This window comes from Ornithorhynchus anatinus, chromosome 8 (genome assembly GCF_004115215.2).
Source record: "Ornithorhynchus anatinus isolate Pmale09 chromosome 8, mOrnAna1.pri.v4, whole genome shotgun sequence".
NCBI lineage: Eukaryota > Metazoa > Chordata > Mammalia > Monotremata > Ornithorhynchidae > Ornithorhynchus > Ornithorhynchus anatinus.
Genome location: NC_041735.1, coordinates 7474043 through 7616464, shown reverse-complemented (window position 1 = coordinate 7616464; position 142422 = coordinate 7474043). Strand labels below are relative to the sequence as shown.

Sequence of the window (142422 nt, the reverse complement as noted above, 5' to 3'; positions counted from 1 at the left end):
AACCCCGGGTGGAGATGACAGATGCAGGCAGGCGGGGAGGGAGGAGGAGGGGGTAGCCTTGACGGAGAGCACAAGAGGCTTAAGTAGGTGTATTTAATCTAGACTCGATGCATAAAACAGCACACGAGGAGATAAGACACATTCCAGAGCAAAATGCCAAAACAGTCACTTACTAGTCACATTTTCATCACCACAGCCTGGTTCAAAAAAGGTTACTTTTCTTCCATCACCCGGTTTCTTTACTGGTGTCTTAAAAACACAAACCGATATTGTTTCTCTGTTAAGTCGCCAATCACAATAAAAAGCTGAATCCTGTTATCTAAAATGCCTTCCCCACCTCAAGCGCAACAAATGCCAGGTTAACCTCTGGAGGCCAACCCCTATGACAAAAGGCTTTCGCAGGCAGAAATCTTGGAATTGATAGGCCAAAAGGTAACTAGCTAATACAGAACCAAGGTAAGTCTACGGAGCACTTTTAAGCTGGATTTAAGAAGCTGAAATGTAAACCAGGGTTTGATGAGATCAACATTACCGACTCGAGGGAGATGATAGACAGGGTGTAGTTCTTTAACCAAATATACCTCAGAGAAAGGAACAGTCAAGGACAAATTCAAGGTTAGCCAAATGTATGTGTGTAGGGGGGAAAGTCCACACCTGAGAGTAAATGACCGAGAGATCCTAGACACGCTGCTAAGATTAAAAAGGGCACATCTGGCTCCGCTCATTTTAGAAGTGAAGAGCCAGCACCTATGTTAAAACTTCAGTGACAACTTGGAGCTCCAGAGGCCTCGGGTGGGGCAATAGTTTATGACTTGGCTCTTAGAGCCGGTCTATAAAGTAGAATGAGGGCATCCATCAGTCATGCTCTTTTCAAGTTCAGAATAACCACACATTTCAACTATTTCTGTGAAAGGAGAAAAGATTTGAGAGACCACCTCTGCGGCTACTGCTGGTCGGTTTAAATATTCAAACGATGAATTGATTTTTTTCTTCCCCTCACCTGATGTGTCTGGACACCAGTAAAAGCTGCTTTAAAATAAAAAACCCATTCAACTCTGAATTCATATCTGATTTGGTGACTCACTCACAGCTCCGTAACTGACTCAAGCTTCGGCATTGCTAGTTCTCTCACGCGCTTAAGGGGGTAAAAAACTAAGTCACACAGATTCCAAATCCAATTACTTATGGCTCACATCTGACCTCTAAAGGGAATCGTTTCATGCCTTCACGGAGCTAAGCAACCAAAGAATTTTGACTTTGGCATCACTGAGATCGTTTTTCCAATCAAGACCCCACTTGGCTCTCCTTCAGTCTTCAGACTCTATAGCTTCGTTTACAATCTGATTGAAGCCAACCCGGAGAAACAATAGCTTTCTTGGAATCGGGGTGAAGCCATTTTCAACTTTTAATTATATGAAAGGAAATTAATATAGTCACGGCTACCTTTTCCTCTGTTTTGAGTGCTGGTTTAGGAGGTTGAGGCTGGGGGACCTTGAAACCTAAAAGCTCCAACATGTTTTCAGCTGCATTGCGCTTAGCCACCTTCTTATTAGTGCCCGCCCCCTCCGTGGTGTGGACGCCAATTTTCACCTGGAAAAAGAAAAATAAATAATAAATCAAGCCATGAAGTAGGGCTGCATACAAATCACGACGACAGAATCAATCAACATAGGGCTGGAGCTAGCTTGGGAATTACTAATCTATTTTTTGAGGTATTTGTTAAATGCTCACTCTGAGCCAGGGACTCTATTAAGCACTGGGGTCACTGGAAGCTAATCAGGTCGGACACAGTCCGTGTCCATACGGGGCTTACAAAATAAATCCCCATTTTACAGATGAGGTAACTGAGGCACAAAAAAGTGAAGGGTTTTGCCCAAGGTCACGCAGCAGACAAGTGGCTGAGCAGGGATTAGAACCGAGTTTCTTCTGACTCCCAAGTGCTCTATCCATTAAGCAGCTCCTCTGAACAACACATCAGGCAGCGTGGAGAAGCAGCGTGGCTCAGTGGAAAGAGCACGGGCTTTGGAGTCAGGGCTCAAGAGTTCGAATCCCAGCTCTGCCACTTGTCGGCTGTGTGACTGTGGGCAAGTCATTTAACTTCTCTGTGCCTCAGTTCCCTCATCTGTAAAATGGGGATTAAGACTGTGAGCCCCATGTGGGACAACCTGATTCCCCTATGTCTACCCCAGCGCTTAGAACAGTGCTCGGCACATAGTAAGCGCTTAACAAATACCAACATTATTATTATCAGGCCTGCGGATGGAGGAATAAGCAATTGATGACCTGGTGAGGAGGGTGTAGAGAAACTTGGGACTAACTAAACCCAAAGCCATCATTTCTTCCCCTTGCTGTGCCTGAGCAGAGAGAGTGAGAGACAGACAAAGCGAGATCGGGAAGACACCGAATTTGATGGCAGAGAGGTAAACAACTTCTCAACAGAACATGTCCCATCTCCATTCAAATTAGGGAGATGTTAGGTTCCAACACGAAATAATTTTTAGGGGCCCATCGAAAAACTGGTCCCTTTTGTCCGCTGTGTCTCTCGCCCTTTCCTTTAAGGATTAAGATGGCCACACCACGGGCAGCGAGGCCTAACGGAAGCACCCCTCGACCCACCTGCATCACAAACTCTCTGCGCCGGGGAAGGCCACGCTCGGTGACAAGCAGGTACTCGGGCTCCCTCTCTTTTTTGGCCTGCTGAATCTGAGCGAGTCTGCTAATGGGGTTCATTCCCTGGCCGTATTCCGGGCTGGTGGGGAGCTAGAAGGAAAAAAAAAATCAAAGTTGGAAAAATATGCTGATCCTGTAGTCGATCATGTCATTCTAAAATCAGGATGCTGCAGAAAATGGTTTAAGTTCATCTTTGATTTACATTTTTTATTCCAATTTTTTTTTTTTAAGAGCAGAGGTTGCTCTGTGAATCTCCATAATTGCCATGAAATGTTGAATTTTAAGGTTCCCTTCTCTTCAAACTAAAATTAGGTAACTTTTTTTCAAGTCTTAACTGGTACAAAAGGAAAGCTAAATGTTGAAGATTTTACGGGCTGTCATCGGTCACCGTAAACTGTAAACTTGGTATGAACAGGGAACGAGTCTGCTCTGAATTATATTCTCCCAAGCACCTACTACAGTGTTCTGCACATAGTAAGCACTCAATAAATACCTCTGATTGATAATACAGGGGTAGTGGACTTAAATTTAGAATCTCTCAATAAAAAAGCCAAGAATCTGGATAGGAGATGGACGATTATACGGCCATTTCTACAAAAATGTCTAATAAGAGGCAACCGAACTCTGTTTGGCCACGATTCTCAGCTGGGAGTCCTGTATGAACCCAGGACAGCCAAAGTCAGAGCAATCAAGAAAGGACATCAGCTCTGAAGTTTCAATGATGTGGCTCTTTCGCCCAGTTACATGGTTCAGAACTCTACTCACCAAACCTCAAATATTTAGAGACCTCGAGATGCTTGATTCCAAGTCAATGAATCGACGCTGTTTTGATTAGCGTCTAACTAATCTGTGCCAGAGCACTGTACTAAGATTTGGGGGAGTACAACCCAAGAGTATGCAGACATGATTGCTGCCTTCAAGGAACCAACAGTCTAGTGATCAAATCGTTCATATTTGGATCTCAGATTGCTAGCTAGCCTCACCCAATCCAAAAAACGGCAGGGGGGAGGGAGGGAAAGCGCTTATCGATCCTGAAGAGAAAACTCATAACTGTTTGCCAGGTAGATCCCAAACAGTTCCAGTTTTATCCTACTCTGGAATTTCCCTATCAGAAAGCTTAAAAATAGGCCTTAAGTAGCCAAGGGGCCAATACCGTGTAATTAAATTGGATTTTTTTTTTTTCCTATTTGGCCTGGGGTGGATCTTGAACATGTCAGAGCTGCTCACTTCCTTGTTTGCAGACCGGCACTAATGAGGTCAAAGCACCATGATCGGTGCCAGGGAGAACCTCAGTGGCAAGACTGACATTCACTTTGCTCCATGTATGAAATAAAAGTTATGTTTTGCAAATTTGGCAGACATGGACTGACAGACATTAAAAAAAAAAAAAAGGTAAAATGGGGATATCCTGCTTCAGATAGAGCCTTTCCGAAAACACTGTTCCTTTCGGTAATCAACCCTTGACTACTTTAACTTCAGGAAGCCTTCCTACCTTAACTATTGATTTTGTTTTCTTTTTGATTCGTGGCTTCATTTTCTCCACTGTAGGAAGCGGGGGTAGTTTTTTCAGTTCCTCTAGGACAGCTATAGCAGCATTCTTCTTTGAAATCTTCTTGCTCTTTCCTTCACCTTCACCCGTAAACTCCCCGACTGACACCTTTGTCAAAAAACTCTTCATGTGGGGAGGGCCATTCTCCTTGGTCACCTGTTTCAGAGGGAAGAACTGAGTGAAAGCGTGATAAACACTTATTAAAAATGGTAGGCCACATTGGTTATAAACAAACATAACTTACATGAAATATGAGTTGGGGTTGGGAGGGGAGACCCTGACCATGAGGCGAACATTTAGATGAGAAATACCTGCCCCTACAGAGCTCAAATTACAATTTCCAAGGGCTCTGTAGCTTAGGGTGCTGCAGGAAAGCAATCTACCACTCCCCATCTAGGATGACCAGAAGGGTTTAACTTCCTCCGACTGGGAATGCCCTCTACACCTTCAACCATCACACGTGCTAGATTTCTGCCTGACCGATTGCCACCTGGCAAATGAAAGCAAGCCGCCTCTGCTGGCCTAACAAAACATCAGCTGAAACCCACGTCAGCACATTTGTTCTTTTTTTCATTTTTTTTTTTTAAATGGTATTTGTTAAGCGCTTACTATGGGCCTGGCACTGTAATAAGCGCTGGAGCAGCTACAAGCTAATCAGGTTGGACGCAGTCCAACGCAGTCCATATCCCGCATTAGTAATCCCCATTTTACAGATGAGGTAACTGAGGCACAGAGAAGTGAAGTGACTTGCCCAAGGTCACACAGCAGACAAGTGGCGGAGCCAAGATTAAAACCCAGGTCTTTCCGACTCCCAGGCCTGTGCTCTACCCTCTATGCCAAGCTGCTTCTCCTGCACACGCACTACGTGGTCCAGCCCATATATCATTAAAAAACCAAAGGAAACAAAACAGAGAGAGAAGGACGGGTGGGAGAGAGAAGTCAGCTGGGTAACTGGTGCCCAATCCTCAAGGGTCAATCAATGGTAAAGTGCCATACTCGATGCAAGTTTAACTCCTCCACCAGAAGGAGCAAGTCAGAATGACCTTGCCCACCAGCACCGACGAGCCCCCAAATTTAGGTGTGGCAGAGGGGAAGTTAGCTGAAAAGTCTTGTTTTATACAGCATGGTTGGGACTTTCCTAAAGACATCACCGTGTTACGTGGCTAGTCCTACTCTTCCCTACCGAATGACGGGGGCCTAGATTTATGACGTCGGGCGCGCTGGGGTCCCAAATGAATCCGTTTAGAAAAATAAGCGATCGAGACCTTTTTCTTCTCATGTTATCTCCCCGCGACGTACCACAGTGGGATTCTGAAAAGATGCACGATCAGAGCGGTCGCATTTATGCAGAGGTAGCATTTATTGAATACCCACTGGGTGTCAGGCACTGTACTAAGCAGCAGAAAGATAACTCGATCATTTTCAAGAGAGATTAACCACCAGAGGGAGCTCCCATAACTGCAGAAATGTCCCAAAATGTAATTATCGTGCAACCACAAACCAGAGTACGTTTATCGAGACGTTATCCAACTATACTGTATCAATTCCCAACTTGGAAACACAGCAAGGAAATTCTCACGGAATGTGCTGAGCTGGTGCTACTTCAACAGAGATTCCAAAGTTTTACAGAAAGTATCTTTGTCCAGAACCAGCTGCCGCAGGCCCACACCGGGGCATTATCGGCCCGTCCTCACTCAGAATCTGGAGTTACGGATGGGAAGGGACACGTAGGTCTGCTTCTGACTGCCAATATATTCGGGAATTTTCACTTTCTTTACAAAAAATTTCACATATTGTTCTGGTGATAAATTCCAATATCGGGGGGAAATTCAACTACAAGAAAAATGAGGACCATAATGAAGAATTTTTTCTTTTTAACTATTAAGAACCCAGTTCTCAATTTTTCTTTAACAGGAGGCATTCGTTTCAAGCAGAGATCCTGGTTACACTATCTTTTGCCCAAGATTCCATAATAGGTCTGCCTTCAAATAGCCAAAGCTCTTCAGAGGCCAGCGAGTCTGTTTTCAGTCTTGAAAGAGGACCGATCTGCCAGTTGGATTTCCCAAAGACTTACATTTGGGAAGTAAATGTAAACTTGGGAATCAAGTTTTTTAAAAAACTGGTGGCCAAATTTTTGTAGGCATCACTTTTAAAGTATGGACAGCCAGGCGATTAAAAAAAAACCACAAACTTTATTTGTAATGGCTCATTTGAGTGAAAACTAAAATATTCTGGGACTTCCCCAACTCAATCTTCAAAACTCTTTGAATTCTGAGTAGTTCTTATGTGTGTATCATTTTCCATTTTAAGATGGGACTCCATTTTCAAAAGCTTCGCAGACTCTACAGGGCCGGCCCCAGATAATGCCAAACCCACCCTACTTATCGAGCCCAAGTGATATAAAAATGATACCTGCTCAGGTTTATATTGGTATTTGATGAGAATTCTACATACCATATAAAATTTCTCAGCCTGGCCTGGAGAATCTACAAACCAGAAAGTCAGGCAGCGGGGGCTATATCATGGGAAGATGAGTTTTCCTTTATAAAATGGTTCCAAAATGACTCTTTGGTAATAATCCCCTCAAAGGGACAAAACAAAGAACAGGACCAGTTGCGGAGTGTAACTGTGAAAGTTCCACCTGGAGTCCCCAAAGACCATTTCCTCTTAATAGAGATCATCCCAATTCCTCTAGTGTACTCTACTACAGCAAACATCTCTTGTGCTTGTAAAATTAGTTTACCTCAAAGTTCACAGGCATGTTCCGTTTAAGTGCAATTTCAAACACTTGGCTTATTTCTGATTTATTGAGATTTTCATCATCTGGTACTCTTCCATTCACCTAAGAGAAATTTAATAAGGTGCTGGGTGAAAAAATCCATACGAATTCACTCAAGCCTAGAATGCATCTCTGGCAGAATGAACAAACTCAACAAAACCTTAGACACTGGTCTGTGACTCTTCCTCTCCTCACCTTGGTCGGGTTTTCACTCCTACCTAGCCTCACCTCACTTCTGGGCCGGTCAAAAGCGGTGGACGCCCACTTCTGTTTTTGATGCCGGTAAACCCCCGCTCAGAGGGAAGAGGAGGGGAGAGAGAGCTCCTAAAAAACTTTCTAAGCTCAGTTTTCACCGAAGGATCCTCTTCTTGAGGGGAAACTTCTCCAAAACAGGGCACACCTCTGCACCAAACTGGAACTGGTATTTCGCTGGGCTGACAAATGATCTACGCTGAAATGTTTGGGATCCGAGAAACAGAACCACTGATGGAGTCCTTTCCTCATGTTGATGAGATGTCTTAAAGGATCGTCAAAAGGAACTTAAAACGAGATCCGACGAGGCACTAAAACAGAACGGGGTGACAAAAACCACTTCGCTTCTGGTGGCAAAGCGGGCTCCACTGGCCGTGACGGAGGACCCTGGTTTAGAATCCTCTCTCGGCCCACCCTTCTGCCTCACAAGCGGTTCCTCCGGGAGCAGAGGAAGGTAGGGGTAGGGACGGGCATCTGGCCCGGTGCGGCTCCAAGCCTAACCCTGCCTTAGGGAACCAATCCGAGCAGAGGGAGAGTGTGTACGGTGGGGAGAGAAGAGGAGAAGGAAGAGGAATGAATGATAGAAGGACTGCCGACTCCGGGCCTCATGCATCTCCAGCTTCTGGGCAAGCTACTGGGAGCAGTTTGCCAGGAAGCTGCAGTCTAGGTCCATGTCGCAAAGGCCCACAGTCCCGTGAATCTAGCCATCTGGCTGCTGACCGCCAATCAAGTCGAGGCATAGTGAGAATCAGCATGGCACAGTGGATAGGCACGGGCCCGGGAGTCAGAAGGTCGTGGGTTCTCATCCCGGCTCCGCCACCTGTCTACTGTGTGACCTTGGGCAAGTCGCTTAAGCTTCTCTGTGCCTCGGTTACCTCATCTGCAAAATGGGGATTGAGACTGTGAGCCCCATATGGGACAGGGACTGCGTCCAACCCGATTTGCTCGGATCCACCCCAGCGCTCAGTACAGTGCCTGGCACATAGTAAGCGCTTGAACAAATATAGTAATTATTATTATTATTACTGCCACGGTGGTAAAACTAGGCCACCACAGCTGGATTCCCCTAGACCACAGTCAGTCCAGGGGCCCAGAGATAGCCAGTTCCCACCCTTAGCTTCCACCGGACCCGGGGGAGAAGGCATGGGGGAAGGGGGCGGGGAGAGGAAGGCCACAGCACAGTATGGGTGGAAATGGATTAAGGGCTGTCGGCCCTCAACTCCTTCCTCTGCTATGTCCCTTCCCCTCTCCCCCATCCTCTATCACCCTCGGGCCACCAATGCTTATTTACCTTGTGGGACACTTACACTCTAAGGACAAAGATCCATAGCCATGGATAAAATTTTCCACCTTAAACCTCAAGCCTCCAATATGGCTCTGATTTCACCCTTCACCGTTGCAGGTCTGTCCCAGGTAAGGGACGGAGCATCAGCTGCAGGAACAGATGCCCGGTTTAGGGAAATAAACACAATTAAGGGCCGGACAAGCTGCAGCTATTAACTCCCCCCACGTGAAAGTGACAGGCTGGGAACATCTCAGGCCCCGGCCAAATGTTAACAATTAATTTTACCTAGATCCCCTGGCAGTCTCTTGGAAACGGGGGGATTCTTCTTCAGTTTCTGATCTAAACGAGCACTGCGGAGGGGCTGTTAAGCAGCTGTCGTGTTCCACCCCAGAAATAGCTGAGCCTTTACGGTGGCTGAAGGGAGCTCCAGGAACCGATCGAGTTTGTGGAGTGACAGTAGAGGAGGAAAGGCGCTGTGATTTAGCTCTGTTATTATTACCCGGTATGAGCTACTAATCTCCTTTCTTCTTAGTCTTTCTTGAGGCTTACATCCCAGATTAGTCATCCGCTCCCTCTCCCGACCGCCCCCCCCCCCCCCACCCCGATGCCCCAATTTAAGAAATTAATAAATACCACCCTTCACTCACAGCCTTTTCTTTGGAAATAACTCCTCCAATTTTCCCCCGCCCCTCCTCTTCAATGGGGTTAATCAAAGTAAAAGCACGCGATCTGGCTACACTTACCTCATACGGCGGTTTTCATACACACTCCACAGCAAAATGCTTTAGGTGGAACGAGATGCCGATAAAAGCAAGCTATCGACTCGCAAAATTTTAGCTGCAAAGGCTCAAGGCTAGTCTCTGTGACACTTCGAATGAAAGCCCAGACTCTACTTCAAAGTTCAAGGAGTTTGAGAAGGCGCAGAGTTAAAGAAAACTAACGGGAGGAAATCCATTTGAAATCTGCTTGTAGCACGTTTTCAGAGTGACAAATCGGCTAACACAAATCTTAGTGGAAAGAGGATGGGGCTGGGAATTGGAAGACCCAGATCCTGGTCTCGATTCTGCCACTAGCCCGAGTGACCTTGGGCAAGTCAATTAACCTCTCCAGGTCTCGGTTTCCTCATCTGTAAAAGAGGATAAAATACCTGCACTCCCTCCCTCTTAGATGATTCATTTACAGGCAAATCTCTTTCCTTTCCTAAGCACCATTCACAGTAACCCAAAGAACTCTCTCATTTTTCTGCTGAAATAGATGCTGATATTTTACCCTGCCAAGTTTAGCTTAAAACATTCCGTTACTCTTCGTGGGATTGAAGGGGCTCCTTCGGGAGGAGGGGGTGGGGGGCCGAAGAGTAAGTGGAAAGAGCGGCAATATAAGAGTTGGAAGACCACTGGCCCAGCTGGGCGACCTCAGTTAAGTCATTTAACCTTTCTGGGGCCTCGGTTTTCTCACCTGAAAAATGAGGATACTAATACTTGCCTCGCTATAACAAAATGAGGTAGTGACAAAGTGTTTTAGAAAACTAAAAGTCAGCTACTAAATTCAGGATATTTTTATTATCTAGTCCATCGCCCAACTTCCAAGCCTAAATGGACCTCAATCAGCCCAGACAAATGAACGTTCTCCTGAGAGAAGAGATTCCACGGTCTTTCTTGGGAACCTAACCCAGCTCTTAGTACAGTGCTTGGCACATAGAGTAATTAACAAATACCATTTTTTAATTAATATTATTATTCCAACATTGAGATAAAGTCCTTCCATTTAATCTAAATACCCCTGGCCGCAGTTTCAGTCCATCTCTTTCATCCTAGCCTCACTAAAATGGAGGCCAGATTGTTTCTTTGGTGAGACGTTATATCGGAAAACAGACCGACGTTGAAGTAACATTTCTACCCCTCAGAAATCTTCAATTGTCAGGTAGACCAATTCTGCGAGCTTTGGTTTCCTCTAGGCCAGGCATCGGTAGTGATCTCCAGACCGGCCGCTGCAGGCCCCAGGGCCGTTTCCACCACCAGTTTTAGGTCCTTCTCACAGTCCTGCCTCTCCATCTCCTGGAAGCCTCCTTCCTCTCCCTGAGTGGCCAGGGCAGACTGGGGACATCAAGTACCAGAGCTCAGGCATTGGAGGCCCGAGGGAAAAATGACAGCTGGTGGTGAGAGCCGGGGGAACGGAGACAGTATCTGGCCCAGGCTGTCACCTTGGAGCCAACACATCTCACACCCCACTTCCCCCCGGCAGAGGAACAAAAACACAGGCTGGGCCTGCTCTCCAGACAATAGCCCGACAAACACAGAGAGAGAGAGAGAGAGGTCTTAGCAAAGTGCTCTCCGAGCAAAACAAAAGGTGAAGCACAGAGCACCTCTGTCTTCTCTAGGTACTTTTTGGGGTTGTGATTTTTTTGTTTTTCTTCCAGGAAGAACACATTATTAGAATCATTTTCGGGTTAGGGTTCTACGTTTCCATTTAGGCTGAGCACTCCTCTGCGCTTCTGGCTGGGAAGAGGCAGGGCCGTGAAAGTTAGCGAGATGCCAGCAGATGTCCCCTTCTAGATCCCCTACCCCGGCCCCCTGCAAAGGAGGAAAGGCACAGATGGGCCTAGTTTGGATCTTATGAAAAATGCTGCTAGCCACTTGAAGGCCATCTGCTGCACCATCCGAGCGTGTTCAACCTGGCATCTTAGCGCCAGGCGAACACTGATACTGCACACCAGTGCAGGAGCTGAAGTGGCTCTCCACCAAAAACAGTTCAAGGAGCGAGGGGCCGGTACCCTCGGACCCTCGGAAGAAGTCCAAAACGTCGGGAGTCCCTTAAATGGCGAGAGGATCCGATGGGTCGGCACAATCTTTACTACTACACAAAAGTTTGTCAGCTCCCATTCTTCAGTCCCCCGTCAAGCCACATAATCCGGCTTCTACTGTTGTCACCGGAACCTATTAGGTCACTTAATTGTCCTCTACAGTGAGGACTACAGCTTTGGGACTGGGCACTCCCTAGCAACAGAACAAGGCCAGAGAAACAAAGCGAGAGGAACGGGGCTCCAAAGGTTTCCATGCAGTGGGAGACATAATGTGGGTTCAAAATGAGAAAATCTCAGGCGGCATTTAACCCTCTGACCTCTCCGTGGTCTCCGGGCTAATCTTACCTCTGGTTTCTCGGGCAGGGGCTCATTCTGCAAGATTTTCAGTGCTTTAGCAGCTGCGTCATGCTTGGCAGCCTGTCTTGTCCTTCCTTTCCCATTAAACTGCTGACCTCCGATAGAAAGCTCAACTTGATAAAGTATAGGTGGAACTGGAAACGGATAAAAGTACCTGAAATTGGGGAAGGGGGAGAAAGTTACATTTCTGGGGTTGCTAACACGTGTCACGCCCCCGGCACACGTAAATTCATTCAATTAATCAGTTCACATTTAAACAACTCGCACAATCTGGGACTCACTGGGTGCCTTTAAAATCATTTGATCCTAAGAAGTTGTTTGACCCAAGACTAAAAAAACTGGTTACCTTCTGTTCAGTTAATCAATCCTTTATTGAGCATCTGCCGTGTGCAGAGCACTGAACTCAGCGCTTGGGAGAGCACAATAGAAACAGGACTACTAGACCCTGTCCCTCAGGGAGCGGGGGGGAGGCAGGCATTTGTATAAATTACATGGAGATAGGTGAAGCCCTATGATTTAGGTCCAAAGTAGTATAGGGAGAAACCATCCTGCAAAACTTCCTCAATCCTTCCTACTGAACTTAAGGTGGCACTTTGGGAGGGAGTGAAGGAGGGGGGAGATGGCAGGCAGGCACACACGCACACAAACACACACCCCACCCACCCCAACCCCCCTGCCCCCACAGCTGTTCTGGCAGGGCAGGCGGCCACAGCTAGCTCAGCTCGAAGCTGCAGTGACAACACAAGATGGCTGCTACACTCCAGTTTTGCCTTCAAGCCTCAACGGGGGGCTTAACTCGTCCCCACCAGGCTTAGGATGGGACTGACTCTCTCAGGGCCCCACAGTCAGTCTGAGGAATTTCTCTTCTACTCTCCAAACTCCAAAAATGTCCTCTTGTCCCGATCTTGTCCCACAAAGAGCTTAGGATGGGACTGACTCTCTCTGGGCCCCCGAGTCAGTCTGCGGGATTTCTCTTCTACTCTCCAAACTCCAAAAATGTCCTCTTGTTCCAATCTTGTCCCACAAAGAGATGACACACTTAATCCCCACTGAATTGTACTTTGCAAGCATTTAGCACGGTGCTCTGCGCACCGTAAGTGCTCAATAAATACGGGTGAATGAATTTTACAGATGAGGTAACTGAGGCCCAGAGAAGTTAATGGCAGACAAGTGGAGGTGGCAGGATTAGAACCCAGGTACTTCTGACTCCCGGGCCAGGGCTCTATCCACTAGGCCACATGCCAAACAAGGAACAGCTGTGATAGAAGTTTCCTCCAAAGGAGTTTCAAGAGTCTTTCCTGTCCGTCGCACCCCTGCAATTGTCCCACTGACAGGGATCCTATTACTGCTTGCTGTAGTAATAATAATAATGATGGTATTTGTTAAGCGCTTACTATGGGCCAAGCACTGTTCTAAGCGCTGGGATAGATACAAGGTAATCAGGTTGTCTCACATGGGGCTCCCAGTCTTAATCTCCATTTTACAGATAATTGAGGCACAGAGAAGTTAAATGAATTGCCCCAAGTCACACAGCTGACAAGTGGCGGAGGCGGGATTAGAACCCATGACCTCTGATTCCCAAGGCCGTGCTCTTTCCACTAAGCCACTCTGCTTCTTGTAGTCCCACAGGGCCTCAGTTTATTGAGTTTCAAGGTGGAGCACCGATGTAACATTTTGCCGTTCCCTAGACGCAGGCCTACTGAAAAAGTTAACTGCTCCTCTTTATTATCGGAGTATTCTACTGGGCTTTCCTATTGCTGATAGGTGTTTTTTCCATTATTTTACTTTCAATTAATGCTTGATTGCACCTGCACCCTGAAGGTGCAGTGCCTTGAACAGGGCACTGATTTTAAAAATCAAAAATGGCAAATAAATACAAATTAGAGATTGGGTGTTTGCAACGACTTAAAAACGTGGCTCCCGTTTACCCGGAGTAAACGTGATCTCGGAAATCTCTGGCCTTGTGAATACTGCTACAGAAGAGTGAGAGTAAACCTTTAAAAAAGTGCCTTTTGCACGAAGGCTTCAACATGTCTCCAGTGTGGAAATTGTCTGCGACTCACCCAACTGAGAACTATCGGTGTTGTTACTTGGGGCTGATTCTGAAACGCTGACCAGCTGACAGCCAGCTTTCTCTCGGGCTTCCCAAACTGTGATATCCACCATCAGCCACTATGGTAATCCGTATGCTCCACTTGCCTGGGGCCACTGCCCCACCATGACTTTCAGAGGACCGAGGTGGGCTCTAACTGGTCCTGTGCTGCCCAGCAAGAGTCCAAGATGCCTTCCCCATTATGGATTACATGCTGTTCAGCATTATCCAATCAATCTTATGTGAGCACTTACTACGCACTGTTCTAAGCATTTGGGAGAGTATTATTATTATGGTATTTGTTTAGTGCTTACTATGTACCAGGCACTGTACTAAGCCCTGGAGTGGATATAAGCAAATCAGGTTGGACACAGTCCTCATCCTAACTGGGGCTCACAGTCTCAATCCCCATTTTACAGATGAGGTAAATGAGGCACGGAGAAATGAAGGGACTTGCCTAAGGTCACAATGCAGACAAGTGACAGAGCCAGGACTAGAACCCATGACCTTCTGACTCCCAGGCCTGTGCTCTCTCCACTATATAGCTATAATCGTTAACAGTGTTGGTAGATATGTTCTCTGCCCCCGGTGAGCTTACAGACTTCAGGGGGAGGCAGACAATATAAATAAAATAAATAAGGAATATGGACATAATGGCTGTGGGGCTAAAGGAGAGGTGAATAAAGGGCGCAGATCCAAGTGACAGAGCAACGCAGAAAGGAGTGGGAGAAGAGGAAATGAGGGCCTAGTCAGGGAAGGCCTCTTGAAGGAGAAACGCCTTCAGTAAAGCTTAATTTGGAGGTGGGGAGAGTGATCGTCTGTCAGATATGAAAAGGAAGGGTGTTCCAGGCCAGAGGCAGGACCTACGTGCGAGGTTAGTGGTGAGATATACGAGAACAAAGTATAATGAGTAGGTTGGCATTAGGGGAGCCAAGTGTGCGAGCTGGGGTGTAGCAGGAGAGCAGAGAGGTGAGGTAGGAGGGGGCAAGGTGATTAGGGCTTTAAAGCTGACAGTAAAGCGTTTCTATCTGATACAGAGGTGGAGAGGCAACCACTGGAGGTTTTTGGAGTGGGGAAGTGTGGACTGAATGTTTCTGCGGAAAAGTGAGCCGGAAAGCATAGTGAAGTGTGGACTCGAGTCAGGACAGAGAGGAGGCAGGGAATTCAGCAAGGAGGCTGAAGCAGTAATGGAGGCGGGCTAAAATAAGTAGTTGGATTGACGTAGTAGCAGTTTGGATGGAGAGGAAAGGGAGGATTTTGAGCGCTTTACTGCTCTTCTCCGTCTCCCCCTGACCCTACAGCAACAGAGAGGCAGAAGCAGTGAATCTCACAGCATTTCAGATCCATGCCTTTTTTATATATATATATATATATAAATACATCTTGTACTTTCCTTAGTGGGGAGAGACAAAAACTTACCAAAGAAAATAAAGTAGCCTTTTCTTAAGCTAATCCTTCCCCATTCTTAACATGAAACACATACACACACACACACACACATCCAAACTCAAAACATTAAACGTTGAACTCACACATAAAGACTAAGAGACACCAACTACTAATATCAAGCGCCTGACAAAAGGGCACATACCGTGGGGGGTAAGCACCTGCTCTCATATTGTAGTTGTAGGTGGACTGCATCCTTGAGTACGGATCGACGGGCTTATACATGGGTTTTTTTCCAAGTTTCATGCAAAGTGCATTAAGTTCCACAGTGGGGGTTACGCTGTCTGCAAAGGAGAAGCAACACCGACGGTTATCCTCCGGAGTCGGATCAATCGCAAACCGAGTTGCACAATCCGGGGGCCTAAGGCCGCAGCCTACACGAAGGTCAGGCTGAACTTGAAATCTTGACAAGAGAACACAGGAAAATCCCCATGTAGCTTAGTGACCAAACAATCCACAGTAATTTCCAGGCCCCCAACAAAAAGGGAATTTCCTATACCAGTCAACTGGAAGTGGCAGCTAATCACCACTAAGCACCAGTGTCATCCTGCCAATTCAAGATACCTGAAGTCGCACAATGCCACTTGCAGGCCGATGCTATGTCCCCATTATTATGGAGCGCATATGTTCATGTGGGCCCCCCCCACAACTCACCATAAACACTTTCACCATCTAATAGCGGTAACCATATTTATTAAGTGCTTACCGTACGGAGCTCTGTACTACTTGCTGGGAGAGAATACACAGGCAGAAGGAAATTTAGACCCAATCTCTGTTCCCCCTCATACGCCAAGATGGGCCTCACATGCTAACTGTCAATGCTATAAGTCTTTAGGCATGGTTTGCCAAGCAAGATGCAAGACTGCATTTTTTTTAATCAGGTTGAAGTACACCAAATCCATATCAGTAGAACACAATGACAAGCACTCAGTTTTAAGACACACCAACATTTCCACTTCAAAAGGCCTTTTTGGCAGGTGTGCAGAAGTACAAATGATCGGTCTGTAAGAAGAGATAGAGCCTACAATGCGTAAAGGTCCCTGGGTTCAGTCTGAAAGCTCAGATAAGTCTAATTCCGACCCCAACCAATTTTCTCCTGTAGCCTTGTGGATAAATTTATAAAATCCTGAAGAGGCCACCTAACTGTAAAAAATTGGACTGCCCCCCCTCCCCCCCCCAAAAAAAGGAATCAAAAGCCAGAGTGACCAATTTGCAAGGAATCACTCTAATGGACCAAGGGCTTAGATTCAGGCTGTGTCCTGCTTACTAGTTTTGCCAGAACATGCCTGCCCTACATAGAGATAACCTTTAGGTAAAGGTCGTCTCCTAAAAGTAAACAGCTGCCCCCCAGTAGTGCAGAAGCTGCTCTTGGAAGTCATCAGGCTAGTGGAATGAAGCTTCACGCCATCACTAAGCGGGTCTCTCTTTCATAAAGGACCCGCCCTGACTCATGAACGTTACCTGGGTTCCTTCCTTCGTGACGAGCAGGCCGGGCTGTCGGTTTCGGAAATCTTGTCCCTTGTAGAGCTTTGGTGGCAGCTCCGTGCTGGGCCTTTTTAATACTAGTGCCTTCGGATTGCCAGCGCTGGTCTCCAAGGGTCAACTGCACTGTAAATACCTACAGAGGAAAGTTCCAAATTCTCCATTTAATCCATTATCATTTTGAAGAGGTCATTTGAGCCTCGCACACTTTACTGCCACGGCTAAGAAGGCCTGGCCATGAACACCGCCCCAGTGTATTTTAAAACGCAGGGAAAAAAGAAACCAGTGGCTAAAACTGGACACTTGTTAAAACAGAACTACACTCTTGAAAACTAGGGGCCAATGAGGAGACTGTGTAAAATGAGAAGCGGTGAGATTATGCTTGAAGTCACATATTTCCACCCATCTCGTGGATTAAAAAACCCTAGTCCCTTTTCATTTGGAAGACATAATGCAAACAGATCCTCACAATCACTCCTCAAAGCACATAAATTCTTAACTTTAAACATAAAGGCACTTATAAAGTGGGAAAATATTTGTCTGGGTTCTGTAATATTTCTTGGCCTTACCTGAAAACATAATCCTACCAGGAGAAGCACTTTTAGGAAGTTGATTCAGTGTGTTTGGGGAAATTTAATAATGGCTTTAGAAATGTTGTCACCGACTAGTGTCAAAAACCACCAAGATTCACAGCTAGCCGAGGTTTCCCAAGAGAATCAATTCTACCACAAAGGTACCTCTGCAAGGCAGCACACTAAAGTTTAAATGCCAGGGGGATGCCAAAACAGCAGAATAAGTCCTCCTCTTACTAGCTCCATGGAAAGCACCTTTGTCTCTTTCAAGAGCCCACCTTCTCTTGAGAAAAATGACATTAATCCCATCGCCAAGAAGCTTATGGTTACAACTAGTCTTAATATGCTTCCCAACTCTGCAAGGCCACCAGGGTTTTTTCATATTTCCCTCCCTACCGCCTGTCAGACTTTCATCATTACTCCAGGTCAAAGGGATTCACTCACTTAAAAAAGAGCCTAGAGGAACAGTGTCAGTCTGAGGATGTCAATAGATGAGTAGGCTTGAGAGGAGTCAGGTGGAATCTGCGTCTGCAACGGACTCTTCTTGTGGGGCTGAACTTCAGATGAGCCCTGGCGCTGTTTTATTGTCTCTCCCAAATGCTTAGTACAGTGCATCCAGTAAGCACTTAATACCATTGATTTTTATGGTATTTATTAAGCATTTACCATGTATCACTACATTAAGCGCTGAATGATTCCCCTCAATACACATCTTCCACTAGAGGAACAAACAGAAGAATTCTTCATGCTCCTCTTGCTGCCTGAAATACTAGCGATCTCTTGTTTATTTACTGTCGGTCATCATTTATATGTCAACAGGCCCAAGGACCAGGCTGGCCGGATGAGGGTAAAAAGCTGCCTTATACAATACTGAGCACTCTAGGGTTCGTTTCTGGTGATCGATTCATGCAAAGATACTGAAAAGGTAAACTCTCAGCATAAAAACAAAACCCAATCTCCCTCTCTGTTGAGAATGGGGCAGACTGTAAACTCGTTTTATGGGCAGGGAATGTGTATTGGACTCTCCCAAATGCTTAGAATAGTGCTCTAAGTAAGCAGTAAGCACTCAATATTATTATGACTGAATGAATGTATCTTTGTGGTGTAGGGACTTTCAAAGCAGACTTTGAGAGGGTTGCAATTATTTTTCTGCCAAGCATAGCAATGGCATCCCAAGGGGACAGGAGAGCAGCTCCCCCAAAACAAGCCCCTGACGTACCAGCTGTCTCAAGTTTCTTAACCTTGTGCATCCCCAGTATTCTTTGTGCATTAAGCGGTGCTAGAAGCCAGGAAGCCAGCCAGGAATACCTGGCTGGGAAGGTATTCCTAGAGAAACGCACTTCTCGAGGATGAAGCTGGACAGGCGTACGTAGAAATGGTCTAAAGGCTAGGGCACGTAGTTCAGAAATACCCTAAACAGCTAGTAAAGTCAATTCCCCAAGTTAAGGTGTGTACGGCAAGGTCCCGTGGGAGATACAGGCTCTTACAAACCACCTGGTGGCCTCTCAAATACCCAGCTAACTCTGCTTAAATAAAGCATCTCCACTTTCTGGGGAAGGCATATTGGGTTTTCTTAATTAACAGCTGCTGATACTCATTTTGCTTCCACGAAAAAACCCCACTCTCTTTCCTAAGCTGGGGATGTTCTTCCTATACCGAAAATGAGGCACAGAGATGAAACCCGTTGCTGTGAACGAAGTGTCTTCACAGAAAAGTGAGGAACGGAAAAAGGGAATCCCAAATCTTCCAACCCTTCTCTTCTACTGCACCGCTTTCTGAGTGATAAATTCCTAAGGCTGGGATGAAAACTCAAAAAGAGGCCATGTAGGAATGTAAACCCCAAGCCTTAAAGCAGGAGATCCAAGATGAAAAACAAACGATCAAAACACTGGGGAATAACAATAAGCAATTCAATTTTTAAATGAGAGACAACTCTTTGATTGTCGGTGAATGCAGAGAACAAGGGAGGCATGGATAAATAATTCAAAATTCTCATTTTACCCATGAAATGAGGATTGAGCCGTTATCCCTGTCCTCCAGAGTTCAACTAATTTGAGTTTCAAGGCCTCCCTCTGACTCTGCTTTTGTCACTTCTTTGGGAAATGGCCACAAGGCCAGCCAGGGAGGCTGAAATGGGGCCCCCAAACCCACCCGCCAGCCCGCAAACTTCGCTCCACCAATGCTAACCATCTCACTGTACTTCGATCTCATCTATCTTGCCACCGATCTCTTCCCACATCCTGCCTCGGGCCCGGAAACTCCCTCTCTCCTCATGTCCGATAGACTCTTCCCGCCTTCAAAGCCTTATTGAAGGCACATCTCCTGCAAGAGGCTTTTCCTGACTAAGCCCTCTTTTCCTCTTCTTCAACTCACTCTGCATCCCCCTGCCTTGCTCCCTTTACTCATCTCCACTCCCATCTCCAAAGCACTTACGTACGTAACTGTCATTTATTTCATGTCTATCTTCCCCTCTGCAATGTAACGTCATTGTGGGCAGGGAATGTGTCTGTTATAGTGTACTCTCAAGCAAAGAGTACAGTGCTCTGCCCACAGGAAGCGCTCAATAAATATGAATGATTGACACAAACTGGATAAGAGGGCCCTGAACCATCAAGCTCCTGTCCGTGAGCTGAAGTCTCACTGTATTTTTTTAAAAATAATAATAATTATGGTATTTAAGCGCTTACTATGTGCCAAGGTCTGTTCTAAGCACTGGGTTAGGTACATGGTAATCAGGTTGTCCCACGTGGGGCTCACAGTCTTAATCCCCATTTTACACATGAGGGAACTGAGGCCGAGAAGTGAAGTGACTTGCTCAAGGTCACACAGCAGACAAGTGGCACAGCCGGGATTAGAACCCACGTCCTCTGGCTCCTAAACCCGTGCTCTTGCCACTAGGTCACGCTGCTTCTCTGGGAAATTCCAGAGAAGCCAGAGAATCAGGGCCCCCTAAACCAGGCATGCATTTCCTTTGGCCCACCAGGCTAAGACGAAAGAGGAAGCAGCTCTTCCAAACGGCGCTCTTGAAGGCATTGTTTACGGGCTCCCTGCCTTTCCGAGACTGCGGCCGAGCACCGCGTTCGACAATTTGAGGAAGACAAAGAAAAAAATAATTCCTGGTAGATACAAATGCACAAACATATGGACAATATTTACCTTAGAGTGAGCTGGACCTTGCTCACTCAAAAGCTTATACTCAGGCTGAATCTTGTTGAAACGGGCTAACTCATTCACAAGACACATTGGGGTTTTCTCTTTGGGGTTTGCCATGTTAGAAGGAACTGAAAAATAACGCAAGAGCATCGAAGTCAACTTCTAGCAAAATACGGCCGAGGCTCTCCCAGGGACACGAAAGCAGTGGGAAAGCAAACAGTTGAGTTTGGGGAAGAAATGATGCAAAACCAAGCCCTCTGGGAAACTTGTGATCGGGCAGGAGGCCCCAGTTACAGACTGGAGAGAGAGGACAGGAGGCGTAAAAACTAAACCGTGCAGCAAGCACGGAAATACAGTCCTGCCACCGTAACAAATCGACGGAATGACAGGGACCAAGTGGATTCTCCGGGCAAGGACCCACAGCCCAACTTCCCACCTGCTCACTGTTTACAATCAGTGCAACAAGACAAAATCAACCCACTTCATCACCAGTCATTGCAATTTCCAGACAGTTATTCCCTGAGCAACTTTTTTGGTTGCTCACATGGTAAAGGCTCTGTCCTTTAAAAGCTTCTGTCATCAGACCTCGCTATCTATCCCTGAGATGAATGTTCTCCACACTTAGACCTCCTGGAAGGGTGCTACTGATCTGCAAAACGTTATGATCCGCGGTTAATACGGCTCAGATAGGAAAATACGTCAAGCACTATACTAAGCGCTGGAGTAGATCCAAGCTGATCAGGTTGGCCCACACGGGGCTCACAATCTTAAATCCCATTTGGCAGATGAGGGAACTGAGGCACGGAGAAGTGAAGTGCCTTGCCCAAGGACGCACAGCAGACAAGTGGCAGAGCCAGGATCAGAACTCAGGTCCTTCTGACTCCCAGGTCCGTGCTCTATCCACTAGGCCACGCTGCTTCTCCAGTGCTACTGTGTTACTTCCTTTTAAGTTATCCTGGAGGTAGCTACAGAGAACAAGCCTTGGGTTGTGGTGGACAACAGCCTGCAGGAGGAATGGGAAACAATCCAAGGATGCTATCTTGTGAAACAGCACCAAGGGGGTTGGAAATATGAAAGGGGCCTATTGGAGGCGGGAAAGAAATCATGCAGGAAATTGAACTAAAGAAAATTCTCCGAGAGAAGATTTGCAAAGCAAAGAAAATGACTGCGAAAGGGAAGGAGAAAGTGAGGGAAAAAACGTGGGATGGGAGGGAGGGACGGAAGGAGGGAGGAAAGGATTAAGAGGAGTTCAGCCTGTTGTTTAAGCTGGTTCCAGTTCAGGGACCTCAGGGAAGAGAATCCTGGTCTATTCAATTGGTCACCCATAATTAACTACACTGTATGTGGGGAACACTGGGGTGTGGGGGATGGGTGAAAGACAGAGGCTTGAAGGGTTTTCAAATAGTTTTGTTTAAAATTTTACATTTTCCTTAACTTTCTTTTAGGTACCTTCAGCATGTTTTGAGTTTTGAATGCTTCTGAAACTCCCTGCCTTTGAGTAAATCCTGCTTATTCCTGACCTTTGAATGGCAACCATCTTGCTCTGTCTGGCACTCGTAAATTTGCTGAAGACAAAAATTTCTAAATCTCTCTTGCCTGAGATAAAGTCTCCCAGAAATATTACATGGGAAACCCTTTAAAAATGAAAAAATATATATATATGGAAAACCACAATTCCTAAAATATTACAAAAGAAGAAAAATCTCCAAAAGGCAACCACTCAACAACGGTTCGTTTTGAGTATTCCAGGTGCCGTTTTCATTTCTTTTCTTACAACTTTGAAGTCTCTACTTTTGATGTTTTATAGCAGGGATGAAGGACAATCGGCTCAACCCGGTAGGGATTTCCTCCCTTTCTTGTGGGTAAGTGAAACGGTAGCTCTCTCGGAACTGAAATCCTACGTTCGATGGTAAACAAGCTGAGAACACAATCGAAATAGAAGACGCTTCGTTCGGATGCTTACCTGCAGCTGCACTGGTGGAGGTAACAGATGCAGAGGGTAAAGCAGAGTTTTGAATAGGTCTACCTGCATTTTCAGAGGGCAGAGAGCTAGCAGTAGAAGGAATACTCATCAAAGGCTGGGAGAGAGTAGACTGTTTCTTGTTCAGTATTTGGCTCCCTGAAAGAGCAGCAGATGGGTTCTGAACTTGAACTTGAACTTGAGACATGTTCACTTCCAACAAAGTGAACAACTGCAGGTAAACAGCTTTCAGTGCAGGTTAATTCAGTGCTATGAAGTCTAAGTTCTACCTAAAAGTTGTAAGGAAAAGAAAATAAAAAGACAAAATTATAGAGGAGATATGTCACTGCCAGTATTCAGACAATTGGGGTCACCCAAGAATGAAAATAGCCTACAACTGGGCCGTATTATTAAAAACATGTGTCTAAACATTTTAATTGGCCACTGGGCTTGTTTCTACATTGGATACAGTAAGCCTCTTGTGTACAGATTGCCCTGTGCTCAAAAAATGACCTTAAAAGCCCACATCCTCTGCAAAGTCTTAAATCTCATCTTTGTTCGGTTTACTTCAAGACTCAGAGGAGTACAGTAATACTCACTGCCACATTTTTAAGATTCCTAAACTGGCCGTCTGTTTCCGATACTCTCACGATGGAAATTCTAATTCTGAAATCAGCGAGGAGCTGCCCTCATTATAGGAGCATCTGGAAGATTACGTTCTAGAGTTTGCAAGAAGCTGGAAGTCAATCGGGTTTTCACTGTTTCGACAAGTGAGAACGATGGCTTAGATGTTTGGAACCACGTGCTTGGATATAAGCCTTTAAGGGCCACAACTTTAAGTTGGTAGAAGATACGCAGGAATTTTGATGATGACAAAATGAATATCGACATCTTTGCTCACAAAAGCTTTCTTCGGGATTAGGCTGCTTATTTTATAGCAGCAATGGTTTTCAAAAGCAAGAAAGGGGTAGCTATAAACAGCCTTAGGACACCTGAGAAATAGGCCCAGGGAAATAATTCTAGGGTAATGAGAGCCCTGGAATACAAATAGTGGTGAAGGGAACTGAAATGCAAGTGAAGAGATTAAAATTCTGCTATGCAGGAGGTAAAGGGAAGGAGGGGGAGGAAAGAATTGGTAGAAAAAGGAGGAGGGTCACATTAAAGACATTGTCAACTCATAAATAATGCAGATTTTGGAAAGTTATTTCTAATTCAATTGGAATTCATCTGTAAAGAGACTACCTCTCCAACAGAATGGTGAAAAGTGTTTTTTCCAAACTCTGGGCAATAAGCTCCCACAAACTTCCACTGTTTATCTTGAGAGGGCACCAGTGGCAGATTATAAAAGATGGATTTGATACAACTAATTCACATAACTGTAGGGCTAGAAATATCCCTGAAAGCTTATGTAGCACCACCCCCCACCTTCAAGCTATACACCAGGCTGCTACATCCCTCTCAAAAGGAAACTTTAACAAAACAACAAAAAAAAGAACTAAGGCCAAGTCTTTGACAAGAACATAATTGGCTATATATGTCTAAGCTGTCTAAAACTCTTGCACTGGTTCTAAATTGTGTTTTGTTTTGTGTGTGTTTTTTTTTGGGGGGGGGGGTAATGAACATAATGGATTTTTCATTGAAGAAAATATCTTAACCACAAGGGAATTTTCTCGGAGAAAGCAAATGGCGTCATAAAGCCAGAGGTCAAATGTGGAATCTACCTCCCAAACATCCAAAGCAATCGAGTTACCCTTTCAGTTGTCCGAGAATCTGGGACTCTGAACTAACCTCCAAATTCAGGGCTGAAGTGATCTTTTTAACTAGTGCTCATTAAAGCAAGTTTGTAATCAGCAGCTCCATTCAAGAACATATCTGCAAAGCCTCAAAGGAGGGCCGAAGGAGTAGGGAAATAAGCTTTAGGTACAGATTGACCACGACTTTTAACCGGGTATGGGCTGGAGGTTGGGAGACCTGGGTTCTAATCCCAGCTCTGCCATGGTCTGTGTGGTCTTGGGTAAGTCACAACTCTGTGCCTCAGTTTCTTCATTTGAAAAATGGGAATTAAATACGTGTTCTCTCTATACACCCCCACCTTTGCCTATGAGCCTAATGTGGGACAGGGAATGTGTCCGATCTAATAATATTTGTGGTGTTTGATAAGCGTTTATTATGTGCCAAACACTGTACTACGTGCTGGAGTAATAATAATGACATTTGTTAAGCGCTAACTATGTGCAAAGCACTGTTCCAAGCACTGGGGAGGATACAAGGTGATCGGGTTGTCCCACGTGGGGCTCATAGTCTTAATCCATGTTTTACAGATGGGGTAACTGAGGCACAGAGAAGTTAAGAGACTTGCCCAAAGTCACACAGCTGACAAACAGCTGAGCCGGCAATTGAACCCAAGACTTCTCACTCCCAAGCCTAGGTTAACTGGTTGGACTCAGTCTCTGCCCCACCTACGGCTCACAGTCTTAATCCCCATTTTACAGATGAGGTAACAAGCATAGAGAACTGAAGTGATCTGACCAAGGTCACAGCAGATGATGAGAGGAGCTGGAATTAGAACCCAGGTCCTTCGACTCCCAGGTCCGTGCTCTCTCCACTAGGCCCCTTTGTATCTACCCCAGGACTTAGTATAGTACTTGGCATATAATAAGTGCTTAAAAAATTATTATTACTATTAACCCCCAACCAATCACTAATCGATAGCCTTGAAACCTAAAGTGAAATGACGTGTCCCTCTTCTAATGCAGGAAAGGTAGTGATGGTAATTCAATCTGAGGAGTACTGACAAAATATTTCAACCTGTTGCTCACACTCCAGTGCTTAGTACAGTGCGCGCCACATAGTTAGGGGCTTAACAAATACCATCGTTATTATTACCCAGGAGCAGCAGATGGGCTGGAAGGAGAGGTGGGCAGGGAAGCTCGGAGAAGCGGCTGGAGAGCTGGTGGTGAACCTTCCCTCTTCTCAACTCCATCGGGGGAGGACTCAGCAGGAAGGCTGATGAGAAACAGGCAGAACTGGGTTCTCCCCCGCTTCTCAGTCAGCCAATCAGCCAGTCATATCTACGGGGCGCTTACTGTGTGCACAGCACTGTACTAAGCTCTTGGGAGAGTACACTATAACAACGTAATATATAACATCACACATTCCTTGCCCGCAGCAAGCCCTGATCGCTACTGGCTGACTCTCTGGCCACCTCTCCCACTGCACTGCACTGTCCCTCATTCGATGAGGCCCTTTAATATCATCGGTGGGTCCAACGTGAAAGTTTAAACTTTCCCATAGGTTGTTTTCTCAATAAACAATGGCTGAAATTTAAAAAGTTTATCCAGTCCTAGATTTCAATGAAAATTCCCAATTGAAAATGGCTTGCGCTCCTGAAAATGTGAAATGAGTGTATGACTATTCCCCACACCAACAAGAATTTATGCTTGCTTCCCACATACGAGCTAACGCTTATAAGAAATGATTATACTACTTTAACTCGGAGGTTTCGGCCAAGGCGCAGAAATTTGTTTTTATCCACAATCAGGAGACACTAAGAACAGGGGCCTCCTTTCCGTCAATGCAGGTGGCCAAGAAAATCCTCAGACCCATCAAGAGTTTGTGAGTCCAGGAGGAACAGATCCACATATTTAGAATCAAGGACAAATAATGCCTTCTACCATTGACATTTAAATATATTCAAATATGCTGACAAGTAGACTCCAGGGATATAGTGGAATTTCATAAATACTGTCCGGCATAAATTTTGAACTGTTAGGCTAAAATTCATTCCTTTATTTTGAATTGAAACACAGCCTTCCATGGATTCTGGGTCTCTCACCAGAGTCCTGCAGGTGGGTTAACAAATCTCTGTAGATTTCCATTTGGATGCCAGACCTGCATTACTCATAGAGTAAGGAGAAAACAAGTAACTGAATACCGAGATGACCCATCTACAAGGATGACCCAAAATCTTATAGACCAAGTTTCTAAGCAGCAAACCAGTATCAGGAATATGAAGATTCTCCACTAGCTTAAAATAAAAACCCCTCCAAAGCTAAAACCTACATATCAATTTGCATTTTTTTTTGTTTACTTGTTTGTTTTTTAAATGGTATTTGTCAAGTACTCACTATGTGCAGGCACTACACTAACTACTGGGGGAGATAAATGTTAATCATGGGGCTCACAGTATTAATCCCCATTTTGCAAAGTAACTAGGGCACAGAGGAGCTAAGTGACTTACCCAGGGTCACACAGCAGACGAGTGGCAGAGCTGGGATTAGAACCCAGGTCCTTCTGACTCCCAGGCCTGTGCTCTATTCACTAGGCAACTCTGCTTCTCCACCTTCTCTTTTAACATATAATAATAATAATAATAGTATTTGTTGGGCACTTACTGTATACACTGTTAAGCACTGTACTAAGCGCTGGAGTAGATAATTAGGTCCCACATGGGGCTCACAGTCTAAACTGGAGGAAGAACAGGTATCCAATTCCCATTTTACAATTGAGGTAACTGAGGCACAGGAAAAGTAAGTGACAGGCCCAAGGTCACAGAGCAGAGAAGTAGCAGAGCTGGGATTGGAACTCAGGTCCTCTGACTCCCAGGCACCTCATTTAATTTAAGGGGTACATTTGAAAATTAACAACACGCTTACTATCAATAGTGTTTAATGAGCACCTACTGTTGTGCAGAGCAGGGAACTAAGCCCTTGAAGTACAAAAGAGGTAGGAGACAAGATCTTTGCCCACACCACCTTATGATCTAACCGGGCAGAAAGACATAAATTAGTATTCAAATGGCAGAAAATGAACGAATAGATAAGCACTAAAGTGAAACAAGGGGGCTGCTATTACACAGGGACTGAGCTATCTGGGAGGATGTGACTTGGGGACAAGAAAAATTCTCTGGCGAAAGTTTCCTGGAGGTGGAATTTCAGAAGAAGTTGGAAGATGGAGAGGGGTGGCTTCTGGCAAATCTGAAGTGCGAGGGAGTTTCGGGGAGGATGATAGGCAGGAGTGAGGAGGTAGAGGTGGGTGGGAGAGTTGAGGAGGCCGGGTGAAAATAAGAGAAGAAGCATGGAGAAGGATGGTGATGGCACAGGTCAAAGGAATGGCTACGTTAAGAGGGAGGGAAGTGGAGTGCTGTAAAGCCAATGGACAAGAGTTTTGGTTTGCTGTGGAGAATAACGGATTGCCACTGTAGGTCCCTTTCTTAGATCCGGCCTTTGCTCAGAACACACACCGAGTCAAAAAGAAGGCACGTGCCTCTTTGTGGCAGGTAATAATAATAATAATAATGTTGGTATTTGTTAAGCGCTTACTATGTGCCGTGCACTGTTCTAAGCGCTGGGGTAGACACAGGGGAATCAGGTCATCCCACGTGGGGCTCACAGTCTTCATCCCCATTTTACAGATGAGGGACCTGAGTCCCAGAGAAGTGAAGTGACTTGCCCACAGTCACACAGCTGACAGGTGGCAGAGCCGGGATTCAAACTCATGACCTCTGACTCCAAAGCCCGTGCTCTTTCCACTGAGCCACGCTGCTTCTCGAGGATTTGCTCAATCGTCCTCCTTACTGTTCTTCCGGAGAGACAAGGAAGGCACGAGAGGAATGAAGGCATGGCTTCTTTCCCTTGATTTCTGAAATCTAGGCTACTCTTGGCCTCCTGCAAACAGACTCCTCGCTTTTGTTCAGAACCTAACCTCCCTCTTATGGTCGTAAATCGCGCTTTAACAAACCACATGGGACTCTACATTTGCAAACTTTCATTGCTGAGTGTAGGACCATAGACAAATACACTTAAAAATGTGATGTGCACTTGAGAGTAGGCTGTGTAAAGCTCGTTGGATTTACACTATGACTTAACAGAAAGCATACCCAGGGTAAAACTAAGGGCCCCGGCAAAGTTTTCTGCAGCAAACTTATGGAGAAGAGTGAATTGAGAATTTTATGACCCGACTATTTTACAGCTTTCACTGCCGCTGTCAAAACCTTCAACGAACTATGAATAGTGTGCCTCATTACTAACTCAATCTAATTAAAAGTAATAAAAGAAATTTCCCTGCTCTTATCGTGGCTGGGGCAGAGCAAGCTCCTGCCCCTTCTTTCTCTTTGGACTGCTCTGGTCACTGGCAGAGGAAAGGCAAATGATATCACTCCACAATGCATATCTTTTATGGCAGATGAAAGAACCACTAAAGAGGGTAGGAGGGGTTGAATTTCCATGATAAGATCCCTTGACTCCAAGGTTTCTCTAGGTCATAACATTATTCCGGCCTCCTACGTTTTCTTATTGAAATCAGACATCTCTTGGGTTTTGGCTACTTCCAATTAAATGGGTCATGGTTTTCATTTAAGGTTCTGGATTGTTTGGGTTTTGGGGAAGTCAGGTTCCATGAATGTTGCAAACTGGGTATGCACAGTGGACTAAATCGTTGGAGAGCCCCACAGCTGCTCAAAAATTTTTATTTAAAGCAAATATGAAAAACTGTATTCTGGAGCACGTTAATATAAAAAGAGTGAGGCAGTGTTTTGACTGTTTGGGGAAACACCGTTAGCTACTGTAGCCCGTGACGAATAGTTTTTCAACTGACCCATAACTGTCAGAGCTGGTTTGCAATTTTGGGAGTAGAGAAATTAATTCATTTTTGGAAATCAATTATCAAGGGGGAAAAAAGCCATTACATGCTGTTCTCACATCTGCCTCCATTTTAAACACTACCTAGTACTTTGGGGCTGCTCATAGATGTTACTTGATTTTTTTAACGACGTCATAAAAATATTCACAACTATGTATATTCTTCTAATGATATACCATTATATCCCTTTAAATTGTGATCTCGTTGAAGACAGGGGATGTTTCTACCAACTATTATATTGTATTCTCCCCAAGTGCTTAGTACAGTGTTCTGTACACAGTAAGCGCTCAAATGCAACTGACTGATTCAATAAGTCAAGACCTTTACGGATCATGTGACATCTTCCCTGATTCAAAGAAAAGCAGGCCAATCAACTTTCTAGCTCTTAAGGTGGTTTGTCGAGGTTTTCCTTAAAAACATCATTCAGAGAAAAATTGAGGACATTTGCAGATTCACATGTAAGGAGCCAAAAATATTCTGAATACTAGAGCAAGAAGGGAGGGGAAGAGAGACAGAAAAAAATGAAAGAGAGAGAGAGGGGAGGGAATTTTTTTTACACTCAAAGATGATGCCATGGATGGTGAAGTTTCACCTATTGGTGCATTTGTGGTTTTAAAAAAAAATCCATGCAGGATAATAATAATAATTATGGAATTTGTTAAGCACTAACTACGTGACAGGCACTGTACTAAGCGCTGGGGGGACACAAGCTAATCGGGTTGGACACACACAGCCCCTGTCCCATGTGGGGCTCACAGTCTCAATCTCCACTGTACAGATGAGGTAACTGAGGCCCAGAGAAGTGAAATGACTTGACCAAGGTCACAGCAGACAAGTGGCAGAGCCAGTATGAGAACCCACTGTCACAAGCCCGCCGGGCACTCACAGAGACTGACTTTGGTTAGGTTGCTGCGCTTGTTCGCAATGCTTGGCCCCATTTTTGCTTTTGCTTCATCTCACAACCTTCTTGGAACTTCACTTCAAAATGTCCATCCTTCCTTGATTGCATGGGCCACATGGGAGTCTCTGATATAAGCTATCTCCCCATTTGCAGCTGGAATGCCATATTGAGGTCTCGCTTTATTTTTTTAATGGTATCTGTTAAGCATTTACTGTGTGCCGGGCTGTACTGGACTATGCTCTAGGGTGAAAACATGCAAAATCACATTGGACGCAGTTGGACGCTTTATTGCATCCCTACCCCGTTTCTGTTGCTCTCTTCCATTTCGGCCACCTTTTTCCAGCTCACCACAGAGCAGCTGTTTGGCACCCTATCATTCATTCTCTTCACTGTTTTACTTTCCCTCGGAACTGACGCGGACCCTGCGCTAACCCAGAACGAAAACTGCAAATGGCAAACAGCATTGTACTTGTTCATAATAGCTAGGCGCATCCGTGTGCAAAATCCTCATTTGGAGACCTCAAAAGACATCCTTAAGCTTACATCCCGGCGGAACTCATACTTTCCTGAACGTGCAGGCCAATTCCACACCAGAGAATCTACCTCCCGCAAAAATGAATTTTAAGAAAGCACGCAACTGTCCAAAGAACCAAGCCAATATAAATTCCTTCCTTCCTTCCGTGATCCTCCCATCTGCCATCTCCCCTCTTCTCCCACATGCCCTTCCATCCATCAAGGCACTCTAACGCAAGGCTGGGCTTAGACATTTTACTGCTTACAGCTCAGAAGGGCTTTCACGATGTACTCTCCTGGGGCACTTTTAGCATTAAGAGGAGGAAAGCAGTGTGGTCATATGCTCCCTCACATCTCCTTCCCAACAGGACTTTTTTCTCCCCTCTCCCAGCAGGTCCTGCCCTTCTGGCCCCTATTGGGCCGGCGGGGGGAAGGTGCTGACCACAGAGGGGTCCACGCCCCTCGACTGCAGCTCTCTCCCTGCCCCTCCCTCACACCCCGGCAGTGCACACGTTGCCCTTTCTCTCGGTGGGGCTCCCGTTGCATCTCCTTTCCAAGTTCCTAGAAGGGACGGGTTTGAATATGGTAACTTACCCTCTGACCATCCCCAAATAGCTCTCGATTCTCTCTCCTCCCCCGCACCCTCCGAGTGTGCCGGGTAGGTGAGCGTTTCACAGACTGGATATCATTAACCAGATGTACAATAACAACTCTGAGCCCAACATGCAAGCCTGATATTTGCAGGGGGAAAACACTGGCAGAAGATCATTCGGTCTCCATTTCCTTACACGGCCATCCCCCGGAGCGCCGTTGAGGTAGAAATAAAAAGGCTTCAGCCGCGGGTTTACGTACCACGGTGTGACTGTCCAGCTAGGCCAGATCCACACCCAGAGATGGTGACGAACGCCCTGAAGTTTCTAGAGCAGGTAATCCTTTATTCCTCAGAACTCCCTTGCAAGGGGAAAGCTCTCCTCCGGAAGACATCACTTACCTGTTGATGGTCAGCTGGGACAGAGTCAATTGCAGAGGAGGATTTGGGGAAAGGAGAGGGTTAGCTAAGTGGGGAGGGAGCCCCTGGCCATTTTAGAGAAGACCTTGGATCAAGCGTCAGAAGGGTCGGGATCCAGAGGGACCAGAGGGGAGGGGCTGGAGAAGCCGGAGTTCCCCGACCCATCAGCGACGGGGACGGACGAGGAGAGTTGGCGGTTGGGATGGACCGCCGTAGAGCTGACTGCGGGAAAGTTGCCAGGGAATTTGGGGAACAGGTTTTCTCTTGGAAAACGTTCCAGCTTCAGGGAGAGGCGATTTGAGTCCAGATAAAAGATATGTTGAACTACTACTAGTGTGGAGGTTGTTAACATCTCTAAATAAGTAAAATCCAGGCACTTGTTCACCACCTATAATGCTGTGTGGTCGGCGTGTGTGGACTTGAGGACCTGTGGCGAAAGCGCTACAGTGGCGACTGACTGGGGAAGGTGGTTCGCTTTTCTCTGAACCTCGGCAACCAGCCCCTAGGGAACAGGACTGGCTAGCTGGACCCTGGCTAGCTGGAAGCTTCCTGAGTCTTCTGGGAGTGTCGGGCCCCTGGATGCTTCCTAGGTCCAGTGGAGGTGCCAATTTGCAAGTCATGGAATGGTGGTACCTAACTAAGAGGGACAAGCTCAGGGGTGCTTGTCCCTCAGGGGTGCCCTAGGGTGAGCCCCGAAGGTAGCACACCACTGCTGAAAAAGAAGCTGAGGATGCCCAAGGGATAACTCTGGGCGCTCAACAAAAGGGATCCCGGGGGTTACTTTGGCCAGGAGACCAGCTGCGGTCACCCAGAAAATGACACACAAGGCCAGGTGAAGAACACTCACTGCTGAAACACTCTCCAACCAATTACTTCGAAAAAAGGTCAATTTTAAAAGGCATGCCACACCACCAACCATTCGGTGACTCAGAAATAAAGGAAATGAAGAGGGAATGGTTACCTAGGTGACAATCCCGTTGGAATACAAACAATGACTGGAAGGAATCCATAAGCTCAAAAACTTCATATCAAACATCAAATCAATTGTATTGACGGACTGCCTACTACGGGCAGAGCACTGTACTAAGTCCTTGACAGAGCATTATAGAAGTGAAAGACAGATACCTGCTTAGCTAGATGCAGCTCCTTTTGACACGTAACTCAATGTCACATGATCTTAACAGGATTATTCTCATTTCTCACTGAGCTCTTACAAGTATATCCATTTAGTGGCCAGTTTTACATGGGATTCATTTTTAAATGGGCCATCCTTTGAAGCAAATCTACCAAAAACTTCTTCTACTAAACATCTACTCCCATTTTCTCTTCCAAGGTTTCTTTTCCATTTCCCTCTTCCCCTCTTTCGAAAAAGAAAAGAAGACCTACAGTCTTAAAAAGCACCATATAAAGTTGCGGCCCAAAGTATATACCCGTTGGTTACATGCACCGCCTAACCAGAAATGGTCATCGGTCTCCATCTTTAGTAGAGATAAATTCTGGAGTCCAGTTTCCAAGAAATCAGAATGCAGCTAAGTAGCAACTAAAGAAATAAAATCAGGAGAGCACTGCCAGGTGCAGCCAGCATTCCTGAAAATAAGGATCACTTGATTCTCCCCGCAACTCTGCCATTCGGGCCTTAGCAGTTTCCTTCTCTGAGCACTCAGTTTTTTCCCAAGTGCAAAATGGGAGCAATATCACTACTGCCTAAAGTACTGCAGGGCTAGAGAGAGGATGTGGCACTGTGGACCAAATCACTGATATTTACTGAGCACTTTCTGAGTATCAATCTACGACACTAAGCACCTGGGAGAATACAACAAAATTATGACCCTTTCCCTGTCCTCAAGGAGTTTATCATCTTAGGGGAAGCCAGGCAAAAATGTATTTATAAATAGTAGGAGCAAGAGGAAGAAAAGGGATATAACTAGTAGCAGAACAAATCAGGATCAGGATAAAAACGTTTAGTGACTGAATACAGATTTATACAAATAAATATATCTATGTATATAAGAGAGAAGGGCAGGAGAAAAATAGGTGCTTAAGGTGGCTACAGGGTTGACTCCACAAAGGTGTGAATTTAGATAGGCTTCCAGGAGGAGGTGGGATTTGGGGGGAGGGCTTTGAAGACAAGGAGATCTGTAATCTGGCAGATTTGGGGGTGGGAAATTCGGGGGAGGGGGTGGTGGGGAGCTGGATTTTCCAGCCAGGGGAACAGCATGAGTGAGAGATAGGAGGTAGGAGACCAGAGAAGAATAAAGCCACGGACTCGATTTCAGGGAACTGGTGTACTTGATTTTACAAAGAAAATAAACTGACAACTCCAAGGGACAATTACCATTTTCTTTAATCCCTTTGCTGTGAGACTCGGTCTGAGCTTCCTCCGATTCCCAAAAGGAACAGAAACAAATCCCCTATGGAACCCAAAGGGATATTGCACATTACACCTGACCTGACTTCAAAGACTTGGAAAGCAGGCACTGGATGCACTGTTGTTAATCAGTGCACGATCTTTAGAAAAGAGAGAGATTACCAAAGCGCTTCTTAAGTTATTATGTAGATTCCTGCCACACTATTTCCTTTTGCCTTGCAGTGATGAATAATGAGGTTTGATTCATAATCTTACCTCGGGAAAAATATAACATTAAGTCTGTCCTACCGGTTTTAAAAACCAGCTTAGAGCCAGCATTTTGTGAAATCGAAGTAGTCCGGGGAAGCGTATTTCTGAGACCGACTTGACCAAGATGCTCGTTAAGCAAATCATACTTAATTACAATTCCAGTGGTCAAGACAATGTTTTTATGCCAAAAGTAGGCACTACTGTTTGGACATTTTAGTCACCAGTTTTCCATATAATTGCTTTTGAATTCAATTCAAAAGACTAAATACTAACTCGGAAACTTACAGGCTAATCAATTAGTGCAATTCTTCTAATAAACTATGTACTGCCACTGTCAGAATTAGAAGTCGTTCGGTTTTAGAAAACGAGTGCTTTAGAATAAATAAATTTCCAGTACCTTGAAAAGGTGGTGATCCACGGAAAACGCAGTTTTGCTTTCACTTCTAAGATGTTATGTGTAGAGAATCCTAGCAAGAAAAATGCAAAATTAATGTCTGGAGAGAGGTGGGGGGGCTAGGAGGGGGTTCTTATAACTTTTCTAAGGGCAAGACTATACTCTCAAACTTTTGGGAAGGAAATCGGGGCTCAGTCAAAATATACTGTCTCTGTAAAAGAATTAACTGTTTGGAAACTTTGTAACTAGCCCTCTAAAAACTGAAAAAGAAATGCTAGTTCTCAGTCCTTTAGAGGCTTCCTATATTTTATTCTCAGCTCTATGATGGGGGAGTTGTAGATATCTGGAAATACCATTTGAAAGAATTACATGTTTTCCCAGATGACCTATAACAGCCATCAGTAACTTCCATCACACCTGCCAGAGAGGGTCACCGTGCATCGGTGTCATGAGGGCAGTGAATGTGTCTGTTGTAAGTGCTTTGCATACAGTAAGCACTCAATAAATATGAATGAATGAATGAGGCAACGAGCATGGGAGAGGTGGGACCACCATACATAGATATAATTAGCTCTACTGAGACAGTATGGAAGATAGGGTTGTCCTTCATATGTGGAAAGAGACACCGCTGGCTGTGAAATTCACCTTGGGTGCATCTGTGGACTAGAAAGGCCAGACTGTAAGCCAGTTGTGGGCAAGAATTGTGTCTGTTTTTTGTTATATTGTCCTCTCCCAAGTGCTTAGTACAGTGCTCTGCACACAGTAAGCACACAATGAATTTGATTGAATAAATGAATGAATGAGGGGGCCAGTCACACTGTGCACTCACAAAGACTGTCCCTTGTTGTGTTTTCGGGCATTTACCTAGGGAGGTTGTAACCTGGGGAAAGGCATCAAAGAGTATTGGTTGTAACTTGGGATACGTCTGCATATAGGGTAGTCCTTCATGCTCAAAAATGCTGCCACTGGTGGAAAACTTTACCTACGAGTGACTGGAAATTCCCAGTCCCAACTGTACTGTGCACACAAAGTACTAAATGCTTGGGAAAGTCTGAATCTTTGTAGAAATGTTATTTTTTTTTTTTTACGAGCTTAGCAAAGTGCTCTGCACACATTGCGGGCTCTACAAAATACTACTGACTGATTTTTCTTCATTCTTGTCTCTAGACTGTAAACTTGAGGACAGGGAACGTGTCAGTTTTGTTATACTGCATTCTCCCAAGTGCACTGTACAGTGCTTTGCACACGGTAAGCGCTCAATAAATACGATTGAATGAATAGGGGCGTATACGTTTATGACGGTGACAAAGTGCTTTTGCTTCTGGGGCATCAGATGGTCACTCAACATGCCTTCCAAATCTGCCCCCAAGTTTATTAGTTATTGCCTGATTGCAAACCCAATTCCTCATAGTCGTCGTTCTGGAAAGGAAAGGTCTCTCTGAAAAGTTTATACAGCATCTATTTCAGAGACAACTGCCAACAGCCTACTCTCACTTAGGGCTGTAATGTTAATTTCTTACCTGGCTAGCTCATGCCCTCATATAGGACAATGACCTACATATGCTCGTATAGCCATTCATATAGGACAATAACTGTTTCTATCATTACGTAATGTCCTGACAACCCATGAGGCGAAGATTATTTTTTTACTCTCTCTTTTTGGTTCATCAGTCATGGTGAACAGGTGAGCCCAATTTAGCAATTTTTAGGATCACCTTGATCAGTTCTATTTAGGGAGCATAGTGCATCTAAACGGGGCCGCTTACACCTCTGGAGTGCTGCCACAAGATGCTTCTATCCCACGACGGGCATGGCCCGTAAAATGGCCATAATTCCTCAAAAATGTGCAAGTTGTCATGAATGGCTATATTGTGGGGTATGTTTCCCCATGATTTGCATGTTATAAATTGGGACCTGCACTGAACTGCCCAATATTATGAAATTCATTGACATGCAAAATTCTGTAAAATTAATCATTAAACTATTATTCTCTATCAAATTCAAAGCAGAACTGCACAACAAATACAAAACTGTAATATGATTACTGGTCTTTGCAGGAGGCTACAGAGGTAGGAGCTTGGAAATACAATTACTGAACTTAATGAACTGAAAGGCACTAGTTCAAAGTTTCTATAACAATCAGAACATGAAAAAAAAATCAAAAAAACTGGAATTGGATTACCAGAAATGAATGTAACAGAAAGAGCTCTGAAGAGAAGACGTTTTCAGCCTACAACCCAAGGGACATGATAAAGATTTCATTGTCCAATTTTCCATCTAGGTAAATCTCTTTTTTTCTTTTCATATAGCAAGTTAGCAACAAATGTGATTTCTAACCTGGAGATGTTGTCTCTATTATTTACAATTTTTAATATAATTCCTCTCAACATTCTCATTTCTGCTTTGCCTCAACAGTAATGTGACATCCCAGTCCATTTTGCCTGAATGATTTCAGAAATGAGCTCAAGCTCCTTGTTTGTAACATATTTGCACTCGTATTTTTTTCAAATTTACTATCAAAAAGAGACAGCTTATTTTCCTAGCAACATCCAGCCAATCACAAAGACACCGAAGCAAATGGCGAAGTAGATTCTCTCAGAGATGGTCCACTGCTTTCCCTGATAGAATCTGAACAAGTCGCATCGACGCATTCGCGTTCGGCCTGGGCACTATAAATGTCATCATCTTTCTTAGGGGGAAAGGGGCTAGCTCAGTAGCTCGAAGCAGAAGCACAATAGGGATGGTTCACCCGGGCACTTCCTGCATCGGGAAAGGACTGGTGGGGGTTTGGGGGGAGGAAATTCATAAATGACAGGTGATTTTAATCTGTAGCAAAATCTAGCCACATAAAAGTCAAAGAGATGAGAGATAGAAGTAATAGTAATAGAATGCCATTTATTGAGGGCCCGCTGCTTGTAATGCACTGCACTAAATACTTGCAAAGTGCAAATGATGCATTCCCTGTCCTCAAGGATTTTATGCTCTAATGGGGGAGAAATAAGTAAAAGAATTTACAGAGTAATGAGACTTTAATTGAATATACAATTGAATGAATTCCTATACCTAAGTATTGAGGATACATAGATGTGCGTAAGTGCTAGAGATGGATGGGTTAATAACAGTAATTATAATAATAACAAATCGCGTTTGTTGCGCTTAACTGTTCCAGCCACTGCACTAAGCGCTGGAGTAGATGCGAAGCAATCAGTTCGGACCCAGTCCCTGTCCCACGTAGGGCTCGCAGTCTAAGTAGGAGGGAGAACGAGTACTAAATTCCCATTTTACAGATGAGGATACTGAGGCAAAGAAAAGTTAAGTCTCTTGTCCAAGGTCACACACAGCAGACATGTGGTGGAACCAGAATTAGAACTCAAATTCTCTGACTCCCAGGCCTGCGCGCTTTCCACTAGGACGCACTGTTTCTCTACGTGACTCTGGCATACTGGAAATTAATCAAGGAAGGTGAGCTAGAGGAGATCCTCTCTTGGTGGGGGGTTGGGGAGGGCAAAGCAGAAACAACTTAAACAGTATTATCATCTCAATTCAAAATCATTACAGAAACATTTCTAATACCCTTCTATCATGTCATTCTACAACATGCAAACCAATCCAGTTTGCTTCTGAAGGCTAAACACAGATTAAAACCTCATTTACTACACCACTAAAACCCTACAAAGACATTTCATGTCGAATTTCATTTTCTTCTTTTAAATATCAGTAAAGGTATAACTGTCATACATAGGGAACAACTAAGGAAGCGCTTCTCAATCTTCCATCAAAGAAAGTTAGAAAGAAATGGCTGACTTGGCAACTGAGCGCACAGAATATTGGATTTAAAATTCCATTCCATTAAACCAAAAGAGGGTGGCAGTGAAAGCATTACAAAGATAGAAGGGGGAAAAACTGGAACTAAATGAAGTTCATGAATAGCAAGGAAGAACAGAGAGCAATCAGCCTTATGGATTGAAAAGCTGAAAGGGTTTCATTTCTAGAGAGGAGGTTCACTCCGCAGCACAGGAGCAGACCTAACGAACTATATTTAAGCCATCTCGTCTTAGAAGGCACCCTGTAATATTGAGTTTAAAAAGCCCGCCCTTAAAATACATTCCAGAGAGCTGATTCAAAGGATAATTGGTTCTCATCGCAACGAGTACTTCAAAGCCATCCTAAAAGCAAAACAAAATGACTGAAACAGCATAACATAACCCAAGACCATCAAAAATGGGTGAACGTTTAGGTTTCCTGTAGGCTACTACTCAGTTTGTTAGATTTGCAACTGATCACAGAAATACCTCTATCAAATCGGCATGCTGTTTAAGTTGGAGCTGAACAGTCTAGGAAGGTAACCGATGTACCCTTGCCTTAATTTTTTAAATGTTAGTGTAAAAAAAAACCCAAAGAATTAAATTGGTATAATACCACAGAATCGTAATTAAAGCATGGAAAGTCTTGTTTCGGCTTTCGAAAAAGAAAAAAAGGACTTCAAGAGGCCTTCGGTGTTTAATGTCAGAACCAAAATATATTGAGCTTCAAAATTTGATCCTTACATAAAAATCTGCACTGCAATGCATAAGCCTCATGATGTATGGACATACAGTTTTGAAAGTTAACTAAAAAGAAAATATGACAATTTGAAAGTCTAAGGGATTTGCTAAAAGAGACAACTAAAGACAGTGGATTTTTGAGTGTTCATGTCTCCAGATTGCCAAAAAGAAGCATACGCCACAACTTCTCCATTTCAACAGGGTTTCCTAGCTTTTGCAGTCTGACAGTGGATAAAACTAGCTTCTAGGATAAATATGGCTTTAGTAAGACAAACCATTACTTTACAAGTGTTATTATTTAAAATCTACAGACACCATATTTTTCTATAAAATTAAGTGTCTCAATTACTTAGATTGAAGACCACACAAAGATAGATATATACATAAAAATCTCTAGGTAACTAATAGTTTAACTGGTTGTAAATACTCATCATAATGAGTTTTCCATATCAATTTTTTTTTAAAAAAAACAACTCTTAAGAGTAGCAACCCGAACATGAGACTTTCAGGACCGATACAAGAGCACTGTAAAAATGTGGTCTTTGGGGGATTTTCTTTTTTCACTTTCATGCTATTCATTAATATGAGGTTTTGGGAAAAAGAATTTCACATTATCTCAGTTTTGGGAGTTCCACTGTTTACAAAATTAAAACTTACTTTATAACAACAAAATTTTTGGCTCAGAGTATTAATTTACCAGGCTGGCATCTACTGATCCATCCTGCTGAATTACTTAATGATATACTGTATATACATTTTTTTCTTTCATAGGACTTCCTTGAAAAATGGCTTGAGCAGTGTGTGATTTGCATGTGAGGATAAATTTATAACCCACTCTGAACTTCTACAGTATTTCACGGCTGTGAGGCCATACAAACATTAATCTAGCCTCATAACACCTCAGGGCAGAAGATTAAATTTTATTTTAGGGGAGGTTAAGTGCAAACACCAAGGGCTATTAAGTAATTTGCAAATCAACTCAATAGAAAAAACTGGGGAAAATAAAAATCATCTACATTGTCCACTGTGACTAGGCTCAACTTATTAAATCAAGTACCACATAAAGCCGATTTCAGTTAAAAATTAACCTTAGTAACTAGCCCGACATCTCCAATAGCTGAACCCACAGTTTGTGATTTCATCTTTTTTGGACTAGCCCCAGTACTATAACCTGAACTATGATTAAAGTTTTATTTAAAGAGAAGCTCGAGAGGATTTTATACCAGAGCTGTTTCATCTTAAAAGGCCCTCTGCCTCTTGAAAATGTCTAAAAGCCCCGTAGTAGAATTCCTATCCACTATCCCAGTACATATATATATATATATTATTCTCAGTATGATGCCAACCTTTTCCATAATCTTGGCAACCAATTCCAAAAACCCACTCATAGATCTCCTAGCTATTTAAAAATCAATGGGCAGGGTTTCAAATATCCAGATTCAATAGTTGTGATCACCTCACCAGACCTACTACATGGGAAGCAGTGTAGCTCAGTGGCAAAAGCCTGGAGTTAGGAGTCAGAGGATCATGGGTTCTAATCCCGGCTCTGCCGCTTGTCAGCTGTGTGACTTTGGGCAAGTCACTTTACTTCTCTGGACCTCAGTTACCTCATCTGTAAAATGGGGATGGAGACTGTGAGCCCCACGTGGGGCAACCTGATTACCCTATATTCCCTCCCCCCCCAGTGCTTAGAACAGTGCTTGGCACAGAACAAGGGCTTAAATGCCATCATTATTATTATTTATTATTATATGATAGCTAATGCCAGAACGGTGACCTAATGTGGGACCCCAGGGTAAGAACAGTAACATGGCCTCCGGCCTTTACTTCTTATTTGTGGGTGGGATGGGAGGGGTTTTCATCAGATTTCTGATTTTTCTGTTGCTGTTGTTCAAAGTACATCAGAGACTTACTACATCAAAGGATAGAATGGGGCATAGTAATTCAACAGACAAAATAAAAATTCACCTTTCTTCTTTGTGTCTGCTAAATGTTAGCATTTTAGCATACGGACACCCTGACTGCCAAAGCCACAGTCTAGGTCATGTTTTCAATCAGTCGTATTTATTGGGCGCTTACCGTCTGCAGAGCACTGTACTAAGCCCTTGGAAAGTACCATTTCAGCAATAGAGAGATAATCCCTGCCCACAACTGTTGGCTAATCATTGCACCAAGAATGCCACGGGCACTTTAATCAATTCACTGTAAAGTGTTAAATAAAGTCCTCCAATTCCTAGTTATTTTGTAACTTGGAAAAAACCCTGAGAGGCAAATATGCTTCTTAGCTGAAGCCTATATAATAGCCAAATTTCTTCCCAAGGTCTAGTCACAGGTTACAAGATTATGCTTAGAAAGACTTACACAACCCTATCAGACAGCTGTGAACAATTTTCAAAGAAAAATATACTTTGCGTTCCAGCCTAAAGTTTTAAATTAGGTTTAAATCCAAGCCCCTCATTTTCACCTTTTTGATTAATCCATTAATGTACACAATCTCCACCGATACCACTCGACTAAAACAAAAATAAAGGTAGTAAAGAGGACTGTGTCTGTTTCCTCCCCAAGATAAACTAAAAGATATTTTTCCCCTAAACACATTTAATTATAACACTATCAGAAACATTAGCCATCCCAATTTAAATTTACGAACTTGACGTAAGCCAAACAAAGGAAAACAGGAACTTGACACCTACGGTTATTCTGGTGGTCTCTTCTCTCCTCCCAATAAAGCCAATTTCACAACTGCTAAATTAACTGCCAGAAACCATGGACTCTACGGATCTCCACAAAAGTTGCTTTACTCTGTGGCAACAACATTCTTTACTTCTTTTTTAACCTGAAATTGCATCACAGTGCTTGCACACCTACTTAGAAAAAAACTACTTCATTATGACCTATTAACGGTAGTTTAAACTTTGACACAAAAATCAGTTCCCATACAAAAGAGGGAGCAACAGGTGCCTAGCAGACAAGAGATAAATGTCTATTTCATTTTCCACTACAAACAAAATACTATCTGCTCTTTATTATATGCACCCCAAAAGGCAACAGGAATTGTTGTGCCATCACCTGAACAAAATTAGAATCAAGATCTAATCCTGCCTCAGTCTCCCTTCAACTCAGCTTGATTTCCTCATCCATAAAGAGGGAACAAACAACAATTCTTCCCACCTTAGGCTGAGGTGAGAACTAATTAACATTGGGAAAGTGCCTAGTGAAAGGTATTATTAACTGTATTATTCGGTCCAATGGAAATCTTGTGGCGGGGATATAGCCTAGCCAATTACTTTGGGGCAATTTGGAAAAAACACACATTATGCTGAATTCTCTTGCGCATTTCAAAGGGGACTTTGAATTCTGTAATCATTTCCTCACAGACAGGTAAATTTACAGTCCCCTAGACTGTAAGCTCCTCGTAGGCAGGGCATGTGTCTGCTTACTGTTGTACGGTTCTCTCCCAAGCGCTTAGTACAGTGCTCTGCACACAGTATGCACTCAATGAATACGACTGAATGAATGAAATTGGGGGTTTTTATTTTAGTTTTCAATCCAGGAACGTAGCTGTAAACTAAAAATGTCAAGGGCGACAATTTCTTCCATCCTGCGCACTGGTAAAGGAGGAGCTCCGCTGTTTAGTAGCACGTGCTACGCGCCATGTCTAGCACCATTTCCAACTGTCCTTCGGCCCAAATTCTTCCCGAAGTCTCTACTCTAAAAGAATCGGCTCATTCTCGATGGCCGGCTGCAGACGTGTCTGAAAACCATGCCCTGCCCTTAGTTCCAAAGAAACTCCTTCCGCACCGATAAACCTGCCAGTCTTCATACTTTACCTTTCCACCCGACCACCCCAAATGCCTCCTCCTACCTCGATTCATTTCAGAAAGGAGTAATTTATATTTTCACAGCGCCTTGACTCCCAAAAGGTCCACGGGCAGCTTCAAGACTGTTACTTTCTCACTCCAAACTGGTTAGAAACAGAAGGTGGTGAGAGGAGTAGCCAACAAAGAGATACAATTGCAACCCTTCCAAAAGGCAGAAGACATAATAATAATGCTGGTGCTTGTTATGCGCTTACTAGGTGCCAAGCACTGTTAGATACAAGGTAATTAAGTTGTCCCACATGGGGCTCACAGATTTAATCCCCATTTTCCAGGTGAGGAAACTGAGGCACAGAGAAGTGACTTGCCCAAGGTCACACAACAGACAAGTGGCGGAGCCGGGACTAGAACCCATGATCGCGCGGACTCCCAAGCCCGGGCTCTTTCCACTAAGCCACGATGCTTAAATACCATTATTATGATTATTATTATCCCACCTGGGGCTCACAGTCTTAATCCCCATTTCACAGACGGGGCAACAGGCCCAGAGAAGTGAAGTGACTTGACCAAAGTCACCCAGCTGACAAGTGGTGGATCGGGAATTACTCCCAAACCAGTCCTCTTCCCACTAAGCCAGGCTGCTTCTCCCAAACTGGACTGAAACACACCTCCAGCCTCAGAGAAGGGAACCTCGTCCGGCGCCGCCCGACGCAAACAGTATCGCAACAGGGACAAAAGTGGGGAAGTAAAAGCGAGATTTAAAGACAATGTCTGCGGTTGAGACTAGAGGGTGCAGAGAAGGCAATCTGGAGGGAGACAAGAATAAAAGAATGCAAAATAGTGGCGGGAGGGAGGGCACTGATGTCAAGAGGACACTGATGGAGATGGGCTGCACCTCGAATAAACCAGGGTTCATTCATTCGTCTTTATGGAGCCCTTACTGTGTGCGGAGCACTGTACTGAGCGCTTGGAGGGTCCAATTGGGCAACAAAGAGGGACAATTTCCGCCCAACGACAGGTTCACGGCCTCTATTTATTGCCATTGTTCTTGTCTGTCTGTCTCCCCCGATTAGACCGTAAGCCCCTCAAACGGCAGGGATTGTCTCTATCTGTTGCCGACCTGTTCATTCCAAGCGCTTAGTCCAGTGCTCTGCACATAGTAAGCGCTCAATAAATACTATCGAATGAATGAATAAAAAGCAGCAGCGTGGCTCGGTGGAAAGAGCCCGGGCTTGGGAGTCTAGAGGTCATGGGTTCGAATCCCGGCTCCGCCACTTGTCAGCTGGGTGGCTGTGGGCAAGTCACTTCACTTCTCTGGGCCTCAGTGACCTCATCTGTAAAATGGGGTTTGCCTGTGCGCCTCACGCGGGACAACCCGATGACCCTGTATCTCCCCCGGCGCTTAGAACAGTGCTCTGCACAGAGGAAGCGCTTAACAAATACCAACCTTATTATTGTTATTAAAAAAGGGGGGGGGGGACAAGACAACCAAACAAGTAGCCGGGCCTCAACGGACTGCATGGACGTGCAACTGCAACAGGCCCTGCTGGAGGTTCAGGAGGACAATCCAAACATAAACGCTGCGCCTGGAGGTTCAGGAAGGCAATCAACACATAAAGAGAAGCCCAGGGACCACCTGATGACCCTGTCATCTCCCCCGGCGCTTAGAACAGTGCTCTGCACATAGTAGGCGCTTCACCACTACCCACATTATTATTATAAACGCTGAGCTGCGGAGTTTTGCTGTCTTTCCCCCCCCACTCCCCCTTCCAGCCCGTCGCTGGGCAGACACCGTCCCTAGATGGTGCCGAGCTGCGCCTTCCGAACGCTTAGCACAGAGTGAGCGTTCCCTAAATTCATTCGCTCTTGCAGGGCGCTGTACTAAGCGCTTTGGGGGGGGGGGGGGAAACGCATTAAGCGCCCCATAAAGGCGACCGAATAAATGAAAAATGAGGCCCGGGGGACGAAAGATGGAGGAGGAATCGTCTTTCCGTGATTACAGAGTGAAAATGTGTGTTGCGGGGCGGGAGAAAAAACAAATGTAGAGGTGCCCTCGGGGAAGGGGGGGAGGGGGCATCCCGGCCCCCAGCTTTTCATTCCGGCCCTCCCTCTGTGCGGAGCACTGCGCTCAGCGCTCGGATCGGACGACGGGGCCCCCGAGAACGCCCCTCCCTGCCTGCCAACGGGTTCGCCATCTGAACAATCCGGCCGCCCCGGGAATCGCCCCGGCCTCGGTTCGCCGGCGGTGTGCGAAGCGCTGCTCGAAGCGTTGGATAAAGGCAGAAGCGGGCCCGCCATTCCCCCAGGGAGGAGGCCGGACCGCCCCCCCGCCATTTCTCCGAAAGGGGGGGGGGGGGCGGGGGAGTATTAGCGATCGATCGATCGGTGTGAGGGGGGGAGGGGAGCGGCCGGTCCTTGCCCCTCCCCCCCCTCCCTCCCTCCCTCCCCCGGCCTCGCCCCTCAGGCCGCCCGCCCGGCTCACCTGGCTCCCGGGCGGCTCCCGCTTGGAGACGGGTGGGCGGCGAGGGTGCGGAGGGTCCGGGGGCGGAGCGGGGGCGAGGGGAAGGGAAGGGGCAGGGAGGGAAGGTGAGGGGGGAACGGGGCCGGGCGGCGCCCACGGCCCGAGCGCTGAGGAGAAGCAGCCGCTCCGGCGCCCGCAGACAGGCAGGAAGTGACGCCAGCGGGGAGCGGCCCCCACCCCCTCCGCCGCCCCCGCCCAGAACTACAACTCCCGGCAGGCCCCGCACCCACGCCGGAAGCGCCGGCACGTTCGCGCTGGGGACTCTGGGATATGGAGTCTCCGAGGGCGGCGCGGGCCTCGGCCACCGACGCATGCGCGATGGTGGGGGGGGTGGGGGGGCCGGTCCTTCTAATAATAATCGTGTTGGTAGTTGGTAAGCGCTTCTCTAATAATAGTGTTGGTATTTGTTAAGCGCCTACTATGGGCGGAGCACTGTTCTAAGCGCAGGGGGAGATGCAGGGTCATCAGGTTGTCCCCCGTGGGGCTCACAGTCTTCATCCCCATTTTAATAATGATCATGTTGGTATTTGTTAATAAGTGCTTACTATGTGCAGAGCACTGTTCTAAGCGCTGGGGGAGATCCAGGGTCATCAGGTTGTCCCCCGTGGGGCTCACAGACTTGATCCCCATTTTAATAATGATCATGTTGGTATTTGTTAATAAGTGCTTACTATGTGCAGAGCACTGTTCTAAGCGCTGGGGGAGATCCAGGGTCATCAGGTTGTCCCCCGTGGGGCTCACAGACTTGATCCCCATTTTAATAATGATCATGTTGGTATTTGTTAATAAGTGCTTACTATGTGCAGAGCACTGTTCTAAGCGCTGGGGGAGATCCAGGGTCATCAGGTGGTCCCCCCTGGGGCTCACAGTCTTCATCCCCATTTTAATAATGATCATGTTGGTACTTGTTAAGCGCTTCCTATGGGCAGAGCACTGTTCTAAGCGCTGGGGGAGATCCAGGGTCATTAGGTGGTCCCACGTTCATTCATTCAATCGTATTTATTGAGCTCCAGCTATGTGCAGAGCGCTGGACTAAGCGCTTGGAATGGACAAATCGGTAACAGATAGAGACGGGCTTACAGTCTAATCATGTTGGTATTTGTTCAGCGCTTACTATGGGCAGAGCACTGTTCTAAGCGCTGGGGGAGATCCAGGGGCATCAGGTTATCCCACGTGGGGCTCACAGTCTTCATCCCCATTTTAATAATAATCATGTTGGTATTTGTTAATAAGCGCTTACTATGGGCAGAGCACTGTTCTAAGCGCTGGGGGAGATCCAAGGTCATCAGGTTGTCCCACGTTCATTCATTCAATAGTATTTATTGACCGCTTGCTATGTGCAGAGCACTGGACTAAGCGCTTGGAATGAATTGTACATCGCCTTGATTCTATTTAGTTGCCATTGTTTTTACGAGATGTTCTTCCCCTTGACGCTGTTTAGTGCCATTGTTCTTGTCTGTCCGTCTCCCCCGATTAGACTGTAAGCCCGTCAAACGGCAGGGACTGTCTCTATCTGTTGCCGACTTGTTCATCCCAAGCGCTTAGTACAGTGCTCTGCACATAGTAAGCGCTCAATAAATACTATTGAATGAATGGACAAATCGGTAACAAATAGAGACAGTCCCTGCCGTTTGACGGGCTTACAGTCTAATCATGTTGGTATTTGTTAAGCGCTTACTATGTGCAGAGCACTGTTCTAAGGGCTGGGGGAGATACAGGGTCATCAGGTTGTCCCACGTGAGGCTCACAGTTAACCCCCATTTTAATAATAATAATAATAATCATGTTGGTATTTGTTAAGTGCTTACTATGTGCCAGAGCACTGTTCTAAGCGCTGGGGGAGATACAGGGTCATCAGGTTGTCTCACATGGGGCTCACAATCTTCATCCCCATTTTACAGATGAGGTCACTGAGGCCCAGAAAAGTGAGTGAATGAATGAATAATGGCATTTGTTAAGCACTTACTATGTGCAAAGCACTCTTCTAAGGGCTGGAGAGGATACAAGATGATCAGGTGGTCCCACTGGGGGCTCATAGTCTTAATCCCCATTTTACAGATGAGGTAACTGAGGCACAGAGGAGTGAAGTGACTTGCCCAAAGCCACACAGCTGACAAATGGCCGGGCTGGGATTTGAACCCGTGACTTCTGACTCCCAACCCCATGCTCTTTCCACTGAACCACAGTGCTTCTCTTAGTTCTCCTCTGGCCGCAATTCCCCCAGAATTCTTCACTGGGTTTGGACTTCTGCCCGTTTTACTATCTCCACATGGTTTCCAAGGGAGGGAAAGGGATGAATGAAGGGAGCAGGAAGAGGAGATATAATAATAACGATGATGGTATTTGTTAAGCACTTACTATGTGCCAAGCACCGTTCTAAGCTCTGGGGTTGATATACGGTAATCGGGTTGTCCCACGTGGGATTCACAGTCTTAATCCCCATTTTACAGATGAGGGAACTGAGGCACAGAGAAGTGAAGTGACTTGCCCAAAGTCACACAGCTGACAAGCAGTGGAGCGGGGATTAGAACCCATGACCTCTGACTCCCAAGCCCGGGCTCTTTCCATTAAACCACTGTGCTTCTCATAATGAAAATCACTGGGTCCTAGAGGAAAACAGCACGGGCCTGGGAGCCTGGATACCGATCTTGCCTCTGCTGCTTGCTGCAGGGTGACCTTGGAGAAGTCACTTAACTTCCTGATACCTTATTTGCAAAATGGAGATTCAATAATCCCTAATAAGAATTATGGTATTCATTAAGCGCTTGCTACGTGACAGGCACTGTACTGAGCACTGGGTGGACACAAGCAAATCAGGTTGGACACCGTCCCTGTCTCACTTGGGGTTCACAGTCTCAGTCCGCACTTTAAAGATGAGATAACTGAGGCCCAGAGAGTGACGTGCCTTGCCCAAGGTCACACAGCAGACAAGTGGAGGAGCCAGGATAAGGTCGCGTGACCTTCTGACTTCCGGACCCAGTGCTCTTATCATTCATTCATTCAATAGTATTTATTGAGCGCTTACTATGTGCAGAGCACTGTACTAAGCGCTTGGAATGGACAATTTGGCAACAGATGGAGACCATCCCTGCCCATCGACGGGCTTACAGTTTAAACGGGGGAGAAACACACCCGTATAGAGAGTAACTGATTCAGAGACACGCCGATCCAGTCACCCACGCAAGACCGAAACACGGATTCAGAGCCAGAAGAGGTGATGGTGGGATCCCCTCCACTCCCCATAAAAGAGATGGAAACGCAGGTCCAGAGACATCCAGAGACCCACCCCGAGAAGGACAGGTTATCCACTATGCCATCTCCCTCCTACATCGATCGAGCCCTTCGAGGGACAGATACTGTGTCTGATCTAATTAATTTGTATACCCTGCAGGGTGCTTGTCTGCTTCGCACATACAAATACCATAATTATAATACATAGACACATCAGTGTTCTCAGCCCACAAAGATCTTACAGTCTAGAAGGAGAGGCACACATTGAAGTAAATACAGATATGAGAAAAGATATGGAGGCAGGGAGTTGGAGAGTGAAGAAAGTTTAGGGAGAGAGCTCGGTCAGAGAGAACTTGATCTCTACTCGGCTAAATAGGGAGGCCACCATAGCCAGACTTCTTGCCCCCCTTCTTTTAAACTGTCTTGGACCGATTCACTTGCACCGGTTTGGCTTTTCCGCTCTTTTACCCCGACTCCGCTGCCCCTCTAATCATTTACCGGGACCTATAGGCTGGCTTAATATGATACCCCTTTACATCGAGGCCTGTAGAAGAATAAGATCAAGAATAAGATAAAATAAATGTAGAAGAAGTCCATGCTTGGTAGAAAACATCTCTCATCGGGAGTGCTGATGGTAGAGGAGGGTGGCCAGCATCTAGGTGAAGTCAGCACCCGGGATGCTAGCGAGCTGGCTCTGGTGTGTGGAAAGAATCCGCTTTTATCTTGATGGAAATTCTTTCCTTTTAAAAGGGCCAGTCCTCTAGCTCTCTAAGCCAAGTGCCAGGCTCGAGACATGCTCGAGACATTTAGCCCATTTAGCTCTGGGTAGAGGTCGGGTTCCAAGAGCAGCAATTACTGTTTTAAATCTCTCTCCCCACTCCACCCCCAGAACAATACTCTCCCAAGTGCTTAGAACAGTGCTCTGTACACAGTAAGCGCTCAATAAATGCCACTGATTGAGGTCACCGCACCTCCTCGATCTCCGGTCGCTTGCATCTCCGGCCAAGTGGGACTCTGGTTAGTGGACTCCGGCCAGGACGATGTGGGGACGTTGGGAGGGGCTGCAGTCTTGGGCTCCCGACGCCGCTCGTGCTCTTCTCGCCCCTCGCAGGGACATCCTGGGGACCCATTTGCCGGAACGGCCCGAGCCTCCCAGAGGGCGGGGTCCCGAGCTATCTGGAATCCCTGCAGGAGGGACAGGGAGGCAGCAATGGAGCGTCAACCATGGGGACAGGGAACGGGATGGAAATTCCTCCCTTAAATCTTCCACTCCCTCGACCGATACTCGGACACCGCCTGCCCGCCCCACCCAGACGGTGATGTTCTGGTCACATCTGCTGCCGTCAGCGGGGAGTAAGGAACCCTGTGGGCTCGGATCCGCACCCCTCCCCACCTTCCGGCAGGTGGGTCACCTGCTGAGGGCCAAGACTGACTCTTCCCTGAGCAGAACAGGGTTCCCGATTAAATCTCACCGATGGATTGTAATAAAGCATCCTGCCGTGCTTTGGTCACATAAGATGCAACGAGTGACGTTAGCTCCGTTTCTCTGGGAAGCCGGGTGGTCTAGTGCAAAGAATCCGGCGATCCGAGTTCAGCTCTCGGTGGGACCTTAGAGTTTTGCGAAGCAGCATGGCAAAGTGGAGAACGCGTAGGCCCGGGAGTCCGAAGGTCATGGGTTCTAATCCCAGCTCCGCCGCTGGTCTGCTGGGTGATCTTGGGCCAGGCACTTCCCTTCTCTGTAAAATGGGGATCGAGACTGTCAGCCTCACATGGGACAGGGAATGTGTCCAACCCGATTTGCTTGCATCCACCCCTGTGGTTTTTACAATGCCTGGCACATAGTAAGCACTAAACAAATACTATCATTATTATTATTATTATCATTATTATTAAGAGCATGAGCCTGCTAGACCGTAAGCTCATTGTGGACAGGGAACATGCCTACCAATTCTGTTATATTGTAGTCTCCCAAAGGCTTAGTATAGTCCTCTGCACCCAGTAAAAGCTCAATAAATACAGTCGATTAATTGATTGAGTCAGATGATCTGAGTTCTAATCCTAGAACCCCCACTTACCCGCTGTTTGACCTTGGGCAAGTCACTCTACTCCTCTGCACCTCAGTTCCCTCATCTGCAGAATGGGGATTCAATACCTGTTCTCCTGCCTACTTAGAATATGAGCCCCACGTGGGCCCTGGTTATCTTGTATTTACCCCAGCGTGGCTCAGTGGAAAGAACACAGGATTGGGAGTCTGAGGTCATGGGTTTGAATCCCGGCTCTGCCACTTGTCAGCTGTGTGACTTTGGGCAAGTCACTTAATTTCTCTGGGCCTCAGTTACCTCAACTGTAAAATGGGGATTAAGACTGTGAGCCTCACGAGGAACAACTTGATCACCCTGTAAATCTCCCCCAGCGCTTAGGACAGTGCTCTGCACATAGTAAGCGCTTAACAAATACCAACATTATTATTAGTGCAGTGCTTGGTACATAGTTCACTCTTAACAAACACCAAAATAATTATTAATCACCAAATGATGCTTATTAAGAATAATGATATTTATCAAGTGAGTCAGTGCGGTGTAGTGAATAGGGCAAGGGCTTGGGAGTCAGAAGGACCTGGGTTCTAATCCCAGCTCTGCCGCTTGTCCGAGTGTGACCTTGGGCAAGTCACTTCACTTCTCTAAGCATCAGTTACCTCGTCTGTAAAATGGGAATTAAGATTGTGAGCCGCATGTGGGACAGGGACTGGGTCCAACCTGATTATCTTGTATCTACCCCAGTGCTTAGAACAGTGCTTGGAACAAAGTAAGCGCTTAGCAAATACCATGAAGATAGAGTGCTTACTACATGCCAAATACTTCTAGAGTAGATACAAGATAATCAGATTGAGCATAGTTCCTGTGTCATATGGGATTTAGAAAAGGATTCTGGGTTTTTATTTTTTTGTGGGGAAGGGAGATGGGAGGGAAAAGAATTCAAGTCACTAGGTGGAAAATTAATCAGTGCTATTTATTGAGGACTTCCTGTGTGCAGAGCACCGAATTAAACTCTAAGCAGAGTATAATGCAGTAGACTTGGTGGACCTGACCACTGCCCACAGGGAGTTTACAGATTAGCCTCTGTACCTACTTGGGATATTAACTCGAACATGTGAGGGGACGTTACTGCATGTTCTGAACACCGAGTAGTGTTTGAGTGGGATTCTTTGTCCCTATATATTTGTGTTTCCCCTCCACTTTAGACTGTAAACTCCTAATAGCAGGAACCATGTCTGCTCATTTTAATTGAGTTTTCCCAAGAGTCAAGTACAGTCTTGGGCACACTGTAGTGCAATTAACCAATTATCAGGATAATGATAACTAGGATTCCAAATTTCAGTTTTAAAGCATTTTTTCCTGACAATACATTTTATTTCCAGGTTAAAATACATTAAATGCTTGCATTTAAATTGTATACAAGGTTGAACTATTTTAACATAGGAGCCCAGTCGTATGCAATAACTCATTTGTAAGCTTTATTAATAAGGGGCCTATCTACCACCAGCTTCCCACTGCATTAGAAAATGAATCTCTATTTACATAATTGAAATTAATATTTTTCCACAAGGCTCGAGACTTATCTGGCCACCGAACAAACTGAAAACTCTAAGTGAGCCAATATAAAACTTCCTAGTATTATGACACGCTTTAAAAAAAGTTAATTATCAAGCAATTATCTCCGAGAGCCTGGGGCATTCATTCACGAAATGCTTTTTTTGCTGACTGCACTCTCAAAACAATTTTGCAAATGTGGTAGGGCAAGACCTATCATCAGTCTGAAAGTTGATTATCAACCTGAATCAGCCTGCTCCAGGCAAAGCCTACACCTGGTCCAAAAGACTTCCTGCAGCTGTGCCGAAAGCAGTTTTAGCATTTAGCCACGTTCACCATTTTATTCCTCCGAACGTTGTATTATATCGGAGAGGAATTATGTCACCTTCGAAGCCAGCGCCTCTGGCAATTTGATTTTGTCTGAGACGTGAGCCTCCTGTGTGGCTGCGAATGTGGGTCTTCCTTAACCCAAGTTACTTTTGTAATTCCTACGAACCCTTTTTCAGATTAAATCCCACGGTGGGGGTGGATTTCTAACACTGGAAAAGATTGTCTCCCAAATAGATACATGGTCTTCATAGACTTTATCCTTAAATAGGTGATGACAAGGGCAGACTTTCAGGGCGGTTAAAGTTCAGAAAATGGGGGTTGGAGGGTGGGAATCATGAAACCAAACAAAATAGAAATTAACTAACTGGATGTTGATATAGAGGAAGTCAAAACATCAGACCTTGTGCATGGTGGCAAGTCAAGATGAGCACGGGGCTTAGTTGGGGATAGTTTCAAACTATAAACCATAAACTATATTATTTGACATGCAGTCTACATGGGAGATGCTCCTAGTCACATATCTGTGCTTTTGAAAACAGTCAAAAGCCTCACTGATGATAAAACTTGAAAGTTCAGGAAGAGTAGGGATTGTCTCTAATTGTTGCTGAATTGCACATTCCAAGCGCTTAGTACAGTGCGATTGAATGAATGTAGAGCTGCTCCAACTTTCTCTAGTAGAAGTTACGGCAGACGTTTCTCAAATTCTGGTTCAAGTATTCACTTAGTGGATCGATCGTGATTATAGAAAGCAATTGCCAAATGTAGAGTTTCTCCTCTAATGCTACGGAATATTCTAGTCCAGAGAAAAAGGCACGCGTCAGAAGACTTGAGTGCTTAGTCCCTGCTCTGTCATCGGCCTCTTTCTGTGACCTTGGGCGAATCCTCAACCTCCTCAGCATCCTCAACCGCCAAATAAGATAATGACACCCACTTCACAGGGCTATTGTGAGGACACATACATCGAATAATGTGAAGGTGCTTTGGAAAAATAAAAGCACCAGAGAAATGCAAGGTATTATCTACATAAACTATCCAGGTTATTCAGTTTCTCCCTAAAATATACATTTAAATGTATCTGAAAGAAGATTCTCTGATCTCAGATCCTGAGCAACATGCATAAGTAACAGTGCATATTTGTTTGCACCAGTCAGTGATTTGGTTCGAAGAAGAGAGATGGGGGCGGGGGAGAAGAGAAGAGGGAGAGGAATGGGCCAACCCACATCCAGGGCAAGAGTCCTGAGACTCCAAGTCCTAAGATGGCCACCCAAATGACTTTCCTGGCAACCGTTTGCTGGTCGAGAGCAGCATTGGGTCATTTGGGCTGTCAAAGGGTTTATGCACAAGAAAGCTCATGGGTTCTAATCCTAACTCCACCACTTGTCCGCTGTGTGACCTTGGCCAAGTCACTTTACTTTCTTATGCCTTAGTTACCGCATCTGAAAAATGGGGATTGGGACTGTGAGCTCCCTGTGGGACAGGAACTGTGTCCAACCCGTCTCCACCCCAGCACTTAGTACAGTGCCTGGCACATGGTAAGCGTTTAACAAATACCACAATCATTATTATTATTTAAAAGGAGTAATAACATTCAAGGTGGGAGTGTACTAGTTATAGTATTAAGAAAATTATGTTGACCTATTACTCACCTTTACTTGACTTTGCTGGATTGGACAGGTGAGGAGACTGGCTGACAGCAGGATATCCTAAAGCATGGTGTTTGAAAAGTGGTGACCAAAAACAAACAGAAGCATTTGATCTAGCAATTGAAAGCTTAGCGCTTAATAAAGTGCTTCACACACAGTAAGTGCTCAATAAATACGACTGAACGAATGAATGAAAGCTGGGCGTTAACTAGGGCAGACAGACTGGCGCCATGCAATAAGTTGAACTAAAGTGACTCGTGAAATGGTGGCCCAAGTCTGTCAAACAACACCTATGTGCGTGTTCTAAGTATGGCTATTGATCCCACACCATTCATTCATTCATTCAATAGCATTTATTGAGTGCTTACTATGTGCTGAGCACTGTACTAAGCGCTTGGAATGTACAAATCGGTAACAAATAGAGACAGTCCCTGCCCTTTGACGGGCTTACAGTCTAATAGGGGGAGACAGACAAAAACAATAGCAATAAATAGAATCAAGGGGATGAACTTATCATTAAAACAATAGCAAATAAATAGAATCAAGGTGATGTACATCTCATTAACAAAATAATAGAATCAAGGTGATGTACATCTCATTAACAAAATAAATAGGGTAATGAAAATATAACAGTTGAGCGGATGAGTACAGTGCTGAGGGAAGGGGAAGGGAGAGGGGGAGGAGCAGAGGGAAAGGGGGGAAAAGAGGGCTTAGCCGAGGGAAGGTGAAGTAGAGGGGGAGCAGAGGGACCAGAGGGACAAAGGGGAGCTCAGTCTGGAAAGGCCTCTTGGAAGAGGTGAGCTCACACCAGCGTTTCCAAGACGTAGGCCCTCTCAAAGAACTTCACCCGTCGACAGAACCGTCACTGGATGTAGAGGGCACCTATAGAGAGAGATTAGACACCGATTACAGCATTAAGAAAATTATTTTTATAGTTACCATGAGGTGAACTTCTTAATACAGTTGTAAATGCTTAGACTTAGACGACGAGCCCCGTGGGGGCAGGACTGTGTCCGACCCGATTAACCTGTTCCCAGCGCTTAGAACGGTGCTTGACACATATCAAGCCCTTAGCACCATAAAAAAAATGCACGTGGGGACTTCCCAACTAATTCCTGTTTGTCAATTTATTACCCTTATAAACACCTTGAAAATTTGATTTCTCGATGCTCGGTGCTCAGGAGAATCACTGTAAATCTTACAGCGAGGACCCTATGGTAGGAGAAAGGCACTGTAAAATTGGTTGTTCACCTAGGAAAGGAATGATTATAGTGCAGCCTGTTTTGTTTCCACCCTTTGAACAAGAGGATTTTGGCAAGGGGACATGGTCTTTAAACCCACTTCTTTTGTTGACTACCAGAAGTTGGGGAGGGGAGCTGAGAAGTCTTTGTAACAAAAAACAAAACAAAATGTCACCCAACCAGTCGTGAATAATATTTAGGGAAAGCCTGCTGTGCAGAACACTTTAGCGGTTCGAAGATTACCCACAGAGTGAGCGGACCTGTTCCTTGGCTTCAAGGAGCTCGCAGCCTAGAGCGGTAGACAGAATATAATTTATACCTAGAAAACGAGAAAGGAAAAATGTACGAGAAGATGAGCAAATGCTCATAAAACCGGTTATTTAAGCCGATGTGCACCAACGTGCTAAGAACACTTAAATGCATAATCGGCGCGGGGTTGCTGAGGTAGCAGAAGGGGGATATGACCCGGGGAGAAGAAAAATTTATCCGGTCAGTCCTTCTGGGATGCGATTTCTGAAGGGCTTTGAGGATAGGCACAGATAGGGTGGGCAGGAGACACGCCTACCAACCCTGTTACATTGCACTCTCCCAAGTGCTTAGTACAGTGCTCAGCACACAGTAACAAGAATGATAATAATCGGGGTATTTGTTAAGCACTGTACTAAGGGCTAGGGTGGATACAAGCAAGTCGAGTTGGACACGGTCCCTGTCCCACATGGGACTCACAATCTTAGTCCCCATTTTACAGATGAAGTCACTGAGAAACAACAGAAGTTAAAAGTGACTTGCCCAGGGTCACGCAGTAAGCGCTCAATAAATATGATTAATTGAGCTGAAGGCCAATGATGCCATCATTCCTCTTAGCCCCTGTAGGCAGCCGCAATTACTATGTTTCCGGGCTGAAAGGCTACAGCCACCCTTTTATTAAAAATGCCTCTGTCTGACCTCCCCGCGGGGGTGAGGTAGTGAGGGAGAGTCTAGACTTTGGAAAAACGGCGTGACTTGGTGGCAAGAGCCCGGGTTTAGGAGTCAGAGGACAAGGGTTCTAATCCTGGCTCCGCCACTTGTCTGCTGGTGGCCTTGGTCAAGCCATTTCACTTCTCTGGGCCCTTATCTATGAAACGGGGATCAAGACTGTGAGCCCCACAGGGGACAGCCTGATTACCTTGTACCTATCGCAGCTCTTAGAACAGTGCTTGGCACATAATAAGCACTTAAATACCATTATTACTATTATTCTCTGGGCCCTCATCTGTAAAATGGGGATTAAGACTGTGAGCCTCAAGTGGGACAACCTGATTACCTAGTATCTATCTCAGCTCTTAGAACAGTGCTTGGCACATAGTGAGTGCTTAATATTCTTCTCAGGGCCCTCATCTGGGAAGCAGCATGGCTCAGTGGAAAGAGCCCGGGCTTTGGAGTCAGAGGTCATGGACTCGAATCCCGGCTCTGCTACTTGTCAGCTGTGTGACTGTGGGCAAGTCACTTAACTTCTCTGTGCCTCAGTTCCCTCATCTGTAAAATGGGGATTAAGACTGTGAGCCTCAAGTGGGACAACCTGATTACCTAGTATCTATCTCAGCTCTTAGAACAGTGCTTGGCACATAGTGAGTGCTTAATATTCTTCTCAGGGCCCTCATCTGGGAAGCAGCATGGCTCAGTGGAAAGAGCCCGGGCTTTGGAGTCAGAGGTCATGGACTCGAATCCCGGCTCTGCTACTTGTCAGCTGTGTGACTGTGGGCAAGTCACTTAACTTCTCTGTGCCTCAGTTCCCTCATCTGTAAAATGGGGATGAAGACTGTGAACCTCACGTGGGACAACCTGATTACCCTGTATCTCCCCCAGCGCTTAGAACAGTGCTCGGCACATAGTAAGCACTTAAATACCAACATTAACATTAAAAGGGGGATTAAGACTGTGAGCACCATGTGGAACCACCTGATTACCGCTGATTAAGCACTTAATACAGTGCTCTGCACATACTAAGTGCTCAATAAATACGACTGAATGATGAAGACTGTGAGCTCCAAATGGGACAGCTTGATTACCTTGTATCTATCCCAGCTCTTAAAAGAGTGCTTGGCACATAGTAAGCGCTTAACAAGCAGCGTGGCTCAGTGGAAAAAGCACAGGCTTGGGAGTCAGAGGTCATGGGTTCAAATCCCAGCTCTGCCACTTGTCAGCTGTGTGACTTTGGGCAAGTCACTTAACTTCTCTGTGCCTCAATTACCTCCTCTATAAAATGGGGATGGGGATAAAGACTGTGAGCCCCCGTGGTACACCCTGATCACCTTGTATCCTCCCCAACACTTAGAACAGTGCTTTGCATATACTAAGCACTGCATTCATTCATTCAATCGTATTTATTGAGCACTTATGTGCAGAGCACTGTACTAAGCATTCGGAATGTACAATTCGGCAACAGGTGGAGACAATCCCTGCCCAATGACGGGCTCACAGTCTAAATGCAGAAGACAGCAGAACAAGTAGTCTGGTGTCAATATCATCAAGATAAATAGAATCATTAACCAAATAGAATAATCAATAATATATACAAATATGCACAAGTGCTGTGGGGAGGGGAAGGTGGAAGAGCAGGGGGAGGGAAAAGGGAGAGGAGGAGCAAAGGGAAAGGGTGGGCTCAGTCTGGGAAGGCATCCTGGAGGAGGGGAGCTTAAGAAATGCTATCACCAAGCACATAGTACAGTGCTCTGCCCACAGTAAGCGCTTAATACGATGGAATGAACAAATGCCATTATTTATTGTTATTCTCTGGGCTCCTCATCTTGAGCAGCGTGGCTTAGTGGAAGGAGCCCGGGTTTGGGAGTCAGAGGACGTGGGTTCTGATCCTGGCTCTGCCACTTGTCTATGTGACCTTGGGCAAGTCACTTTACTTCTCTGTGCCTGTTACCTCAGCTGTAAAATGGGGATTAAAAGTATGAGCCCCACATGGGACAACCTGATAACCTTGTATCTACCCCAGTGCTTAGAACAGTGCTTGGCACATAGTAAGCGCTTAAATACCATGATTATCATTATTAAAATGGGGATTTATATATATATATATATAATATGGCATTTGTGAAATGCTTACTATGTGCTGAGCATTGTTCTAAGCGCTGGGGTAGATACAGGGTCATCAGGTTGTCCCACGTGAGGCTCACAGTTAATCCCCATTTTACAGATGAGGTAACTGAGGCCCCGAGAAGCAAAGTGACTTGCCCACAGTCACACAGCTGCCAAGTGGCAGAGCTGGGATTCGAACTCATGACCTCTGACTCCCAAGCCCAGGCACTTTCAACTAAGCCAGGCTGCTTCTCTTGAACAGTTTAACAGTTAACCCACCTGTAAAATGGGAATGAAGATTGTTTAGCCCCATGTGGGACAACCCAATCACCTCGTACCCTCCCCAGCGCTTAGAAAAGTGCTTTGCACATAGGAAGCGCTTAACAAATGTGTGACCGTGGGCAAGTCACTTCACTTCTCGGGGCCTCAGTTCCCTCATCTGTAAAATGGGGATGAAGACCGTGAGCCCCACGTGGGACAACCTGATTCCCCTGTGTCTACACCAGCGCTTGGCACAGTGCTCTGCACATAGTAAGCGCTGGACAAATACCCACATTATTATTATTAAGTGGCAGGGACTGGAACCCATGACCTCTGACTCCCAAGCCTGGGCTTTTTCCACTGAATCAGGCCCCACGGCCCCTCCTCGACAACAGTCTAAATCTAGCAGTCTTTGGGATCCCCGCGAGCCCTTCCTTTCTCTGGTGGCCGCCCCCCAGCCCACGGAAAAGTCCCCCATTTTGTCGCCCTTCGAGGCCTCTCTCCTCCTGAGGGAAAGGAGCCGCCCTGAGGCCTCCCTTCACACGCCCGACTGCGCATGCGCCGGGGAGGACGGCACGGTGGGGGGGGGGGAGAGAAAGGAAACACTGGACTTTTCGTTCCGCCCACCGGAAGTGGGCGGCGGGGACCCTTTTAAGCGTTACGCTCCCTGCCGGAAGTGGGCGTCGGGGAGCCTTTGGAGCGCTACACTCCCTCCCGGAAGTGGAGGCGATGGCCGCCATGTTGCGGGAGCTGGACCTGATCGGGACCATCGGCGACGACGAGGAGGTGCCGGCCGAGCCCGACAGTGAAGATGAGGAGGAGGAGGAGGTAATCATGAGCATCATCATAATGACGGCATCTGTCAAACGCTTACTGTGTGCAATTCGCCGTTCTAGGCGCTGGGGTAGCACGAGGGAATGAGGTGGTCCCACGTGAGGCGCACCGTCTTCATCCCCATTTGACGGATGAGGTCACCGAGGCCCCCCGAGAAGGGAAGTGACTCGCCCACGGTCACCCAGCTGACAAGTGGCAGAGCCGGGATTCGAACCCAGGACCTCTGACTCCCCAGCCCGGGCGCTTTCCACGGAGCCACGCTCCTGGGAGCCCCACGTGGGACCACCTGCTCACCTTCTAGCCTCCCCAGCGATTAGCACATTCAGTCATTCATTCAGTAGTATTTATTGAGCGCTTACTATGTGCAGAGCACTGTACTAAGCGCTTGGAATGAACAAGTCGGCAACAGAGACAGTCCTTGCCCTTTGACGGGCTTCCAGTCTAATCGGGGGGAGACGGACAGACAAGAACAATGGCAATAAACAGAGTCAAGGGGAAGAACATCTCGTAAAAACAATGGCAGCTAAATAGAATCGAGGCGATGTACATTTCATTAACAAAATAAATAGGGTGATGACGAAATAAATAGGGTAATAGGTAATAATAATAACGTTGGTATTTGTTAAGCGCTTACTAGGTGCCGAGCACTGTTCTAAGCGCTGGGGTAGACACAGGGGAATCAGGTTGTCCCACGTGGGGCTCACAGTCTTAATCCCCATTTTACAGATGAGGTAACTGAGGCACAGAGAAGTGAAGTGACTCGCCCACAGCCACACAGCTGACAAGTGGCAGAGCCGGGATTCGAACCCATGATCTCTGACTCCGAAGCCCGTGCTCTTTCCACTGAGCCACGCTGCTTCTCTAATAATAAGCGCTTACTATGTGCCGAGCACTGTTCTAAGCGCTGGGGTAGACACAGGGGAATCAGGTTGTCCCACGTGGGGCTCACAGTCTTCATCCCCATTTTCCAGATGAGGGAACTGAGGCCCAGAGAAGTGAAGTGACTCGCCCACAGTGACACAGCCGACAAGTGGCCGAGCAGGGATTCGAACTCATGAGCCCTGACTCCAAAGCCCGTGCTCTTTCCACTGTGCCACGCTGCTTCTCTAAGGGTAAGGTAATGTAAGGGTAAGGTAAGGGTAATAGCAAAGTGCTTGGCACGTAGCAAGCGCCTAGTAATAATAGTAATAACGATGATGGTGTGTGTTAAGCGCTTACTGTGGGCCAAACCTGCATTCAGCGTGGCTCAGTGGAAAGAGCCTGGGCTTCGGAGTCAGGGGTCATGGGTTCGAATCCCGGCTCTGCCCCTTGGCAGCTGGGTGACTGTGGGCGAGTCACTTCACTGGGCCTCAGTGACCTCATCTGTCAAATGGGGATTAACTGGGAGCCTCACGTGGGACAACCTGATTCCCCTATGTCTACCCCAGCGCTTAGAACAGTGCTCGGCACATAGGAAGCGCTGAAATACCAACATTATGATTATTATTATTGAGCGCTTACTATGTGCACTAAGCGCTTGGAATGGACAAATGGGTAACACATAGAGACAGTCCCTGCCCTCTGACGGGCTTACGGTCTAATCGGGAGAGACGGACAGACAAAAACAATAGCAATAAATAGAATCAAGAGGATGAACGTCTCATTAAAACCATAGCAAATAAATGGAATCGGTGATGTACAGCTCATTAACAAAATAAATAGGGTAACGAAGATATATACAAGCACTGTTCTAAGCGCTGGGGGAGATACAAGGGATTTCACGGCGTGGCTCAGTGGAAAGAGCCCGGGCTTGGGAGTCAGAGGCCATGGGTTCGAATCCCGGCTCTGCCCCTTGTCAGCTGTGTGACTGTGGGCGAGTCACTTCACTGCTCTGGGCCTCAGTTACCTCATCTGTAAAATGGGGATGAAGACGGTGTGCGTGGCTCAGTGGAAAGAGCCCAGGCTTTGGAGTCAGAGGCCATGGGTTCAAATTCCGGATCTGCCCCTTGTCAGCTGTGTGACTGTGGGCAAGTCACTTCACTGCTCTGGGCCTCAGTTACCTCATCTGTAAAATGGGGATGAAGACGGTGTGCGTGGCTCAGTGGAAAGAACCCAGGCTTTGGAGTCAGGGGGCCATGGGTTCGAATCCCGGCTCTGCCCCTTCTCAGCTGTGTGACTGTGGGCAAGTCACTACACTTCTCTGGGCCTCAGTGACCTCATCTGTAAAATGGGGATTGAGACTGTGAGCCGCACGCAGGACTGTGTCCAACCCAATTTGCTTGTATCTATCCCAGTGCTCAGTACAGTACCTGGCACATCTGCTTAAATACCACAAGTATCATTATTATTATTATTAGTATAAATGTTTTTTCTGTGGAAGCAGCGTGACTTAGTGGAAAGAGCCTGGGCTTGGGAGTCAGAGGTCATGAGTTCGAATCCCAGCTCTGCCACTTGTCAGCTGTGTGACTGTGGGCAAGTCTCTTCCCTTCTCTGGGCCTCAGTGACCTCATCTGTAAAATGGGGATTAACTGTAAGCATCACGTGAGACCACCTGGTGACCCTGTATCTACCCCAGCGCTTAGAAAGGTGCTCTGCACATAGTAAGCACTTAACAAATACCAACATTATTATGCAAGGTAATTAGGTTGTCCCGCGTGGGGCTCACAGTCTTCATCCCCATTTTGCAGATGAGGGAACTGAGGCCCAGAGAAGTGAAGTGACTTGCCTAAGGTCATACAGCTGACAAGCAGCAGAGCTGGGATTCGAAACCACGACCTCCGAATCCCCAGCCCGGGCTCTTTCCACCGAGCCACGCTGCTTCTCATGGCTTAACAATGCCATCGTTATTATTATTATTTTTATTATTTGCCTAACTCTCTTCCCCTCTTCAAATCCCTACTGAGAGCTCACCCCCTCCAGGAGGCCTTCCCAGATGGAGCCCCCCCTTCCCTCTGCTCCGCCTCCCCATTCCCCCTTCTCCCACACTCTGTCCTTCCCCCTTCCCCTCCCCACAGCACTGGGCATATTTGTATATATTATTGATTACCCTGTTTATTTTGTGAATGATGTGTATATATCTCTGATTCTGTTTATCTTGATGATTTCTACACCAGACTACTTGTTTTTTGTTCTGTTTCGCTCTGCTGCCTGTCTCCCCCGTTTAGACTGTGAGCCCGTCATCGGGCAGGGATGGTCTCTATCCGTTGCCGAATTGTCCATTCCAAGCGCTTAGTACAGTGCTCTGCACATGGTAAGCGCTCAGTAAATACAATTGAATGAATGAATGCCTCTAGACTGTAGATTTGTCTCTAGATCGTAAACTTGTGGTGGGCAGGGAATGGGTCAATAATAATAATAATAATAATAATAATAATATGGTATTCTTTAAGCACTTCCTATGGGCCAAACACTGTTCTAAGCACTTGGGAAGCAGCTTGGCTTAGTGGAAAAAGCCCGGGCTTGGGAGTCAGAGGACGTGGGTTCTAATCCCAGCTCCGCCACTTGTCTACCGTGTGACCTTGGGCAAGCCACTTAATGGTACTTGTTAAGCGCTTATTATGTGCAAAGCACTGTTCTAAGCGCTGGGGGGAGGATATACAAGGTAATTAGGTTGTCTCACGTGGGGCTCATAGTCTTCATCCCCATTTTACAGATAAGGTCACTGAGGCACAGAGAAGTGAAGTGACCTGTCCAAAATCACACAGCTGACAAGTGGTGGAGCCGGGATTAGAACCCATGACCTCTGACTCCCAAGCCTGGGTTCTTTCCCCTGAGCCACGCTGCTTCTCTGCCTCAGTGACCTCATCTGTAATATGGGGATTGAGACTGTGAGCCCCACGTGGGACATCTGATTACCTTGTATCTACCCCCAGCGCTTAGAACAGTGCTCGGTCCCCACCCTCGGCTGCCCCTTGCCTCTCATTTTTCGTAGGAGCAGCCCATTATACTGGGCAGGAAACAGCAGGCCCTCCGGAAGAACAGAAGTGCCGACTTCAATCCCGACTTTGTTTTCACGGAAAAGGAGGGGATGTACGATGAGAGCTGGGCCATGGCCGATGTCATGAAGCAACTCAAAAAGAAGGTGAGGTAGAAAACGGTAAGCCTTTCAGTGGGCGGGGATTGTCTCTGTTGCCGAATTGTACATTCCAAGCGCTTAGTACAGTGCTCTGCACATAGTAAGTGCTCAGTAAATACTATTGAATGAATTGGGGGGGGGGGGGGGCGGCTGGGACCGGAATCTGCATCCTCTCGTGTTTAGGGGTGAGGAGAATGGATCAGAACCGCTCAACCCTCATGTGACAGCAAACACTCGGTCTGCTTTTTCAATCGTACTACCCTATTCCTGTGACTTGCAGGTTGAATTTTGACTCTTAGAGACAACATTCTCCCCATCCCACCCATTTCTTTTCAGCCATTTTTCTTCTCTTGGGCAGAGGGCGGCAACGACTCTAGATGAAAAGATTGAGAAAGTTCGAAAGAAACGGAAAAGTGAGGTGAGGAAAAAGATCACTGCTCTGCTCGTCCCCCAGGGCTCCGACTCTCTTCTTTGAACGCGAATCTCTGAAGAGATCGGGTGTGCCGTCTGCGTTGCCGTTTCTTGCGAACCCTGTCTTTGGGGAGGGGAGCCTTCTTGTAAGTCAGTGGTTTATTATACCTTCATTCATTCTGTGGTGGGTTCCACATAAGAATTGGCCCCACTCATTGGATCTCTGTTTTCATGAGGGGATATGAGGGGCTAATCTTTTCTTTCCCAGGAGAAAGAATCAAAGTCCGGTAAAGTAGAAAGTGAAAAGAAAGAGGATTCGGATCCTGAGCAGGGAGGCGAGGAAGGCCAACAAGAGGAGGAGGAAGAGGAGGAGGTGGAGGAAGAAGCCTCAGAGTCTGACTACTCATCAGCTGAGGAGAACATCCTTACCAAAGCAGGTCGGTGCTGGGAGTGAGAAGGGATTCACCCGGATGATTTTCTGTCCGCTTGACAGGTTCCTTAGGATCTTTTCCTCGCTAAGTTTGAGGTTTTTCCTTCCAGGGATGTAGGTTTTGGTATTAGGGCCCTCTGGGGAGCTAGGATGCCACGGGGTTGAAGGAAACCATTTTCTCCCCGGTGTAATCGCTGTGGGGGTGAAGCTTTCTCAGCTGTAGCTAGTCCACTCAGTTTTTGGAGCTGGGTGGGGGCTAGAAAGGGAGCCAAGACGTTGGTTTCTGGATTACTCTCCGCCGGCCATGACCAAACCCTGGAGCCTAGCGGACCTTTGCTTCTGGTAAACTGAGTACCTGGTGAGGCCTGGGTGGGCGAGCAGGAGGCTCGTCTGACCTCAGATTGGGCCCAGTGTCCAATGGATCAGGACAGGGCTGCTCATCTCATCTCGGGTAAGACTCTGGAGCCAGGGCGGAGACCGGGCTCTGTTGCCGGGCGGGCCTTCCCCCTCCACACCTGAGCAGGACCTCTCGGCTGGGGCTTTTCTCTCCCTCGGGGGCCCTGGGCCAGCCAGGGCTTCTCTGAGCCTCCCTGGAAGCTGAGGAAGTCACGGTCCCCAAACACCAGCTCCTCAAAGCTTCGCCCCAAGTTTAGCCCTGAACGCAAAGTGAGCGGCGGAACCCCTTGGCCTCTCCGCGAACCACACGTGGCTTAGGCCTGGGAGTCAGAAGGACCTGGCTTCTAATCCTGGCTCCACCACATCTGTTGTGTGACTTCTGGGCCTCAGCGACGTCATCTCTAAAATGGGGATAAGAGTGTGAGCCCCATGTGAGACTGTGTCCAACCTGATTAACTCATACCCACCCCAGCGCTTAGAACAGTGCTTGGCACATAGTAAGCACTTAACAAGTACCATTATTATTATTCCTGGACTCCTCCCACTGTGGCTCACGTCCTCGAGTGGGAGGTGGGTGACGCCAGAGCTACAGTCCCAGCACCCTGGCCCGTGGGACTGACTTGCCATTCACAATGTGCAATTCCTCCCGTGACCTCCCTCTCCCAGATACACTCAAGGTGAAGGAGCGGAAAAAGCGGAAGAAAGGAGGCCAGGTAAGTAGCGCTCTTGGCGTGGGTGGCGGGAACTGTCCGTCCAGCCCTGGGCTTCCTCTGACGGCCAGCGCTCTGAAGATCCCTGGCCGCCGATCCCAAGTCTCACTCTGGGTTTCCCCTGTAGGAAGCAGGGGGCTTCTTTGAAGACGCCTCTAAGTATGATGAAAGCCTCTCGTTCCAGGACATGAACCTCTCTCGCCCGCTTCTCAAGGTAGGAGGGCGTTTGGGGCCTTGCTTGAGGACTAATAATAATAATGATGGTATTTGTTAAGCGCTTACTATGTGCAAAGCACTGTTCTAAGCGCTGGGGGGGATACGGGGTGATGAGGTGGTCCCCCGTGGGGCTCTACAGTCTTCATCCCCATTTTACAGATGAGGTAACTGAGGCCCAGAGAAGTGAAGTGACTTGCCCAAAGTCACACAGCTGACAAGCGGCGGAGGCGGGATTAGAACCCATGACCTCTGACTCCCAAGCCCGAGCTCTTGCCCTTGAGCCACGCTGCTTCTCTAGAGGTTGGAAGTAAATGTCAATTGGCGAAAGTACGTGTGGCTCGGGGAACTGAGACTCCTCGTCTACCTGTCCCTTGTAGGCTGGTGGAAAGAGCCCGGGCCTGGGAGTCAGGGGGACCTGGATTCTAATCCTGGATCTGCCACCCAGGGCCTCGATTTCCTCGGCAGTAAAATGGGGATCCTGGAACTGTTCTCCCTGCTACTTAGACGGTGAGCCTTATCTGAGACAGGGACTAGATCCAACTTGATTTTCTTATATCTACCCCAATGTTTAGTACTAGCAGTACTAGGCACATAATAGGCCCTTAACATCATCAGTGGTATTTGTCGAGCACCGTACTAAGCGCTTGGGAGAGTACAGTACAACAGAGTTGGTAGAAACGTTCCTTATCCACAACGAGCTTGCAGTCCAGAGGGGGAGACAGTCATAAACGGAAATAAATAATCTCTAGTATAGGATTTGTATGTATTATAATTTATAGATATGTAATATAATTTGAAGTTTCGCACAAGTACTGTTATCACCGACATTATTATTATTAATAATAATAGGCCATCACAGCCATGGGGTTCAAGCAGCCGACCCCTATCCAGAAGGCCTGCATCCCCGTGGGAATGTTGGGGAAGGATATCTGCGCTTGTGCTGCCACTGGGACAGGTGAGAACTCTGAGAGGGACGTGGGTGGAGGGAAGCGGTCCGGCGACCTGTGTGGCAGTGGGAAGAGAGGACCTTGGAATCTTCACCGGAGTCGGATTCCCCGTCCCGGCCGAGGGCGTTCCCTGCCCCGGGGCAACGTAGAGGTCTTCCCCGTGCTCTCTGAGATGAACCCAAATTCCCCTTTCTGTCTTGTCTTCAATCCTCCAGGCAAGACGGCCGCTTTCGCCCTCCCCGTCCTGGAGCGTCTGATCTACAAACCCCGGCAGGCCCCCGTGACCCGCGTGCTGGTGCTGGTGCCCACCCGAGAGCTGGGCATCCAGGTGCACTCCGTCACCAAGCAGCTGGCCCAGTTCAGCAACGTCACCACCTGTCTCGCCGTGGGTGAGTTCCCTGGGCCGGAAGCCCGGGCCCCGCCGTGACTCGGGACGGGCGGCGTCCGGGCTCCAGGCCACCGTGGGTTCACGACGGAGGAAGGCTTCAGCCCGGACCTGCCTTTCAGGAGGAATCGGCTCACTGCCCCCACCTTCCCTCAGCGCTACTAAAGAGCAGCAGTGTGAACTCCATTTAGGAGGAATTTATGAACTCTCCCTCGGCCCTTACCCTCTCCCTTCTTCCCTGTTCCCTCCGGTGTGGAATTGAGTCGGGGGGCTTGTCTCTGTTGAAGCTAGCGGTGGCACGGGAGCGGCGTGGCCTAGGGCTTAAAACAGTGCTCTGCACATAGTAAGCGCTTAACAAATACCAACATTATTATTAGACCCTGGGCCTGGGAGTCGGAAGGACCTGGGTTCTAGTCCCGGTTCCACCACTTGTCTGCTGGGTGTCCTTGGGCAAATCACTTTTCTGCGCCATAGTTACCTCATATGTAAAATGGAGATTATGACTGTGAGCCCCATCTGGGACATGGACAGCGTCCAACCTGATTACCATGTATCTATCTCAGTGCTTAGAACAGTGCCTGGCACATAGTAAGAGCTTAATAAATACCTTAAAAAAAATTCTGCCAGCACGAAAACTGGTTTTAGCGTCAGTCTCGAGGGACTCCTCTGTTTCAACTTCTCCATCCAGAACAGGAGTCACTAATCCTGATCCTGTGTTTCCTTTGCTTTAGCCCGGGTTTTATCGGTGGCATTAATGGATCGATGGTTGATCAGTGGCTCAAGTGCTCAATTCATTGAGCACTTACTGTGAGCCAAGCATTGGGAGAGTACATTACAACTGAGTCGGTAGACTCGTTCCTTGCCCGCAACGAGCATATACAGTCTGGATGGGGGACAGACATTAAAATAAATTACGGATACGTACAAAAGTGCTGCGGGAAAAGTCCGAGTCCTTTAAATCACACTTGTTTCTTCCTGGCCACGTGCTTACCGATACCTTCAGACACTTGGCGAGGCGCTTGGTCTCCCAGTGGGACCCAGGTGGCCTTTTCCCCTCTTTAACTGCTTGCTCACTGAGCCAAACCTGAATTATGGGTTCTACTCGTTTTACCTGATATAGAAGTGAGATCCACTCTTTCTCGTCACCCCGTCTGTCGGCTTGCCCAGTCTCAACGACCATATTCTACTTGTTCTCTCACGTTCAGGTGGTCTGTAGCATCCGCCTACGGCTGGAATGTCACCGCCGGGGGCCCGGGCTGCGGGAGGTCGTTTCTTGGTGTTCCTAGTGGAGGGGATTGCCTTGGCAGGGCCACGCCCCCTGTTATGGGTTTGCCTGGGTAACTCCCAACCATTCATTCAATTCAGTCGTATTTATTGCCCTTGCTGTGTGCAGAGCACTGTACTAAGCACTTGGGAGAGTTCAGTAGAACAGAGTTGATAGATATGTTCCCTGCCCACAACGAGCTTACAGTCTAGAGGGACTTATTCTCGAGAGGCCTAGTTCTGCAGCTGATTTGTTCCCATTCCTCTCTCCATTTTCCTCCCTCTCTCTCTCCCTCTTTCTCCCTCTCCTCATCCTCTGTCGACAGGGCCCCCATCCCAGTGGCCCAGCTCCCCCCCGTACCTCCCCTCACCCCATCTCTACCGGAGGAGCCCTAACCCTGCGGAACTCTTCTCTTCCCAGGCGGGTTGGATGTGAAGACCCAGGAGGCGGCCCTGCGGGCCGGGCCGGACATCCTCATCGCCACCCCTGGCCGGCTCATCGACCACCTCCATAATTGCCCCTCTTTCCACCTGAGCAGCATCGAGGTGCTCATTCTGGATGAGGCTGACAGGTGAGCCGGGAGGCTGGGTTGGGGCCCACGGTCGGACGTGACTCGTTACCCGGGACGGCCAGAGTCGCCAATGAGCTTGGACTGTCTTCTGGGGAGAGAGTTTGGGGACCAAAAGGTCGAAGGCTGAGAACTCGACTGGCTCTCCCTCTCTGTCTCCCTCTCTCCCTCTCCCCCCCACCCTTCACTTGGGCCTCCCCCAGTCCGGGTTTCTCAACCTTGAAAGATTCCCGTCCCATTCTTACGGGATGCAGGGGGCCAGTGCCCAGCCCGCCGCTACTAATCCGACACTGCTTCTGTCTCCCAAGGATGCTAGATGAATACTTTGAGGAGCAGATGAAGGAAATCATCAAGATGTGCTCCCACCACCGCCAGACCATGCTCTTCTCGGCCACCATGACTGACGAGGTGGGTGGGCGCGTCGTGCGGTCTCGGGGTGGCGGCGTTCACGCCTCGCCTGGAAGGAGCGAGCCCTGCCCTGCGGTGCCCGGGTGCCCGTAGGGTACGCGGACCCTCCCCGCTCCCTATCCCCGTTCCCCATCTTCCGTCCCCGAGTCCCCCGGCTAGAGCTGGAGTCGGTACCTTTCTGCCCGACAGGTGAAGGATCTGGCCTCCGTCTCGTTGAAGAATCCCGTCCGGATTTTTGTGAACAGCAACACGGACGTGGCTCCGTTCCTCCGGCAGGAATTCGTCCGCATCCGACCCAACCGGGAAGGAGACCGGGAGGCCGTCGTCTCCGGTGAGGCCGGGGCCGGGGATCCCTCCCGTGGGCGGGCACTGGAGGCGGTGGGGTGGTGAGGGAGCTGCCTTGCCTGCCTCCTCCTCCCCAAGCGTCCTCCTTCCTCCCTCTCCCCTTCTTAGCTCTGCTGACGCGGACCTTCACCGACCACGTGATGCTCTTCACTCAGACCAAGAAGCAGGCTCACCGCATGCATATCCTGCTGGGGCTCATGGGGCTGCAGGTGGGCGAGCTGCACGGAAACCTGTCGCAGACCCAGCGGCTGGAGGCCCTCAGGTAGCCGGCCCGGCGGTGGCCACCGGGGAGCTCGGCTCTTTCTCCGCGGCACGGCGGCGACGTGAGGGCGAGGGCGGCGGGGAGGAGTCGCGGGGAGGCGGGGGCGGCGGCCGCGCCGGGGTCGGAACCGAGCCGCCCCCGGCCCCGCGCGCTCTCCGTCAGCCCTTTGAGGAACGCGGTCCGAGTCCGTCCGTGTGACCCGTTTGGTTCTTCCCCTTTCCCAGGCGCTTCAAGGACGAGCAGATCGACGTTCTCGTGGCCACGGATGTAGCAGCCCGAGGACTCGACATCGAGGGTGTGAAAACGGTGAGCCGCGTCTTCTCTTCTCTCCCACCCACCCCTCTCGCGTCCCCCTTTCTCAGCTCCCGAGGCCTTTGCCCCCTCCCCCCGAGCCCGCCCCGCCGGAGCCGGCCCCCCTGACGCCCCCGTCGGACCCCCTCCCTCCAGGTGATCAACTTCACGATGCCCAACACCATCAAGCATTACGTGCACCGGGTAGGCCGGACGGCTCGGGCCGGGAGAGCCGGCCGCTCGGTCTCGCTGGTCGGAGAGGAGGAGCGCAAGATGCTGAAGGAGATCGTGAAAACGGCCAAGGCCCCAGTCAAGGCCAGGATCCTCCCCCAAGGTCAGGCCTCCCCCCCGGTTTGTGGCCCTCAGGGCTGATTCAGGGCCGGGCCAGACGTAGGAAATCCTGCCGTGGGAGGCGGAGGGAGAGGCGGGGGCCCGATCCCAACTAGCCGGTCGGTCAGTGACCGTCAGCAGGAGTGTAGGTGATGGGGAGATTTGGGTCTGCTTTTGGTTCTGTGGGCTTGGATCCCGAAGGAGCGAGCAGAGCGCTGCTTCTTTGGTCCACGGGGGAAGGGAGGCGGATCGAGACAGCCTCGTCTCCGAACTCCGTTTGGCCCTTCCCCCCAGACGTCATCCTCAAGTTCCGCGACAAGATTGAGAAACTGGAGAAAGATGTGTACGCCGTGTTGCGGCTAGAGGCCGAGGAGAAGGAGATGCAGCACTCTGAGGCCCAGGTAAAAGGGGCCTTTTGCTTCTTGGATTTTGTGTTTTGGGTATTTTTCATTATTAAGCACCCGTTACATGTCAAGGGCTGTTCTCAGCACTAGGGTAGGAACAACTTTTATCAGTTGGGCACGGTCCCTGTCCCACATGGGACTCGCAGTCTGAGAGGGAGAAGGATTTAATTCCCATTTAATCGTTGAGGAAACTCAGGCACAGAAGTCAGTCGCCCAAGGTCACAGACTCATGTTCATAGGAAGCTTCTACCTGTGTGTCCCTGAGGTCTTGAAATGCTGGATTTCCAGCTGGGAGAGGGGCCCGGGGACTTTCAGGTCACGAGCCCCTCGGCCGGTGACTTCTTCCTGGTGAGCCACCTCGGGAGCCGGCGTGCGGGGCTTCGAGCCGGACCGGCTCTCCCCGAGGGTGGGCCGAGAAGGGTGCCCCTGGGGCTGGGGAGCGACAGGCTCGACCTTCGCCCTCAGATCAACACCGCCAAGCGACTCTTGGAGAAAGGGAAAGGAGAGGCGAACGAGGAGCCGCGACGCAGCTGGTTCCAGAGCCGAGAGGAGAGGAAGAAGGAGAAGAGTAAGTGGAAAAGGGGGTGGGGGCGAGGGAGCCGGGGCCGGCACCCACGGAGAGACCCTCGGTTCGCGGACGTTTTAACGGCTGCCTCGTACCCGGGCCGGAGTGGGCGGTCAGCCCCCTCCTTTGCCTTAGAGTGGACACCCCCTTGTAGAGCGCGCTGGCCTGTTGGGTGCGAAACGACCACCTGGCAAGTGCACGGGTGTGCCGTTTCCTCTCGGGCCGGTGCCTCTGGGTCCCCACCTTGTATCCCCGGGCCCCCCCGGCCACTCCCTCCCGACGGCTCGTGCCGCTGCCCAGGCGGAAGGGGACGGGAGGGGGTAGCACAAGTGCCGCGGACAGAACGGCCCCCGCCGACTGGCGTCCGAAAGCCGCCTACTTGGGAGGGTGGCGCCCACCCCGGCCCCTTCTCTCCCCGCCCCGCCTGCTAAGAGCAAGGCCAGGGCAAACCCTTGGCCGTGCCTGGGAGGGTGAGGAGTTTGGAATTTGAGAAAAGGTCCCGGAACCCTGCGGCCTCTCTCTCTCTCTCTCTCCAGTCGCTAAAGCCCTGCAGGAATTCGATTTGGCCTTGAGGGGCAAGAAGAAGAGGAAGAAGTTTTTGCAAGACGGCAAGAAAAAGGGAGAAATGACGGTGAGCCGGCGGGGGCGGAGGGGTGGTGCTTGTCGGGGAAGCCGGGCGTGGGGCCAGTGTCGATCCGCCTGAGCCCCGAGTCTGTGGGGGCTGAGACGGTTGAGTCGGCACCCTTCCGTTCGCCCAGCCCGAGGAGAGGTCCCAGTTCGAGATTCTGAAGTCCCAGATGTTCGCCGAACGCTTGGCCAAGAGGAACCGCAGGGCCAAGCGGGCCCGAGCCATGCCTGAGGACGAGCCCGCTCCCGCCCCAGGTAGGCCGGCCAGCCAGTCGGTCGTATTTCTGGAGCGCTTACCGTGTGTGCAGAACGCTGTACTAAGCGCTTGGAAGAGTACCCTGTAACAATACAACAGGCACTGTCCCTGCCCGTGAGCTCAACCCGGCCCAACCCCCAGCTGCTCTGCCAGGCCAGATAGAGCGCGGGCCTGGGAGTCGGAAGGACCTGGGTTCTAATCCTGGCTCCGCCACCGGCCTGCTGTGTGCCCCAGTTCCTTCAGCTGTAAAATGGGGATTAATACCGTGAGCCCCACGTGGGGCGGGGACCGGGTCCAACCCGACTAGCTTGTATCTGTTCTAGCGCTCAGTACGGTGTCCGGCACATAGTAAGCGCACGACAAATGCCATTTTTAAAAAAAGTTGCCTCCCACGGTCTCATGGAAGCCCCGCTGCCTCTTTTCTCCTGCCCTCTGAAAGGCTTCACGGTCTCAACCCCCATTTTTCAGTTGAGGGAACTGAGGCACAGAAAAGTGAAGTGACTTGCCCAAGGTCACACACGGGCAAGTGGTGGAGTCGGGATCAGAATCCAGGTCCCTCCGATTTCCAGGCCCGTGGTCCATCCCCGAGGCCACGCCGCCTCATCGATTCTGGAACTAACGAGGCCCGTCTCTCCTCCCAGCGAGCAAGCAGAGGAGAACGAAGAAATCCGTGTTCGACGAGGAGCTCACCAACACCAGCAAGAAGGCCCTGAAACAGTACCGAGCCGGGTAGGGTTTGGGGTCCCCCCTCGAGGAGTGAAGCGGACGCCCTCGCCCCGAGTCAGTCGATCGATCGGTAGATAGGACTGATTGATTGACTGAGCCCTCCTGTGGCTCCGTCCCTTCCCACCCCCCCTTTTCAAGGCTTACGTGCCGGTGGGAGCGCCGCTCCTGGCAAATCCCACTCATTTGGAAGAGGCGGGGGAGGGTGGGGTGGGGAGGGCAGGGCGGCTTCCCCCTCCCTCGGCTACCCCGGCGGGCTTCGACCTCCCCACCTCGGGTCCGTCGGGGCGGCGGAGGGTCAGCCCCGTCCCGCCGCCTGACCGCCTCGTGTCTCTCGCTCCCCCTCCCCCAGCCCCTCCTTCGAGGAGCGGAAGCAGATGGGATTTTCTCGCCAGAAACGAGGAGGGAACTTCAAATCCAAATCCAGGTAACGGGCGCTGGCGTGCGTCGGGGTGTCGGACGGGCCAGCCCTGCCTCACCCGGCCCGGGACTGAGGCCCGCTCTCTCTCTCCCCCACAGGTATAAGAGGAAGAAGTAGCAGGGTCCCCTCGGAGAAGCGCTCGCGCCCGCGGATTCAGTCCCTCCCCCGTGGGAAGCGTCACTCCGGCCTCCGTTCGCTTTCCGGTCGGAGCGATCCTCTAATAAAGCTTCAAAAGGCCCGCGGACGGTTTGTCGTATTTTTGAAAGGAACGAAGAAATCGGTTTCGGCGCGTAGCCTCCGAGCCTCGTCCACCAGAGGCCTTCCCCGTGGGGAGTGGAGCCAAATACGATCTTTACCTCTGGGCTTTCACTCTCCCCAGACCAAGACCTACAACGGGTGTGACCTATGACCGCCCCCGGGAGTGAGAAGACCCGGTCCTGCTCTCTGTGGGCAGGGAACGTGCCGGCCGATTCTCTCGTATCTCGTAGTAAGCGCCGCTAAATACCCCCGATCGAGCCATCGCTTCTCATCCCGGTGCCGCCTCTTGCCCGCTCTGTGACCTCGGGCAAGTCGCTTCTCTACAAAAAGGGGATTCGGTGCCTTCCTCCCACATACTTCAGCTGTGCACCCCACCTGGGACGGACCGTGGCTGACTCGATTATCCCGCATCCCCCACCAGCACTCGGTACGGTGCCCGGCCCAGACCGGGCGCCTAACAGATCCCCCGACCGTCGTCGTCGTACGTCGACTCACCTACTAGAGGAGCCCGGGAGAGGGCCTATCTAAGAACGCGTACACGGTCCGTGCGGGAGTGGGAGAATCTTTTGGGGTTCACCGCCTTCCTCCTCCCTTCCAGGCAGAGCCGGGTACCGAATCCCACCCCCTGTGGAAAGAATTACATACCAGCAGCTGGTATCGCCTCCTAGGCGGGGGGCGGAGGGAGGCTCGGAGAGGGCGGCAGCAACAGAGGAAAAGCCACGCCGCGCCTCTCACGCCGCCACCCGGCCGCGGGGGCTTCACGGAGACGAGGGGATAGGAGCGCCGGCCTCCTCGTTCCGGGCTTCCCTTCCAGCTCCGGCGTCGAGACGGAAGAGAGGGGACGCGGATTCACTCGTTTGATCGAGAACTGCTTTATTAATTGGCTTCTTTTCTTCATCATCTAAAGTGCATAGTAAAGACCAAGAAGAGAACGCGCAGACGGTACGGGGGAATTTTGCTCGCAAACATTAGAAAGGACCTGAGAAATCTAGATGCTGTCCGTACTATGGAACGAGCGTCGCCGAGGGAGCAACATACAAGCTGCAGCGGGACGGGAGGCCCGGACCCGGCCGGCCTCCCACCGTCTCTCTCCCCCCCACCCCCCACCTCCCCCGACCCCCCCGGCAGAAGCTGTGGCGGAAGGACGGGCGCTGAATTAGGCTTCGGATAGCTGGCGCCGGTACTGAAAAGGAGCGGGCCGCCCACTGGGGCCCAGAACGGGCGGCCACGGGCCGGGTCCCTTCCAGACCGCAGCCGGGCGCCGTGGGTCAGCGTCTCCCCCGGGGGAAGCGAGACGGAGGGCCGGCCGGCGGCGGGGGCCGCGCCGCCGCTCTCCTGGGCCACGCGTGCGCGTGGCTGTTTTCCGGGAACCCAGCCGGGGAGCTTCCGAACCCGCCTCGGGGCCGGGACGCCACGTCACGGAGCCTCCTCTTCTTCCCCCGCCGGGGAGGGGAGCCGCTCCACTACCCCGACTCGTGCTCTTTCCCTTACAGCTCGTGGTGGGGGGGGTGGGGGGCACGATTCGGCGGGACGGAGTCGGGGACCGCCGGGGGGCTGAGCCGGGGCCCGGCGAGCGGGGGGTGGCGGGGAGGGGGCCGGGGGAAGCTGCCTTACTTCTCATTAACGCTGGAGGTAAAAGTGCTGACTCAAGCGCAGGGCTACTTCTAGAGACGAAGAGCGGGAAGTCCTACCGCGGATCAGCAGACGGGGCGCCGAGCCCGACGGAGAGAAGGCGCGTCGGCGACGAGGACGGGTCCCGCCCCGCCGGCGGAAAGGAAGGGACGGCGGCCGGGCCCGGCCCTAGCGGGGCCTCTGGAACTCCTCGAAGTTGAACAGGTTGTTGGCGGCCTCGGACCAGGCCGGGTGCTGGGCCCCGTCCATCTCGGACGCCAGCCGGTTGGTGGCCTCCAGGGTGTGGCGCTCCCCGCCGATCACGGCCCGGCACTCGGGGCACGTGCCCCTCTCCATGGCCCCGCCGCAGTCGCCGATCACGTAGATGTGGTCGTTGGGGCATTTGAACCAGTGGCCCCGCGGGCAGCCGATGGCCGTCACGATCTCCACCCGTTCCTTCTCCGAGACGCCCAGGCCGGAGCGGGGCAGGGCCTCCTCGAGGACCTTCAACTTCTCCCGCACCAGGCGCTCGTCGTCCCGGCCGAACCTGCGGGTGCTCTCGAGGATCAGCCGCACGGCGGCCGCCTCCCGGGCCGGGGCCCCGCTCAGCTGCCCCCCGGCCGTCTTGCAGCGGGCCAAGAAGCCGACGAGGTAGGTGAGCCGCTGCACCTCGCCCTGCAGGTCGGCCAGCTCCTGGCCGGAGAAGCTCAGCCGCTCCCTGTCCAGCCACTCCTGGACCTGGGCGAGCCGCCGGCGGACCCCCTCCCGCTCTCTGACGTCCAGCCGGTCCAGGCCCTGGCACAGCTCGGCCAGGCGCTCGAAGAAGCCGATGAGGTTCTCGGCCAAGCCCAGGGCCTTCGCGGACAGGTCGGGCCGCTCCAGCTTCTCCTCCAGCTTCAGGTACTCGGCGGGGAAGGTCCGGCGGAGGACGTCCTTCTCCCGCAGCAGGGCCCGCAGCCGCTCCCGGCCGGCGGCGATCTCGCCGGCCGGGCCCAGGATCTTCTCCTTGACCCGCTCGATCTCCTCCAGGCACTTCTTGATGCTGGCGCCGTAGCGCAGGTTCTTGCGGATGGGCACCTGGCAGACGGGGCAGACCTTGAGCCTGATGGCCACCTCCTCGTCGCCCGGCTCGTTCATGTAGCGGTCGAGCGCCCGGACCTCGAAGAAGTGGCTGCAGTCCTCCAGCTGCACGAAGCGGGCGTCGGGCTCGTCCTCGGAGCCGAAGAAGATCTGGGCCACCTCGTCGGGCTGGCAGACGCGGCAGCCGGCGGGGCAGGGCTCCCCGCAGAGGCCGATGCACGGGTGGCCGCAGGCCAGCAGGCGGGCGCAGGGCCGGTCGCAGGGGGGCCGGTCGCAGGGCTCGGAGCAGAGCCTGCTGCACTGGTAGTGTTGGCAGCGCCAGGTGCAGGGCTCCACGCAGAGGCTGCACAGCTCCCCGCACGTCTTCCTGCAGCGGCTGTGGACGCAGCGGTTCTGGCAGGTCACCCGGCAGGGCGGGCAGGCGCCGGTGCAGGGCTCCTGGCACTGGTGGGAGCAGATGAGCAGGCGGCGGCAGGGCTGGCCGCAGCGCTCGTGGAACCGCCCCTCGGAGCAGCCGTGGCACGAGCCCGGGCAGGGGTGGCCGCAGTCCAGGGTGGCGGCGCAGTCGGCGGCGCACTCCACCGCCCCGTCCCGCCGCGGGTCCGCCGCGCGCCCGCACTTCACCTCCTGACTGTGGCCGCAGGGCAGGCTCACCGGGACCAGCTCCGCGCAGAGCGGGTCGCACTCCTGGCCGCAGGCGCCGCGGCACCGGTGCCCGCACCCGAGGAGTCGGCGGCAGGGCGCCTGGCAGGCGAAGTCCTCCTCCGCCACGGAGCAGGGGACCGGCTGCCGGTGGCCGCACCCGGGGAGGGTCTTGGGCACCTTCACCTGGCAGTCGCCGCAGGGCTGGAAGCAGACCAGTTGGCAGCGGTGCCCGGCGGCGCAGAGCACCTTCTGGCAAGGCTTCATGCACCGGAACTCGGCGTGGGAGGGGTCGTAGGGGTGACAGGCCCGGGTGCAGACGTGGCCGCAGCCGAGCCGGAACTCGCAGAGGAGGTCGCAGCCCCCTTCGGGGACCCGCTGGAAGTCGGAGGCTCGGGCCACCCGCGTGCGGGTGTCGGGGTGATTCTGGCAGCACAGCGTCAGCGCCCGCCCGATCTGCCCGTTCTCCCGCAGGGTGTGCAGGATCCTGCTCCAGAGGGGGACGCGGGCCAGCATGCCCGCGTTCCCGATGCAGTACATGCCCTTCTTGGCTCTGGACAGGGCCACGCAGATCCTGTTGGAGATCTGGAGGAAGCCCACTTTGCCTGCCCTGTTGCTCCGCACCAGCGACAGCAGGATGATGTCGTTCTCCTCCCCCTGGTACTTGTCCACCACGTGGACCTTCACCCCGGCGAACGTCTTGGCCGGCATGAGCTTCCGCAGGCAGAAGAGCTGGCCGGTGTAGGTGGTGAGGATGGTGATCTGGGAGGGCAGGTACTCCTGGCACAGGAAGTACTTGCACAGCTCCACCACGAACTGAGCCTCGTGCTGATTCTGGTGGCTCTTCCCTTCCTGGATCTCCTGCTCCGGGAACTCGTGCTCCACGAAGAACAGGTTAGACGATACCCCCTGGGGCGGGGAGAAGGGGCGCGCGCGCGCGCGTGAGAGACGGGAATCCGGCCCCCCGCCCTCTCCCGTCCGTGGAGGCCGGCTCGCGGCCGGCGACTACCTGCGCGTGACCCATCTCGGGCTCCAGCCTCCCCCTTCCCGGCCATTCCGGTCCCTGAGGCCGGACCGCGAGGTCCGGCTTGGGCCGGCTCCTCCACGCGACTCGCGCCGAGGAAGCGGAGGCGTCTAGACCCTAAGCTCGCCGCGGGCAGGGAACGCGCCTACCGACTCCGTTAATACTCTTCTCTCCCTAGCGCTCGGCACGGTGCTCGGCCCCCGGTAGGCGCTCCGTAAATGCCACCGACGGGTCGATGTAGATTTCCGGAGTCAGATCTGTTGCGGGCTACTGGCGTCAGTAACCGAGAGGCACCGTGAGTCTCGATGAGTACCGGGGCGGGGGCTTCCGGCGAGCGAACGAGCGGCGTCTCGTCGAGGTCACATCAGTTTTAAACAAAACTGTGGCCATTAGGCACGACCTCTCCGAGGATTCCCCTCTCTCTTTGCCAACTCCTGACCACCCCTACCTCCTTCCCGGCCATCTCTCCGGGGAGACCTCCCATCTGCTTTCTAAATCTATCCCCCTCTCCCATACCTCTAGAGACACTCGCCCCTCTTCCCCAGTTTATTCTTACAGAAGCTGTGAGACGGTGGATAGGCTAGTGGATAGAGCACGGACCTGGGTTCTAATCCCGGCTCCCCCATCTGTCTGCTCTGTGACCTTGGGCAAGTCACTTGGCTTCTCCGTGCCTCTTACCTCAACTGCAAAATGGGGACTGTGAGCCCCGTGTGGGACAGGGACTGTGTCCAATCTGATGTTCTGGTATTTACCCCGGCGCTTAGTACAGTGCCTGGCACATAGTAAGCACTTACATACAATTGAAAAAAAAAAAAAAAAGGCTTGTGAGCTCCTCTTGGGCCAGGGACCATGTCTGTAGCTCATCCACAGCCGTTTTTCCCGGCACTTACTTGCACACCGTAGGCGCTTAATAAATCCTATCTTTACTACTATTTCTAATCACCGTCTTCAACCACTCGACCTCAGGCTTCAAACTGGTCCAGGTCTCCCCCCTACTAAAAAATACCTTCTCTGAATTCCACAGCCCCCTCCCGCCACTGACCCATCTTCCTGTCCAAACTCATCGAGCATGCTGTGTCTATACACCTGTGGCCTCTACTTTCTCTTCTCTGCCTCCCTTCTTTCCCCGTCTTTATACCGTGAACTACTCTTTCCTCCTGGAAATGCTATCTTATCTTGGATTCACTAATGGAGTTCTCTCCCGGCTCTCCTATCTCCTTGGCTGGACTCCTGCTGAAACCTCACCCTTTCACGCTGGGTATCCCCTGCGAGGCTCTCTTCTGTGGTCCACCTTCGCTCCCCGCTTTCTACGCTCTCCCGCGGGACCTCAACTGCTCCTCGAGCTTCAGGTCCCACCCCTCCACAGAAGACGCTCAAACCTCTCAGTAGCCTCGACCTCTTCTCGTCTTCAGTCTCACATTTCTTCTTGCCTACGAGGCATCTCTAGCTGGATGTCCTGCTGGTCCTCGAAGATCAAACTACTTTTTTCTTCCTCCTCCATCTAACTTTTCTGTCACGAGTTGACCACATCACCTTTCCTCTCCGTTCCCTAGGCTGGCAATCTTGTCGTTATCCCAGATTCCAGGCTCCCTTTCGACTGCCATAATCGATCTGTTGTTAAACGCCATTGGCTCTTCCTCCACGACATTGCCCCCATCCTCTCCATCCAAAGAGCACCACCCTATATCAGGTGTTTTAGTCCTATCCTGGCTAGACTACTGTGTCAGCCTAGAACGGTGCCTGGCATATAGTAAGCGCTTAATGAGCACCATCATTATTATTCTAATTGGTCTCACTGCCTTCAGTCCATGGTATCTGTTGTGTGCTTACTATGTGCCAGTCACCCTATTTAAGCGCTGGGGTAGATCCAAGCTAATCAGGTTGGACACAGTCCGTGTCCCACTTGGGGCTCCACAGTCTTAATCCCCACTTTACAGATGAGATATTTGAGGTAAGTGACCCTCCCAAGGACACATAGCAGACAAGTTACTTCACTCTGTTGCTCTCATCATCTTTCTAAAAGCCTCGCTCTACCCACGTCTCTCCACTCCTTAAAACCTTCTAACGGTTACCCATTTGTCTTTGCATCCAACAGAAACTCCTTACTATTGGCTCTAGGGCTCCCTATCAGTTATCTCTCTCTCTCTCTTACCCATCCCCAATCTCTTCTACTTGTTCTCGCCACACCTTCTCGACTTCTGCCTATGCCCCCCACCCCCAGCTCATAGGCCTCTTCTTGCCTGGAACTCTCTCCTTCTTCAAATCTGCCCAACTCAGTCCTCCCCATCTTCAAAGACCTAAGATTCTACCTCCGCCTAGATGTGGTTCGTTTTTCTTATCCTTAGGTCACAGCCTCTCTACTATTATCTCAGCATTTTTGCACACGTAAATCGCTCGTCTCACTTTTCTACGTTTTTAGATACTCTAATGGCACCCAGCAAGCGCTCAATAAATGCCATCGGTTGACTGACATCTGGACACCTCTTCCTCTTATTGGTAGATCATTTGAGGTCTGTAAGCTCCTGGTGGGCAGAAGTGTGCCTTCTACCGCTACAAGACTCTTCCAGGTGCTTAGTACCATCCTCTGCACACAGAAGGTGCTCAATAAATACCACCGATCGACTGATTTAACACGACCGAGTCCGCTGCCATTTCCCATAAAGGAGCGGGAGTGGCGCCGAATCCCTTAATTATGCGATTACCATAATTACCGGGGGCGCGGGGATGGGAGAGGGGGCGGTAAAAACATCCCACGGGTGGGGTTCACTCACCTTAATCTGTTCATATTTGAGCACAGAGGGGTGATTCTCCAGATCCTGATAGATGTGGGGGGTCAGCAGCTGGGCAATCTCAGGGCGCATGCGGTGCTACAACAGAGAGGCCCACGTTACCGGAGACCAGTGGAATTCAGGGAGGAAGTCACGGGAACGGACGAGCTCTCCGTAAGCGAGAGGTGGTACGGGCAGGTACGCAGACCACAGTCGACTGAGGGCCTTTACTCCCAACCCTCAAGTGGCCTCGCTGGCGGAGCCCAAGGGGAAGGACTCCAACGCTACTGGGTGAACCTGATTTTCGCTTCCACGTCCCCTGTAAACTGTAAGCCCGTTGTACGTGGGGAACGTTGCACGGTTCTACAGCACTCTCCCGAGCGCTTAGTATAGTGCTCTGCACACGGTAAGGGCTGAATAAATACGACTGACTGATAAAAGGGCGCACACTCTCTCCCCGAGAGAAGCTGGGTCCAGCCGTCTCCTCGAGCTGGAGTTTCCTAACAACGACAGAGCCTCAAGCCCGACCCAACTGGGGCCTCCCGGTCCTCACCTGGTAATTCAGACGGACAAATGGGATGTTGACTTTGACCAGCCGCTCGAAGAGGGACACCTCCAGGTTGAAGTTCTTGGCCAGGTCGTACACGTTGGCACTGGGGCGCAGCTGGGGAAAGAAACCCACTTGTAAAAACACGGCCAAATGATTTTCGCTTCTAAGGGATTCCCAAAGGACAGCTTGGGGGATGGGCCCAGTCGGGAGGTCTCTCCCTGAAGACGACTAAGAAAAGCAGCATGGCCTAGTAGATAGAGTTAGGGCTTGCGAGTCAGAAGGACCTGGGTTCTAATCCCGGCTCCTCCACTTGTCTGCTCTGTGACCTTGGGCAAGTCACTTCACTTCTCCGAGCCTCAGTTCCCTCATCTTTAAAATGGGATTAAGACCGTGAGCCCCATGTGGGACAGGGACTGTGTCCAACCCGATTAGCTTGTATCTATCCCAGTGTTTAGTACAGTGCCTGGCACAGTCAGCACTTAAATGCCATAAAAGAGAAACGAAGAACAAAGCCGGCAGTGAACCCGCTTGCCAGAAGGGATGCGATCATAATAATAATAATAATGGCATTTGTTAAGTGCTTACTATGTGCCAGGCACTGTACTAAGTCCTGGGGTGGATACAAGCAAATCGGGTTGAACACAGTCCCTGTCCCACATGGTGTTCACAGTCTCAATCCTTGTTTTCCAGATGAGGTACCCGAGACCCAGAGAAGTGAAGTGACCTGGCCAGGGTCACACAACAGACAAGTGGCGGAGTCGGGATCAGAACCCATCACCTTCTGACTCCCAGGCCCGGGCTCTGGCCCGGGCTCTAGCCCCTATGCCACGCTGCTTCTCACGGGGCTGGGTCGCCAGCCACGGGCAGGGCAGGGCCGGGCAGCGGTACCTGCTGGTGATCCCCGATGAGGATGAGATGCTGGCAGGCTTTGCTCAGGGTGGTGATGGTGTGGGACTCCAGGACCTCCGCCGCCTCCTCCACGATGACGATGCGGGGCTCCACCTTCTGCAGGATCTGGCGGTATTTAGCGGCACCTGGAATGGAGGGGATGAGAGAAGTCCCGCACGCGGGCAAAGAGCTCGCCGAGGGGCTGGGGACTGGAGGCACAGAATGGAGGGCTCTCCCCCATCCAGAGATGGGCCCCAAACCTGGTGCCTTTACCCTGGCCTGAGTTTCAGCCATTGGAAGGTACGAGAGGTCAGAAATGCCCGGGAATGCAGCTCTTGAATTCTTGTTTGCCACGAGGAACCTCAGAGACATCACGCCAGTTGGCAAGGAACATTTTTTTTATGGTATTTCTTAAGCGCTTACTATGTACCAGGCACTCTTCTAAGCACTGGGGTAGACACAAGCTAATCAGATCGGACCCGATCTTCGTCCGGCAAGGGACTCACGGTCTTAAACCCCATTTTCCAGATGAAGTGACTGAGGCACGGAGAAGAGAAGTGATCAGCCCAAGGTCAGACAGCTGACAACCAGAGGAGCCAGGATTAGAACCCAGGTCCTCCTGACTCCCAGGCCCACGCTCGATCCTTTAGGCCACGCTGCTTCTCAGGGGGCTCTCCCTGCATCTTCCTACCTGTGGTCGTCATCCCAACGACTTGGGCGTCCTTCAGGATGTAGAGATCTTCCTGTAACCTCAGCTCCGCCATCCTTTCCGCTGAGGCCTGATACTGTTGTTCGTGGTTCAGGACCTTCCGCCGGATATCACTTTGGTACATCTGCAGCCACAGCCTGGGGGCAGACAGAGGCGAGGGGAGGGCCGGAGTCAGCGACCATTCAGTCAGTCAGTCAATCGAGCCGCGCTTAATGTGCGCAGAGCACTGTACCCAGCCCTCGGGGGCGTACGACAGAACGGACGCAGTCCACGCCCACAAGGAGCTTACGGTCTAGACGGGGAGGCAGACATTAATACATAAAATTACAGATAAGTACGTGAACAGTACACCAAAGAGGGCATCCTCTTCCACTAATCAGTCAACCCTTAAATTCCACAGGGTGCCGAGCCCCATACGAGTTGCTGTGGGGTGTTATAGTCAGTCAATCGTATTTATTGAGCGCTTACTGTGTGCGGAGCACTGTATTAAGTGCTTCGGAGGGTACGAGAAGCAGCGTGGCTTAGTGGAAAGAGCACAGGCTTGGGAGTCAGAGGACGTGGGTTTTAATCCCTCTTCCGCCACTTGTCTGCTGTGGGACCATCGGCGAGTCACTTAATTTCTATTTGCCTCAGTTACCTCATCTGTATAAGGGGGATTAAAAGCATGAGCCCCACATGAGACAACCTGATTACCCTGTATCTACACCAGGGCTTACAAGAGTGCTTGGCGCATAGTAAGTGCTTAACAAATACCAAAATTATTATTACTACAGACATATTCCCTGCTCGCGAGCTTCCAGAAGAAGGAAAAGGAGTGAGACGATGCTGGAGTCGGGGAGGCCAACTAAGAGGCTGTTACACCAGTCGGGGCATCAAGGTTGCGTTTGACAGGGTGGGCAGAAAATAACAGGGCAGGACTCGGGGAGGGGCCGAATCCAGGTGAGTATTTACCTATAGAGTCGCCAGCGGGAATTGAGATCTAGCTGCCACAAGTCCTGGATTTCTTTGGCCTCTGCCTCAGTCATTGTGTTCAGCTTGCGGAGTTCCAGCTTCACTTTCCGTTTCATTTTCTTCTTTTGAGTGCGCTGAGTCTACAATGAAAAGCACCCAAACGGGGTGGTTGGTCAGAATCACCCCGTGGAAGCAGCGCAGTCTAGTGGAAGTCTAGTTCAAAGGCCTGGAAGTCCAAGAAGACCTGGGTTCTAATCCCGGCTCCGCCACTCCTCTGCTGTGGGATCCTGGGCGAGTCACTTCGCTTCTCTGTGCCTCAGTTACCTCATCTGTAAAACGGGGATGAAGACTGCGAGCCCTGTGTGGGAAAGGGACTGTGTCCAACCTGACTACTTTGAGTCTACCCCAGTGCTTAGTACAGGGTTATAGGGCCTGGCACAGAGTAAGCGCTTAACGCCATAAAAAGAAAAATAAAAAAAATCACAGGCCCTTCAGAGCTTCTCAATAACTAACGGCAGAGTGCACCAACCCCCGGCCACCCTGAATCCCTTGTCCTCAGGTCCTCTGTTGTAGGTTAGTCAAACGGTTAAGAGAAGACCGTGTGTCCTCAATTGCAGCTGAGCCGGAAGACAAGTGGATAATAAGTGGGTACTCAGCCTGGGTAATGGCTCAGATGAGAGCGGCTGCGTCCTGTTTGCCAGCCTCGGTTCTCCTCCCCGCCTCTAGCTGAGAGACGGTCTTCCCAGCGAGGCTCACCTCCCACTCTCCAGCCACCTGCCCCGAGGGCTCAGCCGCTCCGGTGCCCAAGTTGTCCAGTCTTATGGCCAACAGGGCTTTAGCCAGCTCCTGCACAGCCCCATCCTCCTCCTTCCTCCTGCGCCGAGGTCTGATGGTTTCCTCCTCATCCTCGATCACCCGGTCGGCTTGAATCAGGTCAGCCTCCTCCGGGATCTCGATCAGTCCTTCCTCCTCCTCGCCGTCCTCCTCTTCTTCCTTTTCTGGTTGAGCTGAGGAAGGAATTATCCAAGAAAGGGATCAGGTGTTTTCTGGCGGGGAAGTGAGACTGCGAGCTATGGGTGGGGCGGGTCACAGAGCTTCGCGACGATTTGAGAAGCGGCGCGGTCTAGCGGATAGGGCACGGGTCTGGGAGTCAGAAGGGCCCGGTTTCTAATCCCCGCTCCGCCGCTCGTCTGCTGGGACAAGTCGCTTCACTTCTCCGGGCCTCAGTTACCTCATCTGTAAAATGGGGATTAGGACGGTAAACCCCACGTGGGACATGGTCTGTGTCCAACCCGATTTGCTTTATCCCAGCGCTCAGTACAGTGCCCGACATACAGTAAGCGATTAGAGAAGCAGCGTGGCTCAATGGCAATAGCCCGGGCTTGGAAGTCAGAGGTCATGGGTTCGAATCCTGGCTCTGCCACTTGTCAGCTGTATGACTATGGGCAAGTCACTTAACTTCTCTGTGCCTCAGTTACCTCATCTGTAAAATGGGGATTAAGACTGTGAGCCTCACGTGGGACAACCTGATCACCCTGTCTCTACCCCAGCGCTTTGAACAGTGCTTGGCACATAGGAAGCACTTAACAAATACCAAAAGACCATGTAAAAAAAAAAAAAAAGAAGAAGATGGATTTTTGCCCTCCCCGATCACGGCAGTCATCGCTCTCTCACCTGCATTCTCAGCGCCTGCTGGCGAAGACGGGGCCGCGCTCTGAGTGAAAGTGGTAAAACCCAGGCCCAGCCATTCCAGGATCATTGACTGTTTAAAACCCCGATAGTAAAACCACTCGATATCCTAAACGAGGGAAGAGGAAGAAGGCATGAGCATCCCCCCGGCCTGCTTACTACTCTCAGTAAAGAGTCAGGAAGAAACACGCATTCAGATTCTCACTTAGGAATCCCCACCGGCTACCTGGCTTGTTGCCCCCAAACCACCCACTGAGTGCAACGGCAGCCAACGGGCTGACACTCCGGAGCATCCCCCCCGTGAAAGTTACCCGTCCCCCATCTCCTCCCCCAACCCCGCCAAAGCCCACGTGGAGTCGGCGACGGAGCCGACGGGACCGCTCCGACTTCCCGGGAATAACCCGGTCCCCGCTTACCGGTCCATTCATGAGGCTGTTCCAGTGGTGGGGGGCGATGTATTTCTCCAGATGCCGTTCGTGCAAGACTCCGTTGGTGGTGCACTCCAAATGCTGGGACCCCTTGCGGAGCTCCTGCTCCGACTGCTTCATCTGGGTCATGATCTGCCCGGGAGCAAAATGGGACAGTCTGGGAAGCGGCACCAACCCCTCAGAATTTAGGACTGTGGTCCGAAGAGGGAAAGTGAGGTCTGCAAAGCAGGAGGGGAGCAGGGTGGGTGAGCTGTGCAGAGCAGGGAGAGCGCGCCGGCCACGTAGAGAAGCAGCCTGGCCTAGCGGATAGAACCCGGGCCTGGGAATCGGAGGGACCTGGGTTCTAGTCCCCGCTCCACCACGTGTCTGCGGTGGGACTTTGGGCGAGTCACTTCTCTGGACTTCAGTTCTCTCATCTGTAAAATGGGGATTAAGACTGTGAGCTCCATGTGGGCCAGGGACTCCATTACCTTCTTCCCCACCAAATACTACAATTATTTTTATTATTATTTAGCCTGCCCTTCAGCCTCGAGCGCATGGTTCACAGGCCTGGTTTCCAACCACAGTGGCAGGGCCGGGATTCAGGAATCCCGGGTTCTTCTCCCAGCTCAGCCACTGGCCTGCTGTGTGATCTTGGGCAAGTCGCTTTTCCTTTTTGGATCGCAGTTTCCTCTCCTATGAAATGGGGATAAGGTACAAACTCTCCCTTAGCACTCAAACTGAAAGCTCTGAGTGGGACAGGGATTAATGTCTGATTGGATTATCTAGTATCTACCCCAGCGCTTAGCCCAGAGTCTGGCATACAGTAATCGCTCGACAAATAGCGACACAAGCGCCGCCATAATCCTGACGTGCAGGAGCCAAGGTCATTAGAGAAGAAGCAGGGCAGTAGCGAAGGGGAGGGAGAAAGCACGGATCCTAGGAGTCCTAGGAGAAAGTCGGACCCCTCACTACGGAACGGCCTCCCGAAGCCAGCTGAGAGCCTGGACGTACGTTCATGTAGGCCCTGCGGAGGTGCATGGGCAGATTTCGGCGAAATTCTCGCTTGTTCCTCAGCTCTCTCAGGGTAAACTGCTTCAGGACCTCACTGCTGCTCCTTCCGCCTACCCGCACGATGCTGCTTTTCTGACACTTGTATATTCCTGGGAGGAAAGGGGAAATGGAAGAGATGAGCGGCGTCAACTCAGCTCTCCTTTGGAGACTGCAGCACGTCGGGGCAGGCTTTTCCCTGCTCTGTAGCGAAGCGACGTGTTTGGCAAATTCACTTTGCCGTTTGAGGAAAGGGCTCTCTGACTTTCTGCAACTTGCTGCTCCACAGACTTTACCTTCCAGGAACTGGTCGAGGGCGTGGTTGGTGTAACAGACCACCAGGATGGGGAACTTCTGGACGCTGATCTGCCACACGTGCTCATTAGTCAGAAGGGCCTGGACAATCTTCAGCCCCACGTAGGTCTTCCCTGCAACATAAGGTGGGGGGCAAACAGACGAGGATTCAGAGGCCATTTCCAAAAATCAAAGTGCACCGCGGTGGAAACCAAAGCCGTAAGCACAGAGAGAGATAAAAGAGGTGTTAGAGCTCCCCGTTTTCAAGGGAAAGGAGTGAAGAAAAATACTCATCGTGGACAGTACGCATCCAGGAAGCAGTCAAAAGCAGTCAAAAGGCTGGAAAACAGGCCTGTCGCTGACTGAAATTTTTGATGGATCACTGCGCTTCTGGGCCTCACAGTTTACTGTCCAAGCCAAGTGAGGAGGAACACTTGCTTGGGAAATAATAATAATCAGGATAATAATAGCAGTAGTATTTATCACCTGAGGTATTGTGGTATTTATTATTTATGACTTCTTGGCAAGATGAACCTAACAGTCCTTTCCCAGTTTAGGATGGCACTCCCTACCAAGGGTCTTCTTTTGGGAAGGCAAGTCTAGGGGATTACTACGGCTCGTGCCCAATCCGGCGGGGATCTGACCGCTGAGCAAAGTCTAGCGTCTCACCTGTCCCAGGAGGTCCTTGAATAATAGCCAGTTCCCGAGTGAGCGCGAACTGCAGGGCCTCCATCTGGGACTCATCTAACTTCAGGGCTTCTCTGGAGGGCCATTGAGCGGGGTCTAGGATGTTAATTCTGGGTCTCGTCGCCTCCTCGGCGAACCTCGAGGATTCCCCGTCCGTAGGAGGATTACCCAGCAAGGGAGTGAGGTCGTATTTGCCCCCCATTAGCAGGTACTGGGGCTCCCTCAAGTGAGTCCTGCACTCCACGATATTCTTCTGAAAGGGGACGTCCTCCTCCTGAATCTCCTGCAGGCCCTCCAGGACGTGCCTGTAGGCCTCGAAGTACGCCGTGGTCTCCACCATGAGGAAGGAGTCCGAGGGCTGGATGTCGGCGAGGAGCGGCTGGCTCTGTTCATTGAAGCACAGCTGCACGATCCCGTTGCAGAGGTCTTCGGGGTCCCGGTTCGACACGGTGGCAAAGAGAAAGGTCTCGAAGTTGTCCTTGGACATGCAGACCAAGGAACCGTAGAGCAAACGCTTGGAATTCTGCCAGCGGACGAACTTCAGGGGCTTCGTGTCAAACTGCACCTTGTACACGATGCCGGAAGAGGAGCACAGGGGCGTGATGATCCTCGTGTCGAAGTAGATTCGAATGTCGTCAAACTTCCTCTTCCTCAGGCCCTGGTCTTCGAAGCTCTGGAGCAGTTCCAGAATTCCTTCCCTCAGAGGCCGGACGAAGTCTTCTCGCAGGAGCCGGAAATGAGTGTCCAAGTAGATGCTGGTGCTCTCGTACCTGCCCACGATGATGTTGGGGCGGAGAAAGGGTTTTTCATCCAGGTGCACTTCATTATACGAAGGGTAAATTGTCATCGTGCGGTAGTTTACCTCCTGATCGTCCCCTTGAGGGTGCACGAGCGTGTAGGTGTCCACTTTCAGCGTGCCCTCCCGCTTCCTCTCCTGCAAATGCTCCAGGATGGTTTGGATTTTCTCCAGGTTCTTCTCCGCCTCCTCCTCGATGTCCACCCCGGAAGCTCTCAGGGCATTGAGGGAGGCCGGCAAGATGGAGATCAGCATGGAGGTCTCCTGCACGGAGCTGGCCGGGTAGACGCTGACCAGGTCCTGGAGCAGGGAGATGATGTTGCCGATGTGCTCCGGGTACTGGTGGCGCACGGCGGGGCAGGGCTCGGTGATCATGCTGGCCACGTACTGTGGCAAGCACACCTTGAGGAAGTTGGAGTTCTTCAGCAAGCCCAGGAGGTGGAGGATGCTCTGTCGGTCCATCTTGGAGCTGCAGGCCTTCCGAAACACCTGGAGGAGGAGCGTCAGGAAGGTGGGTTTCATGGAGGCCTGGGACAAGAGCTCCTTCAGCCCCATGCTGGAGGCCAGCGTGATGACCACCTCGGAGGGGTCCTTCTGAAGGAGGCCTTCCAGGAATTTGTAGCCGATCCTTCTCACTTGATGAGGCGGTTCGCCGGCCTCGGGCCGCGGACCCCAGTGCTGAGGGGGATCCTGCTGAAAATGCAGGTGCTCGGCGGGCGGGGGCCTTCTCTCCCTCCCATCCCGATTCTCGTTCCTCCTTCGGGCCTCGTACTCCTGATAGTTCCTCTGTCCTCTGGCTTCATCGTTGGCCTGGCCACCCTGGTTTCTCCTCCCCTGCTGGGGATTCCTCCCCATGCCCCCAAAACGCTCTTCCCTTTGCCAACGAGGGAGAAGGTTATTGTTAGCTCTGGGATCCCTTCTGGGCTGGTCTGCTCCTCTGGGAGCACGGGCCGGTGGGTTGTGAGCCCAGTTTCTTCCCCTCTGGGGAATTCCTCCAACCACGTGGCCTGGAAAAAAAAAAAGGAAATAGTCCATGAGGAGAAGGTTCTTGAATAGTAAAGCGAGGGGCAAGGCCCCTTGCACCAAGGCTTCGCCGATGAACACGCTCTCATTAATTTCCACTCCGATTGTGCAACTAATGTTTTAATTTGGTAGTAGCAGGAGTGGGACTGGAGAAGGCCTAGTCCTAGTCATGAGGGGACCCTGCGGGAGCGAGTCCTGAGGAGTGCTGAGGAGATGGAGGTAGAGGAATCCTGATCATGAAAATGTAAAAAAAAAAAAATACAGAACGTAATAAAATACATTACAATAAAATGGGCCAAACCTCCATACCATGAGGACTCAGAAACTTTTTAAAAAACTTATCTAAGTCCAGGGTACAGTTAAATATAATCCCTTATTAAAATACGCTCCCTTGTGCCACGCTTCTTATTTCTCCATGGGTCTCCTTGTTACTTCAAGGTTTTGAATCTGTTAAGTGCTTACTATGTGCCAGGCACTATACTAAGCGCTGGGGTAGATATAAGCTAATCAGGTTGGACACAGTTCCTGTCCCGCACTGGGCTCACAGTCTTAATAATTTAAGTTTTAAATATGAGAAATTATACTGGGCTCCTTCTCTCCTTCTACTCTATTTTTAGTCCCCCAGCTACTGTTCAACCAGAACCTTCTACCAGGTGGTATCTCTTGGTTTTTAAAACTCTAGCCCATCAGTCTTGTCAGATTACAGTAATTTTAGGTGTTGAAGCAGCAGCCAAAACAATTCCTTGAACTCGGCCCAAAATTTGCAAGGGAAGTCATGTGACTTGCCCAAGATCCCCCAGAGGGCAGGTGGCAGAGTCAGGATTAGAACTCAGTTCCTCTGGCTCCCGCGGCCACCTGTGCTCCTTGTTCTAGGTCATATTGCTTCTCTTGAAAAAACCCAAAATTAAAAAATGGAAAAAATTGTAATGTCACAGTAGTACCGACTCATTCCCATGAGGTGTATCACTCTAAACACTAACACCGATCTCAAGGACTAGGGACCAAACCAAAAGATACTGTGAGAGTCAGTTTGACCCACTGGGCTGGAACAAAGAGCTAGGATTAAAGAGTCTGGTATGTATTCCTGGATCGGCCCCCGGTTAAGTGAATGATCTTGGCCAAATTATTTAATCCTCTCTTGTGTCTCACTTTCCTCCTATAAAATGGGGAACAAGGGACTTAACTCAGAGATGACTGACATGACGATGAAAAAAAAATAATTGTAAAATGATCCAAAAGCACAAATTAACTACAAAAGTACCACATTTGAGGGGTTGATGAAAAAATGGCCAAAAGACATTTTTCATGGCTGAATGCCAAGACATATTTGCTTAAAAATGAGCAAACAAATATTAATGTGGATTCTGCCTTTAAAGAGTTTTTTCAAAAACAAATAATATATGATGTAACACAAAGAACAAAAACACTGAATACAGCTGGATTTTAACCAATCATTCATATTTACTGAGCACTATGTGCAGGGCACTGTACTGAGCGCTCAGGAGAGTACAAGAGTTGGAAGACATGTTCCCTGCCCACGATGAGTTTAAATCTTTTAAACTATCGTTTTTCCATAGTCATAGTTTATTCTTATGAGGCAACAATACTTTGTAAAATCAGTTGCAAATTTAGCGAGATGTTTAATATTTTTACCTGAGTAATTAAATCTCTCCCACCCCCAGAGAGTTTATTTCTTCCCATTCCCACAACACCAACGCAAATGGATGGATTTAACTCAGTCTCATGAAAAAATACCACCACCCAGCCTGTTAGTCCATAAATGAAACTGCCATTTATCAATCAACGGTATCTACTGAGTGCTGTGTTCTGAGCACTATTCTAAGCGCCTGACACTTCATATTCCCCCCAGGAAGACCGTGAGCTCCTTGTGGACCTGACCGGCACTCTTTATTGTATTGTACTTTCCCAAGCGCCTAGGGCAGTATACTTTGCACACAGTAAGAACTTAATAAACATAATTGACTGAATGCTTATGGGAAGAAGTCCACTCCCTCCCCCCTCCCATACAGAAGGTTGGAAGCAAATAAAAAGAAGCATCCCTGAAATCACCAGGCTCATCCCCGCGACACTGTTATTTGGAAGTCATGTTATTTTTGAGGAGAGGAAACAAGAGCACGCTACGAATGCAACCCCTGAATCTCCCATCACAGCTTCTGAGCTGGCCCTAACACAGTTACTCTCTTTGCAAAGGGCGGGGTGTAGGCTGACACTTTGGAGGCTGATTTATGCTGCGGTCAAGAAGCAAGGAATTTTCCACGCTTGGGGGGGGGCAACGGAATTTACCTCTCTGATTCGGCTGCCTTGGTGGGACATCCATCCCAAGTGGCCTTCCATCCATTTCTGAGAGTCACTGGAGCTCCGTGATGCCCAGGTGATGTCTGTAGAGGGTCAGCAGAGGTTAGGAGGTTGGGCCCACAGGATGTCTCTAACACTGTTTCTTAATGAGAAGCCGTGTGGCCTAGTGGATAGGGGCTGGGGCTGGGAGTCAGAAGGCCCTGGGTTCTAATCCCTGCTCTGCCACTTGTCTGCTCTTGAAGATTGAGGAAAGAGGGACTGAACTTTTTTTTTCAGAAGAAATGATCTGGACAGCAGAGTGAAGTATGGACTGGAGTGGGGAGAGACAAGAAGCAGGGAGGTCAGCAAGGAGGCTGAAGCAGCAGCCAAGTTGGGGTAGGACAAGTGTTTGGTAGTGACAGTCTGGATAGAGGAAAGGAGGTGACCTTGGGCCAGTCACTTCACTTCTCTGGGCCTCAGTCTCCTCATCTGTAAAATGGGGATTAAGACTGGGAGCCCCATGTGGGACAAGGATGATGTCCAACCTGATTAGCTTAGTGGATAGAGCATGGGCCTGGGAGTCGGAAGGTCATGGATTCTAATCGCGGCTGTCACTGGTCTGCTGTGTGAGCTTGGGCAAATCACTTCATTCTCTGAGCCTCAGTTACCTCATCTGTAAAATGGGTAAAATGGGTCTTAAGGGATAAGATTGTGAGTCCCATGTGGGACGGGGTCTGTGTCCAACCCGATTTGCTTTCATCCACCCCAGCGTTGAGTACAGTGTCTTACATATAGTAAGCACTTAACAAATACCAAATTATTATTATTATCTACCACAATGCTTAGCACATCTGGTACACAGTAAATGCTTAATAAAGTCCATAAAAAGAAAACTCAAGAAAAAATTCCAATGACCTTGTACCCAACCAGCACTCAGTACAGTGCCTGGTATATAGTAAGCACTAAACAAATTCATTCATTCGTTCAATCGTATTTACTGAGCGCTTACTATGTGCAGAGCACTGTACTAAGTGCAGATACCGTAAAACATAAAACAAAACAAACAAAACAAAAAAAAAACCCCAAAGAATCCAATCTCATTCACGTTAACCCTCATTTAACTCTAGGGCTTCATGATTCTATCCCAAGCGCTTAGTACAGGGCCCCGCACACAGTGAGCACCATGGTTTAATCATCGTAGTAAGTGCCCAGAATGGACTCATGACTTTAGCCACCCAACAACCCACTTTCCAGGCTGCACTGCTAATGCAGTAGACTTTAATTGATAACATTTATTGAACACCTACTTTACACAGAGCACTGTACTAGGCACGCGGGAGAGACACGGCCCCTGCCCACAAAGATCTTACAATCCGCTGGGCTTTTCTCCTTACAATCATCCTCTTCCAAACTGATTCAAGGATCCTCTTCCATCTGTTTCCTAAGCAGTAGTTTAGCATGTGACCTTAGATTTCTTTGCTAAATTTCATTTCCGCCTTCTTCAATCAGTTGTGTTTATTCAGCATTTACTGCGTGCATGGCACCGTATAATGGAGAAGCAGCGTGGCTCAGTGGAAGGAGCCCGGGCTTGGAAGTCAGAGGTCAGGGGTTCGAATCCCGGCTCTGTCACTTGTCGGCTGTGTGACTGTGGGCAAGTCACTTAACTTCTCTGAGCCTCAGTTCCCTCATCTGTAAAATGGGGATTAAAACTGTGAGCCCCACTTGGGACAATCTGATCACCCTCTATCTACTCCAGCAGCTTAGAAGAGTGCTCTGCACATAGTAAGCGCTTAACAAATACCAAAAAACAAACAAACAAAAAAACAAAAAAAAAGCCCTTGGGAGAGAGTTTCTGTTTGATGAGGAGGTGGATGGGCAGCCACTAGAGGCTCTTGAGCAGACAGGAAATACAGACTGAACGTTTTTTAAGAAAAATGATCCGAGCAGCAGAGTGAAGTATGGACTGGAGCGGAGAGAGACAGGAGGCAGGGAGGTCAGAAAGGAAGCTGATGCAGCAACCAAGGTGGGAAAGGATAAGAGTTTGGATCAGTGCAGTGATAGTTTGGATAGAAGAAAGGGCGGATGTCACCCACGATGTGAAGGCTGAACCAACAGGATCTGGTGACATATCGAACATGTGGACTGAATGAGAGAGATGAGATGAGTTGAAGGTTACGAGCCTGTGGGACACGGTGGATGGCGGCACTACAGTGAAGCGAAAATCAGGGGGACGACAGGGTTTGGGTGGGTAGATGAGTTGTGTTTTGGACATGCTAGGTTTGAGATGTCGGCGGGACATCCAAATAGCGATGCCCAGAAGGCAGGAAGAAATACGAGATGGCTGAGAAGGAGAAAGATCAGGGCTGGAGAGAGAGAATTGGGACTCACTGGCATAGAGATGGCAGTTAAAGCCATGGGAGCAAATAAGTTCTCCAAGGGAGTGAACGCAGATGGAAAATAGAGGGTAACACTGCGGGGCTCCCAGAGTTGGGGGGTGGGAGGCGAAGGAGGAGGAGCCCGCAGAAGAGACTGAGAATGAGCAGCCAGTGAGGAGAACCGGGAGAGGACAGTGTCACTGAAGCCAAGATTAGATAATATTTCCAAGAGAAGTGGGTGGTCACGGAGTCAAAAGCAGCTGAGAAGACAAGGACAACTGAGATGGAATAGAGGACGTTGGGTTTGATAAGAAGGAAATCATCGGTGACTTTTTAAAAGGTAGTTTCCATGGAGTAAAGTGGAAGGAAGCCAAGTTAGAGGGGGTCAAGGAAAGAATTGGGGGAGAGGAAGTGGAGGCAGCGGGAACTGACAACTCGCTCAAGGAGTTTGGACAGGAATGGTAGGAGGGAGATGGGCGATAACTGGAGGGAGCTGGGGAGTCCAGGGAGGGTTTTTTTTTTTTTTAGGAAAGGGGAGACGTGAGCTCCGTCAATTATAGTGGGGAAGAAGTCGGTGGAGAGCAAACAGGTGAAGACGGCGGTCAGGAGGGATGACGGGGAAGGGGCAAATGTTTCCAAAGTGGGTAAGAGGAACAGGTGGAGCGGATAGGTTTTGAGAGGAGGTGGGAGATCTCTTGAGATACTGCGGGAAAAGATGGCAGAGTAGAAGAAGGGGCAGGAGGAGGGAGGAGCTGGAGAGGGGCAGAGACTTTAAGGAAATCATTCCTGATGGTTTCAATTTTCTCACTAAAGTATCCGTCCAGGTTATCAGAGGGATGAGATCGGAGGGATGGGTAGACGGGGGTCTCCGAGAGAAGAGCTTAAACATCTGAAACGACAACTTCTTATGAAATGAAACTAAATTGAAGCTGAGTCAGAAATTGGGCAACAGAACGGGATGATTCCCGATAACAGAAAAGAGCCACCACAATCCTAACCTTTTGCACGGGGCTAGATGGGGATTTTAAAGTTCTGGAGGACTATTAAAGTAGTGATTCCTCAACGTCATCGCGTGGGGCGGGTCAGAACTGCGGACTCCTTTTTCCAAACGATAGAAAGAAAAACACACAAAGTTTCCGTTTCTTTCCGTGCCCCCCTCAAATATAAAAAGATTAGACACGGGGCGGGGGGGTTCCAAGAATGAAAAGGGGGGTTAAGGGGATGATCGGTGTAGAGGGAAGGAAGGTGGAGAGGGTTTATGGATTGGAGTCGGGGTGCCAGGGAGGGTAAGAGGGCCACCAGAGAGTGGGGGATGTGAGGTGGGGGAGATTCACGGGTCCCTTTGGGGAGGTTCACGGGTCGAGGGACGACAGGGGCGAACGGGGAGATGCGGGAGGAAAGTGGAGTGGGAGGGAGGGAGAGATTCCTGGGGTTCCCGAGGGGAAACGGGCTTCTTTTGAAGAAGGTGCGGAGAGGGAGAGGGGGAAGCCTCGGGGGGCCCTGGGGCAGAGGCCCCGGCCCGGTTGACGAGCCGGACACGGTGGGGAGGGATGGAGGGAGGGAGGGATGGGGGGATGGAGGGAGAGGCTGGGCAGGGGGCAACTCACTCGGTTGGGGTCCGGCCGGGGCCCGGCTCCGCGCCGCTCCACTTTCAGTTTCCTTTCCCGCAGGCGCGCAGCAGGAAGGAGGAGGAGGAGGAAGATGGGAGAAGGGAGCTGGAGGGGGGAGGAGGCGGAGCTGGGGCCCTCTGTCCCGTGTCCGCCCGGCCGCGGCTCCCCGGGCTGGTCCCGCCCGCCTTGGCCTCGCCCTGGCCGGGCCCCGCGTCGCAAGGCCGGGGGGCGAAGGGTTGGCGGGCCTAGGCCCGGCGGGACAGAGGGGGCCGGAGGAGGGAGGCCCCGACCCGCCAGTCCGGCCGCCCCTCCGCCCTGGGGAAATGGCCCACCGCACCCACACACACCCGGAAGCGGCTCCGGCACGTCACCTCCCCTCCCCCGGCCCGGCCCGGCCCGGCCCGGCCCCGGAGGCCCCACCCCGGACCCCCGACCCCGGCCCCCCCCACCGGGGGACCTGACATGGGAAGGCCGGAGCATCTCCCCCCGGGCTCGTGGAGGGCCACCCCACCTCACCCCACCCCACCCCAGCCCTCAGGACGGTCCTGGGCGGCCAGGGCGACGCCCAGAGGTGCCAGTGGGCCCCTCGGAGGCAGGGAGGGAGGGAGGCTGAGAGGGCCGAGGCCGCCATCCCAACAGTTGGGGGGACGCTGAGGGCCGGGCCGCCTCGAGAGGGAGGCTGAGGCCCTGATGGCGGGAGGGTTGAGGCCCCGATGATAAGAGTTGGGGGGACGCTGAGAGGGCCGAGGGTGGGAGGGAGGCCGAGGCCCGGAGGGAGGGAGGGAGAGAGGCCGAGGCCCGGAGGGAGGGAAGGAGGGAGGCTGAGAGGGCTCACGCCCCCATGACAAGAGTTGGGGGGACGCTGAGAGAGGGGGTGAAGGGGACCCTGAGAAGGAGGGAGGGAGGCTGAGAGGGCTGAGGCCCTGATGACGAGAGTTGAGGGGACGCTGAGGAAGGCCCTCAGAGGGCTGACGGCGGGAGGGAGAGAGGCTGAGGGAGGCTGAGGCCCTGAGGGAGGGAGGGAGGCTGAGAGGGATGAGGCGTTGATGACGAGAGTTGGGGGGACGCTGAGGGCGGGGATGAGGGGAGCGCTGAGAGGGAAGGAGGCTGAGGCCCTGATGGAGGGAGGGAGAGAGAGAGGCCGAGGCCCTGATGGAGGGAGGGAGAGAGGCCGAGGCCCTGAGGGAGGGAGGCTGAGAGCTGAGGCCCTGATGACAAGGGTTGGGGGGACGCTGAGGACGGGGGGCGCTGGGAGGGAGGGAGGGAGAGAGGCTGAGGCCCTGATGGCAGGGGTTGAGGGGAGGCTGAGAGGGCTGAAGGGCTGATAGCGGGGGTGAGGGACGCTAAGAGAGGCCGAGGCCCTGATGGCCAGAGCTGGGAGGAACGCTGAGGCGCTACTGGCGGGGGTTGAGGGGAGGCTGAAGGGCTGATGGTGGGAGTGAGGGACGCTAAGAGAGGTTGAGGCCCTCATGGCGGGGTGGGGGGGACACTCACAGAGGCTGAGGGCAGGAGGGAGGGAGGCTGAGAGGCCTGAGGCGCTGATGGCGGGAATGGGGCACGCTGAGAGAGGCTGAGGCCCCGATGGCAGGGGTGGGGAGACACCGAGAGAGGCTGAGATGCTGATGGCAGGAGTAGGGGCACGCCGAGCCATTGAGGGCAGGGATGGGAGGATGCTGAGAGAGGCCGAGGCCCTGATGGCGGGATCGGAGGGCCGCCCTATGGTGGGTGATAAACACTTTAGGGGAAAACTCAGCTCCAGAGTGGAAGGGAGGAGGAGGCAGAGGTTACCAAGTGTCTGAGGGGGAAAAGAAGCTGGGGATGGAGGGCAAATGACATCAATCAAAGCTGTGGGGTGTGAATTTGAGGGGTTAGGGAAGCGTGTCCAAGGGCCCCGAAGAGAAAGAACAAGCCGTGGCCTCCGAAGCAGCTTGGCCTAGGGGAAAGAGCATGGGCCCGAGAGTCCGAATCTGGATTTCATCTCTGCCCATCCCTGCTGTGTGGCTTCAAGCAAATCACTTTAATTCTCTGTGCCTCAATTCCCTCATCTACATAACGGGGATTAAATACCTGTTCTTTCGCCTACTTAGACCCTAAGTCCCATGCGGGATCTGATTATCTTGTATCGGATTAGCCGCCCTAGTGCTTAGAAAAGTGCTGAACACATAATAAGCACGTAACCAGTACCATGTAAAAAAGATTGGGAGAATCACAGGCTGAGACACTGAGCCAAGACACTCTGTCAGGGAAATGTGAATATGTTGTTCCTGTGCTCAGAGGACAAGGAAGTGAATCACCAAATCAAAATTCACCCTTTATCAACTAAGCCTCTCTGGCTAGAGTATAGGGTTACAACTCGTTCTCCTGTGTAAGCCCGGAGTCTGGGAGTGCTGCGCTTACCGTACATTTTAGGCTCTTTCGGTTAAACTCACTCATCCCTCGCTCAGCTTGCTATTTTCCTGTTTCTCATCCCCTCTTTCTTTAATCAGAGACAGAGATGCAGCCTGCATTATTGATGTTCCCCCTTTCTGCTCCAGTTTAGTTAATTTGTCAGCCAACGGCACAGCAGTATTTATTGATCGCCTACTGTGTGTGGAACAATGTCCTAAATGACTATAAGGACGGGAAGGAAATGTGAAATAGGAAGGAAATGAGAAATTGCGAAGAAGAAGGGATAGGACCTTGAGGTAGATTTGGGAGTCACTCACATAGAAGTGGTAGTTGAAACCATGGGAGCGGATGATCTCTCCCAGGGGTTGAGGGTAGGATTGAAATGAGAAATGATGGGGAGGATTTGGGGACATAAAAGGAATACACAATGCTAAAGTCAAAGTTAAATTAGGGACCTAACCCAAATCTTGGTAGTTTATTTACTGAGGTTGGTTTCCTCTGATGTGGCCCTGAAGTCACACAGTTTAGAAATAATTAAACTACGGAAACAGTGTGGCCTGGTGGAAAGATCGCAGGCCTGGGACCTAGAGGACCCAAGTTTTAACCCTGGCTCTGCCACTGGACTGGGTATGACCTTGGGCAAGTCATTTCACTGCTCTGGGCCTCAGTTTCCTCATCTGTGAAATGGGGAGACTATACCAGTTCTCCCTTCCACTTAGACTGTAAGCCCCATGTAGGTCAGGGACAGTGTCCAACCTGATTGTCTTGCATCTTCCCCAGTATTTAGTACATAGTAAGCACTTAACAGTTACCATCGTTATTATTAACTAATGCTTTATAGTTAATAGCTCACTGTGGGCAAGGAATATATCTACCGAGTCTGCTATATTGTGCTCTCCCAAGCATTCAGTACAGTGCCCTGCACACAGTGCTCAATAAATATTGATTGACTGACGGGGAGAATGGTCTTGCTATCTAGTCAGTACGGTAAGCATTCAATAAAAATACAGTCAGTGGTATTTATTGAGCACTTACTGTGTGCACAGCACTGTACTAAGCACCTGGGAATGTACAATACAACAGCATTAGCGGATACCTTCCTTGCCCACAAGCGATTGACGGGGAGAAGGAAGGTCAAGTGGCATTGTCCAACCACCAGCTCTTGGTCCTGAAGTCTCTGTGACTGGACTGAGGCTTGTCCACCATTTTGCGATGACAGATTCCCTCATCATTAAGTCCCGGGGCTCTGACCTGGCCTGAAACCAACTGGAATTAATTCACATATGTCATATTTTTCATACTGTAATCTGTACTTACAGACTCTGTTCTGTACTCTCGTCTAGTTATGGCTATTTCTTTGAGGATGTACCTGTGGGCTACGGGGTTATTAAGTAACCCATTGGCCTCCCAGCAGCCAACTGGAAGAACTCCATACGTGAAAGCGCTATTTGTAATCAACAGCAACTAGCACCAGGCTATACCTTCCCTTAAATGGATTTGGTGGGGGGGGGGACGGGGGGGGCGAAGAAGGGAGAAAGATGGAGTTTGGGGACAGGTACAAACTTGTCTGGGTTTTGCTTTGACCTAGAACAATCCACCTTTGGATTTTGAATCCACGGGGCTGGTCTGAACCCATTCCGGACTCTGTGAGGAGAGAGCTCTTCTGTTGCTACCCGAGAAAGCGATACTATAATTATATTTCCCAGTGAATGCTATTAAGACATCTGGCAGGCTGGCAGCTTTTAATGCAATTTTTCAAATCTTTATAATTCAACTAGCACGTATCAACCAAAACACTAAGCACAAGTGGGCCTTGGGCACGATACAAAGCAAATGTAATACCTTCATGTGTGTTTATTAAACTATTCTTAATTGGATTTACTGTGATTATTAAAGAGAATATTTACCACTCAACAACAGCAATTCCACATAGCAAGAAAACACTCGAAACTGAATGCCCAGGAAGATCAAGTACGAAAGGAAGTGAATTGGGAAACTGAAACTTAAAAATGAAAGTTCTGCTGCTTCGATTCTATTTCATTTTCGGTAACTTTATTGGCACAACAGCCATATATGTGTAGCTATATATGCTATATAGCATATAAAGTCAATAAATTAAGTCTGCACAGCAGGTGTAGAGAGGCAAGACCGTATGCTTTATCAATTGCTGTGTTGTCAACTGTCAAGCCTTTTAACCGCTAGGTCACTGGAAGGTAAAGAAATGAAAAGCTTTGATTTTTTTCCTCCCGGTTTTTATTTGCAAGTCAACTTTAATGATTAGACTTGCTTGGAAATGATCCCCCAAATTGGCTAATCAATGAAGGCTTCACTGCCAGGTATAGGAGAGTAGGACTGACTAGACTGTAAGCTCATCATGGGCAGGGAATGTGTCTGTTGAGAGACAGAGTATATTGTACTCTCCCAAGCACTTAGTACAGTGCTTTGCACACAGTAAGCTCCCCCGATTAGACTGTAAGCCCGTCAAACGGCAGGGACTGTCTCTATCTGTTGCCGACTTGTTCATCCCAAGCGCTTAGTACAGTGCTCTGAACATAGTAAGCGCTCAATAAATACTATTGAATGAATGAATGAACAGTAAGCACTCAATAAATACAACTGAATGAATGAATAGTATAGTCAGCCTTTATTGTAGACTGTCCATTTAATGCAAAAAGACCCACAGAAGATAGGGGTGGGGGGTGGAGGTGCTTTCAAGAGAGGTCTACAGTTCGTTCATTTGGCTGTGGTTACTTTTTAATACTAAGTTAATTAAGAGATAAACATTCTGCTTACAGTTCAGGATTCTGTGCTAAAGCTTTTCAATTAGACATGTTCAATCTTCCATTTGGAGTGGAGAGTTTGCTTTACTTAATCATTTCTGATGTTACTCCGGCACCAATGGTTTAGGTAGGAAAAAAATGGAGAGGTGAAGGAAATATACTGAGAAAGGGAAACTATTTTGATTGTGTTTGTGCTAACACCAATCTGAGCTGATAAAGCAAGCTGCTAGAGTGATCAAATCAACAGGGATTTGTAGCAGCATTAGAAAAAGGAGATAAAAGTTCTCTCTCCATAAACTACTGGGTGTAGTGGGGAAGATAGGGACTGATGAAAGCTTTGCAATCTATAAGTACAAAGTATTATTTGACTGATAGCCCATGCAACTGATTCAGTGAGATAAACACAGTGCATCCTGAGATTGAAAAATTTGGTTTCTCTATTAAATGAATTTATTTCAAAGGGGTATTTTAGAGTAAAAATCATCTTCCTACCACTCTGTAGGGCCAGAAAATTATTTAAAATGAGAATGGAAAAAACAGAGAAAACTTTTCAACAGGACAAAGTTCACTTTCCAATGGCATTGACCACACATACACACACTCACACTCTCTCTGCAAACACTATTTTATAAAGTCCACTTTGTCCACTTTGGTCTAGTGGACAGAGCTCAGGCCTGGGAATCAGAGGGCCTGGCTTCTAACTCCTGCTCTATTTACCTGTTGGGTGACCTTAGGCACGTCACTTACCTTCTCTGTGCCTTAGTTCTCTCAACTGCAAAATGGGGATTTCATTCTCCCTCCTACTTAGACTGTGAGCCTCATATGAGACTTAATTTATATCTACCCAGCGCTCAGTACAGTGCTTAGCAGATAGTAAGTGTTTAACCAATACACTAGGCATAGGAGAGGGAAATATGAGGAAGGGTATTAAGACACAGATTAATGTCAAGGCCGTTGCTTATATAAGGCCATGTCGTGCAGAGTGTAGGCCCTACACTTAGAGCTGGTAAAGATGAGACTTGATTACAGAAGCTCAGAGAAAGGTGAAAACCTGCCTTCAGCAAATCCCATTGAACTTCAGTCTTTTGCATATCTGAGATAGATCTCTTTTTCAATTAACTTGGGAATCATTTCTGATTCGAGGTTATAAAGATACAAAATTTAAGCAGGACTTAAATTTGAACACAGGTTTTATAGTACTGCACAATATTTAATTAAATTAACCACACAGGCAGAAGTAGCTATATCAACCCAACTAACCTATCTGCAGAGCAACCATAGGTACCAACACAGTAGCTGTCATATCTGTACCTTTCATTCCGAAATAGAAGTCTATTCTTTTGAATTAGAATCAAATACTTCTGCAGAGGCTTAAGATAAAGTAATTTGGGTAAATGAGTTTTACAGTCCTGCCATCAAGCCCTAGCTGATTATGGGAGGAGTGATTAGGTATCACTAGCAACTTACCAAATGTCAATATTTGGACAGAGGGTGGACCACTCCCGACCCTGGCTTCTCCCTTTTGGTTAAACCCTCAAGTTTGGCACGACTTCCAGGAAACATAGGGGTATGTGGGTTCTTATTTCTCAGGCTGTACAGAATATTTACTATCAGATGGTCAAGCATTGGCTCAAAACTCAAAATTCAGTGAACAGTCCAATCATTGACTAAACTGGTTGCTGGCATAAGGTGCTACCTTGGCCTAGCCTTCTCTTTGGATGGGCCACTGAGAAGAGTCTCTTCTCCTTAAGTGGAGGTGGCTGCTTTTTTTTTTAATTGGTATTTAATTGGTATTGGACTAACCGCTGGCATAGATACAAGCTCATCAGGTTGGACAGTCCCTTGTCCCACACAGGGGCCCGAGTCTAAATCCTCATTTTACAGATGCGGTGACTGAGGGACGGATAAGTTAAAGTGACTTGCCCAAGGTCACACAGCAGACAAATGCAGGAGTCAGGATTAGAATCCAGGTCTTCTGACCCAGGTTCATGCTCTTTCCACTAGGCATGCTGCATTCACTTTGGAATGATTAGATCAGAGAGGGAAACTGTTCACATGTCCATTTGTTTAATGTTTCCATCATAGTCGTAAGGTGACAGAACGAATAGCATTCTTATGAGACCAGGTTCAAACACTTAGGCTGCTTTAAGATGTTCAACAAAAGCTACAAAACAAACAGCAAAAGAGCTGCAATAAGCATTTACAAGTCAGGTGTGTCCAAGAAATGTATATATCTTTAAAAAAAACAAGCATTTGGCATATAGATCCTTGGTTCGTTTAAAATGAAACTCCTTTAAACGGATGGATGTAAAATTTAAAGGGTGGCTAAATTTAGCTAAGGGAACTTTCTTTTTGTTTAGAAGTAGCTACATGCTATTTCCAAAATTTAGTCCTTGGAAAACTCCTTTAATCATCAAGATTTAGCTTACATTGCTGGAGGAGACAGTTCTAAAATTGGGCCTACATATGCTCGAACCCTTGTCTTCAGGATCACCTCCCTATGAGATTGTGCAAGTCGAACTGTTTTTCTGTTCATGCACCTCATCAAACTCAAGGAAACTGATTTTAGGAGTTATCCCTTCTGAAGTCGTCACACTTCCTGGCACCTCTCTGCACACATCGGTATTTGGGCTTTTAAAACCTTGGAGCACTTAGTCCATTGGTGTTGTGAGGTGGTGTTGGTGGGGGGGAAATCCATCCCTTCAGTTTTTATAAATTAATCTTTAAAGAAAAACACCACCATCTAATACTCACAGTGTGACGCCAACCAACTCCAGGTCCTTTCCACAGATTAACATTCACATCTTTGTGATGTGGCTAGCCATTATCCCCATATGCAGACAGATAAACTGAGACACAGAGAAACTTTAGCATTTGGCCAGCCATTTTGAAGTTCAGTACCTAGGTTATACTGTCACACTCAGAATAACTGACATCCAGTCTCATCCTTTTATTTAACCTAGTGCTTAGAACAGAGAACTTAATAAATACTACGATGACTATTATTAAAAATAATAACTAAGAACCATTTTTAAGAGCTTCCCTGTGGCACAGTGTAACTAATGCCCCCTCTAGGCAGTAAGCTCGTTGTGGGCAAGAAACCTGTCTACTAACTCTTGTACTGTACAATCCCAAGCGCTTAGTACAGTGCTCTGCACACAGTAAGCACTGAAATACCACTGACTGATAATGCCAACCTCTTTCTGAAGTAACCGGTTTGAAATTCCCTAAAATAGGTTTAAGAGTTGGTGGGACAATTTGAAGGACCTAATTATAAAAACCATACAGAGTCCAGTGTAAACCTATTTCTAGGATGTTTTGTAACAGAGTTTTAGTTGTCTTTATTGCTGATTACAGATTTAAAACCATTAAATTGGGTGGCAATTTACAGAAGTGATTCTTATTCACAATTTTCAATAAAAGAAACTTTAAAGGAACGACACAAAAAGTAATACAAGTGACCCAAGAAATTCAAATGACAACTGCATCGAAACGAAAAGGAATTTAGTGGTGGAAAATGAGTCTCTACAGCCAGTGCTTTCCAAAAAATTATTCGACGTTATCCAAACACTGCAAATGACAAACTGAAAATCAATCCCAAACAACGAACCGCTACTATTATTCCCTCTGAAGTTGCAACTTGGGAAGGGTGTCAGCCATCTCTTAACTATGGCTGCGGAAGCCGCCTAATTGGCTCAGGTTCCGCTTAAAGCAACAATTAAAATCTTTTACAAGATGGATTTTGTGATACATTCCAAAGTAGAAACTTGCTTCATTTAATCACAGCTCTGCTTAGAAGTCAACTCCTCTCAGAGCAAAGGGTGCTTGATCTTGCTTATCAAATCAATGCAGTTCAGAGCAATGTTACACTTGCTGCCTGGAGGTATCCCTGGAGATATTGTAATGCTTCTGCATTCAGACTGGTGCTCAGCATTGATGGAACCTTAAAGCAAACAAAAATGAGAGAAAGAGAGAGAACAGTTTCATCGAAAGATCCTTCTGAAGTGATCCGAGAGGGCAGTTTTCTAACTGGTACCTTCATCCTCTAGACTGTAAGCTCATTATGGGCAAGGAAGGTGTCTGCCGATCGATTCTCTTGTATCTTGTATTGATTCTCCCAAGCGCTTAGAACAGTGGTCTGCACATAGTAAGCACTCAATAAATACCATCGATTGATTCAGTAGTCATGAATTCTCCCTTGAAGCGGCAGAGCCTGCCAGATAAGTGTCAACACAATATCTGAAATTGGGACGTTTTAATTATCGATAGCTTCCCACAGTGGAAATTTACTAAAGTTTTAACTTTCCTAAGGCTAAACTTTTTTCAGTCACATTTAGAACTAACAATAGCAGTGGTGGTTATTGGAATGCAAAGAACGGGATAGTGCAGAAAACCAAGACGGCCCCTCTTAAAATGTGATGTTTCATAATGGAAAAATACTTCACCCCTCAATTCCCGTTTGATACTTGCCTCTCATCTGTTACCCCGTTATCTCAATTCCCACTTTTGGACACTCTCTGCTCCCCACCCCTTATTTTTTCCCTTATTTGCAGCCATTAAGGCAGTTGCTAGAGACTCTGCCTGAGGAGTCTTTGGTGAGAGACTCAAGAAACGCCCAGGGGAAAGACAGAGAACAAACACGAGCCTCTTCTGGCTTTTTTCCCCTCCTTAGGGAAGATCTTCTATTCACTCATTCATCCAATCGTGACCGGCTCTGCCCTGTTTTCTAGAAGTTGCTAAAGACAGGGGAAGGGGAGGAAGTGAAATACCCCAGCTCCTCACAGAACCCAGTTGGGCTGGAAAGTCCTTCAATGTCCATGCCAGTTTAAGACTGTGTTTGTTTTCTGGGTGTTCCTGCCATACGGATGTAGCTAACCAGTAGGCTGCTGGGCTTCAAATCTCCCCAGAAGCAATTTCCAGACTGCATTTCCTAATTGGTCCAGGTTCACCTCTGGTCTGCCTGGTTTGAAATCCCACTACCACCCCTGCCTAGCCCCCCCCAAAACAGAAGGTAGTTTATATTGAGAAGTTCAGCTTTGGGAGTTGACGGTAGGGCTGTTTACTCTCTTTCCGAGGCCTCAGGGGACCGGGCAGAATAACTAAGAGCCCAGTTCCCAGGGAGTATTTGTGTGCAATGGCTATAATGTTGCGAGTTGAAGAGATGGCTGTGGGTGCCTCCTCTCTCTTGCTCTCGGACCCCTGTCCTACGACCTCCCCCTTACCCTGCAACTCCCCCTCCATATATGCCAGAGCACCATTCTCCCCGCCTTCAAAATATTAATATTCTCACATCTCCTCCTAGAGGCCTTCCCCAATTAAGCCCTCTTTTCCCCGGTTCCGTTCCCTTCTGTGTCATCTATGCACTTGGATCTGGGATCTCTGGGCATCTGGCATATGCCCCAGTCTCAATCCCGCAGCACTTATTTACATGTGCTTAACACTTAGCACAGTGCTCCACGCAAAGCAAGTGCTCCATAAATGCCACCGATGATGCTAAGAAGAGCAACACGCTTCCTCTTACCTCATCTGTAAAATGGGGATTGAGACTGGGAGCCCCATAGGGGACAGGGACTGTGTCCAACCCGATTTGCTCGTATCCATCCCAGCGCTCAGTACAGTGCCTGGCACCTAGTAAGCGCTAAACAAATAACGACAATCACCATTACTATCATCTTGTTTTCAGAGCAATTTGGCAACACTGAGTCACGATTCAGAGCAGCTTCAGGATCTCAGAGGACGTTCAAGTTTGAAAGTCACCAACCGAAATTCTAAACATCCCAAAACACATCCCACCACCGAACCTGTCTAAAGAGAGACACTTACCCTTCCTGGACGTGCAGAAGAAAGCTTGTGAAGGGACTGGGCCAGGTGGATCTTGGGGTTATTTACCATTTGACCTATGGGATCGTGCTCTTTTTTCCCCGCAAATGCAAGCTGAGAAAAAGCGGTCTGGTAACCGGGAGTATCTTCTATGTCAATAAAATGCTCTTCATCAGGGATGGTGTCATCTTCAGGTAACTCAAAAAGGCCTATCAGGGCTTGCAGTAAGGGTGTCCTTGAGTGGGAATTGGGATAGGAAAAGGTTACTAAAACACTGGGAAACTTTTAAACACAATAACAAAAACAATAATGCAGAAAATGGAAAGGGACATTTATTCCAAGTACTAAGAATTCAACGATTTAGTCTGATATATAACAGACATATATGTGCATATATGGTATTTATAAAATATAAAATAATACATAAAATATTTCTACCCCAATTCTCTTTGGGCTTAATAAAGATGGAAGAGATTTGAGGAAATAAAAAATCACAAACCAATCCATTCTATTTGAGCTCTTATTCTGTACAGAGCACTATGTTGAGCGCACGGGAGAGTACAATACAACAGAATTAGCAGATGCGTTCCCTGCCCGTAACAAGCTTACAGTCTACAAGGGGAGAAAGACAATAATAAGAATAATTTATAATATATAAAGATATGTACTAAGTGCTGGGGGTTTGGGAGGGAATATCAAGTGAACAGTACTGATTCTTTAACAGGACTCTGGCTATTAGAACATGCAAGCATTTTGAAAATACACAAGGGAAACACAAGGGAAACAAAAATTATAACAGGCAAAATGTATATAAAACCCAAATGACATTTTTTCAGCATGATAAAAACTCACTTCCAGATTACTGTTCAATTTCAGAGGTATATGGTCTCATTTTGACTGATGTAAAGTTTTACAAAAGAAGATACCTGGAAGCTTAAAAAGAGCCAGAACTTTGTATTTACCATAGTTTTGTGTACTCCGTATCCATCATTGGAGGGCATTCTGTTAATAACTTTGTAATTCCAACAGCACAAATCTTCTTTTCTACTTGTCCAGAAACCTTCTGTATTTCAGGAATAATAATTTTTTCTAAAACCATTCCAAACATTCTGTTAAGAAAAAAGTCAGTCTTTAATCAGTACTAGAGTGAATTGCTCATGATGAGTAACAGTGTTTTTAGGCACTGATTTCTTGTGAAATCAGTAAGACACCAAATCAAAAAGTTGCTATAAAATGGGCTAGCTGGTTAAAAAGAGTTAGAGAAGTCGGAATTCTGGGCTTTAAACCATGCCTTAACACTGAATTAGTCAAGAGAAATTTCTCTCTGGACAGCCTAGGTTAGCATTTAAAAGTTAAAATGAACCCAGTTCAGTGTTATTGGCTATCTGGTCAGGCATTTTCTAAGCCTAATTGTGAGATTTTAGTCACTCTGTTTTCTTCTCACTCTGGTTTACACATTTCGACAATTTAAAAAGAACAGGATAATAGGATTCAGCAGTTCATTGAGTACAAAGAGGAACCAAGTCAAAACTTAACTCCCTAGAGGAACAGGAAGTGAAAGTGCCTTAAGGGTGCATTTCCCAAAAAACAAATATATTTCTTTAAATCCACTATCACTGGAGCAATACCGAAGGAGTTCTAGAGGTTGAAACAGTGGGGTGGAGATATGAGAGCAACAAATCAGACACTTATTTTTTGTTCACCCTAAATGATTTGTTCCTAGCTCTCACGCCTTCGTCTCTGGGTGCTCCTGAGGTGGGTTGTTTTTTTTATTTTACTTTATTTAAAGAACCAAGGGCAGGTGTACTCAGATGATCAAAAATAGAAGCGCCTAGCTTTCTCTCTTCCCCGGCAGTTTCACATCCTTTCTTGATACAGGGATGGAAATATTGGAAAGAGATGTGTTAGCCTTGGGATAAATGATACAAGAGTGGGCCGCACAGCCACGATCTGCAGGAAGGGGCATCAACAGCTGCTGGGGATTAGGAGAGCTTCACTTTCTTTTCAGGGGAACCTCCTCTGGCTAGTATTCAATTTACTCGCAGCGTACACTAGAAGGTCCATAATTATGATCCTTGTTGAAGGAACCAATAGGTAATTAAAAAAAAAAAAAGAAAGAAATCCCAGAACAAAGGAAAGGATAGAGCCCAAACCAATTACTTTTGCTTTTGATGATGATTACAGGACATGCATAAGAAGTAGATTAAAAAGTACTAACTTTGGTTGTATACTGTCAAATATTTCTTGAAGTGCTAGCGCCCCATATTTTACGCAGTACAAGTTTATAAAGACCAGGAAACCTGTTGAAAGAGATAATGCAGGTTAAAGTGGCTTGTTGCAGATTAAACCAAAAAAGTGACTTTAGTAAATATACGCGTGAACAGGAGATTCTGGGTGATTTCTGGCATATACCCACAACTCCAATTTCCCATATGCTTTAAAGCTCTCCTAGAATCAATCCCTTGCCTACCCCAAAACTGCCATGCTGCAGTGCCAAAAGTGTAAAAACCTGAAGGGAATAATTTCAACTTTTCGTGGTCTTAAGCAGCAGCATGACCTAGAGAATAGAGCACAAGCCTGGGAGTCAGGAGGAACTGGATTCTAGTACTGGCTTTGCCACTCATCTGCTGTGTGAGCATGGGCAAGTCACTTTACTTCTTTGCGCCCCAGTTCCCTCATCTGCAAAATGGGGATTAAGGCTGTGAGCTCCATGTTGGACAGGGACTACGTCCAACCTGATTAGTTTGTATCTACCCCAGCTCTTAGTACAGTGCCCGGCACATAGTAAGCATTTCGATACCATAAAAAAATCGTGTGTATCCACATCAGACAATATTTCCCTTACTTTTGATAAACTTTGTTGTTTTAGAATTTTGAAGTCTTTGGAATAGAAGAATGAAGATTTGCTTCTTGTACTGATCAACTGACTCTCTAAAGGATCAAATAAAAGGAGAGAAAGATATTTAACCACAGTATATTTCAGTGTGCTGGACAGCTAATAATGAAAAAAAGCACATTTACACAGAACTTGATTTCCACTCATACTCACGGAGGCATGTGTTCTACAATACTGTTGAGAAGATAGAAACCTTGATGGTCATTTGCTTTGGAGGCAATTAGTTTCTGGAAAACACCTAGTAGTCCAGGCTGAAATTAATTAACACAAAGAATAATAATGTGAACACAGTTCTGGGAAAAAGGACCACTTGCTATGTATGCTAAAGCCTAAGCACAAATCATTCAGCCCACTGGAGGGCTGCCCCTCAAGGGTGCGCAAGGAAGAGGAACCAGTCAGATCAGCTACTTTCTTGGCAGCTCTAGTGAACAGGCTTGGTTGTGACGGAGACAGCAGCGCCAACCCCATGGGAACAGAGTGAAGGCTATCACCACCCTGGATTGGCATCTTGGAGATGAGGCCATTATCTTCACTCCCACAACTTTCTGTGGATAGCAGGCAGCCACTGCTAACCCAAGATAACATCCCCTGACAGCAGACAGTGGGACTTTCTCATCCTCTCTGCCCTCCCCCTTCTCTTTCTCCCCTACTCTTTCTTTCACCCTGCACTGCCCACACTGCTCCAAGTTATTCCCCTCCCACCCCCACCACACCTGAAATGAAAAGCTGGCCCACCCACCATGTCAAAAATGAAAATCTTCATCTAAATTTGAGGTTTGGGTTTTTCAGAATTTCAAGGTAAAATACCTCATTACACGACAGGGCCTCATAAGTATAGAAAAGCACAAAATAAGTCAACTGAAATTATTCAATAAGAACTTTCTAGAAGTTTTAAGTATGCTTATTAAACTAAAATAATCTGCACACAGTAAGCACTCAATACATACTTGCTTGACAATCTGTTCTGTTACACTACTACAAACACTTTAATTTTTCACAAAAATTACACTTGAAAACCACAGCGCATAGTGCCAGAGAAAAGCCAACTTACGATTTTATCTGCAGCAACACTTGCAATTGTATTTGAACCTCGTTCTAAATACGCCTGGAGCAGCCGCACCAGGGGAGGAATGTTTCCTGTCCTCTCCCACAGCACGGGTTGCAGGAGGTGAGGAAATAAGGCCATGTAGGAAGAGGGGATGTCATTTTTATGCGTTTCCAGAAGTAAAGACATCACTTGAAATACGTACGGGATAAACTCTAAAGAGAACACACCATATTTCAAATCTCACATTTAACAGAGGACAGTTGGCAGTTTAGGTAAATTATTATTATTATTTTTTTACTTTACTGGAGTACAATAATAATTGTGGTATTGTTAAGCGCTTACTATGTGTCAAGGACTGTTCTAAGCGCTGGGGCGGATACAAGGTAATCAGGTTGGATGCAGTCCCTGTCCCACATGGGGCTCACAGTCTTAATCCCCATTTTACAGATGAGATAACTGAGGCATAGAAGCAAAATGATTTGCCCAAGGTCACCCAGCAGACACTGTGGCAGAACTGGGATTAGAACCCACATCCTCTGACTCCCAAGCCCCTACTCAACGGCAGACACAAAGGCCTCTCTGTGCATATTTGGAAGAGCCGGGCCCTCTACAAAATGGCCTCTCCTTCTATTGTACTCTCCCAAGCGCTTAGTACAATGCTCTGCACACAGTAAGTGCTCAGTAAGGACCACTGATTGATAGGTGACTTTATTCTCAAAAATAAAGAACATATAATAGATAATTGGAGGAAAAAACCAAAAATATGTACACAAAAGTATCTTTAATAAGTATACCTACATTTTCAAGCAAAAAGGTAGCATATTTAGGGTAGTGAGTGAAGGAAAATTGTGGTGAGTGAAGGAAAGTTGACAAGGGAGTGTATTCTTTTTGCTTACCTTGCACGTCATTCTGAAGGATTTCTGTAAACACCATAAACAAAGCTTCTTCAAAGCTTCCAACAGCAGCAGGGTTAGTTTTACAAGTTATCCTTATTGATAAGCATATTGCTTCAAACATATAATGATTAAAGTGAGGTTTGCTTGGGTTCTAAAATGAAATATAAGAAACTAATCACCCATATGATATTCACGGGCTATCTTAAACACCATATATTTGGATCTTTGGCTTTATTCTATAATTATTAGCTCTTATTAAACATCCAAAAAAAGCTTTGATTTTTGAAAAGTATTACATTAATGATTCAAAAATTCGCTTATCCGATAGTTCGATGCTGGGTCAAGAATACTACAGAAATACCCTGTATTCACTTAAATTTAACTGATTTCAGTTAGGCTGGGTAAAAATCTCTCTGAAAGCATTTCTCTTAAATACACCCAGAAAGAACAAATGGATTAATATTAAGAACAGCTCCTAACCACAACATTCCCATCACAAAACTGTGGGAAATACGGCAGAAGACTACAAATAGTTAAATTTTAATTAAAAAGAGATGCTCATCTTCAACCTCCAACTGATGGGAATTTTAATCAATGCTAAAATATCTATTTTTAGTTCTCTGCCATAGCCCCCAAACCAAAGTTCAGTTCCTTATGAAGTTTTAGCTAAAGGATAACTGGGAAAGGGGTGAGAGCTAGGAGGTGATCCTGGATGAGAAGATCAGTGAAGTCAGGGCAACATACCCAAGGAATTTTAACGTAAATCTTTTTTTGTGGAAACCATATTTCATTATGTTCCATTAGAACTAGAGTCTAAAAATAAATGGGGAAACCTAATTAGCAATGAATTTTGTTGCCAATACTTTAAGGGAAAAGAAACTATCCAAAATGGAGGAAAAACTAGATCATGAAAGACTCTGATTTTTGCAGTCTTTCACTCAATGATCAAAATGTTTACTTGCTACCCAAGAAGTCACTCGCTGGTTATAACTTTGAATTTATTCTTTTATTGGGGAACTCATCCATTACCTTGACGCACATGTTCAACTACCTAAAATGGTACCTTCCTAATCAGAAAGCATCTCCTCTAAAGACCAAGGTGTAAAAGGGAACAAGCAGTTTAAATTGTCTCTTTACCTTGCTAACAGCTAGAAGTTTCTGTGTCAGCTGTGTGATGAGAGTAGGGATGTACGGGATTATGGCTTCTTGTAGTAGAGAAAAGCTTCTCATGATAGCTGCAATAGAAAAGGCGAGGTGTATAAAAGCACTGTTAAAACTGCAGCAGTGGGTTTCCTATCTGTAGCACCATTTCTCATTTTTTCTCCAGAGATCTCTGTGATTCAAGGGTCTTTCAACAGTCACCTTCAGTAGCTTCCATGAAAAATGGATGATGAACATTGGGTTTCCATAAAGACCTAGAAGCAGTGAAATGGCAGGAGTGTGGCAATCCCCTCTAGGGATTGTGATCAGCATTGCAACAGCAATATTTTGCCAAAAGAAAGCAACAGAATATCAACAAATGAGGAGGATGGACCAACCTCATTATCGACGAATAGGGGAAGATATGAAAACCAGAGGGATGGAGGGGGAGAGAGAGAAGCAAGGAATGATCCGGGCCTGTTTCCCACAAATAATAAACCCACTTCACCTGTTACAGCAGTTGCCAGAAAAGGTAAAAATGATCTTTGTGGCATGAACAGTGCCCCTTGCCCAATGCTGTAACTTGGGTAAACATGAAAAATGTTTCTACACGGGGACTCCAGTCAGATGTCTGAAGGGGTCCCTATATAAAAGCCAATGCAGGTTACACTGAGGAAATGTTGCTGGGTAATATTTGGTAGAACAATGAATAACCATCTAATTACCTAACGGAAATAACTACTCACAGGAGCCAATACCTCTTCCTACAGTACAACAGACATTCCTCATATTTTACAAGGAGTTCTCCAAAAATATACTAGCACACACTTTTCTTTCCTCACCAAATAAGCTACTTGCTGTTCCTAGTTCTCAGTCTCCCGGCCCATAACTCCCCACCAATTCACATCCACTCAATTTCAGCGTCCTCATCTTCAAAGCACTCCTCCCACTCCATACTTTCATGGTATTTGTTATGTGCATACTATGTGTCAAGTACTGTTCTAAACACTGGGGTAGGTACACGTTAATCAGGCTGAAGCCACCTGGTACTCACAGTTCATGTTAGAAAGGAGAATGGATATTTAGCCCGATTTTGCAGATGAAGAAACTGAGGCACAGAGAAGTTAAATGATTAACCCAAGCTCACACAGCAGGCAAGTGGTCGAGCTGGGATTAGAACCCAGGTCCCCGGCTCCCAGGCCTGTTATTTATCCATTGGGTCACATTGCTCCAGCCCTTTTTGGACACAACTTCCAGGAGGCCTGCCAATTTCTCTTCTTCCCAGATCATATTCCCCAGCTACAGCCCCAACTACAAGGTTGCGGACTCACAATTACCTGTAGCACTTCTCCATGTTTCAACTTACGTAACCTATTTCAAGCACTAACTCATAGAGAAGCCACTTCTTCCTCCACCTATAAATTATTTTAGTGTCCGTCTTTCCCCGTCGATTGCAAATTCCTTGAAGGCAGGAATTTAGTACGGTGAACTCACGGCACATAGTAGGTGCCCAAATGCTACTGATGGACTGTTTGGTCTACTTCCAATTCCAACAGGAAAACAGGAAACAGGAAAACATATGCATACTACCTCAGAACAGACTGGGGCATTCTAGAGAGAACTAATTCATACATTGGCAAGAGCTACCACTGTTGATTAATCAGACTGGCAGAATTTTTACTTGAACATCCCAACTACATACCCATTGAGAGGACATACACGGTGTAGATTCTTTGTGCACAAAGGATCAACCCATCAAGATTAAAGGGGTTAGTATGGTGCTAGATAACACTGCTTTCGCTCTTATATGAAAGAGTTCTTTCAACCTCTTCTACTAATTTCCTGCTAAAAGGCAGAAAATTAAGATGGTCTGCAGTTTTAAGAAGTCTAAGATACTTCTTAACTACAGTCCCTGTCCACAATGGAGGATTACTTACCTTTCATAATGTACTCATTTTCCGAAGAACCGGGAAGTGTGAGCGCTTTGAAAAGATTTGTTAGCAGAATCTCTACAAAAGGTACCATTTCTGCAGCTGTGATGCTGTAGGTGGGGGGAAAAAATGTTGTTAAAATACCTCCATGATCAAAGAGGCAGCACTGTTCTCACCCACTATCAGTGGAGAGAGGCAGCAGCTGAAGCTTCAGCAAGTTGCCTACCCAACTATTGAAACATCAGAAATGCTCTAACAGCTGGGCTAGGGATGACCCTGCTACACTAAGGGGAACCGGAAAACTGTACCTTGAGCTGAAATGTTCATTTGTCCTCTTCTATCTACTGTTAATTCCCTCTCTTCTGGACTCTGACACCCTACCAGGACCAGGACTGTGCCTGAATTACCACCTTCACACTTTGCCCCAACACTCAGAAGAGTGTGCTATACAAAGTAAGCGCCCCCCAAAATGTGATAACTAACATACCATGGGATATTCAGATAAATTGTTTAAGGCAGGGAAAAAGAGGCAAGGTATGCATATTTAGTGAACTGATCAATAATTAATAATGTTGGTATTTGTTAAGTGCTTACTATGTGCACAGCACTGTTCTAAGTGCTGGGGTAGATACAGGGTCATCAGGTTGTCCCACATGAGGCTCACAGTCTTCATCCCCATTTTCCAGATGAGGTAACTGAGGCACAGAGAAGTGACTTGCCCAAGGTCACACAGCAGACAAGTGGCGGAGTTGGGATTCGAACCCATGACCTCTGACTCCCAAGCCTGGGCTCTTTCCACTGAGCCATGCTGCTTCTCAATAAAAACCCCCAAAACAATATACCAGTATTTTTTGATAGCACTGGCCTCTAACTTACAGGGTAGTGTTGTTTGATCCCCTCATAGTGAATAACCTTTCAAGAGCATGAGCTGCATACGTGTGAACTACAATACTTTCAGCTTGAAGATGACTGATCAAAAGAGGAATGGACACCAGAAGTTGCTCTTTAGGGACCTGAAAAATTAAAAAAGGAAACAGGTAAGCTAAAAATACTGTCTAATTGCAGATTCAAAAGTTTTTTTTTTAAGCCTACAGCCAGTTTCCCTTTTTATATTTAGTTTCAATAAGAAGTGATATGAAATTTCTGATAAGTCTACAAATGGTCAAGGGGATTTAATACAATGGAATGGTTAATGCTGTGTTCTGTTCTAGAGTCTGATTTTCTAATCTCAACAGCTATGAAGGGTTGCACGAGGTCAAAAACTGCAGACACGTGGACAGCAAAATGAGGAAGTAGACTGCCTGAGAAGTTTTTACCAATTAAAATACATTTCACTCTATTTCTCTGTGACAAGACTCCTCAGCATAATGGAAGAGCGACTGCAAAATGATGGGAAGTATTCTTCTCCGGCACCAAACCCCAACAGATAATAAGTTGGCTTTGGCACCTTTAGAAGATTTTTTTTTTAAATAATGCAAGAAAGTGTTCAAGACAATCTTTCAGTTAGAAATTGCATCCCCTTAGTCAGATAACTGACAAGCCTCTGTTGCAAACTATAATAGTGTTCCACGTCCTGGGTGAACTCTGGCCACTTCCACAAGATACAGTTGCAACAAACAGAAGCATAAGTGACCTTGTAAAATTTTTCTGTGGGCCAAACCCAGAATCTAGTAGAAAAGGAAGAAAGTCTCCTTTCAACTACTACAAGATTCACTCCTATATTGATGACCAAAAAAAAATTTCTGAAGAAAACAGCATTACAGATACAGCACATTCAGAACTCCAAAAAATTTACCTTCCCAAGAGACAAATTATATTAAGGTGAAGACTAGATTTTAAATATCAGGTGAAGTGATCAAGCTCTGTGCTATAAGACTTATTTATAAGTTGAGATGTTTTAAAATGATCTAATTCACCACCATAAAAGACAACTTACTTGATTCCTGAAAATCATGATATACTTGATACCATCCGCTTTAAGGACAGGAAATTCATTTACTGTGAAAAGAAAGTAATGATAATGTAAGTCCTGAGCATGAGCCCACAAACCAACAATTTTTTTTTGTAATAAAAACTGGGACATTCTTGTTGGGTTTTAACAGTAAAAACTGGTTCTGACCATTCTTTCCTTTCTCAAGTCACTAATGCTACAACCTCTATCGCCTGCATTTTTAGTGTGTTTTCTTATAAAAACATCTGATTATAAAATACCCTGTTTAATGAGCAATTAATTCAGTCAAAGTGTGAGACAGAGATAAAGACCATATTGATGATGATTGATCCCTTGCTTCCCAACACTGATGTTAGGGATACAACCTGTGGACCACTGAGGCAGTGTTGACTGAGATTCATTCTTGGCTTTAGCCCCACCCCATCTCAAGAAGCAATGCAGGGAGGCTGGTTCTCATAAACTAGTGCCTAACTAGTCTTAGAATGCCAAAGTCAAAAATAAAACCCACTGGATCTGTCCTTTCCTTTCCACTTGTCTAGATGTCACTTTAAGCCTTCTCACTAGTCTCCTTACCTCCGGCCTCTCTCCTCTTATTTCACTTGGCTATTCGAATCTTTTTTTTCCCCAGCTGTCATTTTGCACGTCTCCCTAGTTCCCACAAAACTTCAGTGGTTTCCTACTCCTCTGGAGCAAGCAGAAATTCCTCTGACTCCTGACTCTGAAGCACTCCTTCCGCTTTCTTCCAAACAAATATCGCTGGGCCTCATCCCCAACTCTCCCATCTCTGATCCCTTGATCATGTGTGAAACTCTCTCTCCTCTCATCCCTGCTGGATCACAATGCTCTCTCTCTTCAGAGTTACTTCTAAGTCCCCACCTCCTCAAGGAAGCTCTCCTTGGTTATTCTTTCCTTCCTCAGGTTGTATCCTTCCAACTCCCACCCCAGCCCTCATGTACTCCCCATCACCCACAGCATTCCTGTACATATCAACTGACAAACCCTACAATTAAAGCACTTTCTTTTTCCAAATATCCATTTCCAGTTTCACCTTTCTCTGTCTGTAAATTAGACTAACAGTATTTCCTGTTAGATGGAAGATTTGAGGGCAGTATTTCAAACTTACTCCTCTTGACAAGTGCTTAATACACTGTCCTAGACACATCAGCTGTTCAATAAATAAAATCAACTGACTAAATGTGTTGGTAAAATGTTGCAGGGACAAACTATTCATGATGCATACATCACAAAAAGATCTATGCAATGTTATTTAAAAAAATCATTTCTGTAAACACGAATATGCACGACAAGGCACTAATAATCAAGTGCTCAGTACAGTGCTTTGCACACAGAAGGGCTCAATAAATATGATTCAGTGAATACTGAACCTATGATGGAAATAATTTTTTGGGGGGAAAAGCAAAGGTACACGTGGAAAAAAAATAACCACACTTGCTTACCATTAGTGGACTTTAAATCTGGCTGAATGTGATTTACAAAGAATTCAGTAAGATTTACAAGTTCGTTTGCTTGTGTAATTCCATGCTGAAAAACAAAATAAATTTAAGACCAATGAAATCAACATCGAGAGCCATAGTGGGGCAGTGTGAACAAGTAATGGAGTCAAGGATCATGTCTAAGTCTTACACTCTCTCAAGAATTAAGTCTAGTGCTCAAAAAATACCTTAGATCGAAAGATTGATTGCTGTACGACTGTACTTCAGATACCTATTTGTAAAATGGGGATAAAACTTGAATATATTATGGGACAAGTGTCTCAGAATGGGTCACTAGAATGAAAATTATAAGCCTTAAACAGCCCATCCCTAAATCAAGGTCAAGGAGGGCAACTATGGTTATCAATAACCACTAGTTATAATTAACACCATAATTAATTTTTATCCATTCCTCTTTGCATCGAGCAGAAACTCCTGACCACTGGCTTTAAGGCACTCCATCAGCTCTCTCCCCTGATCCCCACTCTTCTCACTTCACGCAGCTCACAGGCTTCGCTCTCCAAAGGCAACCTACTTTCTGTACCTCATCATTTCTCTTGCCACTGAACTCTCAGTCCCATCCTTCTGCTTCACAGCTAGGACACTGCTCTTTCCATCTTCAAGGCCCTTCTGAAAGTATGTCTCCTGCAGGAGGTTTTCCCAGATTAATCTCTCATTTCCCCCAACCTACTGCCACTTCAGAGTCAACGAAGACCTGAGGTGCTCACACCCTTTCCAGGGGTCATGGATCGAACCACAACTGCTAACTCTGTTATACTGTACTCTCCCAAGTGCTCAGTAGAATGTTCTACACATAGTAAGCATTCAGTAAGCAGGAAATAGATCTAACTCTCTTGTACTCTCCCAAGAGCTTATTACAGTATTTTGCAAAGAGTAAATGCTATTAAATACTCCCATTCGACTGATTTGGCAAATTCAAGGTATCATTATCATCAGAGAAAGGAAAGTCAAGCAAATAGAATGAACACCAGAACAGTTGCCTAGGTGATTTCTGAAGTGTGTTACGCAGGCAAGTGTAGATAGGCCATAATATATATATTTAATTAGTCCCGTTCAGGCATTAGTCCAAATGCAGCATTATCATGCTATCATTAGAATACGCTCAGAAGTGCTACCAGTTTTTATTACAGTACACTAAGGCATATAAATCAGTTCTGCCACCAGACTATGAGGTGACTGGGATTTCTATAAGGATTTTCTCCAGGGGATAACTGAGATCAGAATCTGCCCAGGACAAAACAATTCTCACCAAATATCTGTGGGGACAACATTTAATACTTCTGGAACTGCACACTCAGCCAATCTCCAGAAATGGGATGTGGGCTGAGCAACTGCATATTATACATTTCTCTCTTCTCTTGGAGCCTGCCCCTTTAACTTGCTGCTCCCTGGGAGAGACTCCAGTTTAAACTGATAAAGATCCACTTTTCATCAACTAGTTCCCTCTTCATAAGCAGCATGGCTTATCTACTGTGTGGGCCTAGGAGTCCAAATGTCATGGGTTCTAATCCTGACTCTGCCACATGCCTGCTGGGTCACCCTGGGCAAATCCTTTCACTTCTCTGTGCCCCATTTCCTCATCTGTACAATGGGGATTGAGACTGTGAGCCCCACGTGGGACAGGGACTGTGTCCAACCTGATTTGCTTGTGTCTACCCCAAAGCTTGTGAGCTCGTTGTGGGCAGGGAATGTGTCTGTTGGTTGTTGTACTGTACTCTCCCAAGCACTTAGTACAGTGCTTTGCACACAGTAAGCACTCAATACACTTGAATGAATTGCTTAGTATAATGCCTGGCACATAGCAAGTGCTTAACAGATACTATTATTATTAGAAGGGAGCTGACTGAAAGGATAATCTCTGGGCAAAACCAACAAAAAGTTTCTCATTCCTAGTTCTTTGCAGATGGGAATAAACATCACAGTAACAATTAGCATATCATCATATCCAGATGAGGGCAGCCTCTGGGAGGAATCTGATTAATAGGTCAACTACCAAAATTACAAACAGCAGTTGCAAATCCCCTTTTGGGCTGGAAACAACTAGGTTGGGCTTTTTTTTCCCAAGGAAGCCTTGGGCCTCAGCCATTGAGTCAAGAAATCTTGGTCTGCTTCTAGCCTGTGGTCTGATTTCTGGACTTGGGGGGTTGTTAAGCTGGTTTTTAAGAGGAGTAAATAAAGAGGTAATCACCCTCTGAGTCTGGGCTTTTGATGCCAAAGAGGTGACAAGGTAAATGGCAGCATCTTTGTGCTTCCAGTTGACCGATGGATTCTTTGCATATTCCTGCAGCATGGAATTAACATAGCCGGAGAAAATGCCAGTCACAGGTCCTTCAAAAAACTTGCATAAACCTCGTACTAGGTCACAAGCAGCTCTACGCCTGGTATCAATATCTGTAAAATTAAAAACAATTTTCAAAAGTAAAGAACAAGATGAGCTGCCTGGTTGATAACATACTATAAGTTTCTAAATACACTTAAGAACTGCATTATCTGGCATTTTAACAAGAAACCTCCAGTAAATAGCACTTCTGATACTGCTAGTGAACTCAAATCTGAAAGCTTCTCCCATGGCATTTAGCACTGATCGAAACAGCATGGTCTGGTGGCTAGCGTACGAGCCTGGGAGTCCGAAGAACCTGGGTTCGAATCCTGCCTCTGCCACTTGTGTGACCTTGGGCAAATTACATCACTTCTCTGTGGCTCAATTATCTAATCTGTAAAATGGGAATTAAGACCCTGAACCCGATGTAAGACACGGACTGTGTCTAACCTAATTAATTTGTATGTACCCCAACAGGGCACACAGTGAGCTCTGGGCACCTGCCCATTTTGCCCAAGGGTTAAAGCAACCCTATGGCTACCTAAAAGATCTTCATTCTCTGTCAGTTTGATGGTGAGAAGAGACACTTTCAAAATAAATGAATGTTGTCACAGATCTACATTTTCAGGACATTCTAATTTGCAAACATCTTTCAGTTTTGGTCAAGTATTAATGGGACAGTAAACAGCACAGAATAGAAGTGAGAAAATGAGTTCAAGAGAAATCAGGAGACGAAAAGATAGCTTACCAGATCCTTCTAAATCTCTTCGGATATACTCCTCAGAATTATCTTCAAAGGCTTCTTCGTCAGCAGCTACAAAAAGGGAATTGACCAATTATGGCGGACCCGTCAGTGCGGCTTGCTACTCCTAACTGTGGTTTTGCTTCATAAGAAACAAGTGCCGTCAAATGAGTAAACAGACGCTAGCTTCAGTATTAAATTCCAAAAAGGACGTTTCAATTAAAAGCAATTCAATCAATTTTCGGGACCAAATGACCCAAATTTCTATTCTTTTACGAATTTGCTATTTAGCTTGATTCAACTTAAAACTCGATTTACATTAAGATGCAAACTACTGGAAGAGAGGAAACCTTCCTTTGGTATGGCCTATGCAGCAACTATTACAAAATTACAAATACTATCAAAACCCTGCAATGTAAGTTGAAGTGCATTTGCTTTTGCACAGTGTCATCTTATGCTGTCAAGTCATCTCCAACCCGTAAGCACTCAGTAAATACAATCGACTGATTAGAGAGCGGAGCGTGCTCGGAACTGACAACGACAAAACGTAATAGGCCTATATAACGCATGACCCCCGTGAATCGCTGTGAGGATGCCAAATTCATCAGAGAAGTGGGAAAGCTATTTGAGCTGATGAGACCACTCTCGAGGTTCTAGGGGTTGGGGAGGGGAGCCACTTTGGAGCCAACAGCTCTCCCAGCTGGAAATTGACTGCAAGAACCATGCCCACCAACAATATTGTATTGTACTTTCCCAAGCGCTTAGTGCTGGCTGGATCGATGGTCTCTCTAACACCCAACAATGAGGGGGGCTGCTCATAGAGGGGAAAGGGTAGGCTCAACTGTGCTTTCCTGCTGCTGCCACTATCCTCTTCAACTCTTAAACTTACAGGGAAAAGGCAACGAAGCAGGCACCAGATTTTAGTTGCAAATTAAGAATTTAGATGGAATATCCTAAAAGTGAACAGCTGTTACAGGAACAATCTAAAAGAGATTATCCCTCTTGGTTTACAAATGCTTTTATTAGAAATTAGTCACCCCCTGAACTACATTCATATTCTAAAGTGATAATTACCTCTAAATTCCATGTTAGGAACAATAACCTTTTCGCAGATACTTGTCAGTGTGTTCTGGTCCTCGAACAGATTCTTATAATGAGGTCTTTCACAAACTGAAGCCAGAAATTGAATTGCATTACTTACCAACTGGAACAAAACACAAAAATACATACTTTAAAACTGCATTTTTGCCTCTTGAAAGAGCAATACCTATCGCATTTTCTAATCACCAACTTACCAAATCATATTTAACCTCTTGGCCTGTCGTAACTAACAAATTCCAGATTGCTGTGACAAAACGAGGCAGATATGGCCGGAATTCTTCATCGTATTTTTGAGCATATAGAGCAGCATTATCACAAATCTGGGATTTCAACAGTTCCAATAAACCAGCTTCCTCTTCATCCTCATGTGAAAGAAAACTGAGAACTCAAACCTGAAACTTTCATCAATACTATCATGAAAATTAAGAGACACAGTAAAGAGCAATTTAATACAGTTAAGATAAAGTGCAAAGCCAAGTAGGTTACATTTCTTAGAAAGATGTAAAACATGTTTAAATCTGATTAGCCAGCCATTCAAGATAGAAACAGCTTAGGTGGACTATTTTCATTTTATATTAACTTTTAGATACTCAAGAAGTGATGCTGCAAAAATTGCCCATTTAAAATACCCTCTCTTATAGCAGCAATAACCTAGTGATTTAACTCCACCACCTGGAAAAATGTATAAATTGACTTCTCAATCTTACTAGTTCCAGAATACTGTCTAAAATAATGACAAACCTCCTATCAGTAAATGCTGCTCACACTTTACTGGTAATTGAAAGCGCCATTACATTTTACAATAGAGCACCTCTCCCACTGGAAAGACATGAAAAAAAAAACTCAGTGGAAAAAAGAAAGAAAGAGTCTCTTTCCAATCTGATCAGACAGCAAGTGAAGCAACAAAAGATACCCTGAAGAACTGCCATAGTTCACAGCCACTGGTCTAATTTGGCCTCCTCTCCCGCCCGCCAGTAAATGACTCTGCCGCTGTCTGGCTCTGATTCAGAGTCTCCTTCTCCTCCTTTGCCCTCAGATGTTCCCCAGTGCTACCCAACTCCTCCTTCTATCATCCTCAAACCTACAACCTTCCATTCTAGGACCCAGATTCTCCCGACAGGGTGACAGGGGAGGCTTTTGGTCTAGTAAAGGAGTCTGAGAACCGCAGATGGAAGCAAACTAGGGGTTTTCTGTGGAATGCTTGAAACAAAACAAAACCATTTGAGAGCACTGCCTCAGACAAATTCTAATTTTATGTACATCGACTCATACTGTTTCTGGGTAATTGGTGGATATGCAGCAACTCAGGCTAGAGAAAAATATGCGTAGGACAAATGGAGAGCTTCACACGATACTTACATCAGTTTGCAAAAGCTTATTATCTAAAGTTAAAAGATTATGGAAATTGTTCATCCATGTCTCCATATTATCTTCAAAAAATTCAGGAAGATCCTAAAAAACACAGAAGGAAGCTTATGCATGAATTTGATAGTATGACAAATTAATGAAACACCCCAAACACCCCAAGTCTAACTTTTTTCTCAGCTCACATTACTATTTGCTTTGGCCAATTTAGCAATCGTTTGGGTTTGATATATTCATTAAGATTATATTTCTATTTGCAAGTTTCAACTCCTTGGTTACTATACTATCATTTGAAAGCCATATTTTTACCTTGTACATCCCAAAGCATGCTATTATTATTATGGTATTTGTTAGGCGCTTATTATGTGCCAGGCACTCTACTAAGTGCTGGGGTGGATACAAGCAAATCGGGTTGGACACAGTCCCTGTCCCATGTGGGGCTCACCGACTCAATCCCCATTTTACAGATGAGGTCAACTGAGGCACCGAGAAGTGAAGTGACTTGCCCAAGGTCACAGAGCAGATAGGCGGTGGACCTGGGATTAGAACCCAGCTACCTACAGTACAACCTACAGTAAAATGGTCAGGTGCTCTCTTCAATCAGCTACCTCTCCTCCCACCACAAACTGTCTCAGATGAGACAAAAGAGAGGCTTATCACAGGCACCTGATCAACAGAACACATCCCCCGAGAAGCTCACGACATGATTCTTCTGAGATGCAAAATTCAAAAGGCAATCATATCAACAGTGGCTTCATTTATGTGGGGAAACCAAGGACCTTCTCTCCTCGTAGAACCCGTGTTTATGGAAGGGGACCCAAATGTCCACCCCTGTAATAGACCGAGCCTTCTGCTTTGGCCTGTAATATTTTCATCCTGTGCTGTGTGGCCACAGGACTGTAACAGTACTTATCCTATCTCATCTTGCCTACGCATCATCCTCCTCGCTGACTTCCCCGCTTCTCGTCTCTCCCCACTCCAGTCCATATTTCACTCTGCTGCCTAGATAATTTTTCTACAAAACCTGTTCAGCCCATGTTCCCCAACTCCTCAGGAACCTTTGGTGGTTGGCCACCCACCTCCACATGCAACAGGAACTCCTTATCATAGGCCACAAAACACTCAATCTGCCCCCACCTACCTCATACCTTGCTACTCTACTACAACTCAGGCCTCAAACTTCACTCCTCTACTGCCAACCTACTCATTGTACCTCAATCTCATCTATCTTGCAGCCGACCTCTCGCCACCATCCTGCCACGTCCTCCCTCTTCATATCTGACAATCACTCTCTCCACCTTCAAAGCCTCTTCTTCCTTAGAAAGACTTTCCTAAGCCCTCATTTCCTCTTCTCCCACTCCCTTCTGTCACCCTTACATTTGAAATTACACCATTTATTAACCCTTCCCTCAGCCCCACAGAACCCTAATTTATATTAATGTCTGTCTCCCCATCTAGCCTGTAAACTCATTGTGGGCGGGTAATGTGGCCACCAACTCTGCCATATTGTACTCTCCCCCAAGTGCTTCGTACAGTGCTCTGCACACAGTAAGAGCTCAGTAAATACAGTTGATTGACTGAGTCAGCCGTCCCAGTTCTCATTCCTGGTTCTGCCATTTGACTGCTATGTGACCATGGGCAAAATTACTCCAGTTCTGTACCTCAGTTTTCTCATCTGAAAAATAGTAATAAAGTACCTGTTCTCTCTCCCTCCTAGACTATGAGGCCCATGTGGGACATGGACTTCTTCCAATCTGATCATCTTGTATCTGCCCCGGTGATTAGAATAAGAGCTTAATACATGCCATTGCCATCATTATTATCTCGATGCTAAGAAATTTAAACATGGGTGGCAGAAGTGATTTTTTCAGGGAAAATCCTTTTGGCAAAATATTTAAGCCCTAGAAGTAACTTTACCCCATGTAGATATAACGTAGATTTTTAGGGATACTCTACCAAATTTTCCATATGATTATTTTACTATAGATAAAATTAATTGAGAATGGAGGGGCAACTAGCTCCCATTTCAGACCATGGGGCAAGGAGCTGGGATTCTCTGCACTTAAACCAGGTTCAGAAGCTACAAGTCCCCTCTTTGAAGCTGGACACTATTTTTAGCTTGTCTCCCACCCAAAATCCTGAGTGAAGAAGATGGTGATGAGGCCAAGATCCTTAAGGTCCATAAGTCGAGGCCCTCCATTCCCTGAGCTGGAGCAGGAATGGTTTCCAAGTTAGAAGGAAGGGGACCATCCCAGGGTTAGAAAATGAAAATACTTCCACTTATGCCCTCATCCCAGTGGCAGAGGCTCAAGTCTGCCCAACTCTTTTATAAGGATGTTACATTTACCATGTACTTTCTCTCCTTCACCTCTGGTTTTTACTTTGCCCTTTTATTTTACAAGTCTTTTTATCCTTAAGTTTACCTTGCATTTCAGTAAATTTCTGATCAATTATTTTTTGGTAGTAATCTCTTTTTTAGTTATAATCCTCATTAACTATGTTTTTTTTCTGTAGATCTAGAGGCTATTTCAAAAGAAAGTACTTTTTTAAAGTAACATTCTTACATTAATTCAGGTGCAAAAAGATCAGAATGCAGGGTCTTTGCTCTTTAGGCAGTATTACACATTACACTTGAAATTCAGAGCCTAAGTAGAGGAAAATTAGGGGGGTAATTTGAATGTATAAAGCAGAAGATTTAATCTCTGGTTGTAATCATGCCCAATTTACATGCAGAGATTCACAATTTGCCAAGACAAAAATGTGTGTTCATGGGTTTACATCCTTAATTCTAATGGTAAATTTGAATCTGCTATAAGCATTTTGGTTTTAAATTCTTCTTTCCAGGAATACATCTCCAATTCATAGCAAGATTTTGTGCCATATTATTGGTAATGGTGAAACAGAGCTCGTTCTTCACTGAGTGAAGCCAACTCACCTGAAAGTTTAAACTGTAAAACAGTTTTGCAATCAGAACTAAGGAGGAAAAAAGAACTTTCAGAGCAGAAGCATCAGTTGAATGGGTACTGCAGAGTTCAATAGTGGCCTGGAGAAAAGGAAGGGGAAAATCTAGGAATTAAATTTATAGAAAACATGGGAAAAGTCAATCAAGATAGAATTGACCTTGCATTAACATTCTGCATTAGTGTATCTTCACCTAGCATTTTCTATAGCTCCATCGCTTTCTAAAGACACCCAAAGATAGATACAGCAAGCACAACTGCCCTTCAAAATATACAAAATCATTTGAGCATTCCTTTTTGAATACTTTAAAAGTCTTACCAAAAGAAGTTAAACCATACCTTGAAAAGATTTGTCAAGGGTAGTGCAAAGGCATCCAGAACAAGTTTAATTTCAGTCCACAGTTCATTTGACTTAAACTCATGGCGATATCTATAAAAGAGACAGAAATAGTTAACTGCATTTTAATTACAAACATGATTCATTGTCCAGAGTTCTTGTGATTTAAAATACAAATTGCAGAGTGCATAAGATTTCATTTTCACCTAAACACAGATTCAGAACTGCTCCATGGAATCGATTAATAGCACTTATTTATTTACCGTGTGCAGAGCACTGAATAAGGTGCTTGGGAGAGCACAATATGGAGTTTGTAGTCACGTTCCCTGCCCACAGTGAGCTTACAGTCTAGAGGAAGAAGTGAATTTTCAATCATTTTTTTGAAGGAATGATATATGACCTCTTGTTTTAGAAGTGACAAAGGAGCATAAACTACTCTCTTTACCATTTCAGGGCCAAATTACCAGTCCTTAGAAAAGGCAGTCATTTGAAAATAAAAACCAGCTCATTTGAATTCTTTTTTTTAAAACCTTCATTTTTGCCTCCTTATACACAAAAAGACCAGTACCTTTTAAATAATGAGTGCGCTGTGCGTAGGACTCCATTAATAACATGGAAGTCCCCACTCCGAAACCGATTCACCATTTCTGTCAGTAGGTCAGGCCATTTCTGTGGGAAATCTTCTCTACCAATAATGCTAATTGCATCACTCAACTGGAAAACAAATGAATCTGTAGGTGAAAATCTCAATGAAATAAGCCTGATGAGCAATAAAAAAAGCTACACATTTTTTACCTGTTTTTGGATTTGTTCTGGACTGCTAAGCATCAAGTGTACTATGTTGGCCTTTATGGCTATTCTGTCTGCTTCGAAGATTTTATTTGGTTCATCTTCAATCTACAAGTATAATCAGAGTTTTGGAAAAATATTATACAATCACAACTTGGAGAAATGTTCTTTTAGTTTTATCCCCACTTTTAATGTCACAACATCATCTCATTATCAGTCATATCTTCAGAGCAAATTGTAGAAATATAGTAATTTTCACCTTCACCTATGAGGCAAAGCACATCCCTGGGATGCTTTCACTGTTTATAGTTATTTTAAAATATAACAAAAAGAAAGAAAACAAAACACCAAAAAACTTCAACCTCCCCTCGACACAAAAAAAAGCCCAGAGCAACACCACAGTTGAAATGCAACCATATTGTAGGTTCAAAGTTATCTAGGGAAGTTGAACCTACTGAAGATATTGAGGTAACAACAAGAATCCAGAGATTTGTAGAATCCATCCATTTATACCATATAAACCAAATAGAGTCCATCTATTTCCTGTTTAATATTAGTTTAGCAGTAATCTGTGAGTTTTGATTCTAAATGCACAGAAGAGCTAAGACAAATACACATATTCACATACTAAACTACTTACAATTCTCCAGTTCCTTTTAATATAGTTCTTGAATGTTACAGAGGCACACACTTTGATGACATTATCTTGCGACTTCTCCAGAAGTGTTAAAAGCAACAGTGGGTAATTCTGGCTTCCTTCAACTGACTCTAGAAACTTCTCAGCTGAAAGAAAATTTCAGTTATGGGAAATGCCTAAATTGCCTTTTCTATATCAAAATCTATTAAACATTTAGGAGAGATTTGTAAGTGAAGAATGCGCTGCATTTCAGGATGCCAACTAAGTGGCCCATTATCATTTCTACTGGAGAGCAAATAAATGCAGGAAATCATCCTCAATTCCCATTAAATCAACATATCTAACATTAAAATATACAGCCATTGACATTTAACCAGCTCCACCACTGACCCATTTGCCTTTGGGAAAGAATCTTTAAATCTGTGTCCTAGTTTCTTTAATACTAAAAAAAGGGAGTTTCACCATGTATATTCTAAAAGGTGATAGTCTGTAGATTATAAATGCTAAAGGGCATTTCATAAAAATGACATTTTTGCATTATAATTAGCATCTTTCAAAACTTGTTGAGCAGCCAGATACACTTCTCAATATAAACAAACTCGGGCCAAAACAAAAGGTCAAGTCTTTTTTTTCAAGCAGAGAAGAATCAACAAAAGGCTACTTCGTTTTCCTTCAGGAAGAAAAAGCCTCTCAAAATGCAGTCGTTCACCTGGACGCCTGATGGCAGGATCAGGATCAAGTGTCTTCTTTAAATACTCAGTTAACGTTTGCAGGTTTGCGTCACTCAACTCCATCATTGCAGAACTAAAATGAAGAGAATGTTTTGGTGACTAATTGACTGTCTTTTGTCCATTCCATAAAGTCTAGTCACTGTTCGCATTTGATGATAAATGCACCCCACTCCTCTCTTTAAATGGATTATTCCTTCATTTTATCTGATTATGTTAAGAATGCTTTAGTTGCAGGCATTATCACTCTGCCCTTCTTGACTATGGTGAGCCAGATATTGAAGGAAGACTGAGGAGAAAGAAAAGTGGCCATTTGGGGAAAAGTGGCAAATTAAGAGAAACTGGAAAAATATTAGTGGTAGGAATGAAAGAAGAATGGAAATAGGGGCAAAAGGAAGTTTGCTTGCCTGGAGCAAGGGAGAATGAAAAGAATGAAAACAAAATAATTCCTATCATCTGAAGATAAGTAAAAAGTTGCTAAAAAATGTAAATCGGTTTTAATATTGCCAATCCACAAACAAGGACATTATTTCACTGAAACTCACCTGTAGGCTATTAATGAATTCCTCCACTTTCATAAAACCTTGCTACCTCTCAAACTAGTACTAGGGCAAAGACAACATGGGGAAAACAGGAGACTAATATCCTTTCTTTCATAACAGTTATGTATTAAACACCTATTTGATGTAAGACATTAGGCTAAGGACCTTGGGAAATTATAAAACAATACCTTAAATTTATAAAGCACTTTTCTGCTTCCAAAAATGCTTCCACATTAATTATCTCACTTTATTTCACCACATCCCTGCAGGGCAAGAGAGAGAGGTAGGTATCATTATCCCCTCTCTGAAGGGCAGGAAGATGAGGCAGAGATTGAGACTTGCCTGAGCTGGGAACTACAGCCCAGGTCTTCCTGGCTCCCAGACATGGGTTCTTTCTGGTAAGGTGGTAAGGCCAGAAAGGAAGGGACTGAATTATAAATTATGGTATTTGTTAAGCGCTTACTATGTGCCAGGCACTGTACTATGCTGGGCTGGACACAAGCAAATCGGGTTGGACACAATCCGTACCCAACACGGGGCTCACAGTCTCAACCCTCATTTTACATATGAGGTAACTGGGGTACAGAGAAGTGAAGGGACTTGCCCAAGATCACACAGCTGACAAGTGGCAGATCTGGGATAGTGCTCTATCCACTGCGCCATGCTGCTTCTCTCATGTCCCTCATGGGGCTCATAGTCTAAGTAGGAAGAACAGGTTTGAAAGCCCCATTTTGCAGAGGAGGGAACTGAGGCACAGAGAAGTGAAGTGACTTGCCCATGGTCACACAGCAGTAAGTGGCAGAGCTGGGATTGGAACCCAGGTCCTCTGATTCCCAGGCCCATAAGCTTTCCATTAGATCACACTGCCCATGACTAGCTTACAGTCTATTGGGGAGACAAAGAAGAGGAGTTCAGTTTTTGGCAATAGTAAGACAGAGGCACTGGAAAGACACGGAAATTAAAGTTCTCAAAAAGAGTTAGAAATAGGAGATTGTAGAGCAGATGTGAAGTCAGGCCTGGAGATGTAGACTTAGGAGTTATTTGCATGGAATTTATAATAATAATAATGGTGGTATTTGTTAAGCGTTTACTATGAAAAACACTGTTCTAAGCGCTGGGGGGATAAAAAGTGATCAGGTTGTCCCACATGGGGCTCACAGTCTTCATCCCCATTTTACAGATGAGGCAACTGAGGCCCAGAGAAGTGAAGTGACTTCCCCAAAGTCACAAAGCTGACAAGCGGCGGAGCCGGAATTAGAACCCATGACCTCTGACTCCCAAGCCCGAGCTCTTTCCACTGAGCCACGCTGCTTCTCTTGTCCACTTAAGGTTGACAAGCTCTCCAAGTAGCAATGATGATATTTTTTGAGCTCCCATTGGTGGTTCATTACGAAGCAGTTGGTAAAATAAAACTAAAATTCAAGACACATTCCCTGCCAATCAAAAGAACTTATATTCTAATAGGATAGTTGCTCCAAGAGAGGGAGAGTGGAAATAAAGACTAGAGGACTCTGACCTGAGCCCGGCAAGATTATCCACAATCAAAGGGTGAGGAGAGGAAGACCAATCAGCTAAGGAAACTGAGAAAACATAGTAAGAGGGGTAGGAGAAAAACTAGGGCTGTGTTAGTAAATCCGAGGTTATATATGAACATAGCTGTAATTTTATTTATGTGCACTGATATTTGTCTCCCCGACTCTAGACTGTGAGCTCATTGTGGGCAGGGAATGTCACTGTTTATTGTTTTATTATACTTTCCCAAGCACTTAATAGAGTGCTCCGCACACAGTAAGCGCTCAATAAATTCGATTGAATGAATGAATAAATAAATGAATGGAGAGTTTCTAAGGAGAGAATGGTCACCCAAGTGAAGCAAGTCAAGAATGACTACAAAAGAAAAAGGGCCATGATATTTTGCCAGGAAGAGGTCAGCTGAAGCTTTTGGTGAGGTCTCAGAAGAGCAAAGAGGGTGAAATCCAGATTATAGGTCAAGTAGTTTCAAAATTCACTTATATCAATCAGTGATATTTGAGTGTGTACTGTGTGTGTACAATATCAGACACATTCCCTGCCCACAATGGGCTTAGAGTCAAGAGGGGGAATTTACAGTCTCTCTTCAAAATTCTCCTTCTCCATTTTCTTCCCAACATCACCATCAGCTTCAAGGTTCCTCACCAACTACCCCCATCTTACATAACAGCTAGTTTTTCATCTGAGGCTCCCTAGGTTCCTCTCTTCATTCTTTTCTAGATAACCCTCTAACTAAACCTTGTTCTCGACTTTCCCACTGCCCCCCTTATTTGTACCGCTTCCCTGGCCTGAAACTCTGCTACCCATCAGACCCGCAGGTCTTCCCACATCCACAGCCCTCCTGAGATCCCACCTTTTCCAACAAGGCTTCCCTGATTTACTCCCAATGCTTCAAATCACACCACCCATCAGTCACCTCTGGCACTTTCACATTTATATTCACTCTCAGCACTTAATTTCTGTTTAATCGATTGTTCTGTTTCATTTACTCTGATTTACCCAATTTGCAAATATTTTTATGTTTGCCTCCCCGCATTAGAACGCAAGATCCTGGAGGGCGGGGAATGTACCCCATCTTGGTTGTACTTTCCCAAGTACTCAGCACATTTTACTGCACCTATTGGGCACTCAGTAATACCAGTACAACCACCGCCAACATTCATTCATTCATATTTATTGAGCGCTTACTGTGTGCAGAGCACTATACTAAACGCTTGGGAGAGTATGATAAAACAATAGACATTCCCTGCCCACAGTGAGCTTACAGTCTAGAGGGAGGTAAACAGATATACACAGTGGTTGCTTTTTGATGGCAAGTGTGGGGACTGGACAGGCTGTCAATCATTCAACCTTATTCATTGAGCACTCACCATGTGCAGAGCACCGTACTAAATTGTTTGGAGAGAATAATAAAATAATAAACAGACACTCCCAGGGAACTTTTAAAAGTCTTTTGATGGTGAAAGATTTGTGGAAGCAGAGGACGTTCAAGACTGGGGGAATGGAATAGGCAGTGGTTAGGAGGTTCAAAGGCAAACTGCAAAAAGTGGCAAGTGGAAAGTTTGCCTCTCATTTCCAAAGCCTTTTGTACTTTAAGTTGTTCTTAAGTTGTCTCTCACCCACAACCGATCTCTGAATTTTCCATTAAGCCTGATAATAAAAATACCCCAAAGGACTGATTGATTGAAAGGAAGTGCTGAAATAGGCTTCCTAATTGGTCTTCATTCAGAACTTCCTCATTAGTGAATATTTTTGGTATGTCAACTGTGTGCACATTATTGTAATTAGAACCAAAGAGATTTATCCCCAAATGGAGCAGCCTCGATTTCCAATCCAACAAGAAGACAAAACCAGCAACATATAGTCTATAAACACACGCTTCATACCCGGCTTCCACACACTGTAGGTGGAAGAGGGTAAATGAGCTTTACCGAAGTTACTGGTGTTATGGATCAGCTATTCATAGGCAGAACAATATTCCACATATTCCACATGTCCATTCACTTGTGGCACCCACTGTCCCAGTGGAAACATACCTGGTTCCTCCATCTTTTACTCTAGAGAATGCCACCACCATTACCAGTGTGAATCTTTAAAAATAATCATACATTTGGAAAGAAAAAAAAAAGCATGGGGAATGAGAAAGCTACAAAGCTTTTCCAAAGCAGCCTTGGGCCTGAAGGCACCAAACTAATTCACAGAGAGCAATGCCAAAAAAACTATCAAATCATCTATTTTAGGAAACAAAACTACCTTTCACTTGAAAACTATATTTCATGAACTCTTAAGGAAATATCTGCGAGCTTTTAGGAGACATTTCACTCCAATCTCTTAATATTCACCAGCATGGATATTTACCTTCCACATCTAGCAAAACTGCAGTCAAGTCAAAAATTGGAAAAATATTCCACTTGGCATCACCTCAGAAGTAATCATCATTCATATGCCCCTTGTTCAGTTTTTCTTACAAAATAACCCATAAACAATACTTTTTAATAAAATTCCAAATCCTTTCCCATTTGATCTTAACGTCTGAAATCCAAGTTAGCTTCACAATCACCTCCCAAAGTGGTTAGAAAGAACACGCTTAATAAATTGACTGCTAGAGTTATTTCATTCCCACTCGGGTCTGAAAATGTCCCTCCTTCCCTCTCCACATTGTTGATGTACTTTTTTCCTCAAGGGGAGTTCTGGTCATTTCGCTCCCGCAAACATCAGGGGATTTCCAATTATTGTTAGGATTTAATCAACACATGATCAGGGTGCTTTACAGTTCTACACCAAATGAACCCTACTCTTACATAGCCGCCACCTTCCTGTGATTTCCCACCCAGCTCAAGTTACCTATATTTTCAACAATCCCATTTTTCACTCCTGCTTTTATCTAGAACACCCTTCTCTTCACCTATCTATCCTGCCCCTCCTTCAAAGCTTTACTTTCCATGAAGCCTTCTCAGACTGCTATGACTGGCGTTACCTGGGTCAATCACATTAGTGACTTCCAGGCTTTAGGGAGACAACAGGAGCTACACAAAATACTTAAATTCCTGTCCTATCTACCAACTCTGCCGCATTGTCTCTGCGTGCTCTACATGTGGTAAGCGCTCAATAAATATCGCTAATTGATGACTGGCATGTTTCTGTCATTGTTGTAATACCTCGTTTTGCACATGGCTTTACTTATTAGAGAATACTAGCGCTTGTCATATTTTCTTCCCTCTGACATCTTCAGGGTATATCAGTGTTTTCTGCATTTAGTAGGAGCTCATTTGACATTACTATCAGTGCAAGAAAGGGGAGAAAAAAGGCAGAAAGAAAGAGTTCTGAGAGAAGATGCTGAATGGCGCACTTTCAAGACTATTCCTTATTAGTTAACCATCACTCCCTAAGCCACATGTAGCTCTTGGGAGGTTCCCCCAACCATGTCTCCCCACTCAATCAGCTATGGGGAGCAAAAAAAGAAAGCATGAACAAAGTAGCGTGGCCTAGTGGGAAGAGCATGGGCCTGGGAGTCAGAAGGACCTGAGTTCTAATTCCAGCTCCGCCACTTACCTGCTGTGAGACTTTGAGCAAGTCACTTCACTTCTTTGGGCCTCAGTTCCCTCATCTGCAAAATGGGTATCCGATACCTGTGTTCTCTCCTACTCAGATTGTGCGCCCATGTGGGACCTGATTATCTTGCATCTACTCCAGCGTTTAGTACAGTGTTTGACACAGAGTAAGCGCTTAACAAATACCACAATTATTAGAGATAAATCTCATGTTCCTGTAACAACAGTAGCTACTGAGTTTGTTCTGTGTGCAGAGCATTCGACTACACACTTGAACTTACCATCTAGTGGGGGATATGGACAATAAAATAAATTACAGATTGGAAAAGTAAGTGCATGCAAGGATGACTTAGTAAAGGGAAAATAAAATGGGGTGATGTGCAATTAGTGAGGTGATTTTAAAATGGTTTTGTGGTTTGGGCCTTAATTCTTGACATAGTTGAGGAAGCAGACAAGGGGTGGGAGGTGTCTGTACTCATAAAGATATAGGGGTGGAGGAAGATACCAGTCAATTGTATTTATTGAGCACTTACGCTATACTAACAGCTTGGGAGAGTACAATTTAACAAAGTCGGTAAACATGTTCCCTACCCAATCAGTAGCCAACTGTATAATAATAATAATGATGGTATTTGTTAACCCCTTACTATGTGCCAAGCACCATTCTAAGCGCTGGGGTAAATACAACATGATCCAGGTTGTCCCACGAGGGGCTCGCAGTCTAAATCCCCATTTTACAGATGGGGCACAGAAAAATGAAGTGACTTGCCCCAAGTCAAACAGCTGACAAGTGGTGGAGCTGGGATTAGAACCCACGACCTCCGACTCCCAAACCTCTGCTCTTTCCACTAAGTCACGCTGCTTCCATTTGAGTATTTGAATGCTTACTATGTGCAGAGCACTGGACTTAGCGCTTGGGAGAGTACAATATAACCGACACATTCCCTGCCCACAGCGGGCTCAGAGTCTAGAGGAAGAGACAGACACTGATGTAATTTAAAAAGCTGCAGATATGCCCACCACAAGCTTACAAGGAGGGGCACCTCAAGACCCTTCTCACTAATGAGCTGGGGAAAAAAAGGAGACAGTTTGGTATTCCTAAATAGTACACGGAGGGTCCAGGCATTTCTCATAGTGAAGATATATCCTCACTATATATATATATGCACTACATATACATATATATATACACACACACTATATACATATTTACACACACTATATAATAATAATGTTGCTATTTATTAAGCGCTTACTATGTGCAGTGCCCTGTTCTAAGCGCTGGGGTAGATACGGGGTAATCAGGTTGTCCCACGTGAGGCTCACAGTTAATACCCATTTTACAGATGAGGTAAACTGAGGCACAGAGAAGTTAGGTGACTTGCCCACCGTCACACAGCTGAAAGGTGGCAGAGCCAGAATTCGAACCCATGACCTCTGACTCCCAAGCCCGGGCTCTTTCCACTGAGCCACGCTGCTTCTCTCATACACACACACACTATATACATATATAATCACTATATATATGCACACACGCGCGAGAAGCAGTTTGGCTCTGTGGAAAGAGCACGGGCTTTGGAGTCAGAGGTCATGGGTTCGAATCCCCACTTGGCCACTTGTCAGCTGTGTGACTTTGGGCAAGTCACTTTACTTCTCAGTGCCTCAGTTCCCTCATCTGTAAAATGGGGATTAAGACTGTGAACCCCACGTAGGACAACCTGATGACCCTGTGTCTACCCCAGCGCTTAGAACAGTGCTTGGCACATAGTAAGCGCTTAACAAATACCAACATTATTATTATATGTATACACACACACACACTATATACACATATAATACTACATACACATATAATACAATACACACACACACATTTATATATATATATATATATGGAAGAGCACAAGCCTGGGAGTCAGAAGATCATGGTTCTAATCCTGGCTCCGCCACTTGTCTACTGTGATAATTGAGGTATTTAATAATTACAGTATTTGTTGAGCTCTTCCTATGTGCCAAGCACTGTAATAAGAGCTGGGGTGGTGAGAAGCAAATCAGGTTGGACACAGTCCCTGTCCCACGTGAGGCTCACAGTCTCAATCCCCACTTTACAGGTGAGCTAAGTGAGGCCCAGAGAAGTGAAGTGACTTGTCCCAGGTGCCACAGCAGACAAGTGGCAGAGCCGGGACTAGAACCCATGACCTTCTGACTCCCAGGCCCGTGCTCTGTCCACTAGGCCATGCTGCTTCTCACATGCTGCTGTGCGACCTTGGGCAAGTCACTTCACTTCCTCTGGGCCTCAGTTCCCTCAACTGTAAAATGGGGATTACGACTAAGCGCCCCACGTGGGTCAACCTGATCACCTTGTGTCTACCCCAGCGCTTAGAACAGTGCTGGGCACATAGTAAGTGCTTAACAAATACCAGCATTTGACTGTGAGTCCCATGTGGGACAACCTGATGGTCTCGTGTCTATCCCAGTGCTTAGAACAGTGCTGGGCACATAGTAAGCCCTTAACAAATACCAACATTATTATTATTAAAATGGGGATGAAGACTGAGTCCCACATGGGACAATCTGATGGCCTGGTGTCCACCCTAGCACTTAGAACAGTGCTGGGCACATAGTAAGCGCTTAACAAATCCCAGCATTATTATTAAAATTGGGGTGAAGACTGTGAACCCCACGTGGGACAACCTGATGGCCTTGCGTCTACCCCAGCGCTTAGAACTGTGCTGGACACATAGAAAGCACTTAAATACCAGCATTATTATTAAAATGGGGAAGAAGACTGAGCCCCACATAGGCTTAGAACAGTGCTGGGCACATAATAAGCACTTAACAAATATCAGCATTATTATTTTTATTAAAATGGCAATGTAGCTGAGTCCGACGTGGGACAACCTGATGGCCTAGTGTCTACCCCAGCACTCAGAACAGTGCTGGGCACATTGTAAGCGCTTAACAACAACCTGATGGCCTGGTGTCTATCCCAGCGCTTAGAACAGTGCTGGGCGCACAGTAAGCGCTTAACAAACACCAGCATTATTATTATTAAAATGGGGATGAAGACTATGAGTCCCACGTGGGACAACCTGATGGCCTGGAGTCTATCCCAGCGCTTAGAACAGTGCTGGGCACATAGTAAGCGCTTAACAAATCCCAGCATTATTATTATTAAAATGGGGATGAAGACTATGAGTCCTAAGTGGGACAACCTGATGGCCTGGTGTCTCTCCCAGCGTTTAGAACAGTGCTGGGTGCACAGTAAGCGCTTAACAAACACCAGCATTATTATTATTATTAAAATGAGGATGAAGACTATGAGTCCCACGTGGGACAACCTGATGGCCTGGTGTCTATCCCAGCGTTTAGAACAGTGCTGGGTGCACAGTAAGCGCTTAACAAACACCAGCATTATTATTATTAAAATGAGGATGAAGACTATGAGTCCCACGTGGGACAACCGGATGGCCTGGAGTCTATCCCGGCGCTTAGAACAGTGCTGGGCACATAGTAAGCGCTTAACAACAACCTGATGGCCTGGTGTCTCTCCCAGCGCTTAGAACAGTGCTGGACACATAGTCAGCCCTTAAACAAATCCCAGCATTATTATTATTCAAATGGGCATGAAGACTGTGAGTCCCACGTGGGACAACCTGATGGCCTGGTGTCTCTCCCAGCGCTTAGAACAGTGCTGGGCACATAGTAAGCGCTTAACAAATCCCAGCATTATTATTAAAATGGAGATGAAGCCTGGGAGCCCCACGTGGGCCAACCTGACGACCTCGCGTCTACCCCAGCGCTTAAAACAGTGCTGGGCACACAGTAAGCGCTTAAGAAATCCCCATATTATTACTATTATTATTATTATCCCAGTCCCCGAGCGACGCTGCGTGGGGAGAGGCGAATCCCTCATGGTCTCCGGCCTCGCCCTCCAACCTAACGTGCTGAGGGCGGGCGGGAGTGACGCGCGCGACGGGCCAATGAGGAGCCGCCTTCCCTCAGCCCGACGACGAGGGTGGGCGGGCCCTCGGGGCCCAGCACGTTCGGTTGAGCGGCGGCTCCTCCGGCCGCCTTTAGGCCCCGCGTCCAAGCGGGCGGCGACGGAAGCCGGGCCGGGACACGCCGCCCGCGCCCCCCCCCCCCCCCGGCGTTGAGGGAAAGGGAAGCCTCTCCCGGCCGGTCCTTCTGCCTCCCTGCCGCCCGACTCCCCGCCGGGCTGGCGGGCGGCCGAGACCCGGCCCCGCTCCCGGCCCCGGCGCTCACCTGGTGGGAAGAGCGGGAGTTGGAGAGGTGATTCCCGGCCGCAGACCGTACCCGGCGCCGCCCGCTGCCGCTGCGGCTCCGCCTCACATTCAAACCCCGGCAAAATGGCGCGGCGCCGCCGAGGGGCTCAGCGCGCAGGCGCCACAGCCGCCCAGGCCGGGGGAGGAGCCCGCAGGGACGGACGGACGAACGCCCGCCTGCCCGCCTGCCCGCCCGCCCCCACCACCCTGCCTCCTCAGCAGCGCCCTTCTTAAGCGCTTACTATGTGCCAAGCGCTCTTCTAAGCCTCGATACCAACAAATTCAGTCAGTCAATCAGTCAGTCGTATTTATTGAGCCCTTACTATGGGCACAGCACATTCATTCATTCATTCATTCATTCGTTCGTTCATTCATTCATTCATTCATTCGTATTTATTGAGCCCTTACTATGTACACAGCACTTTCATTCATTCATTCATTCATTCATTCATTCATTCATTCATTCGTATTTATTGAGCCCTTACTATGTGCATAGCACTTTCATTCGTTCATTCATTCAATCGTATTTATTGAGCCCTTACTATGTACACAGCACTTTCATTCATTCATTCGTTCATTCATTCATTCATTCATTCATTCGTATTTATTGAGCCCTTACTATGTACACAGCACTTTCATTCGTTCATTCATTCAATCGTATTTATTGAGCCCTTACTATGTGCACAGCACTTTCATTCATTCATTCATGCATTCATTCATATTTATTAAGCCCTTACTATGTGCAAAGCATATTCATTCATTCATTCAATCGTATTTATTGAGCCCTTACTATATGCAGAGCACTTTCATTCATTCATTCAATCGTATTTATTGAGCGCTTAAAATGTGCCGAACACTTTCATTCATTCATTCAGTCGCATTGAATGAGCCCTTATTATATGCAGAGCACTTTCATTCAATCATTCAGTCACATTGAATGAGCCCTTATTACATGCAGAGCACGTTCATTCATTCATTCAATCGTATTTATTGAGCCCTTACTACTTGCAGAGCACTTTCACTCATTCATTGTATTTAATGAGCCCTTACTATGTGCAGAGCACCTTTATTAATTCATTCAATCGTATTTATTGAGTGCTTAATAATAATAATAATGTTGGTATTTGTTAAGCGCTTACTATGTGCCGAGCACTGTTCTAAGCGCTGGGGTAGACACAGGGGAATCAGGTTGTCCCATGTGGGGCTCACAGTCTTAATCCCCATTTTACAGATGAGGTAACTGAGGCACCGAGAAGTTAAGTGACTTGCCCAAAGTCACACAGCTGACAAGTGGTAGAGCCGGGGTTCGAACCCATGACCTCTGACTCCAAAGCCCGTGCTCTTTCCAGTGAGCCACGCTGCTTCTCTAACTATGTGCAGAGCACTTTCATTCATTCAATCGTATTTATTGAGTGCTTACTATGTGCAGAGCACTTTCATTCATTCAGTCATATTTAATGAGCACTTACTATGTGCGGAGCACATTCATTCATTCAATCATATTTACTGAGCCCTTACTATGTGCAGAGCACTTTCATTTATTCATTCAATCATATTTTTTGAGCCCTTACTATGTGCACAGCACTTTCATTTATTCATTCAATCATATTTTTTGAGCCCTTACTATGTGCACAGCACTTTCATTTATTCATTCAATCATATTTTTTGAGCCCTTACTATGTGCACAGCACTTTCATTCATTCATTCATTCAATTGTATTTATTGAGCCCTTACTATGTCCAGAGCACTTTCTTTCATTCATTCAGTCGTATTTAATGAGGGTTTAAAATGTGCAAAGAACTTTCAATCATTCATTCAATAGTATTTATTGAGTGCTTACTATGTGCAGGCCACTGTACTAAGCACTTGGAATGTACAATTCGGCAACAGATAGAGACAATCAATCCCTGCTCACAACGGGCTCACAGTCTAAACAGGAAAGACAGACAACAAAACAAAACAAAACACCTAATACCACCATCAAAGCCTAGAATAATAATAATAATAATGTTGCTATTTGTTAAGTGCTTACTATGTGCCGAGCACTATTCTAGGCGCTGGGGTTGATACAAGGTATTCAGGTTGTTCCACGTGAGGCTCACAGTCAATCCCCATTTTACAGATGAGGTAAATGAGGCACCAGAGAAGTTAAGTGACTTGCCATAAGTCACCCAGCTGACAGGTGGCAGGGCCGGGATAATAAGTGATAATAATAATAATGATGGTATTTGTTAAGCACTTACTATGTACCAAGCACTATTCTAAGCGCTGGGGTAGATACAAGGTAATTAGGCTGTCCCACACAACAAATACCAACATTATTATTAATCCCCATTTTACAGATGAGAGAACTGAGGACCAGAGAAGTGATTTGCCCAAAGTCACACAGCTGACAAGTGGTGGAGCTGGGATTAGAACCCACAGCCTCTGACTCCCAAGTCCGGGCTCCTTCCACTAAGCCATGCTGCTTCTCTAAGGTAACCCGTGCTCTCCATCCAGAAAAATGGCCATTTATCCCTATTAATAATAATAATGATGGTATTTTGTAAGCGCTTACTGTGTGCCAAGTACTGTACTAAGCACTGGGGTGGGTCCAAGCAAATCAGGTTGGACGCTACGAGGCCTGGGGGCCCGGGCTCTTAGGACTACTAGCCCCAAGCCTGCCATCTCGAATCCAGGCTCTGCCACTTTCATTCATTCATTCATTCAATCGTATTTATTGAGCACTTAATGTGCGCAGAGCACTGGACTAAGCACTTATCTGCTGTGTGACCTTAGGCCAGTCACTTCACTTCCCTGGGCCTCAGTTCCCTCGTCTGGAAAATGGGGAATAAGACTGTGAGCCCTATGTGGGACAGGGACTGTGTTCAACCCAATTTACTTGGATCCACCCCAGGGCTT

General features: G+C 47.3%; 4 protein-coding genes across 11 annotated transcripts in view; 1 reads left to right on the top strand and 3 right to left on the bottom strand.

Moving 5' to 3' along the window:
• Window positions 1-45492, bottom strand: part of STAU1 (staufen double-stranded RNA binding protein 1) — a 51737-nt gene extending 6245 nt beyond the window's left edge. The window contains exons 1-12 of one of the 6 annotated variants that reach the window (XM_029070408.1): window positions 45315-45403; window positions 34474-34543; window positions 22401-22687; window positions 20441-20565; window positions 16692-16848; window positions 15376-15514; window positions 11681-11846; window positions 6963-7061; window positions 4163-4393; window positions 2617-2760; window positions 1444-1590; window positions 174-249 (exon numbers count right to left, since the gene is read on the bottom strand). In XM_029070408.1, the coding sequence (XP_028926241.1) occupies window positions 174-249; window positions 1444-1590; window positions 2617-2760; window positions 4163-4393; window positions 6963-7061; window positions 11681-11846; window positions 15376-15514; window positions 16692-16848; window positions 20441-20565; window positions 22401-22605 (1489 nt within the window). In that variant the 5' untranslated portion in view covers window positions 22606-22687; window positions 34474-34543; window positions 45315-45403. Of the gene's footprint in view, window positions 1-173; window positions 250-1443; window positions 1591-2616; window positions 2761-4162; window positions 4394-6962; window positions 7062-11680; window positions 11847-15375; window positions 15515-16691; window positions 16849-20440; window positions 20566-22400; window positions 22688-34473; window positions 34544-45314 lie in introns of all 6 variants that reach the window. The other 5 variants (XM_029070410.1, XM_029070411.1, XM_029070412.1 and 2 more) reach the window with 5 other exon arrangements.
• Window positions 45493-59411: 13919 nt separating this feature from the next.
• Window positions 59412-73806, top strand: DDX27 (DEAD-box helicase 27). The gene is made up of 21 exons (XM_029070890.2): window positions 59412-59543; window positions 63460-63609; window positions 63962-64021; window positions 64283-64451; window positions 65507-65553; window positions 65678-65764; window positions 66616-66721; window positions 66929-67102; window positions 68783-68933; window positions 69239-69338; window positions 69528-69669; window positions 69792-69945; window positions 70170-70251; window positions 70393-70570; window positions 70861-70967; window positions 71436-71538; window positions 72072-72166; window positions 72294-72417; window positions 73060-73147; window positions 73494-73568; window positions 73661-73806. Exons 1-21 carry the CDS (start codon window positions 59445-59447, stop codon window positions 73677-73679), a joined length of 2310 nt encoding a protein of 769 aa, XP_028926723.1. The 5' UTR covers window positions 59412-59444; the 3' UTR covers window positions 73680-73806.
• Window positions 73807-74932: 1126 nt separating this feature from the next.
• Window positions 74933-96589, bottom strand: ZNFX1 (zinc finger NFX1-type containing 1). 2 transcript variants are annotated; one of them, XM_029070888.2, is made up of 14 exons: window positions 96267-96589; window positions 92294-92388; window positions 88153-89973; window positions 87486-87617; window positions 87154-87302; window positions 86149-86292; window positions 85718-85841; window positions 84800-85050; window positions 84044-84183; window positions 83075-83229; window positions 82384-82529; window positions 81499-81609; window positions 80949-81044; window positions 74933-78062 (listed from the first exon to the last, which is right to left on the bottom strand). In XM_029070888.2, exons 2-14 carry the CDS (start codon window positions 92346-92348, stop codon window positions 75621-75623), a joined length of 5766 nt encoding a protein of 1921 aa, XP_028926721.1. In that variant the 5' UTR covers window positions 92349-92388; window positions 96267-96589; the 3' UTR covers window positions 74933-75620. The 2 variants fall into 2 exon arrangements, with proteins under 2 accessions (XP_028926721.1, XP_028926722.1); XM_029070889.2 differs by lacking the exon at window positions 96267-96589 and adding an exon at window positions 95658-95747.
• A 6896-nt stretch (window positions 96590-103485) lies between these two features.
• CSE1L (chromosome segregation 1 like) lies at window positions 103486-139623 on the bottom strand. Of its 2 annotated transcripts, none has more exons than XM_001506684.5 (25): window positions 139502-139623; window positions 129594-129688; window positions 128888-129030; window positions 128254-128355; window positions 128027-128172; window positions 127461-127551; window positions 127097-127204; window positions 124156-124248; window positions 122991-123158; window positions 122770-122899; window positions 121702-121767; window positions 120822-121024; window positions 118577-118661; window positions 117105-117166; window positions 116045-116181; window positions 115175-115278; window positions 113235-113332; window positions 112098-112248; window positions 111205-111413; window positions 110307-110404; window positions 110103-110188; window positions 109476-109557; window positions 108220-108366; window positions 107261-107492; window positions 103486-105380 (listed from the first exon to the last, which is right to left on the bottom strand). In XM_001506684.5, the coding sequence occupies exons 2-25, from the start codon at window positions 129679-129681 to the stop codon at window positions 105291-105293; spliced, it is 2919 nt and encodes a 972-aa protein (XP_001506734.2). In that variant the 5' UTR covers window positions 129682-129688; window positions 139502-139623; the 3' UTR covers window positions 103486-105290. The 2 variants fall into 2 exon arrangements, with proteins under 2 accessions (XP_001506734.2, XP_028926284.1); XM_029070451.2 differs by lacking the exon at window positions 139502-139623 and adding an exon at window positions 130343-130365.
• Window positions 139624-142422: the final 2799 nt, after the last annotated feature.

Bases quoted from the DNA above. Each gene is read 5' to 3' on its own strand.
- DDX27 (XM_029070890.2), top strand. From the start codon at position 59,445: ATGGCCGCCATGTTGCGGGAGCTGGACCTGATCGGGACCATCGGCGAC. The intron at 59,544-63,459 runs GTAATCATGAGC...CATTTTTCGTAG, and splicing joins AAGATGAGGAGGAGGAGGAG to GAGCAGCCCATTATACTGGG. The intron at 67,103-68,782 runs GTGAGTTCCCTG...TTCTCTTCCCAG, and splicing joins CACCACCTGTCTCGCCGTGG to GCGGGTTGGATGTGAAGACC.
- ZNFX1 (XM_029070888.2), bottom strand. From the start codon at position 92,348: ATGGATGGAAGGCCACTTGGGATGGATGTCCCACCAAGGCAGCCGAAT. The intron at 87,618-88,152 runs GTGAGACGCTAG...CTTATGTTGCAG, and splicing joins TCAAGGACCTCCTGGGACAG to GGAAGACCTACGTGGGGCTG. The intron at 87,303-87,485 runs GTAAAGTCTGTG...CTTTCCTCCCAG, and splicing joins CCTCGACCAGTTCCTGGAAG to GAATATACAAGTGTCAGAAA.
- CSE1L (XM_001506684.5), bottom strand. From the start codon at position 129,681: ATGATGGAGTTGAGTGACGCAAACCTGCAAACGTTAACTGAGTATTTA. The intron at 116,182-117,104 runs GTAAGTTGTCTT...TTAATTTTTCAG, and splicing joins TCATGATTTTCAGGAATCAA to GTCCCTAAAGAGCAACTTCT. The intron at 110,189-110,306 runs GTGAGTATGAGT...TTGATCCTTTAG, and splicing joins ATTGTAGAACACATGCCTCC to AGAGTCAGTTGATCAGTACA.